General features: G+C 34.3%; 3 protein-coding genes across 3 annotated transcripts; 2 read left to right on the top strand and 1 right to left on the bottom strand.

The window, feature by feature from the left end:
- The first annotated feature begins 14,434 nt into the window (after positions 1 to 14,434).
- Positions 14,435 to 20,735, top strand: LOC143396698 (early activation antigen CD69). The gene is made up of 5 exons (XM_076852641.1): positions 14,435 to 14,545; positions 17,120 to 17,242; positions 18,247 to 18,446; positions 18,796 to 18,896; positions 19,916 to 20,735. The coding sequence occupies exons 1-5, from the start codon at positions 14,482 to 14,484 to the stop codon at positions 20,022 to 20,024; spliced, it is 597 nt and encodes a 198-aa protein (XP_076708756.1). The 5' UTR covers positions 14,435 to 14,481; the 3' UTR covers positions 20,025 to 20,735.
- Positions 20,736 to 48,894: 28,159 nt separating this feature from the next.
- On the top strand, positions 48,895 to 97,928 carry Clec2a (C-type lectin domain family 2 member A). Its single transcript, XM_076855327.1, has 3 exons — positions 48,895 to 48,931; positions 94,133 to 94,302; positions 97,821 to 97,928. Exons 1-3 carry the CDS (start codon positions 48,895 to 48,897, stop codon positions 97,926 to 97,928), a joined length of 315 nt encoding a protein of 104 aa, XP_076711442.1.
- Positions 97,929 to 113,249: 15,321 nt separating this feature from the next.
- LOC143396697 (killer cell lectin-like receptor subfamily F member 1) lies at positions 113,250 to 125,152 on the bottom strand. Its single transcript, XM_076852640.1, has 7 exons — positions 125,028 to 125,152; positions 124,064 to 124,162; positions 122,713 to 122,844; positions 118,040 to 118,182; positions 117,147 to 117,259; positions 115,379 to 115,528; positions 113,250 to 113,602 (listed from the first exon to the last, which is right to left on the bottom strand). Exons 1-6 carry the CDS (start codon positions 125,131 to 125,133, stop codon positions 115,390 to 115,392), a joined length of 732 nt encoding a protein of 243 aa, XP_076708755.1. The 5' UTR covers positions 125,134 to 125,152; the 3' UTR covers positions 113,250 to 113,602; positions 115,379 to 115,389.
- Positions 125,153 to 144,179: the final 19,027 nt, after the last annotated feature.

The following is a 144,179-nucleotide window of genomic DNA, read 5'->3' as shown; positions in this document are numbered from 1 at the left end:
AAAAAGTGTAGGATGCAGGAAGACTGGGAAAAGAAGGTTATTTCAAAGAATATGGCAATAGTAATGGCCTAAATAATATAAGAACATGGGCAAGCCAGGGAAAATAGAGATGCTTAGGGGTTTTAGAAAATTCTTACCGATAGATTACTTCTAACATTCCATCAGTATAAATGAAATATTAGACATTGATTTAATATTAGAAAATTATAAATAGGCATATATGCCTATTTATGGAATATATATTCTCTTCTTCTTCACTAATTTCTCTTGTATCTGCATCTGAATCTTGGAAGAGATACAGTCATTTTGTGACCGTTAGTGAAAATGGTGTCAATTAATAGACAATGGCAAATGGAATGATAAATAACTCTTTGTTATTCAAACTAATAAAATTACTACGTCTAAATCTACAACTAGATAATAAAATGTAAGCTATGTTGAATCAAATTATCTGCTATGTGCCTCCATGAAAGTGTTAGTCACCTTATCATCACTATGACCAAAATAGCAAACTAGAATAACTTAGAGAAGATAAGGTTTATTTAGGATTCAGGTTCAGTCCTTGGTCAGCTGACTTCATTGTTTGGGGCCTGAGGTAGAATATCATGGCAGAAGGGAATGGTAGTGGGAAGCTACTCCATTCAAGACTGCCAGAAAGCAGAAAAGAGTGGAGCCAGGGATAAGATATAATCCCCAAGGGCACATCTCCAGAGACCTACTTCCTGTAACTCCACTCCAATTGCCCAGTAGTTCATTCAAATTATGAATCCCATCAAATGGATTAATTTACTGATTAGGCTACAGCTCTCATAATCCAGTGATTTCACCTGTAGAATCCTTGCATTAACATATGAGATTTTGGGGAGACATTAAAGATCCAAACTATAACCATGTGCATTACAATTGGTATATCTGCGTTACCTCTGAGTTTCTTGTTTCAAGAGATAGTTATTCCTTATGTTTAAATTGACTAACACATGGTTTTCTGTTTCTTAAAGTTGAACTCTCCTTGTTTAACATCTTTAAGCTTGCAAGGATGATGAGTGAAAAGACATGGAACCAGCCTGAAGAGAAAGTCCAATGTCTTATCAAAGTAACAGTTTATATATTAAGAAACAATTTCTGCTTCCATTATAGGACTGTTACCTTTGCTATTCTTTAAGCACATAAATGCATGAACCCATGTGCTTACAGTGTAACGTAAAAATCCATAAAATTAATTAATAGTAGTGATATTATGAAAGAGATCCACACCTTAGAGAAATGACTAGAATAAAGGTGAGTTTCTTTATTTTATTATGGCTTTGTTTCAGGACACACTGCAGGGTGTTTGTGAGTTATAAGACTCTAGTAGAAATTATACAACTTTTCTGAATAGAGAAACCAAGGAAAGAGTTAAGTCAACCACCATGTGTATTTTTTTTAGAATTTGTAAAGTTCCACATAGAAATATTTTAGGTTTTTTTGTTCATCACAAAAACTCAGATTTGCCCTTCTAGACCAAAGAAAGCCATAGATAATAAAGAGAAGAAGTGAGAATAGTCATATTCCAACAAAGCTTCATTTACTAAAAGAGATGATCTGAGGAATTCAGTTCATAACCTCTGCTTTATATATAATTATTACAAAAGAAGAAAATGGTTATATAATAAATGACCTCAGTTTACACCTCTTAAAAAGCTAGGAAAAAGTAGATTTAAACCTAAATTAGTAGAAGGAAGGTAAAAGAAGAGCAGAAATCAGCCAGATAGAAAACAGAATGAATTTTAACAAAATAAAATGTTGCTTCAAAAAAAGGACTATTTCTTAGCTAGACAGATAAAAAAGAGACAGAAAAGGAAGATGAGAAAACACAAATTATTAATAATAGAAATGAAAGATGAACTGTTACTACTATTACATTAAAAGGATAATAAAATGATTAAAAACAACTCAACAACTTAAATGAAATGGCCCAAATTCTCAAAATTACAATTTAATACTGACACAAGAAGAAACAGAATATTCTTCTGTTAAGAAACTAAGATTTCTGTAAAAATATGTTCTTGAAAAATGAAATAAACAACTATAAAAAAGCCCTTTAGGTCCACAGAATTCCATGGTTTACCTCTCTCAAAACTCAAATACATAATAATAACAAAAATAAACTTTTTCAGGAAATCAGTGAATATGTAAACACTGTCAGTTATTTTATAAGACCAAACATTATTGGGAGATTATAAGTGGGAGATTTCTGAGGAACATCGATAAAAATATTGTAAAGAATTACAATCACATAAATACTTTCGTTTTAATGGAAAAATAAAAATTAAATTCATATACGAAATAGATGGAGAAGTATTGTGATAATGGATCCAAAGCAATCTATGATAGTCACATGGAAAAAGGAAAAATATGAACATAAAATTTAGGTTTTTGATAAAGCATATGAAGGTGATATGTGTGGAAATATTTTGGAGAAAATCTAGAAAAAACAAACTTATTTTGATTATTAAAATCTATAGAAACATAAGTTAGGTAAGGGGAACCATGTTTTTAATTCGGAATCTTTTAGTTACCTTTTATTTCTGATCACATTCTACATTTTCCAAGTTATCAAGATTTTTCTGTTGCTTTTCAAAGTATTTTCCATAATATATTCTCTATATTCTATTAATTATGTCACTCTTAGAATACTGCAGTGATATAACTTATTAAAGTATTGTTGGCTTCAGTTTTATTCCTTTCTTCTCACTTTTCTGAATAGCATCTCCAATACTGCAATCTGATCTGATTTATTTCTTCCCTATAGAATTTTAAATTTTTTAATTGGCAATTTATCTAGTTTGGAATATTTCTATCATTATTCCACATATTATTTCTATCTATATTGCATTAATTTGTGAACATTTTCTTCTCCCTACACTGTTGATTCTTGGAGGACTAGAGAAAAGTTAAAAATTTCTGTGTCCTGTTTGGTACATCTGCTTCAGCATTCAGAAACTTGAAAGCAATAAAAAATGTTTGACATATTGATTTATTAATGTCATATTAGTGTGTGAGACAATTGAAACATTACTCACTATAAACAGAGAGAATCCAATATAGTTTTAATTACTCCCAGTGAATTTTCCACTGCCAAAAAGGTGAGTCATGAAACCCAGTTTTATATATTCGTGACTGCTTTAGTTAAGTCCGCATCATAGTGACAAAATACCTGAGAAAATCAACTTATAAGAAGAAAAAGTTTATTTTAGCTCCTAGTTTCAGAGGTTTAAGTGCCTGGTCCTTTGACCCTGTTGTTTTGTGTCTATAGCAGCACAGCACAACATAACAGAAACCAGCTGCTGTGCAGCTGCTCAACTCATGGTAACCAGGAAGCAGAAAAAGGTGTGGGGAGGGCAGGCTAGTGATTAATATTCCTTAAAAGGCCATGTCCCCAGTAACCTTATTTCCTCTAATGAAGGTCCACCTCTTAAGGGTTTCACCTCCTAAAAGAACCACAAGCTGATGACCAAGCCTTTGGTACATGGGCCTTGGGGAGACATTTAAGATCCAAACCATAATACTGTCTCTATTTTAATTTTTTTTTTTTTTTTAGTATTAGAAAATTGTTTTATCTGCAAAAGCTAAAGAGATTTTTCTCTAAGCTTTATCAAGCACCCTAAATCTTTGTCACTGAGTGTTCTATTCCAGAAGAGCTTCATTCTTTAAAATGCAGCTCATGGAAAAGATTTCACCAACCTTAATGCAACTCACATTTGAATTGCTTTGTATCTTTTACTTCAAATTTTCTTTGTTGTATTTGTCTAATACAATAGTTGAGACTATCAGCTTTTTTGACGTCATATAATCAAAAAACTCCTTATAAATCAAATTGACCTCTAATTAGTCAATTGTGATTATGTAAAATATTTTAATAATTACTCAGACTTTGTGGGTTAGTGTTTCGAAACATTAGGGTTTTAAAAATGATCTTATTAAAGAGATTAGTTTAAAAATATACTATAAAATTTGAGTTTATAATCATTACACAATTTGACTGCAAAATAAAATTCTCATTTATGTAATTTTGTCCATTCTAGGTCAGAAATCATGTATAGAACGTGACAACAATGACATCCATGCAAACAAAAGCAGTATATTAAGCAACTGAAGATATTAAAGTGTCATATTATTTAATTGTTTAATGTTAAAATGTCCCGTGATTTGCAATTTATTTAGTTTTAGTCAAAAAAATGGTAAATTTGTTTAACAGCTGCCTCCCCACCAATCTACAATAAACTTCTGTGTAGTATTTATTATATAGAGAGAGCTGGCTCAAAGAATTGAGTTTGAGATACTAAATTAAATGTATTTAAAAGTTTTTAAAATAATTCTCATGTTTTCCTCTTCACTCTTATTTATCTTTTTAATCATAGCCACTATTTTTAGATCTAGATTCCTGTTATATCTAAAATGTTTCTCTAGAAATGATATTATAACACATTTAAAAGAATAAGAAAGCAAAATCATGCATAGGAGTAGGGACTATGGATACGTTGTGAAAAACTGAGATGAGAGAAACTGCTAAAATTAATGGTTAAGTACAGCTTCATTAAACAAGAAACAAAGATAGCAGGATTGGCAATAAAGGATAATAAATTTTGAATTTGCTTTCCAAATTGGCCGCACCATTTTGCAGTGCCACCAGCAATGTACAAGAGAACCCTTTTCCCCACATCCTCGCCAGCACTTGTTGTTTGACTTCATAATGGCTGCCAATCTTACTGGAGTGAGATGGTATCTTAGGGTGGTTTTGATTTGCATTTCTCTGACTGCTAGAGATGGTGAGCATTTTTTCATGTACTTGTTGATTGATTGTATGTCCTCCTCTGAGAAGTGTCTGTTCAGGTCCTTGGCCCATTTGTTGATTGGATTATTTGTTATCTTATTGTCTAATTTTTTGAGTTCTTTGTATATTCTGGATATTAGGGCTCTTCTGAAGTGTGAGGAGTAAATATTTGTTCCCATGATGTAGGCTCCCTATTTACCTCTCTTATTGTTTCTCTTGCTTTTCACATTTAGGTCTATAATCTTTGAGGAATTTATGTTATCTGTAGTGTCATAGTTATCCAGTTATATATTTCCTCAATTGAGAACCTCGTGTCCCAGCACCTTTACTTGAAAGTGCATCATTAATGTGCTATAATATTACCTGGTCATAAAATATGCTTCACATATCAGTGGGTATGTTCCTGACCTCTCTATACTATTTGTCAATTTGTCTTATCTTTAGAGTAGCATCCATCACACTTCATAAATTAATGTAGGTTTATAACATTGGAAGAGTATGTCTTCCAATCTTGGCCTTTGTCAAGAGTGACTGGGTTACTATCAATTTTCATTTAAAAAATTACTCTTAAGATTTTGTAATTGGAATTCCAGTGATTTAAAAACTTTAGAAAAATTGGAAAGCTAACAATATTTTTCTAATTCTTAAACATGATATATCTGTTTATATGTTAATATTTTAGTTTTATTGTTTATCCTTTATTAGACTTGTTCCGACATATTTATTTTTCAACACAGTTGAATGTTCTCTTCCAAAATTTCACTTTATATCTTTTGTTGGTATATGTAAATGCAATTATTTCAATACATGCATGTATAACCAAGAAAATTTTATTAACTTTCTCAAAAATTGTGTTAATTACCTTATTATTTTATAGATCCATCTTAATTATTTGATGTGCACAGTCATAGGACTCTACTTTTGTGAAAATAAAGTAGATTTTTCCTTTTCTTTTCACTAAGTACAACAAAAAGTACTCGAAAAATGTGTATAAAACAAAGGTAAGAAAACCAAAAGTTGATGAGGCTAAAAGCAAGCTGGCTAGGGACTCAGGACTAATAGAAATGACACTTTGGTGAGGTCCTTGATTTTCCTTCATGTTTGAATTATTCAAGTCTTGGACCTGAGGAAGCCAGAAACCCAGAAATATCAATAGACATAAATGGAAAAAACACCTATCCCCAAACCCTTTCTCTCCTTTGCCAAAGGACTAGGAAAGATGTACTCTAACAAAACAAAAGCCTTTCGATAGTAACTACTCTACTGATGATAACACCACAGAAGGAAAAAATTGTGACCCTACCCAGTGTACATCAGTATATCTTCAGCTGCAGTTCTGAGTTTTCACACTCCCCAGGTTATAAGAAGATACTAACCCCTAACTCCTAATGGGTCAGAAATGAGGATTTTTCACTCCCATTGGAGAATAATAAATGTCTTCCCTCTCTAGGAAGACTATGTGTAAGCCACCATTACTTCTCCGACAAGGGATTCCCTTTCAACTCTCCTGCCCAGGCTGGTGCCCAAAGAGGCCTAGTAGGGAGCCAGAATCTACCAATGTCATCCTGTGCTCCTGTGGCATTGGGGGCCAGGTAGGGACAGTGATGTCCCTTCAAGCCAAGATAATATCACCATTAGTCTAACTAGGAGCTCTAAATTCTATACTCACTAAGCAGCAAGAAGTAACTTCTCTTCCCTTGGGTGTCAACAAAGTCTGAATGAAGAACCTGGAAACATTCTCCTTCTCATTCCTGAGAAATGTCAGAAGAAGTCAGTTAGAACAGAGTTAAAACCAGATCAAAATATAATACTCCAATGACCAGATTCCCATTTTTAAACAATCATTCATTAAGAATCAGAAAAATCTTAACCTGAGAAAAGACAATTAATAGATTTAATCACAGCAATGTTAGGAAGATTTTAGAGACATCTGATGTTAGAATTATCTGACAGAGTATAATATAGCAACCAAAAAATTGTTTCAGCAAATAATTTTGAACAATTTTGAAACAAGTGAATAAATTAAAGATATCAGTAAAGAAACAGAAAAGTCTCAGTAAATAAGTAGAAGATATAAAATAAAACTAAAAATTTCAATAATTAATGGATAAACATAACCACACAATGAAGAGAAAACATGAAGACAAAAAAAAGCAATCAATAAATCTGAACAAGAGAGAAAAAAATTTGATCAGTTAGCTGTTTTCAAATTAAAAATTTTTGTGTGAGATCCCTGAGGAGTGTGAAAGCACAAACTGAAAACTGGTACTAATATTTGCAAATGCATTTCAATAGACACTAGTACCTAGAATACTTAAGTTCTAAATATAATAGTAAATCCGCAAACCATTGAATTGCAATTGGGCCAAAGTCAGAAACATTTCACTGCTAAGAACATACAAAAAGCAACTAATCACATGAAAATATGTTCACCATCATTAGCCATTAGGAAAATGCAAAGTGAACCACAATGAGATAGCACTGCACACCTATAAGAATAGCTAAGATGAAGAAATGAGCAAACAAGCAAAAAACCATAGAGACAGCACAAAATGCTGACACAGATATGGAAAAACTATCACTCAGTCATTGTTGATGGAACATTATAGAAGAAAGTTGGGTAATATCTTAATAAAACAAAGGGGGAATGGAGGGGGACGAGGGGGGAAATGGTTTTGGCTCTAAATGGACAACAAAAAGGACTTATGGAGTGCTGAATTTGTTCTGTATTTTTTTAAACTATCTTTATTTTATTTATTTATTTACACATGGTGCTGAGGATCAAACCCAGTGCCTCGCACATGCTAGGCAAGCACTCTACTCCTGAGCTATAACCCCAGCTCTTGTTCTGTATTTTAGTTGTATCTGTATCAATTTCTTTGGTTGTAATATAGTAGTATAGTTTTATAAGATGCTGCAATTACTATAAAAGGGTAAAAGCAAGGGAATTTTCTACAGTTTCATGTAATTGTACAAATATGTCAAAAATAATAATTTTAAAATATTTTGAACTCCCTCTCCAATCCTTAACAAATTCATTTTTTTATTCTTATTTCACTTCATTGCATTGCTATATCAGGAAATATTTTTTTAAATGAGATACTGGGCATCTAGTCTCATTTCTAATTTCACAAGAAAACTTTCTCAATTATTCAATAATAAGAATGGACTGGGATTGTGTCTCAGTGGTAGAGCACTTGCCTGGCATATGTGAGGCACTGGGTTTGATCTTTAGCACCACACAAAAATAAATAAAGTAAAGGCATTGTGTCCATCTACACCTAAAATAAATAAATAAATAAATAAATAAATAAATAAATAATCCATCCTGCATAATCTATAATATATAGATTAAGGAAGTTCATCTTATTCTTAGTGTGTTATGGATTTCCATCATAAATTTATGGCTATATTTACCTTTTCTTACACCTTCTGTAGAAATTGTTTTCCTTTTAATATGTTAATGTAGCAAGTTTTGGTAATTGTCTTTAAAAAAAAATAATGAACCCGTGTTTCTACAATAAACCTAGTTTTCTTGTGGTGTATTTTTTCTATATTTTACAGAGTTCAACATTCCAAAAATTGTTTTTTTTTTTTTAAATTTTCAGTGAAATAGACTGGTCAATTTTCATTTAAGAGCTTTTAAATAATCTATTATTTATAAATAATTTGTAATTTATTATTACTTTTTTAAATGCTCAGTTAATTGTAACATAAAACCATGTGGGGATAGGGGTTTATTGGTTTTGGTGGGTTCTTTTTAAAATTCCTTTCCCAAGTAAAATGTACTTAACTGTGGATTATAGAAAATCAATTGTTTTCATTTCTTCTTGTGTTTGACTTGGAAAAGGCATTTGTTTGGGATGTGCCCATTTTACTTCAGTTGTCAAGTACAATAGCTTAATGTCATTCATGGTATATTATTAAGACATTTCATGTCTGCCTTGACCTCTCCTACTGTATGGGGAGGTCCCTTTTATTGGCTCCATTTTCCTTCCCAAACATCTTGTCTAAGTGAAATCATTCCAATCTGTCAGAAATATTTTAGTACAGATAAACTTCAAATTGGTTGGCTTTAGGAATGGTAAAAGTCCTGAATGTCTCCTACTGAAGGCTTTCTCTCACTAGGTAGGTTAGATGCAAATAGATCCGGAGAAGGTGAGATGAGCAGCTCTGCTCAAACTCGTTATCTATCTGTCAAACAAGGGCCAAATACAAATGGATTCATTTTATAATCCCTTAATTGCCTAGGCCCTGGCTTACCTAAAAATTTTTATGTTACATTTACCATTCTCACACAATATTCTTTGAGAGTAGCCCCTCAAAATATTTTGCACACGTGAGAATCCTGGAATTAATTTGTGGAATGTACTAAGGTAAAGCTAGACATAGTAGGTCATCTTTAGGCCAGTTCTTCTGTATTTTACATTCAAAATAGTGAAATTTTTCTGAGTCCACTTTTCTAAATACATGAACACTTCATTTTACCTTCCTTCTCTCATCTCAGGAAGAGAGATACCAGCTCACACTTTCCAAACTCCTTTTTATGCTACAGAAGATGTTCCACTGAGGAGGTGAGTGAGAAAGTTCAAAGAGTTAGCTTAGAGAGGACAGAAGATTGGAAAGTGTTTTGACCTGGAAATCCCCCACTTACTCACGGTTACCTTTATTCACTTTACGGTAATCAATTTAAAAACATGCACACCTGTGACTTAAAAATGAATCTTACCAATTTGCCTACTTTTTACTAACTTAATAAAAGATTATAATTCCTTTGATTCATAGGAAGATCAAGGGCATTCAGAAACCTAATTTGCCCATTGAAAAAAAATATAAAAAAATGATGAGCAGGTTGTCTCCGGAAATTGTCTCAGATCGGAAGTGTTGTGGTCCCTGTGAACATGTGCCCCTAAGCAGCAGCTGTCTGATAAGGACTGTATATCCTGCCTTCCCTGCACCACTTTGCATTGAGCTCACATTACTTCATTTCCTTTCTGAAACCTTCCTCCGGATTGTTCATATATGGTCAAACATGAAGGGGAGCTGCATTGAATTTAGGTGTCCTAAATGATCTCTTCCAACTTTACCCAGGCACTAACTTCTCTAAGCCTCAGTTTTCTCAACTAATTATGAAATGTCAGTCATAATGGAGACTGTCATTAATATTACCCTATGGATACCACTTAATGTTATAATCTATTACTTATGAAGTAAAACATGTAAAGTCTCTCTGAAAAAAAGAGGAAAGGTAGATAAAACATTGTCATGTATTTTACAAGAACATTAAAGTTTTTTGTGAAAGTTTTTTTCTTTTGTATTTTCTCAATTGGTTCTTTTTTAGTAAGTCTTTTCATGTTACTTTGCTGTAGAGAATTAAATCCATCATGGATAACTACATGGGATGTTTGCTTCTATATTTGAATGAATAAGGGACAACTAAAAAGACCCTCCAGCCCCCAGACCTGTCCCTCACTGAATTCTGACCCTCTATATTTTGCTTTGTCTTATTTCCTGGAATTTCACATTTAGAGATATCTTCCTTTGGTTTAACAAATACAGATTAGTTCCAGGAGCATTTGCTTTATTATACCTAAGAGGATTCTCTTTCAGGTGAAGTGACATGCTTTTACTAATTACAGCAGGACAATAGATGTTGGGCAGGTAAACAAAGACAGACAGAGATGGAGAAGGGAAGAGAGGTTTAATGAAAAATAATTAATTTTGCCACAAAGTTCAGGTTCTTGTGGAGAATCTGGAACAATCTGAGGATCAGGGTTGCTTAGATGGCCCAAAGATACATACATTCTTGGCAATTTGGCTGCTTTTGTTTGTTTGTTTGTTTGCAGTGACTGTTTTCTCCCACAACCCACAACTGCTGATTTCAATAAAATACTTTGGCAGTCCTAATAAAGACAGACAAAAAAAAATGACTTCAGAATGAAGTAAGAGTTTGATTAACATTATAATGTTTAAAGATATTCATTTTCTTACAATGAGATTTCTAGGTATCATTTGTCTATAGCTAATGGCAGTTACATTAAATAAATATATATTATATACATTACACATAACAATTTCATGTGTATATTTGTAACAGACATATACACTCACTCATAAATATATATGCATATTTTATATTCACCAGATTATGATGGAAGAAGCAAGAAACCTTGAGCACATAAGCAAGAATCTTAGTGCTATGAAATCTGTTAGAAGTGGTTTTAGGAGCCTGCAGCTTCCTCTGTCACATTATATTGCATCAACAGTTATGCTGAGTCTCAGTTATCATTGCTTAGTGCCTTAGTCAATGAGACACTTTCTCTTCCACAACCTGTATCAAACTCCCACTCCCTTAAATTATCATCAAATACCTAAATATAGCAAACACTGTGCTAGAATATGAATTTTTTAATTCATAAAAACTTTATCAATTAACTGCTAATATTTTCAGTTTTTATACATAAGCAGGCTAAAGCTCAGTGGAGTTATATAGATTTTTCTAAATCTAAACTGTTAATTATTGAGTTAATAGTCATATCGTTTCATGTATCTCTGAACAATACTTGAGTTCCTTCTACATTGGAACCTATATAAGGTTCATTGTTAGATAAGGTAGGCATGTGCCTGGTCTTAAACACCTTGCTTTCTAGTTGTGCAAATAAAAATAATAACAATGATTTTTAAAGTTTATATAAATAGATGAGCTACAAAGTTTCAGATTGTGGTGTCTCTCAACTAAAAGACAGAGTGAAGTAATAAATAGAGGCTAATGGGAGGTAATTTATGTAGGTGGTCAGAGAAGGTCTTATTGAGGGGCGATATGTGGGGTTAGATGTAAATATGAAGAAATAGCCATGAAAAAATCTGAGAATGGGAATAATGAGAGTAAACACACTTGCCATAAAATGAAAATAAGTTTATTTAAGGAATAAAAATGTTCAGTTCTTGGTAGAGAACATGAAGGGAAATGATAGGAATGATTATCTGCCTGGAAAACCTATTTTTTAAACATAATGTTAACCTAACTAACTGTTCTAGAAGATTCAAATGTCAAGGTTAGTTAGTATCCAGGTAGGGAAATAATATTTTGAACTTTATTATATAAAATGCCAAAAGGGAGAAAGGTATATTAAGTAATATAAGTTCCATGTTAGTCCAACCAGTTGTTGAAAAGTTCTTCTTTGCATATGAAAAAGATACATGACAAAGGTTATCAGTTGTATGTAAGAATATTTTCTTTCTGACTCTTTAGAACCCACAGACTAGGAATAGTTCAAGTAATGTCACAGATTTATAACAGTGATGTTATATTTTGCATTGTTCACAAGAGTGTGTTAAATTAGTGAAATTATTGACAGAGTGTATATATTAATCCAAATCTTCAAACTTTACAAAGATAAATAAACATTTACAAGAAGTTTATCTAGACATGGTAGTGTACACCTCTAATACTAGTGACTGTGGAGGTTGAAGTAGGAGAATTGCCAAATTCCAGGGTTCAATCTCCAGTACCTAAATAAATAAATAAATAAAAGATAGAAGTTGCTTTAACCCAAAGAAATTAGCAAAGACATTTGAAATAGTCCCTGCTATTCCTCTAAGTATCGATTTTAGCTTCTCCTTTGTCATACAAAAATATTCTCATACTCCTTTGCTGTCCAATGGAAGTATAAAGCCATGTACTTCTCAACTATACAACACTGCAAACCTCCTTGAGTAGCACCTTGTATTTTGGAACTTTTAGAGTTTTGAGCATATTTTTTCATTAATTGTATTCATTCACCCATTCATTTAGTGGGCATGTGTTGAACATGTAGTAGAGTCCAATCACTATAACAGACGTTAGAGTCACTGAAGGGAGAAGTCAAAGTCCTTGCCCTCAAGAAGCTTACAGTCTAGTAACGAAAGTAAATGATGAGCAATGAGATGATATTAGTTATGACAATGATATAGAGAGAGCAAAGGTGTGGGAGGTATAGAGTGTGATGTTATATTTTTTGAGAGCACAAGTAAAGGAGTCTCTGGGCAGATGACACTGGATCAGCTGGTGAATTAAGCTAAAGGGAAAGCAAAACGTTCAGGCAAATGAAGGAAGAGCTCTTCATAGAACACATGTTCAAAGAACCTGCAATAGTAGCATGTTTGAGGCTTGTGTGGAACAGCAAGGAGGTTACTATTGAGGAGGATAGTGACTAGGAGGGGAGGTAGCCAGGGGCTGAACCATATATAATCCCTTCCCAACTATAAGAAGGCCTTCAGATATCATGGCACCTTTAACAGGAAGCCTTTGGGGGTAGAGGGAGTAGGAATTGAACTTCTCACTAAAATGGTATGACTTATTTAAAATACATCCAGTTGCTACATGGGAAAGGTCCTAGGAAAATAAAGCAGAGGCAAAGAGAGATTTGGGGAACACCATGTTCCTCTGTGTGACTTACATGGACAAATACACCTGATGACCCAACTAACTTCTATAGATGATCATTTCCAATCCACCTAAGCATACCATTATCACAATGCCTTTACTCTGTAAATAGAATGACTTCTCTAAAATAAGTGATTTTAATGACAAAGTTTGGGCACCAAAATTAACCAAAGTGGTATTTTGATTCCCTCATCTTCAAGTCATGGTACCTTGACATTCCGCATTCATTTTGTGTTGACCTTAATACTTATCTGAATGAGATCATTATCATAACAGTATATTTTCTTTTTTTTATAACAGTATATTTTCATAGTAATCATCCCCAAAAGGTCTGAAGCTTCAGAGAGATCTGAGCAGAATAACCAAAAAGCTCAGGGAAAAATAGAAAAAAAGATATTAGTTAGGTGAAAAAAAGGCAGTCTAAGTGACAGTGAAATTTAAAAAAATAGCAGAGATGATGAAACAGACAATTTAAGATAAACAATTTTAGAACACGGCAAGGAAGTTCCAGACCACAAGCTTTCTATTTCCTGTATTAAGGCAACTACTTAGCTAAATGACACCTTAAAGGAACTAGTCCCCAGGGAAGAAGGGAGTGACATACTTCCGAAAGCCAATACACAGCTTCCTAAAATGTTTCCAAGCTGAAGTGAGATTCATGAGAACGAAGATTTTAAAATTCTTATAAAGCAATAAATCATCTAGCCCCCAACAGCATCAGGTACATAGTGTATGTTTAATAAATACTAGTTGTTAAATGTATGAATGAATGAATGAATGAATGAATGAATGAATGGGATTCCAAGAAACATTACACTCTCCTCCAAATTATTTCCATATCAACTAGGAAGCTCTAACCCTTAATTCTTTACTTAGATTATGCTATCTTCTACATTATCTGAGTTTTCTAAAACTTTAAGGAAGGATGTTTCTGATTCTGGGAAAATCCCACTTGTCTCTTCACGATGCACCTACAGTTGTGAGAAAGCACATTTCAGACAGCAGGGAAAACCCACACCTCACCACAACAACACACAGTGAACTGTCTGGTCCACTGGAGCGTAAATTAAAGAGAAATGGCAGAGTTAAACAAGTAGGAGGTAAGAGGAAGGGGGTGGAGTCACCCTAAAGGAACATAAATGCTGAGAAGCCTCAGAGACTCAGATGCTGAACATAAGCTCCAGGAAGAACTCCCAGTAGGTTGACTTGACTTGAGATCCACCAGGGAACCTTGAGAATAAGGATGAATTCTGAAGATTGTTCCATAACAGAGAAGAGCTCTCTGAATCTGGAGAAAGGACCAAAAAGTAAGTCACCCCTGATTCTTACATTCCAGTAGTATTTCTATAAATGACATACAGTGGTACTGAGGCAAGAAAATAGGGCACTTTTAAAGAGTTTGGTTGGGTTCCATTTCAGTCAGCAGAAACTGGGAAGAGAGAAATTCCTCTTGTGAGAAGATAGAATACCTGCTAAAGTGGAAGCTACAAGGTGACTCTCAGAAGAAATTTAAAGATCTTTTCCTTTAAATCAACTTTATAGCATCTCAATTTTTATATTGAAATAAAAAATTCCCAGTCCTAGCCTAGTTACTCTCCATTATTTTTCCATGTCCACCTGTGCCTATTCCAGGAAGTTTTACCTCTCCCTGTGAAAAATTCTGTTTTTCACAGACCATAACATTCTTGATTGTTTACCTTTAGACCTTTGCTTTCTGTGAGCATCATCCTGTTCATGCTGTGTTCTCAGGACAGTATCTTTTAATTGCTAAATATGTACAAGTTTCCAGTCTGAGAAAACAGCTATATGAGAGTCTAAACATTTACAGTGCTCAATGGCATTTATTAAGAGAATAAAAAAAAAATCTCAAAAATACAATCTTCTGTTTTGATGTTCCTTTGGGGACTGTTTCCCTCAGTTTCACCCTCCAATTTCATTTTTATAATCACTGACTTCAACTTCTAGATGAGCAGACAAATTTTCTTTTTTTCTTTTCATCAAAGTGCAATTATCTTGTAATTTTCTCCTTTCTTCTATTTTATTCACATATCTATTCTATTTCCTAGTAACATAATTTTCCATTATTTTTCTGTCTTGTTTCTGTAAGACTTTCCTGATATTTTTTCATTTATTCCTTTTACTTCCTAATAAGTAGTAAGCTAAAGCACTATTAGTATTTTGAGTTAAGTTGTAAGCAAGAGCTGTCCAGTTAATAAAGGAATGTGTTAGAAACAGCACAGCCAAAACAATCTCTGAGGAAGAAATCATTTTCTCAGTGTATATCTACTAGATTGGTTTACTCTAGAAAAATATTACTTATTTTTGATTAACTTATTATTTGTTTTAAGAACATGAAGTCAAGTGTGACTAAAAAGTGTAAGACATGTAAATTTTTAAGTAACCAGGTGAACCACGACTTTACAGCCCAGTCAAGCTGCTAAAAAGTAAAATGATTTTTGAAAAGATATTAATAAATGTATTCAATAAAAAGAGCATAATGGAAAGAAGGACCCGATACAGAAATTATTAACTTTACCTGAGATCATACAGATTTATTGTTGAATGTTTAATCTGTGTTTCCATCATAATTATTTTAGTAGTATGAACAATTGCTGGCCATCGCTCTTGAGCAAGTTATCGACTTAATAAATGGGTGGGTCTGTTTTCACCTTCTCCATTAATGGAGAAAATCTATAATCACAGCAAAAGGGTGCTGTTGGGGGTATGTTTTGTCACCTAGGTGATAGAGCAAATGTGGTTAGCCATACCCCTTACTAATGTAAATAAAGTACAGATCTGGGCCAACTGGCTGAGCTGGCTCTCATGTTCAACAGCTGTGTGGATGTGTTAGGGCTTGCTGAGGAGTCAGAGGTATTGCTGCGTTGAATTCAAGCAGAATGATTGAGTCTCACGTGGTGGAAAGTGAAACTAGACAGATGTTGCCTGACCTACCAAAGGCTGTCTCTAATGATAATTGTATACAAGTGTAAAACAGGAGGAATTTCTTTGGGAAACTGAGAGAAATAGAACTAGACAGGAATAAAATAAAGGTTTCTCTTGCAAAATCTGAATGCAGACATACATTGGGAAAAAGAAACCCTAGAATAAGCAAAAGTTGATGTTGACACTAGCTATTCAGAGGAGTAAGAGGCTGGATCATACACTAGAGGTTTATTTGATTTTTTAAGAAACCGTTTCCAATTTACTCTCCTACCAACAATGTATGAAAATTTCAATTGTTCCACATCTGCACTAACTTCATCAAAAATATTCCTCAGGTGTTTAAAATTTTATATCATTCTAGCTTTGTGATTTTTTATTTCATTACATTATCCATTCCAATTCCATTCATATCGTCTCTCTTAAAGACATCTGTGTCTTAACTATAGGAAATTTGACATTTTTATGAAACATCTCTTAAACAGTAACTGTCAAGAGGGTAAGGGATTATCTCATGATTTTTTTTGTATGCCCTCTAGGGCAATTGGATGCTTAATAAATACTGTATTATAATTAAAACAAGAAAATGATAATGTGGTTAAAATTCTTATAGGTACAAAGTACATCCATTGTGTATATTAAATTCATATATGAGTATGTGCAAATATTGGGTGATATTTTATAACCTCAGAACTATGACTGAAATGTTTTATTTTTACCTAATAAGAAATTTTCCAAGTTCACACAAAATTTTGGAAAAATTAGTTTTTCCTTTTCACAAAATGTGTTACCTATCTACCTTTCTCTTCCTCTCTGTTTCTCTCTCTCTCTCTCTCTCTCTCTCTCTCTCTCTCTTTCTTTCTTTCTTTCATTTACATACCACAAAAGATTGCCCCATCTTAAGGTCTGCCTGAATTCATCAAAAACTTTCTTCCTTTCAGGAAATGCCATCAGCCTCCATTATGAAACACATCATGAAGGGTCTCTTCAAGTTCCTATTCCATGTGCTGTAATGAATGTGGTCTTCATCACCATTTTAATCATAGCTCTCGTCGCCTTATCAGGTGGGTCTTCACTTCATGAGTTCTTGCAAAGTCTCCTAGCTGTAAGCATTGATGCCCAGCTGAAATCAATAGGTATTAGCTCAGTCTAGTTAATCAGAAATTCTGTTCAATTTAGGATAATCTCATGTACCATACATGGCCAAATTTCTAATCAGTACAAAATATAATTCCATGTTCTTTGAATGATTACTACATTGCTCTTATGAGTATTAAGTGTTTACGATTTATATATCACTATAGGAGAAAAGCACAGTTGAGCAGACTTTTACATCTAGAAGAAAAGAAGCTAATATGAATTCTAAATGAAGAGACATTTAGCTAGAAAAAAAATGTGTATTTTCCATTCATCATTGGCAGGAAAAAAAATAATATCTAAAGCACAGATTAATAAAAATTGGCCAGTCATTTATTTTTGTCTCTTATCCTAAAGCCACAGAATGGTAGTTCTGAGTTATTAAGACTATAGCTAGAAATTCTCAGTCAGAAGTGACATGACACTGAATACATACTATTTTATTATGTATACCAATATACACCTGTGTCTTAACTATAGGAAATTTTACATTTTTATGAAACATCTCTAGCCATTGATCTTTCTTTACTTTGATTTATTTACCTGACAATTACTCTCTACTTCATCTCCCAATTTAGTATTGTACCTCTTGTATCTTCAAATTCCTACATCTCCACCTCATTTAAACTTACAACATTACTTGGAATTTACAATGTATATTACACTTTCTAGTTCAAAGACTACTTCCAGGATTTTTTTCTATCTTCCCTGCCACTGTCTGAGTGACCAAAGAGATACCCCTTATGCTCATACCTCATCTGATGATGAATAGACACAAAGAATAGTTAGATAAGTGAGCAACTGCTTTCTTCTTCCTTCTCTCTTTCCTGGTTCTCACTCTCTATCATACCTAAATTAAGTTTACATGCTGAATCTATTTGATTTCTTTTGTTACTAAAAAAAAAAAAACAAAACATTTTCCTTTTCACAGTGGGCCAATATAATTGTCCAGGGCAATATAAGTTCCCAGTGCCTTCAGACACCCATGATTCTTCATGCTCAGAAGAGTGGGTTGTGTACCAGAGGAAATGCTACTTTATTTCCACCACAACAAAGAGCTGGATTTTAGCAAAAAACTCTTGTTCCAAAGATGGTGCTACTCTTGCTGTCATTGAATCTGAAAAGGACATGGTAAGATTCAAAAATAACTTCACAAAATGATGTTATTTTGTTTTAAATAGGCAATCTGTGGTTTCTTTCTGAGTGAAAACTTTGTATCTATTGCACATTTAGGAAAATTGTCACAGAAGTGATATGATCGCTCTGAGTTCAAAATGAGGGTTCAATATGGACTTTGAAAAGTGATTTTTGACTGCTTAGCTTCAAAGGCCAGAAGTCCAAATAAGCTTCTCCTATACAAAAATAATAAATGATCAGCCTTAGTCATTATGCTTCAAATTAAAGCTTTTAAAAATCAGATCTAATAAATACATGTTTCCTCAGTCAGTGGTTTAACATAACAACTCCTTTATGTTTTAAGAACTTCCTGAAACGATATGTGGGAGGGTCTGAACACTGGATTGGGCTGAACAATGAAGATGGTCAGAAATGGAAATGGTCAGATGGCAGAGTTCACAACTGGTAAGTCAAGAAGTTTCTTTATTGTTCCCAGGCTGGCACCACAGGAAAAATGCTTTCCCTTTCTTCTTTCATTTAACCTTTAATTTTTTTTTCTTTTCTTCTTGCAAATCCCAGTTGGCTATGAAGGTTGAGATACTCATGGGTAGAGCTCTTAAAATTTTCTTTTATACGCTTATATCCAATGGACTCCTTTCAAGACAGTCTTTGTTATATTTTTATCAACTTAGGATTCTGACAATAAATTCTTATAGTAATTTTTCCTCAGTAAACTCTAGTATGAATGATCGAAATTAGCTTGTTTGGAAATATTCTAAGGAGATGACTGATGAGATAGTTCCTGGAAAAAAATTTCTTCTTTCTCTTTCCTAGTTTTCATATCTGCGTGGATAAAGAACAACATAATCAATGCCTAATTATGAATTTCTATGAACCTGAAGAAACTTGCCAGAGAATTTAAGATACTTATTCTGTTTTTGAGAGACATTTTATAAGTTTGGTGTTGATTTCTGCTTTCTCAAAATTCAGAATGGAATAAATTTCTCACTATTAATAAGTTTAGGATAATTACAGATACAGCATCAAGATCAAAATTCAGATCTATAGTAAAGGGATCCTTAATATGTGTCCTTACAGTCTCATATCTACAGATGGGCTGCAAGATCCATAAACACCCTAAATATGTATTCACAAGTATGCATGACTTTTGAATGCATGTAATTTCTGAAGTATTTCTTGAAGAATCAATGAACTCAAAATGACCTAGAATCACCCCTTTGTTGACATGCCTACCAAACAAATGGAGCACTTTACTCTTAACTCTGTATCTTTTCTCTGCATGCTATTCCTTCATTTTTTTGTCTATTGTCCCACAGATTAGACTATGATAACTTGACTGGCAGATTTGTCTCATAATTTCTCCTAAAGAAAAAATAGTAGAGGTGACCATTAAGTTTATTCTCATGTAACTGAATGGAAATGAAGAATTGAAAATAATTTTGAGTGTCTTCATTGTTTGACAGGTTCAACCTGACGGGGTCTGAGAAGTGTGCATTTCTGAACAGCACAGATATCAGCAGTGCAGAATGTGAGAGGAATTTACCCTGGGTCTGCAGCAAACCCTTCAGATAATGAGCAAGCATATTCACTCAAGCCATTGTTGCTGGAACTAAAGGAAAGTTGTGTCAAATGATGCTACTTTGTGTCAGAAATGTCCACAAAGACATGGTGAACAAACTTATAAATCTGTCTTTGGAACAAAACGGAGAGAAATTCCAGGAAAAAATCTGCATTATGGACTCCTTCTTCTGTGAGCTGAAAATATTGCAGGTTGATTGACAGTCATGTCCCAAGAATAAGGAGAATGACTATTAAACTTTTCAAATGCACTTTATGTACTCAAGTCCAGAAGTAACAATAGGTTCGGAATTATTATTTATTGTTGAATGACTATGAACAATGAGTGTCCTTCCTGCATTTGTGCTGCTTGAAAAAGCTGATGATGGAGGCAAAAAGTGAATGTAAACAAAGGGAATTTTAACTAGGAATGGATATTTGGTATAAATGAATTTCTTAAACTTAGCATTTATAAGTGAACATGTTTATGAAACTAAACTGTATAATATTTTCCTCTACTTGGAGGCCTTTGCCAGGTTACTTTGTCATATTTATCCCCAAAAGAATAGCATTTGTCTTTCTTTTTTTTAACTTTCTCAGTTGTAGACAGGTCTTTGTCAATGGTATGAATTTCTTTGCCTTTAAAATCATCCACATAGTGTTTTTTGAAGAAATGACAAAAGCAAAAACTATGAAGAATATTTGAAAAACAGACAAAAATGTTGAAAAATGTGCAATATATGGAGTGGCAAATCTCTATCAGTAAATACTCTGTATTGTTCAAACTTGGAATAATACTAGTCTCTTCTGGTAATAAGGTTGTGCCTTTCCTAATCAGCTTTGTCATGTGCACTACTTCATGTGAAGCATTTTCTGTGCAATGAAGTATGTTTGTTTGTTTGTGTTTTGTGTTCAGCACAATTATAAGCTCATTTGTTGTATGTGAAAATAAAAATAGAATCAACACCATGGGTTCCAAGAAGTGTTCAAACTACATTAAACATCATATGCCATATTAGAAAGCAGAAAACAGAATACTATGATTTTCCAAAATTCCTGTTTATAGTAAAGACTTACTTAGTTTTATAATATCATTAATACCTTTGAAGTTATTTTTATACCCATGTTTTCTAAAGGACTGTATCCATTTTTCTTTGTATTGCAGATGCTTGGTAACATTTGGTCCTCATAAACAATGGCTTAAAATATCTTATTCAATTCTGAGGTGCTATATATATTAATTATTTACACCAAATAATTAATTAAACAGAAATGGGATACTGTATGATATCCATGAGTATTTCAATCAGGAACAAATTGAATTACTTTCCTAATTGTTTTTCAAACGTATTTTTCAATATTTTTTTCTGAACATTGGACATATATGATATTCATGGTATCTTTAACCTGTTGTCACCACCAATGGCATATAGAAAAGAAATATGAATTTAAAATACTTCTTAGTAAAAAAAAAAGATAAATTTCTTGACCTTTGAGCTCCTCTTGTACAATGAAATGTCCCCTTAATGCTAATAGTCTATCATTAATGACGGCATTCTACTCCTGAGTCATGCGAGAAGCTGGTATCCTATAAAATGTGTGTTATAAAATGTGCAATTGGAAAGTGTTGCTGGTAAAAGCCAGAGGGTAGGAGGCAGGTAGCCTGAGTTTCATTACTGTCACCCACTGGCTACTGTGTGAAATATGCAGGTGAAGTGTTCTTTTCAGAGGAAGAACTTGAAATTATGTTGAAAACCAAAACAAAACACAGATAACTGGCACATATAATAACATATAGTAATTTTTGGCACATATCTTACTAAGATGAGTCTAGGTTACAGATTTAACATTTTGAATATTATTGAAAATTTTGATTACCTCAGCAAATTAGCTATTGTTATTAGAATTAGCTAGAAATTTACTTAAAATTAGTTAGAAACTAAATTACTTAGTACATGAAAATTAACTTAAAACCTGGTTCATAGCAAACCCTAGACATGTTTTAAATATTAAGAACTGATGGAGAGTGGATCCAAGATGGCGGAATAGAGGAGACACCGTTTCTGGCTGCTGTGTGCATGAATCCGAGAAAGCAGTCAGGCGGCTTCTCCACAGGGTCTCACCTAGATGGAATACAACATCTCAGAGCATTTGACAAAACCCCATACAACAGATTTTCACAGAATATTCCAGAGCTGTGAACACCAAAGCAGAACTCAGAGCCTCTGTGTTCTGGTAAGACTCCAGAATCTGGTCCCAAAGCCCCGCAGTTGGAGGACATGTGTGACTCTCAAGAGGCAGAGCAGAAGAACCAAATCAGCACCTCTGCAAAGCGGCAGAACTCCAGACTACACTCCACTCCCCGCATTCTAGCCACAAAACAAGGACATCCCAGCTCCCCCACACCTCACCAGACACCCCAATGTGGGAAACAGACGGACTCCATCTTGGAAAACCTTTCTTCCTAGTTTTTGGTGGGCATGGCTATCAGCACGAATCTGTGACTGAACAGGTACCTGGTTTCCAACTTCCCCTCACCCCAGTTGTGATAACTCTGGCACAGTGACTACCCAGCACAAAAACAGCTCTCAGTTGAAAAGGAGCCCAGTGCGAACAGAGTGCTGCCCACCTGGTTTCAACCAGAGAATGGAGGGCGGGAGGTCCCACAGTTAAGACCTGATAAGCAAGAGAGGGGAAGGGGCTAAAAACTGGGAGCAACTCAGAGAGACCAAGATTAGGGAAGCTCCAGACAGGAGAGGGAGACGATAACAGGGGGCTCAAGTCTTCTCACACTGGTTACCTACACCACCGTGAGGGCAGACTCAAGCTTGGAATAGACAACTCCACCTACTGGAAGAGAAAAGAAGGAAATGAAATTCTAAGAGTTTTTTTTTTTTTTTTCTTCTAGTTTATCCTTTTAATTTCTCCTCTACCCTTCCTCCTCTGGCCCTCACAACCCCAACATATGTGAAACCAAGAACTTTGCATGAAATAGAACTTTAAGAACTGAGTAACCAGAATAGTATAATATAGAGGAATTGGATAAACACCTCTTTTTTTTCTTCCTTTCACTCTCTCTCTTTTCTCTTTCTTTTCTTTTTCTTCCTCCCTCTCTTCCTCTTTCAACCTCCTAATTTTACTAGTTTTACTTCATGTAGTTTTCTAAATACATATATGTGTTTGTTTTTATGTACCCTACTGTTCTCACACGTCCTTTTCTACCCGAAATTACCTCTGTATATTCCCCTGCTACTAACTCTCTTCATTAGAGTTCTCCTCCAAATTTCCTAAGTTATATTAACCCCATACCCTCACATCTTTCTCCATTACCATAATGTCCTATGCCTGACCCCCAGATCTCTATCCACCACCAGAAGCTGTACACGTTTTATGAAACTACTGATTATATTTTAAATAATAATTGAATCCAACATTTCTGGACATTAAGACTAACTATAAATGTCTTAATAACAATAATTCGTTCATAGGTGATGTATTGTTCATTTTGGAAACTGTTAACATTTTCTTTCCCCACAAAGGAGGGATCTTGGAACTATACAAGAGTACTATAAATCTACAGGGTAAAAAACAATAACACAGCAGTCCCACAGAGCTGAAAAGAAAGAAATGCAAGCAACATGAAAAGACAAGGGAAGAAAGTACCACAAACAATTCAAGACAACACATTATTAGAAGAATTAAAAGCTACAGCAGACAAAATGACAGATAAAGTTTTCAGGATATACATGAATAAAATGTTTTGGAATATCAAAGAAGACAATAGACAACAAATACAGGCAGTGAAAGATCACTTTGAAAATGAGCTACATAAAGAAGTCCGAGAAGCAAAAGATTACCTCTACAGGAAGATAGAGGTTATACAAAACAAACAAACAAACAAACAAAAAACCCAAAGAGAAATCCTTGAAATGAAAGAAATAATAAACCAAATTGAAAACTCAAATGAGAGCATCACCAGCAGAGTAGACCACTTAGAAAACAGGACATCAGACAATGAAGATAAAGTATATCATGTTGAAAAGAACATAAACAGCACAGCAATAATGGTAAGAAACCACAAGCAGAACATCCAAGAAACATGGGATAGCATAAAAAGACCAAATTTTAGAGTTATTGGGATAGAGAAAGGCATAGAGGTCCAAATCAAAGAAATGAGCAATCTGTTCAATGAAATAATATCATAAAACTTTCCAGACATGAAGAATGAAACGGAAATTCAATTTCAAGAAGCCTCCAGGACGCTGAATGTGAAAAATCACAACAGATCCACACCAAGGCACATTATAATAAAAAGGCCCAACATACAGAATAAGAAGAGAATTTTAAAAGCCACAAGAGAAAGGAATCAGATTACATATAGGGGTAAACCAATTAGGATAATGGCAGATTTTTCAATACAGACCCTGAAAGCTAAAAGATCCTGGAACAACATATTTCAAACTAAGAAAGATAATATGTGCCAACCAAGAATCTTGTATCCAGCAAAATTAAGCTTCAGAGTTGAAGATGAAATAAAAACCTTCCACGATAAACAAAAGTTAAAAGAAATGATAGCTAGAAAACTGGCACTAAAAAACATCATTCACAAGATATTTCATGAAGAGGAAATAAAAACAACAATGAAAACAAGCAGAGGGAGGTAGTACACTAAAAGAAAAACTAATTCAAGAGGAAAAGCAAGTCGAGTTAAATAACAAAAATAAACAAATATGGCTAGAAATACAAACCATGTCTCAATAGTAACCCTAAATGTTCAAGGCTTAAACTCACCAATCAAAAGACATAGGATAGCAGATTGGATTTAGAAAAAAGATCCAACAATATGCTGCCTACAGGAGACTCATTTGATAGGAAAAGACATGCACAGACTGAAGGTGAAAGGTTGGGAAAAATCATATCACTCACATGAACTGCGGAAGCAAGCAGGGTCTCCATACTCATATCAAATAAAGTAGACTTCAAGCCAAAGTTAATCAAAAGGGATAAAGATGGACATTACATATCTCTCAAGAGAAACCTACATCAACAAGACTTAACAATCATAAATACATATGCCCCAAACAATGGTGCAGCTATGTTCATCAAACAAACTCTTCTCAAGTTCAAGAGTCAAATTGACCACAACACAATAATTTTAATTGACTTTAACACACCTCTCTTACCATTGATAGATATTCCAAACAAAAGTTGAATAAAGAAATTATAGAGCTCGATAACATAATTAATAACTTAGACTTAACTGACATATATAGAATATATCTACCAGCATCAAGAAGATACATTTTCTTCTCAGCAGCACATGGATCCTTCTCAAAAATAGATCATATACTATGCCACAGGGCAACTCTTAGCAAATACCAAGGAGTAGAAATACTACCATGCATTTTATCAGATCATAATGGAATGAAATTGGAAATCAATGACAAAATAAAGAATAAAAAATACTGCATCACATGTAAACTGAACAATATGCTACTGAATGAACAATGGGTTACAGAAGACATCAAGGAGGAGATTAAAAATTCTTAGAGGTAAGTGAAAACCAGACACAACATATCAAAATCTCTGGGACACTATGAAAGCAGTAAGCAGTACTAAGAGAAAAAATCATTGCATGGAGTTCATTCCTTAAAAAAAGAAAAAGTCAATAAATAAATGACCTCATTCTACATCTCAAGCCCTAGAAAAAGAAGAACAAATCAGCAGCAAAAGCAGTAGAAGGCAAGAAATAATTAAAATCAGAGCTGAAATAAATGAAATTGAAACAATTGAAAAATTGACAAAACTAAAAGTTGTTTCTTAGAAATAGTAAATAAAATCGACAGACTCTTAGCCATGCTAACAAAGAGAAGGAAAGAGAGAATTCAAATTACCAGCATATGTGATGAAAAAGGCAATATCACAGCAGACACTACAGAAATACAGAAGATAATTAGAAATTATTTTGAATCCTTATACTCTAATAAAGTAGAAGACAGTGAAGGCATCGATAAATTCCTTAAGTCTGCCCAGGTTGACTCAGGAAGATATACACAACTTAAACAGACCAATATCAAGTGAGGAAATAGAAGAAGCCATCAAAAGACTACCAACCAAGAAAAGTCAAGGATGAGATGGATACACAGCTGAGATCTACAAGACCTTGAAAGATGAACTAATACCAATACTCTTCAATTTATTTCAGGAAATAGAAAAAGAGGGTGTACTTCCAAACTCATTCTATAAGGCCAATATCACCCTGATTCCAAAAGCAAACAAAGACACTTCAAAGAAAGAAAACTTTAGACCAATATCTCTAATGAACATAGATGCAAAGATCCTCAATAAAATTCTGGCAAATCAAATACAAAAAGATATCAAAAAGATTGTGCACCATCAAGTGGGATTCATCCCCCTTGATGCAAGGGATTCATCCCACTTGATTCATCCCAAGGATGCAAGGTTGGCTCAACATACAAAAATCAATAAATGTAATTCATCACATCAATGGACTTAAAGATAAGAATCATATGATCATCTCAATAGATGCAGAATAAGCATTTGACAAATTACAGCACCCCTTTATGTCCAAAACACTAAAAAAATCTAGGGATGACAGGAACATATCTCAATATTGTGAAGGCTATCTATGCTAAGCCTCATGCCAACATCATTCTAAATGGAAAAAAAAAATGAAGGCATTACCACTAAAATCTGGAACAAGACAGGGATACCCTCTCTCACCACTTCTATTCAACAAAGTTCTTGAAACACTTGCCAGAGCATTTAGACAGATAAAAGAAATTAAAAGGATATGTATAGGAAAAAAAGAACTTAAACTAGCATTATTTGTTGACGATATGATCCTATACCTAGAAGACCCAAAAAACTCCACCAGAAAACTTTAGAACTAGTAAATGAATTCAGCAAAATAGCAGAATATAAAATCAACACCCATAAACCAAAGGCATTTCTGTATATCAGTGACAAATCCTCTGAGAAGGAAATAAGGGAAACTACCACATTCACAATAGTCTCAAAAAAAAAAAAAAGATAGTTGGGAACCAACTTAATAAAAGAGGTGAAAGATCTATACAATAAAAACTACAGAACTCTAAAGAGAGAAATCAAAGAAGACCTTAGAAAATGGAAATATATACCTTGCTCATGGATAGGCAGAATTAATATTATCAAAATAAGCATACTACCAAAGGCACTATACAGGTTTAATGCAATTCTGATCAAAATCCCAATGGCATTCCTCATAGAATTAGAAAAAGCAATCATGAAATTCATCTGAAAAAATTAGAGACCCAAAATAGCTAAAGCAATTCCAAGCAGGAAGAGTGAAGCAGGTGGCATCACTATACCAGATTCTGTAGATTCTATACTACAAAGCAATAGTAACAAAAACAGCATGGTATTGGTACCAAAATAGACTGGTAGACCAATGAAACAGAATAGAGGACACAGAAACTAATCCACAAAATTACAATTATCTTATATTAGACAAAGTTGCAAAAAAACATGCAATGAAGAAGATAGTCTCTTCAACAAATGGTGCTGGAAAAACTGGAAATCCATATGCATCCAAATAAATTAGACCTCTATTTCTCATCATGCACAAAACTTAACTCAAAATGGATGGAGGACCTAGGAATTAAACCAGAGACCCTGCATTTAATAGAAGAAAAAGTAGGCCCTAATCTTCATCATGTGGGATTAGGCCCCAACTTCCTTAATAAGACTTCTATTAAAACCAAGAATCAATAAATGGGATGGATTGAAACTAAAACTTTTTTTTTCTCAGCAAAAGAAACAATCTGTGAGGTGAACAGAGAGCCTGTATCCTGGGAGCAAGTTTTTACCCATCACATATCAGATAGAGCACTAATCCCTAGGGTATATAAGGAACTCAAAAAGCTGAACACCAATAAAACCCCAAATAACCCAATCAGCAAATGGGCTAAGGACCTGAACAGACACTTCTCAGAAGAGGATATACAATCAATCAACAAATATATGAAAAATGTTCAACATCTCTAGCAATCAGAGAAATGCAAATCAAAACTACTCTAAGATATCATCTCACTCCAGTCAGAATGGCAGCTATTATGAAGACAAACAACAAGTGTTGGCGAGGATGTGGGGACAAAGGCAAACTCATACATTCCTGGTGGAACTGCAAATTGGTGCAGCCCATTTGAAAAGCAATATGGAGATTCCTTGGAAATCTGGGAATGGAACCACCATTTGATCCAGCTTTTCCTCTTCTCAGGCTATTTTCTTTTTCTTTTTCTTTTTCTTTTTTTAAAGAGAGAGTGAGAGAGAGAGGGAGAGAGAGAGAGAGAGAATCTTTTTTTTTTTTTTTTAATATTTAGTTTTTAGTTTTTGGCAGACACAACATCCCTGTCTGTACATGGTGCTGAGGATCGAACCGGGGCCGCACGCAGGCCAGGCGAGCACGCCACCTCTTGAGCCACACCCCCAGCCCCTCAGGCTATTTTCAAAGAACCTAAAAACAACATGTTACAGGGACAAGCCACATAAATGTTTATAGCAGCACAATTCACCATAGCTAAACTGTGGAGCCAACCTAGATGTCCTTCAGTGGATGAATGAATTAAAAAAAGTGACATATATACACAATGGAATTTTACTCAGCATTAAAAAAGAACAAAATTATGACATTTGCAGGTAAATGGATGGCATTGGAGAAGATAATGCTAAGTGAACTTAGCCAATCCCCCCCAAAAAATGCCAAATGTTTTCTTTCTCTGATATAGGGCGGGTGACTTATAGTGAGGTAGGGAGGGAGAGCATTGGGAGGATTATATAAATTCTAGATAGGGCAGAGGGGTGGGAGGGAAAGGGAAGTTGCAGGGGATTAGCAAGGATTATGGAATGTGATGGTCATCATTATTCAAAGTACATGTTTGAAAACTTGAATTGGTTGTCAACATACCTTATATACAGAGATGAAAAATTTTGGTATATATGTTATTAAGAATTATAATGCAAAAAAAGTACATGTATAATGGCATAAATTGGTGAGAACATACTTTATATACAGAGATATAAAAAAATGTGCTCTATATGTGTAATAAGAAATGTAATAAAAATGTGCTCTATAAGTGTAATGCATTCCACTGTTGTCATGTATTTAAAAAAATAAAAATAAAGTCAATTAAATTTTTTTTTTTAAATCTTCCATGCAAAAAAAAAAGAATTGGTATTATAAATGGAAACCTATGTCATTATATTTCATCAGGTTTGGCATAAATAAAGCAACATTCCTTTGCAACCTATTTCTACATAACAGTCATGTTTCTGTTTGAGGGAATTTTAAAAAAATTTATTCACAAGTGAATATTAAGCATCAGTTAATGTGGTGAACACTAGATTTAAAATTCTGAGTAAATTTGGCATGCAAATTGTCCTTTTAGAATGTATGGTCAATTTGTAAGACAAACAATGAATAATTATAATATGGTGTGATCAAGACCATCATAGAGGAAATACAAAGTGATATAGAAGTCTAATATAGGTATTCTGCTCTATTTCCTCCTGTGTTTGGACTTTTCACTAATATTCAAAATATTAAATCTGAAAGTTACATTTATCTTACACAATACAATAATATTTGTGTTTTATTTTGCTTTTTCAACATAATTTCAATTTTCTCTCTAAAAATATTTGACCTGCTTATTTCACATAATTATAGGGATACAATAAGATTACTTTAAAGAGGGCAAAATACCCAGGAAATATTAGATACTACAGTCAGTTTTCAAATATTCCAAAATTTTGCTGTATAAATGCAAAAATTATTATCTTAAGTTTGTTCTAAGCTTTCATATCTTTGATCAGATTTCTAAATAAAATTTCACATAACTAAAATTAAAATGTAAATAACTTCTTGGGGGAAAATATTAGAAAACATATGGCTAGAAAGACTACTAGTGAAGTGTCAATTGGTTTATTTCAACTTTCAGAAGCAGTTAGACAATGCTTATCAAAAATTATAAAAATAATTCATACATTCCCTTAGAAACAGTTACTTAGGAAAGAGAGGGGATTTAAAAGGTATATTCTCTGACATGTAACACAAAATCACAAAAAAAAGTTTATCAATGGGATATTTCCAGTACTGTGAAATGAGAAGTCACTAACCAAAGCTAATGCTTTGTTAAATACATACGATTTCTATAAAATGAAATGTTATGTCCACATAAGAACAATAATGAACATTTATGTATATACATAAGAATATTCAAACAATAATGCCACAAGTTAAAAATAACATACACAATAAGATTGAATTCTGTTTAACATTAAATATATAAGATACAGTATGTATTTCTATACACACTACCAAAGTAATGTATAATATCAAATTTTCTATGATAATTATTTAATTCTTAAGGAAAACTACTCTTTAAATAAATATGAGTCTCAAAATTAATTTTATGATTTAAAGTAAAACTCTACTTTCTAGTGGCTATTAAAAATGAGTTTGAGGCTGGATTTGTGGCTCAGTGGTAGAGTACTTGCCTAACACTTGTGAGGCACTGGGTTCAATCCTCAGCACCACATAAAAATAAATAAATAAAATAAAGGTATTGTGTCTGTTTAGTCAGCTTCTTTGCTGCTGTGACTAAATGACCTGACCAGCACAACTGTAGAGAAGGAAAAGTTTATTTGAAAGCTCATGGTTTTAGAGGTCTTAGTCTATAGAAGGCCAGCTCCATTCCTTGGGGCTCCAGGTGTCACAGAGCATCAGGACAGAAGAGTGTGGCAGAAGGAAGCAGCTCACATCATGTCAGGAAGCAGAGACTCCACTGGCCAGATACAAATATATACCCGAAACCTTGCTTCAAATCCCAGCCAGTCCCTACCAGCCTTTACTTACCATTCAGTTAATCCCTATCAGGGGATTAAATCACTGATTGGGTTAAGACTCTTAAAACCCAATCATTTCTCCTCTGAACCTTCTTGCATTTTCTCACAAAATGAGCTTTGGGGGGGGGTGGTGCACCACATCTAAACTATAACAGTGTCCAGTGTATGACTAAAACAATATTTAAAAAATGAGTTTGAAATCACAGAGACTCACATACATAGTCATCTGATACTAGACAAAAATACCAAAAACATAATTTGGAGAAAGGATAGTCTTTTTAGCAAAGGATACAGGAAAAACTGGCTATCCATATGTAGAATAATGAAATGTAACCCCTATTTCTCACCCTGCACAAAACTCAACTCAAAGTAGATCAAAGAGCTAGGAATTCAACCAGAAATCCTGTAACTGCTAGAAGAAATTGTACTCCAACAGTCCACTTTATCAGAACAGGAACAGACTTCCTTAACAAGACTCCCAAAGCACAAGAAGTAAAATAAAAAATCATTAAGTGGGATGGCATCGAATTTAAAAGCTTATTCACAGCAAAGGAAACAAAGGGGGTGAAGAGAGAGTCTACAGAATGAGAGATGTTTGCCAATTACTCTTCATATAGGGCATTAATATCCAGAATATACCAAGAACTCAAAAAACTTAATAACAACAACAAACAAAATCCTAATCAACAAATGGGCAAAAGAAATAAACAGACACTTCTCAAAGAAGAAATACAAATGGTCAACAGATATACATGTGTATATATAAACATATATATGTGCAACATCTCTAAAAATTAGAAAAATACAAATTATAACTACACTGAAACTTCATCTCCCTCAAGTAATAATGGCAATTATCAAGAATACAATAAATGTTGCCAAGGATATGGGGAAAAGAGTACACTCATACATTGCTTGTAGGACTGCAAATTGGTGCAACCACTCTTAAAAGGAGTATAAAGATTCCTCAGAAAACTAGGAATGGAACCCTTATATGACTCAGCTAGTCCATACTTCGGTATATATCAAAAGGAATTTAAATCAGCATACTATAGAGACACAGCCACATCAATGTTCATAGCTGTATAACTCACAATAGCCATGCTATGGAGCCAATCTAGGTGCCCTTCAACAGATGAATAGATAAATAAAATGTGTTATATTACACAAATAGTATTACTCCACTCTAAAGAAAAATGGTACATGCCATTTGCCAGTAAATAGAAGATCTGGAGACTATCATGCTAAATTAAATAAGCCAATTCCAAAAAACCAAATGTGAAATGTTTTTTCTGATATGTGGATGCTAACACACAACAAGAGGTGAGGGGAAGAATAGAAATTCTGTGGTTTATACCTAGTGGGATGAAGGGAAGGGAGTCGGATAGGAATAGGCAAGACAGTGGAATGAATCTGACATAACTTTCCTATGTACAAATATGAATACACCACAGTGCATCTCAACATTGTGCACATCCACAAGACTGGGATCCTGAGTAGAATAAGATATATACACTGTTTGTATAAATATGTAAAAACAGACTCTACTTTCACATATAACTAAAAAGAACAAATAAAAAAAGAAAAAAAGTCAAAGGTGAAAAATTTTCACTGATATCCAGAAGCTTATCAAAATGGGGGAGGGGATTAAATTAATTTTTTTTAAATGAGATAAAGGAAAAATAGAAAGGAGAGGTAATTTCATCAAAATAGAAGCAAGAACAGCAGAGTAGATGAAGGGAATTGAGGAGGAAGAATGGACAGGTAAAGGGAAGAATAGTGTAATGAATCTGACATCACTTTAACATGTGCATGCACCGATGTGGCACTGTGGGTTCTGGCATCGGATGTATCCTCAGAACACTAATTAAAAATAGTTTTGGAGGGAGGGGCTGAGGTTGTGGCTTAGCAGTGGAGCGCTGGCCTTGCACATGGGAGACCCTGGGTTTGATCCTCAGCACCACATAAAAATAAATAAGTGAAATAAAGGTATTGTGTTCAACTACAACTAAAAAATAAATTAAAAAATTTTAAATTAAACTAAATGTATTGAATAGGGATCAGTGGAATAAGAATGGGGTGAAGTGATGGCTGGGACTGAATTGGAGAAGCTTGTGTTTCATGCTTTTGTGATTATATAAGGGTGTGTCCTGGTGTTATATATAACTAAAAAGGAATAAATAAATAAAAACAGAAACTACTCCCTTAAGTTTCCCTTACACTGAGTTTCCCTGTACTTGCAAGCTTTAGTGCCATCTAGTGTATACATTACATCACTGCACTTCAGTTTTAAATAGCTCACTACATAACTACATAAAAGATTTCTGGATGACTATGATGAACAATAATGTCATGGACATTTCTGAATTGCTGAGAGAGTAAATTTGAAAGTTTCTCACCATAAAAAATTACAAGGATTTTAGACAAGACAATAAACATGTTAATTAGCTTGATTTAATCACTTTATATGGTATGCAGATTGCATAGCATTTCATTATACTCCAAATTTTAAATCAATTTACAAAAGGATGTCTGGGTTTTTTATACCCAACTGGATAAGTGTGAATGGTGATTTTTTAAATCCCAGTAGTGCCCCATTTGGCAGATGTAGCCACCACCCTCTCTTAATAATACCTTTTACATTTTTTCTAATTATTAAGAAAATTAGATTATTTATTAAGAAAATTAGAAATTCTGTTGCTCTCTTTTGAAATATTTACATGCTATTGAAAGACAAGAGGATACAAGATTTGATGTCTTTCTGTTATCTCAGCTTGTTTTTAATTTAATTTACATTTTGATTTTGAATTGAAAAACTGCATACCTTTCTTCTTTAGAACACACATCTGTAATTCCAGTAGAAAGTCTAACCATGTCCGTACTAAAGAACACATTCAAATACTGGACTTCATTAAGTTTAAATTGGATTTAGGTGTTCCCAAGCCTCCTTGACCTCAACTGTCTAAAAACTCTCTTGAAACTTATGTTAATATATTTCTTTAACCAGGCAGCCCATGAAGGCAAATTCTGTGGGACATTATTCCCCAAACAAAAGCTCTTTTCTAGTCCTCATAGCTATGACACAGGTTGGCAATGAATAAAAATCTAGCTTTAAATTCTGTCAATTTTGTCCAATCCTCTATTGTCACCTCTCCTCAAGAGTTCAAGTTTCCATTCATTAGGAAAGTATACAAAATCTGACAGTATGTGATCTTAATAAAATAAGATAAAACTGTCTAGATATACTCAATCATCATTTCAAATTCTTTCTCTCTTTTTTGGTATTTTCTTTTGGTACTCAATTTTTTAATATTTATTTTTTAGTTGTAGTTGGACACATTTTAGTTGTAGTTGGACACATTATTTATTTATATGTGGTGCTGAGGATTGAACCCAAGGCTTCATATGTGCAAGGCAAGTGCTCTACTTCTGAGACACAATCCCAGTCCTGGTACTCAAATTTGATATGCATCAGGTTTTTCCTTTCAATTCTTCATTTTACTTAACCTCTCATGTTGTTCTTATTGTGTCTATTTGTGCTGAATTCTTGGTAATGTCTTCAGACACATTTTACAGTTCACAAATGATCTCTTTTCCTGTGTCTAATCCAACTCATTATTGAGCTTCTAATTTCAGTGAGCATAATTTTAAGTTCTAAGGGCTTTTAAATTTTCAAACCTGCCCATTAACTTTTTTTATATTGGTTTTATTTTTTAAATACATGACAGAAGAATGCAACATAATTCTTATTACACATATAGAACAATTTTTCATACCTCTGTTTGCATATAAAGTATGTTCACACCAATTTATGTCTTCATACATATACTTTGGATAATGATGTCCATCACATTCCACCATTCTTGCTAATCCCCTGCCACCTCCCTTTCCCTCCCACCACTATCTAGAATTCATCTAATCCTCCCATGCTCCCCCTCTCTACCCCACTATGAGTAATCCTCCTAATATCAGAGAAAACATTCAGCATTGTTTTTGAGGGATTGGCTAACTTCACTTAGCATTATCTTCTCCAATGCCATCCATTTACCTGCAAATGTCATGATTTTGTTCTCTTTTATTGCTGAGTAAAATTCCATTGTGTATATATGCCAATTTTTTTATCCATTCATCCACTGAAGGGCATCTAGGTTGGCTTCACAGTTTAGCTATTGTGAATTGTGTTGCTATAAACATTGATGTGGCTATGTCCGTGTAGTATGCTGTTTTTAAGTCCTTTGGGTATAGACTGAGGAGAGGGATAGGTGGGTCAAATGGTGGTTCCATTCCCAGTTTTCCAAAGAATCTCCATACTGCTTTCCACATTAGCTGCACCAATTTGTAGCCCCACCAGCAATGTATGAGTGTGCCTTTTCTCACATATCCTCACCAACACTTATTATTTGTATGCATAATAGCTGCCATTCTGACTGGAGTGAGATGATATCTTGGAGTGGTTTTGATTTGCATTTCTCTAATTGCTAGAGATGATGAACATTTTTTTGTGTGTATATTTGTTGATTGATTGAATATCCTTATCTGAGAAGTGTCTGTTCAGGTCTTGGCCCATTTATTGATGGGTTGTTGTTGTTGTTGTTGTTATTATTATTAGTGTTCAGCTTTTTGAGTTCTTTTATACCCTAGAGATTAGTGCTCTATCTGATGTTTGAGGGGTAAAGATTTGCTACCAAGATGTAGGCTCTTTATTCACCTCACAGACATTGTTTCTTCTGCTGAGAAGAAATTTTTAGTTTGAGTCCATCCCATTTAATGATTCTTGATTTTAATTCTTGTGCCAAGTACATACTTTTGCATATCTATAATTATAAGAATTTTCAGTTTTTTATGCCCAAAGTATGCTGTTTTGGTGAAAGTTCAATTTGCACTTGAAAACATTATATATTGCTGTTGTTGGATAGAGTCTTCTATGATGCCAATTAGATCCTGTTGATTGAGATTTTTGCCCAGTTCTTCTATCTCCTTACTAACTTTTCCTCTATTTGGCTTATTGGTTTTATTGGTTCCTTAGAGATGAGTGTCTACATCTCCAACTAAAATTGTGCGCTGGTAAATTTCCCCTTTGTTAGTTCTAGCAATGTTTACTCTGGTGCACAAACATAATTGATCCTTGTTGTGGCCTCTTAGGGTTAGAACATGGATTATTATGGCATGTCCATACAAAATCCACGTTTAAGTCCTAAGGCTCAGTTCCTCAGAATATGACCAAATTTAGAGAAAGGGCATTTGAAGAAGTAGTTAACATGAGGTCATTGGGGTTGGCACTTATCCAATTTGACTGATGTTTTTATAAAAAGAAGTAATTCAGACACACAGAGATACCAGGGATGTGCACAAAGAGAGAAAAGACCATAACTTATAAATTATAATTTACTATTATTCAAATGACTCCGTCTTCAAAGTCCTATTTCGTGCAAAGTTCTTGGTTTCACATATGTTTGGGATATAAGGGCTGGAGGATGGAGGGGTAGAAGAGAAAAAAAACCAACCAACCTACCAACCAACAAACAAAAAACTCAAAGGAAGAAACGAGAGTTGTAGCTAGCTTTAGAGATCTGTTATCTTTCCTGCTTCTCTTCTCATCCAGTAGGTGGCATCTTCTGTTGTAAGCTGGTGTCTCTGCCCTTGGAATGGTGGAGGTAACCATGGAGGGAAGACTGTTTTTTGCACAGGGCACCTGGCTGCAGGGAGTGGCACCCATCAGACCCTGCAAAAAGACTCTTTTTGGGACTAGGTCTCTTTTGGGGACTGCTCACTTATATGACATCAGTGCCCGGTACTATCTCCCTCTCTTTCCTAGAGATTTCCCAGTTCCTGGTCTCTCTCTCTCTAACCTGGCAGTTCCCAATTCAGGAAACTCTCACCCTGGAGCTCCCATGGGTGGCTCCCTGATCTTACTGCACACCTGTGTTTGGCAACTACTATGTTGGGTTACCTCTGCTGGGGAGGGGGGAAGGTTAGAAATCTGGTACCTAGCCCACTGGAGATCCAATCTGGGGACTGCCCTCAGCTAAATGGTGAGAATGTTGAGTCAAGATGGCGGCAGTCTGCTTTCAGTGCCAGGGTGTCTTGTGAGGTGGAGGGAGCCTGGTGAAGTGGGGGGAGCCGGGCAATGGTGTTGCACTGTGGGTAGGTAACAGCTGAGTCATCTGCATGGGAGTGGATCAAAGTCTTGGCAATTTGTAGATGTGTTGATAAGTGATTCTGCTAAGGCACTAGCTGAGTCTTGCGTGGACTGGAACTTTGGGCTTTGGGTCCTGCTCCAATGCCGGGCATCCTACTGGAACGCTGAGTCCTGGAGCCCAGCATGAGGTCACAGCACTGGTGATTTCTGCCGAGAGCAGCTGGATAGAGGTCCTCTAACTCTCTCAGAGTTGTAGTATTCTGACTAGGTGAGATATGCCTGCAGGTCTGGCGATGTGCGGCAAGGGGCAGCTCATTCCCTTCCCACCGCCATGTTTTTTTCCAACTTCCCATTAACTTTTGATAGTTGCTAATTAAAGAATCATTTTATTTCTTGAATAATTTAATCATGATTATTTATAATACATGTGTTTATTTAAATATCTAAAGTCCTTGGTAACTAAATCTGGTATTTGTATTTCTCATTGATATATTGACTTGTTTCACTGATTTAATATAAGTATTTGATAATTTATATTAAATCAAATTGATCTCAGTAAATGTGATTTCTAAAAGAAAAACTAAGGTATTTTTTCCATAGATTATTTGCATTTTCATCTGCAAGCAGGCAGGGGGAGCTGCTGACTTGGATAAACTGAGGCCCTTCCTAAATTCAAGACAAGTCTCAGATTCACCCCATTACCCTCCATCTAATCCAATACTTGATCTTAGAATCTTAGGGTGGATGTAAATCCATTAGCCTGAGGATAGATCTACCTTTTGAACTCTTTGAACTGGTTCATATTCCACATTTCACTTCTAAGTGCTTTCTTTTAACAATTTCACTTATTTCATACAAGCTAACCAATGTTTTAGTTTCTAATTCTTTTAAGGTTTGTTTTTACATGAGCTTTATTATTATTATTATTATTTGCATTACAATTCTTAATATACCTTTATAACATAATTTATCATATCTGTATATTTTTATACTGTATTCTTTTAGGTTTTAATTGTGAAAATATCTTCAATAGTGAAAATATCTTCAAAGAAGAATTTTTCCTGCAGAATGTGCAAACATATTTTGATACCTTGAAGTTCCTGAGCTATACAGGTATAGTTAAACTATAAACTATTATTTATCTATCATATTTACATTATAAACATATTTCTTTTTTATTGAATAGTATAAAAATGGTTGGGAAGCACTGCTTCAAATTATCTAAAGCATCAGAGAGGTAGAAGTGTAGTTTTCATAGTTATTTATTAAATATGTCCCCCAAATATCCCAGATGTATTGCTGCTGTAATTTATTTAGCAATAATTATACTCTTTTTTAGAATTATTACTTGGAAATAAGTTGGGCTAGATGCATAATATTAATATAATGAAGAGCTTGAAAAGCTAAGCAAAAGTGTGGACTTAATACTTCAAGACCTATTGTGTTTTGAAGATATATTTCTTATTTTATAGTTGTTTTTTTTTTTTTTTTTTTTTTTGCATTGGGATTGAATCGATGGGTGCTCAACCACTGAACTACATTCTCAGCACTTTTTGTATTTTATTTAGAGACAGGGTCTGAGTTGCTTATGGCCTTGCTCTTACTGAGGCTGGCTGGCTTTGAACTTTCCATCCTTCTGCCTCAGGCTCCTGGCTGCTGTGATTACAGGTACACACCACCATACCTGGCTTACTTTCTACTTTGATGGTGATGCTCTTTTTCATTGACCATTCAAGTTTCATTTAGAAATATTCCCATCTTCCTTAAACATTTGCTATGGAGACTATCTGCTGGCAAGAGATTCTTCTTCTTCTTCTTCTTCTTCTTTTTTTTAATCTGAAAATGCTATACATTCACCACAATTTTTGAAGAACATTTTAATTGGATACAAACTATTTTGTAGGCAGTTATTTTTTCCCCTCAACAATTTAAAGATATTTTTTGCTGAATTCCAGCACCACTTCCATACCCACCATAGTTTATAATGAGAAAGAGATTTTTGAATAATTGCTTCCTTTCAGGTAATGCACACTTTTCCTTACTGTTTTCAATATTTTCCCCCATATCTTTGGTTTTAAACAGCTAGATAATTTTATTTCTACATGTGATTTTTAAATAAACCCTGCTCATAATGTGCTCATTTTCTTCAAAGTATAAATTTGTGAATTTAAACAAGAGAATGGCAAAAGTTTGAAAAGTTAATTCTATTATTTTTCTTTGTAAAAATGGTATAAACTTTTGTTTTGAGATTTCTGGATCATGAAGTGAAAGACATAATTCTCTTGCTGATTTTTTTTTTTTTATGCCTCTTCCCTCCACCACTTCTTTCTTTACTGTTATGCCACATGTTGACACATTTTATCCTTAACCTGTTTGGGGACTTGAGAAAAATTTGCCTTTAAATTTTGTTGTTGTTTCTTGGAATAATCATTCTTCTGTTACTTTATTTGTGTTTTTACTTTTCTATCTTTGCAGAGGCTTAGAAATGGAGATAGCTGTGCATAAATCCTAGGTTGATTCCTTTTAGATTCTTTTTTATCTGTTAAAAAAAATTTGCATGTGACCCATCTAATTCCTTAAGAATAATGTGGGGCTGGGGATGTGGCTCTAGCAGTAGCACGCTCTCCTGGCATGCGTGTGGCCCGGGTTCAATCCTCAGCATCACATACAAACAAAGATGTTGTGTCTGTCGAGAACTAAAAAATAAATATTAAAAAAAACTCTCTCTCTCTCTCTCTCTCTCTCTCTCTCTCTCTCTCTTAAAAAAATAATGTGAAGAGGTCTAAGTTAAATTGTAAGAAATACAACTCTGCTAAAAATACATTGTCTTAGACTGTTGTTCTCCAAAAACCTGGCTTATTATTTGTGCAGGAATTGTGACTTTTCTGCAAACTGCACTCTTCTCTTTGATGGTGGGTAGTAGATGAGATTCATAGTGAAGCCAGTGATCCTTTCAGATCATTTTTGTTAGAAGAATTTCAATTGATCCCTGCTTCTCCTTACTGAACCACTAAAATTGAACCCTGGGAAGACAACAAAGGTCTCTTCTCAATTCTTAATTCCATTCTGGATTTCATGTTTTGCTGTACCTGACAGAGAATCCTGCAGTTTTATATTTGGGGTTATGCCAGCTACACTGAAGAGAGTTTACTTTTTCTTTTTTTCCTTTTTCTTCTTGTGCAGTTCTGTCAAACTCAGAGGGGTTTTCTTCCCCCTCAGAAGTTTCAAAAGCTAGGCCTTTGTAAATTCTGCCAAATAGCTGATATCCAACCAGAATTGTAAGCATTTCTAGGCACTGGTTTTGCAGAAGCTGAGCCACTGACACAGCTTATGATTTTAACATATGAATATTATGCTGAGAACATTCATTTGCTGTTTGCCCATTAACAGGTACATTGGCTTTATCTATCAGAAGATTTAAAGTAGTATCAAACCTTCATTTTGCAAGACTTCTATTTAAATTAATCCAGAAATATATTTCTCCTCAAGAAAGAACTAAATCTAAGTAAGAAAGATGATACATATAATTTTTTTTCACATCTGCTTGAAACTCAGTTGATATACCTGGCTGCAGCCCTTGTGAGCATTACAATAAATGAGAGTTGAAATAAGAAATTTTATCTCCGTGGTGGAACAGGCACATGCAGGAGAGACGAGACAAAATCTCTCTTAGAATAGATAAATCAGACACCAGGAAGTAGGATTCAGCCAGAATAGTTGGGAAAAAAAATGAATTAAGCCTGAGTGTGGGTGGTAGAACAATGTGATGATTCTAGGTTCTGCAGAACTTAGGGACTTCCACTAGTCTGGCAGGCTATTTCTCCATAAACTCTACCAAACTCTCACAGGAACAATCAGAAACAATCATAAGAATGTGTCTGTTATAGTGCAGACTTTGGGAAAGAAAACAGTGTTAATACAGAAATGGCAAGAAATTCCCCCAGAGACCCTTTTCCCCTGTCCACTCTCTATATTATAAAATGAGAGAGTTAATGTGTGTATCAGGGAAGAGAAGAACATCAAACATTGTTGCCCTTAGGGAACCAATGAAAAACTACTACAGGTGGCAAAAAGGATCAGGAATAAATCTACTCCTGTAGGAGAGGCAAGGAGACACACTGGGTCTACAGCTTCATCCAGGGTTGGGGCAGCAGAACTGAGGTCACACATCAAATGCATACACGTTCAGTGCCTAGGACAGTCATAATCAGCACAACAAATATTAGCACCTCCATTGCCTTCTAGTACCAGTACAACATGTTTTGGAAAAGATGTAAAGAAAAATACTACTGAAATTGGGATCAATGAGAAATAAGAATGTGAAAAGAGATCCTCTCTGAAAAACATTGCAAAGAGAAAACTAAAATGATCAAGGTCAAGAGGAGGTTCCTCAGTTTGAATAAACTTCATATTAGATACCAGATAGCATTACAGGTATATGAAACAATGAGGAAACCACAGTGGCAATAAATTATAATCTATAAGTCATAAACCTAACTGAACTCTTAATGATCAACTCAAATCCCAGATTAAAGACTTAGCACAAAATTATTTAACTCAGTCTTTACTGTCCTAGACCAGATGTTCAATTTTCGACAAGCAAGTACTCCCAAGGATAAAGAGGGATATTACAAAATAACAAAGAAGTTATATTAGTGCATTAAGAGTAGAATAACAAAAAGCTATAGGTTGGGTAGCTTAAGCAACAGAATTTTTTTTCTCACAGTTTTGAAGACTACAGGACCACGAATAGGGTGTCAGTAGGTTTAGTTTCTTCTGAAATTTCTCCTTTGCTTGAAAAAGGCTGCTTTTTTTCTGGGTTCTCACATGGTCTTTTCTCTCTGAGTGCACATCCCTCATGTCTTTCTATGTGTCTGAATTACTTCTTTTTATAAAGACATCAGTCAAATTGGATAAGTGCTAACCCCAATGGCCTCATGTTAACTACCTCTTCAAATGCCCTTTTTCTAAATACAGTCATTTAGACTGTATTTAGAAAATACAGTCATATTCTGAGGAACTAAGCCTTAGGGCTTAAACAGGAATTTTGTATGGACAAGATTCACGCCATAATAATCCATGTTTTGGTCCTAACAGGCCACAACAAAGATCAATTAGGGTTGTGCACCAGAGTAAACATTGGTAGAACCCACAATAGGAAAATTTACCAGTTGACAATTTTAGTTGGAGATGTAGACACTCATCTCTAAGGAACCAATAAAACCAATAAGCCAAATAGAGGGAAAGTTGTAAGAAGATAGAACTGAGCAAAAATCTCAATCTACAGGATCTAATTGGCATCATAGAAGACTCTATCCAACAACAGCAATATATAATATTTTCAAGTGCAAATTGAACTTTCACCAAAACAGCATAATTTGGGCAGAAAAAAAGAAAATTCTGATAAGTATATATATGCAAAAGTATGTCACATCATAACAAAATTACACTATAAATTAAGAACAGAAAAATATTTAGAAATATTCCAAATATTAGAATTTGGGGTTTAAGAAGTGGCATAGAAAATTTTTAAAATATATTTTGCATTCAATGAAACTAATATAACAGCATATAAAACTTAATAGGGTTTAATATCTAGAATAAAAAACTGTAGACCAGTATCCTGGGTGAACATAGATACAAAAAAATCCTCAAAAATATTATCATACTGCAATAAAAAACATTAAGAAGATCATGCACCATGATCAATAGGGCTTCATTCCAGGGATGCAAGATTGGTTAAAATACATAAATCAATAAATGTAATTCACCATATAAATAGAATTGAGTAAAATGATTTTATGATCATCCCAATAGATGCTGAAAGGACCTTTGATAAAATGAAGCAAAATTTCAAGTTAAAAATGCTAGAGAAAATAGGGATAAAAAGAACTTGCCTGTTCAGGCAAGTCATGACATTTTTAAAGGCAATAAATGACAAACCCAAAGTCAACATCACACTGAATGAAGAAAACCTCAAAGCTTTTTAATATTGTTCTTAAAACTCTAGGCAAAGAAATCAGACAAGAGAAGGAAATTAAAAGGGTATAAATCAGAAGTCAAATATATTAGTTTTTGCTGATGATACAATCCAATATCTAGCGTACCAAAAAAATTCCACTAAAAGATTTCTAGAGCTGATAAACAAATTTGTAAAATAACAAGATACAAAGTTAACAGTTATAAATCTATAGCTAGGTTTTCTATATTCTGCTTGTGCTAAGAAAGACATCTGGAAAATCATCCCTTTTATTATAACCTAAAATCAACAATAACAACAACAACAATAAAAACAACTTGGGGTTAATATAACCAAGGAAGAAAAAGAATTCTAAAATTAAAACTATAGAGCACTGAAGAAAGATATTGAAGAAGACTTCAGGAGATGGGAAGACCTCCCATACTCTTGAAGAGGTAGCATTAATATTGAAAAAATGGCCATATTACCAAAAGCATCATATATATTCATTTCAATCCCCATAAAACCAATGACATTCTTCACAGAACTAGAAAAATCAGTCCTTAATTTCATTTAGAAGAATAAGAGACCTAGAATAACCAAAGCAATTCTGAACAATTCTTTCTGGTGATGTGAGGAGGTATCATAATATCCAACCTCAAATTATACTACTATAGTACAGAATGGTACTGACATTAAAATAAACATAAAGACCAATTGAATAGAATAGAAGATATAGAGACAAACTCAGATACTTATAGTCATATGATACTTGATACAGTGACAAAAATATATGTTGGAGAAAACCATTTTAACAAATGGTGCTGGGAAAATTGGATATCCATATATATATACATGAACTTAGATCCCTATATCAACCTGCAAAAATATAAAGTCAAAATGGTTCAAGTACCTAGGAATTAGATCAGAAACCTTGAAACTGCTAGAAGAAAACATAGGGTCAACACTCTATCACATAGGTGCAGACACCAACTTCCTCAACAAGACTCCTAAAGCTCAAGAAATAAAACCAAGAATCAATAAGTGGGATGCCATCAAAACAAAAAGCTTATGCACAGCAAAGGAAATGATTAAGAGCATGAAAAAAGAGCCTACAGATTAGAAGAAAAAAATCTTTGCCAGCTAGTCCTCTGACAAACTCAAAAAACTCAACAACAACAACAAGAAGCCCTAATCAATAAATGTACAAAATAACTAAACATAAATTTATCAAATAAAAAAATACAAATAGCCAACAAAAATACATGAAAAAATATTTAACATCTCTAGGAATCAGAGAAATGCAAGTCAAAACTCCACTAAGATTTCATCTCACTCCAGTTGGAATGGCAATTATCAAGAACACAAACATGGTCTGGGGTTGTGGCTCAGTGGCAGAGTGCTTGTCTCTCACATGAGAGGCACTGGGTTGGATCCTCAGAACCATGTAAAAATTAATAAACAAAATAAATATATTGTATCCATTAATAACTAAAGAATAGCTATGTTATATATTTAGTATATAATATATATAATATATACACAAACAATAATAAATGCTGGCAAGAATGTAGAGGGAAAGGTACACTTGTACTTTAGTGGTGATACTGTAAATTAGTACAATCACTATGAAAAGCAGTATGGAGTTTCCTCAAAAAATAGGAATGGAACAACCATTTGATCAGCCAACTATTCATTTATTTGGTGTTTATCCAAAATAACTAAAATGAACATATATAGCAATACAGTCACTTCAAAATTTATAGTAGCACAATTCACAATAGCCAAATTATGAAATCAACCCAAATGTCCATCAGTATGTGAATGAATCAATAAAACATGGTATATATGCACTATGGAATTTTATGTATCCATACAGAAGAATGAAATAATGGTATTTTGCCAGTACATGGGTGAAAATTGAGAATACAATGCTAAATATATGAGAAAAAATATTCAAGCCAGACTCAAAAAATCAGGAGCTGAATATTTTTTTCTCATATGTTGAAGCTATAGCAAAATAGGGAATAGATGGTGATGGGTGAAAGGATAGGATTTTATAAAGGCATGGGGAAACAACAGAATAGAAAAAGGAGAACGAGAGGGAGAATGGGAAGAAGGAAAATGCAAAGAAATATGGAATGAATTTACATATAAAAATGGACCAAAAATTTTACCTTTATGTATATGTAGAAAATACCAGTCAAAAATAAATGAGTGAAAAGAACATCAGTAGAGGAGAGGAGGGAGAATTGGTGGAGAGAGGAGGGGAGAAAAGGAGTGGAATATATATTGCAATCAAATTACTTACATGTATTATTTTTTATCAAAAGGAACCCAAATACTGTGTATAATTATGATACTCTAATAAAAAATAATGGGGTTTATCTTAAGCATAGTTTAGAGGCAATTGTATAATATTTAATGCTTGTATTTATTTTTTTTAAAGAGAGAGAGAGAGAGAGAGAGAGAGAGAGAGAGTGAGTGTATGTGTGTGTGTGAGAGAGAGAGAATTTTTTAATATTTATTTTTTGGTTTTCAGCGGACACAACATCTTTGTATGTGGTGCTAAGGATTGAACCCGGGCCACACACATGCCAGGCGAGTGCGCTACTGCTTGAGCCACATCTCCAGCCCAGAATGCTTATATTTAGAAAAGGAGATAATATAGAATCAATAATATAAATTTTTCTTTTTTAAAAAAAGAGAAAACTAAACCCCAAACAAGCACAAGAATGGAGGACCTATACTACTCAATGTCATGTCTTATTGAAGTTAAATTAACCAAGATGAAGTTTACTCTTTCATTGAATCAAATACACTTTCTTTTATAAAATGTACCATTAGTATAATTCAAAAGGAAAAATAAGGCTTCCAATTAAGGAAGTCTTTTTAAGGTATATCCAATTTTAAAGTGTTGGAATCGGAGGGGAATTTGTCTTAGAATACCTGCAATAGGTTAACTTTCTTAACTATTATTTCACAGTGGAAGTGGGTTTTTGCTCATCACAATCAGTAGGGCACTGCTCTTACCTACCTACTCCTGGTTTGATTCATCATCATTGTCCACATTTCAACCATTAGGAAAGAAGAAAATGATGAATGAAATGGTATGGCCCTTCCCTTTAAGGGCACAGCTGGAATTTCAATAAAATTTCATTCTCTTCCATCAGTCAGAAACTAGGTGATTCATATGGTCACACCTAGCTACAAGGTGGGGTGGGAAGTACAGCCTTTATTTCTGCTGTCTATATATTTGCTTAGGTGTTAGAATACTATAGAAAATGACAGTTAGGAGGAGAGGTTGATTTCGAGAGAGAGAGAGAGATTAGCAAACTATGAGCAACATGTTACCTAATTTCAGTTCCTCTAATTCACTTCCTCTACAATTTCTCTAATTTCCCCATATTTTCTTTGGTTTCAGTATATTATTTTGTACTTCTACTTAATAATAAAGACTAACACTTATATACTGAGAATGTATGTTCCAGGAATGTTGTCTTAACAGAAAGGTGATCAAAGTTCCTCTGGGTCAAATTATGACATAGGGCTGGAGAGTTGATGGTGTTAATGGAGAACAATGGAGTGTATTATTGGCTTTGATGACTGAACACACATGATTCCGTTGATTATTGATAAGAGTTATTGAGATAAAAGAATTTTCCAGATCAATAGATCCACATCCAGTACAGGGACAATGGTTAAGCAATAAAACTGCATCAGGAACAGAAGCTACAATTAGAGTCTACTACCTACTCAACTTTATGATAATCCATTTTTACTCTTCAAAATCCATCTCTTTTCTGCACAGGTCAAAAAGGTGTATTGAATGAGAATTTGTTGGAGATCATCACATGTGCTTATTTCAAGCCATTAATGGTGGTACTAATTTATTCATTCCCTCCAAGAATGTGGTATTGCTCTTGATATATTTTCCTTAGCAGTGGCATTTCTAATGGCTTCTACTTGGTCCTTCCTATTATAATAGCTTTCCCTTAAATTAACATGAAACCAACGTAGAGATTATGCCAATGGCTGAGTATGCCTATTATGGTTTGGATATGAAATGTTCAGAGAAATGCAGGTAGAAATGGCTGAAGGGGATGGTTCACAGGGGACATGCCCTGGAAGAGTTTATCATCCCTAAAGCCCCTTCCTCTCCACCTGCTTCCCAGCCACCATGAGCTGAGTAGCTAACCTCTGTCATTCTCATTCTCTCTCTCTCTCTCTGGTCATTATAGTTATACATAGTAGGTGGGTTCATCTAGACAAAATCATACATGCATGGTATCTGACTTATTGCATTTCAGTCCCCATTTCTTCTACTCTCCCTATCTTTTCCCCATGACTCCACTGATTTTCCCCTTGGTCATCCATTTATCCATCCTTGTGTGTGCTTTCCATACACACCTATAAGTGAAATCCCCTGTGATGTATTTGTAGATGTACATATGTAATGTTGTTAAATTTATTCTGCCTTTCTTCTCCTTTTCTGTCTTTCCTCCTTTTCTCTCAACCTCCTTCTTCTACTCCGTTGATCTTCCTGTATATTTGTGACATCTAATACCTCTCCATTTTCCTATTTTGCTCTGTTTTCAATATATGAAAGAAAACATCTAACTTTTAATTTTCTTTTAATTTGGCTTATTTCATTTAGTATGATGTATTTCATTTTCATCCATCTACCAGTAAATGCCATAATTTATTCTTTATGATGGAGTAAACCTTTACTATATATATCACATTTTCTTAATACATTCATGTACTGATGGGCATCTAGGCTGATTCCATAATTTGGCTATTGTGAATTATGCTGTTATAAACATTGAGTTGACTGTATCACTGAAGTATGTTTTAGATAAATACCAAAGAATGGCATAGCTGGGTCATAAGATGGTTCCATTCTTAGATTTTTGGGAATCTCTATACCATTTTCCAAAGTAGTTGTGCTAATTTTCAGTCCCACTAACGATGTATGTGTGTATATTTTCCCCCACATCCATTCCAGCTTTTATTATTTTTATCCTTGATAATTGCCGTACTGACTAGAGTAAGATGAAATTGTAGTTTTGATTTGCATGTCCCTTATTGTTTGGGAAATTGAACATTTATTTTCATATGTTTGTTGGCCATCTGTGTTTCTTTTGAGAAATGAGTGTCTCTGTAATTCTTTTGCCCATTTATTACTTGGGTTATTTGGGGTTTTATGGTATTACACAATTTTTTTATATATTTTACGTATTAATCCCCTGTCAGTGGAGTAGCTATAAAAGATTTTCTCCCATTCTGTAGGCACTCTCTTCATGTTCGTAATTATTTCCTTTTGTGCATAAGCTTATTAATTCAATGCCATTCTATTATTGATTCTTGTTTATACTTCTTGAGCTTTAGGAGTCTTGCTAAGGAAGTTGGGGCCTTACTAATATATTGGAGTCTTGATCATACTCTTCTAGCAGTAGTGAAGTTTGTGGTTGCTATTCTGGGATTTTTTTTTAACAATTCCAAATGAATTTTAGGGCTGTTTCCCTTAGTTTTGTGGAAAATTTTGATGGAGATTGCATTGAATTTGTATAATGTTTTTGGTAGTATGTCCATTTTGACAATATTCTGCCTATTCAAGAGCAAGAAAGGTCTTTCTATCTTCTAAAGTCCTCAATTTCTTTGTCCAGTGCTATATAGTGTTGTTTGCAGAGATCTTTCACCTCAGTTGATATATCATTTTTCCAATTTCTTTTGAAGTTATTGTGAAAGAGGTGTTTTTCATAATTTATTTCTCAACAGAATCAATATTGAAGTAAAGTGCCGCAGTCTGGCTGGGCACAAATAACCGGGAGGTCACGAGCCACTTGTAGATTCAAGCAGGAACAAACTTTATTTCCGAACCCATGCCAACGCCACCCACGCGAACTCTCCAGGAACTCCGTAAGAGCTCCACCGGAACTCAACGGGAACTCCCCGAGAACTCAACCATCACCATCCTAATGGCTCGCTGGCGCCACCTCTCAACCACTCCCCCTGGCAAATGCCAGGCGCCATCCCGACTTGGCTGTGGCTCTCAACAGTAAAGGAAAACTATTGATTTGTGAATACTGATCTTGTATTCTGCTACTTTGCTGAATTTATTGATCAGTTCTAGAAGTCTTTGGGTGAAGTTTTGGATATTCTAGAGATAGGATATATTTTTTGTTTATTTATTTTGATTCATCAGTAAATAGGGAGAGTTTGACCTCTTATTTTCTTATTTGTATCCCTTTAATTTCCTTCTTTTGCCTGCTTCCCTGCATAAATTTTCAAGAATAATATTTAAGGGGAGTAAGGAGAGTAGACATCCTTGTTTTGATTTTAGAGAAAATGTTTTTCAGTTTTCTGTGTTCAATATAATTTTGTCTTTGGGTTTTTCATAAATGCCCTTTACAATGTTGAGGTAAGTTCCTTTTAGCCCTAGTTTCTTCAGTTTTTAAACTTGAATTGGTGCTAGATTTATTAAATTTCTTTTTAGCATCAGTTGAGATGATCATATAATTCTTGTCCTTAATTCTACTGATGTGGTGAATTACATTTAATGATTTGCTTATGTTGAATTAACCATGCATTTCTGAGATGAAGCACATTTGATCATGGTATATTATCTTTGATGATTTTTATTAAGGACTTTTGCAACAATATTTATCAGGGATATTCGTCTGTAGTTTGCTTTCCTTCTTCTGTCTTTGTTTTCAGTGTCAGGGTTATACAGGCTTCATAAAATGTATTTAGGAGTGTTCCCTCTCTAAATTTCATGGAATAATTTGAGAAAGACTCGTTTGAGTTCTTTTTTTTTCTTTTCCTTTTTAAACTTTTTTATTTATATATGACATCAGAATGCATTATAATTCTTATTACATATATAGAGCACAACTTTTTATATCTCTGGTTGTATACAAAGTATATTCACACCAATTCATCATTCTACGTGTACTTTGGATAATAATGTCCATCACATTCCACCATCATTTCTAACCCTATACCTCCTCCCTTTCACTCCCACCCTCTGCCCTATCTAGAGTTTGTCTATTCCTCCCACACTCCCCCTCTCTACCCCACTTTAAATCAGTCTCCTTATATCAGAGAAAACATTTGGCATTTGTTTTGGGGGGATTGGCTAACTTTACTTAGCATTATCTTCTCTAATTCTATTCATTCACCTGAAAATGTCATGATTTTATTCTCTTTTTTATTGCTGAGTAATAGTCCATTGTGTATATATGCCACACTTTTTTTATCCATTCAGCTATTGAAGGGCATCTAGGTTGGTTCCACAGTTTAGCTATTGTGAATTGTGCTGTTATAAACATTGATGTGCCTGTGTCCCTGTAGTATGCTGTTTTTAAGTCCTTTGGGGACTGAGGAGAGGAATAGCTGGATCAAAAGGTGGTACCATTCCCAGTTTTCCAAGCAATCTCCATACTGCTTTTCACATTGGCTGCACCAATTTTCAGCCCCACCAGCAGTGTATGAGTGTACCTTTCCCCCCACATCCTCGCCATCACTTATTGTTGTTTGTCTTTATAATAGCTGCCATTCTGACTGGAGTGAGATGATGTCTTAGAGTGGTTTTGATTTGCATTTCTCTAATTGCTAGTGATGATGAACATTTTTTCATGTATTTGTTGATTGATTACATATTATCTTCTGAGAAGTGTCTCTTCAGGTCCTTGGCCCATTTATCGATTGAGTTATTTATTTTTTTGGGTGTTTAGATTTTTGAGTTTTTTATATACCCTAGAGATTAGTGCTCTATCTGATGTGTGAGGGGTAAAGATTTTCTCCCAAGATATAGGCTCTCAATTCATCTCACAGATTGTTTCTTTTGTTGAGAAGAAAATTTTAGTTTGAGTCCATCCCATTTATTGATTCTTGATTTAATTCTTGTGCCACAGAAGTCTTATTAAAGGAAGTTAATCCCACAAGATGGAGATTAGGGCGTACTTTTTCTTCTATTAGACAGGGGGTCTCTGGTTTTATTCCTAGGTCCTTGATCCATTTTTATTTGAGTTTTGTGAGAGATAGGGGTTTAATTTCATTTTGTTGCATATGCATTTCCAGTTTGTCTAGCACCATTTGTTGAAGAGGCTGTCTTTTCTTCATTGCATGTTTTTAGCACCTTTGTTTAATATAAGATAATTATAATTTTGTGGATTAGTTTCTGTGTCCTCTATTCTGTACCATTCATCCCTCAGTCTATTTTGGTGCCAATACCATGCTGATTTTGTTACTATTGCTCTGTAGTATAGTTTAAGGTCTGATCTAGCAATGCCACATGCTTCACTCTTCCTGCTAAGGATTGCTTTAGCTATTCTGAGTCTCTTATTGTTCCAGATGAATTTCACGATTGCTTTTTTTATTTCTATGAGGAATGTCATTGGGATTTTAATTGGAATTGCATTAAATCTGTATAGTGCTTTTGGCAGTACGGTTATTTTGATAATATTAATTCTGCCTATCCAAGAGCAAGGTAGATTTTTCCATCTTCTAAGATCTTCTTTGATTTCTATCTTTAGGGTTCTGTAATTTTCATTATATAGACCTTTCACCTTTTTCTTTGGTTCACAAATATTTTTTGTTTTTGATGCTATTGTTAATTGGGTAGTTTTTCTCATTTCCCTTTCTGAGAATTTGTCTCTGATATACAGAAATGCCTTTGATTTATGGGTGTGGATTTTATATCCTGCTACTTTGCTGAATTTATTACTAATTCTAGAAGTTTTCTGGTGGAACTTTTAGGGTTTTCTAGGTATAGAATCATATCATCAGCAAATAGTACCAATTTGAGTTCTTCTTTTTCTATGATTATCACTTTAATTTCATCTAATTGCTCTGTTTCAAGGACTATGAAGTTAAATAGAAGTGGTGAAAGAGAGCATCCCTGTCTTGTTCTAGTTTTTAGATGGAATGCCTTCAATTTTTTCTCCATTTAGAATGATGTTGGTATGGGGCTTAGCATAGATAGCCTTTATGATATTGAGGTATGCTCCTGTTATCCCTAATTTTTCTAGTGTTTTAAATTGAAGGGAAGCTGTATTTTGTCAAATGCTTTTTCTGCATCTATTGAGGTGATCATATGATTTTTATCTTTATGTCTATGAATGTGATGAATTACACTTATTGATTTCCATATATTGAACCAAACTTGCATCCCTGGAATGAATCCCACTTGATTGTGGTGCATGATCTTTTTGATATGTTTTTGTATTTGATTTGCCAGAATTTTATTGAGAATTTTTGCATCTATGTTGATTAGAGATATTTGTCTGAAGTGTTCTTTTTTGAATGTGTCTTTGCCTGGTTTTGGAATTTGGGTGATATTGGCCTCACAGAATGAGTTTGGAAGTGCTGCCTCTTTTTCTATTTCCTGAAATAAATTGAAGAGTATTGGTATCAGTTCTTCCTTAAAGGTGTTGTAGAAATTGACTGTGAATCCACCTGGTCTTGGACTTTTCTTGGTTGTTACACTTCTAATGGCATATTTTATTTCCTCACTTGAAGTTGATCTGTTTAAATTGTGTATATCATCCTGATTCAATTTGGGCAAATTATATGACTCTAGAATTTTGTTTATGCCTTTGATATTTTATTAGAGTACAAGCCTTCATAATAATTTTTGATTATATTCTGTATTTCTGTAGTTTCTGTTGTGATATATCCTATTTTATCACATATGTTAGTAATTTGAGTTTTCTCTCTCTTCCTCTTTTTCAGCATGGGTAAGAGTCTGCCAATTTTATTTATTTTTTCAAAGAACCAATTTTTCTGTCAATTTTTTCAATTGTTTCTTTTGTTACAAATTCATTGATTTCAGCTCTGATTTTAATTATTTCACATTTTCTACTGCTTTTGGTGTTGATTTGTTCTTCTTTTTCTAGGGCTTTGAGATGTAATGTTGACTTTTTGTTCTTTTAATGAATGAACACCATGCAATGAACTGCATGAACTGCTTTCATAGTGTCCCAGAGATTTTGATATGTTGTATCTGTGTTCTCATTCACCTCTAATTTTTTTTTAATATCCTCCTTGATATCTTCTGCAACCCAGTGTTTGTTCAGTAGCATATTCTTTAGTCTCCAGGTATTGGAATAGCTTTTATTTCTCATTTTATCATTGATTTCTAATTTTATTCCATTATGATCAGATAGAATGCAGGGTAGTATCTCTTCTTTTTCATATTTGCTAAGTGTTGTTTTCTGGCATAATATATGGTCTATTTTAGAGAATGATCCATGTACTGCTGAGAAGAAAGTGTATTTGCTTGTTGAAGGATGAAATATTCTATATATGTCAGTTAAGTCTAAGTTATTGATTATGTTATTGAGTTCTACAGTTTCTTTGTTCACATTTTGTTTGAAAGAGCTATCCAGTGGTAAAAGAGGTGTGTTAAAGTCACCCAAATTTATTGTGTTGTGGTCTATTTTGACTCTTGAACTTGTGAAGCTCCATTGTTTGGTGCATATATATTTATAATTGCTAAGTCTTTTTGGTGTATGGTTCCCTTGAGCAGTATGTAGTGTTCTTCTTTATCCTTTTTGATTGACTTTAGCTTGAAGTCTATTTATTTGATATGAGGATGGAAACCCCTGCTTGCTTCCACAGTCCATGTGAGTGGTATAATTTTTCCCAACCCTTCACCTTCAGTCTGTGGATCTCTTTTCCTAGTGATGAGTCTCTTGAAGGAGTATGATGTTGGGTCTTTTCTGTTTGATCCAATTGGCTAGTGTATGTCTTTTGATTGGTGAGTTTAGGCCATTAACATTCAGGGTTATTATTGAGACATGATTTGTATTCCCAGCCATTTTTGTTTATTTTTGGTAAATAACATGACTTGGTTTCTCTTCTGATTCGATTTTCCTTTAGTGTAATCCCTCCCTCTGCTGATTTTCATCATTATTTTTCATTTCTTCTTCATGGAATATTTTGCTGAGGATGTTCTGTAGTGCAGGCTTTCTAGTTGTAAGTTCTTTTAACTTTTGTTTATCATGGAAGATTTTTATTTTATCATCAAACCTAAAACTTAGGTTTGCTAGATATAAGATTTTTGGTTGGCATCCATTTTCTTTCAGAGCTTGGTATATGTTATTCCACGATCTACTGTCGTTGAGAGTCGGGTGCTGGGAGCCATCAGCCAAGTAGGTATGACAATTTCCTTGCCAGCGTACCCCCATGTTTCTTTAGTGGAAGGACTCATGGAAATAGGACATTTTGCAGCGACATTGCATGTAAGGTGACCTTGCTCAAGGACCAGGGCGGATCCGTGTTTAGGGTGTTTCCGGTATAAACTGAGTTTAGGGCGTTCCCCGTTTAGAATAGGGCGTATCCTGTTGCCTGAGTTCCTCTTGAGTTCTTAGGGTCAGACAGTATTTTTGGGAGACAGAAGCCCAGTGGAGTGGTGGATTTGGGCAGAGAATGTGGATTTCCCCAGAACGTGTTTGTAGACGGCCCGGTGTGAGATCGGGAATAAAGAATTGCTGTTTGAATCTACAAAGCTGTGAGTGGCTCGTGATTTGTGCCCAGCCAGACTGCGGCAGTCGGGTGCTGAAAAATCTGAGATATGAATTGGTCTCTCCCTATATGTGATCTGATTCTCTTGTGGCTTTTAAGATTCTATCCTTCTTCTGTATGCTAGGCATTTTTACTATAAATGCCTTGGTGTAGATTTGTTGTAATTTTGTACATTTGAGGTTCTCGTATTTGGTAAACCCTTGTATTTGGTTTTACAATTTGTTCTTCAAGCTTGGGAAATTTTCTGATATTATCTCATTGAAGAGATTGTGCATTCTTTTGGTATGAAACTCTGTCATTCCTCTATCTCAATAACTCTTAGATTTGGTCTTTTGATGCTATACCATAATTCTTGGATGTTCTGTTCATGGTTTCTTACAATCTTCACTGTGTGATCATCTTTGTTTTCCAGATTGTATAATTTGTCTTCATTATCTGATGTTCTTTCTTCCAAGTGATCTAGTCTGTTGGTTATGTTTTCTATAGAGTTTTTTATTTGGTTTATTTTATTCTTCATTTTAAGAATTTGTGATTAGTTGTTGTTGTCTTCAGAGAATCTATCTCTTTCTTGAAGTAATCTTTTGCTACCTGTATTTGGGCTCTTATCTCTTTGTTGGAGTGGTCAATTTTTGCCTGTATTTGCTCATTTAGGTTATTCTTTAGTTCACAGATCATTTTAATTATGAACCATCTAAACTCCTTCTCTGGTGTTTCATCAACTTTGCTGTGCATGGGTTCTATTATTATAGTGTCCTGGTTTGTTTGGGGTACTTTCCTCCTTTGTTTTTTCATGTTGTCCATGTGTCTTTCTTTCTTACAGCATGGATCTGAGATATTACAATTTCTTCCCTATATTCTTGTAATACCCATGCAGATTGTCTGTACTTCACCTTGATGTTGGGTTTCCAAATCCTGCTGGTGTCCCTCAATGTATGCTACTGTATCTAAAGGTGGTGGCAGCAATAGCGGAGGTAAGTTGAAATTTTAGTTGAGGTGCCCTAAGATGGAAGCAATATCTTACAGTAATGGGGCTGAAAGGGTGGGCCTCACACTCTCTTTGGGATGCCTGCTCTGAGATGCAGCTGCTAGTAGGCCTTGTCTGTTGTCAAAAAGTTAGGGGCTACTGTGTTGGGAAGGCTTTGGCGGTGACTGCAGTGTCCCAAGATGGAAGTGGTTTAGGCTTAGGCTCCCAGGTGTGGGGTTGAACTGAGTCCTAGCCTGGACCTGGGTCTTGCGCATGTTGCTGTGGACGAATCTGGGCTGGACCTGGCCTACCACAGTAGTTGTGAGCCTGGGTCACGTGCAGGCTGCTGTGGGTGGATCTGGGCTTCTGGGCTGACCTCCCTTGGTAGTCTTCTATTTGGAAGGGGCAGTCCTGTGCAGGAGGCTGGGCTCACGAAGGTGCCTGCAGGTAGAAGGGTGGACCACGTCCTACAGTGAGCCTGGGTCCCGAGCCTTTTTTTTTTTTTTTTAAGTTGTAGATGGACACAATATCTTCATTTTGTATTTTTTTATGTGGTGCTGAGAATAGAACCCAGTGCTTCACACGTGCAAGGCAAGCACTCTACTACTGAACCACAACTCCAGCCCCTGGTGTGAGTTCTTCTTTAAAGGTCTAGTAAAATTCAGCTAGTCCTGTTTTCTTCCTGCTTTTTTTTTTTTTTTTTTTGTTTTGGAAGGCTTTTAATTGCTGTTTTAATTTTACTTGATATTGGTCTGTTTATGTTTTTTTATGTTTCCCTGACTCCACTGGGGCAGGACATATGAGTCTAGAAAAGTTTTAATGTCTTTTAGATTTTCCAATTTACTGAGGTATAAATTTTCAAAATAGTTTCTAATGATTCTTGAGATTTCGAACATGTCTGTAGTGATATCTCATTTTTGTCTTTAATTTTGTTTATTTTGTTCTTCTCTTTCTTTTGGTTGATTTAGCTAAGGGTTTATCATATTGTTTATCTTAAAAAAAACAACTTTTCCTTGCATTTATCCTGTGTATTTTTTATTCTCAATTTCATTAATTTCAGGTCTGATATTTATTATTTCTTATCTTCTACTTATTTTGGAACTAATTTGTTCTTCCTTTTCTAAGGCCTTGAGGTGGACCATAAGCTTATTTATTGGATATATTTCTATTTTTTTTTTAATTAAGCCTCAATTCTGTAAATTTTCTTGTTAGAACTGCCTTCATACTGTTTTAAAGATTTTGATTTGCTGTATCTCTGTTATTATTAGTTTCTAAAAATGTCTTAATTTCTTCTATGATCCATTCTTCATTTAAAAGAGTATTATCCAATCTCCGTTCATTTATGTGGTTTCTATTATTTTTCTTGCTGTTTATTTTTAGTTTAATTTCATATGATCTGACAGAATACACAAGATTATATCATTCATTTTATATTTGTAAGATTTATTCTGTGACCTAGAATATGGTCTATTTTGGATCAAGTTCCATGAGCTACTGTTAAGAAGGTACATTCAGCTGTTTGGGGGTGAAATGTTTCATGATTTATACTATAGTTGAGATCAGAAATATTTATTGATTGTATTTAAATGGTCTGTCTATTGATGATAAGAGAGAATCCCAAGGGCACCAGCTTTGGACTCCCCACCTGTGTAAAGCAGTCTCTCTATCTCTTTCTCTCTTCCTCCCTCCTCTTCCTTCTATCCTTTAAATAAAACTTTTTGCTCTTAAAAAAAAAAGAGAGAGTTGGGCTGGGGCTGGGGCTCAGAGGTAGTGCACTTGTGTGGCATGTGTAAGGCACTGGGTTTGATTCTCAGAACCACGTATAAATAAATAAATGTTTATCAACAACTAAAATAATTTTTTAGAAATGAGTGATCCCAAAAAATGTAAACTATGGACTTAGAGTGATAATAATGAATCAATTTAGATTTGACAATTATAAGATATATAGTACTGTGATGCTAAATTCTGATAGTTGAAGAGGTTGCATATGTGTGGGGACAGGAGATATATGGGAACTCCATAATTTCTGTTCAATTTTACTATGAACTTAAAACTGCTCTAAAAAAATAAAGTCTATTTTTAAAAGAAAAAAAGAGAGTATTGAAATCACCCAGTTTTATTGTATTGAGGTCTATCTGGAATTTAATGTCAAGAAGTATTGTAATTATGTTAAACTAACTTTGGAGAATATGTATTTATTATCTTTATATCTTCTTGTTGTATTGTTGCCTTTACCAGTATATAATGATTTTCCTTTTCTTATTTAATTTTGCTTGAATTTGGCTTTATCTGATATCATAATATAGACTCTTATTTGTTTTTGGATTCCATTTGCATGGAACATTTTTTTTCATTATTTTATCTTTATCCTGTGTCTTTGCCTATGTGCCATGCTCCTTTGTCTTAAAGTCCTGCCTCACCTCAGACTCAATGGAGTTGGCGAACCATAGACTGAGACATCTGAATCCATAACCAAAATAAACCTTTTATCCTCCAAATTGTTCTTGTTGGTATTTGGTCTAATTAACACAATGGCTTGACTCACACGAGATCTTTTTCAATTATACATTCCAATCCTGGTAAATAATCACAGTATGGGTTTACAAACTCAGTGGGCCCTCTGTGAAGAAGTTTAAGCTATAATTCAGATGATAATCTGAAGATTGATAAAATTCACCTTCCAGATTATGTTCCTCTAGAATCCCCCATAATGCCTAAATCTGTATCAGTCATGTGTGACTTACTATGGCAAAGGAGAGCCACTATTATATAAATGTGTTGTCTCAGAGTTATTATAACTCTGAAAGGACAGACAATTTTACCCTAAGAAGGATCAAATGATTAGTAACTGCTGGTTGCATTATCTGCTTATAAGCTTTGGACACCCAGGAGGGATCTCATCCCTCAGTAATCCAAAAACAGAACATGTGTTATGAGAGGGGAAGGTAAAGAAGGTCCTTAAGGCAAATTTAGCAAACCAGGAGCCCAGTGCCTAAAGTGGGCCCGAAAGCCACATGCCTGTTCAGTGATTGCCCCATGGATGGTCACTCCAGAATCTTGAGATAAAGTATTCATAGTAAGAAAAGCAAGAGAGAAAACTGCCCTCTATTCTCTTTTATTTATTTATTTTGGTACCAGGGATTGAACCCAACAGGTATTTAACCACTAAGCCACATAACCAGTCTTTTTCTGTTTTATTTTATTAGTGTTGTTGTTGTTATCATTATTATTCATTATTTTGGTACTGGGAATTGAATCCAGGAACATTTAACCACTGAGCCACAACCTCAGGCCTTTTTATATTTTATTTTGAGTCAGTATATCTCTAAGTTGCTTAGGGCTTTACTATGTTGCTAATGCTAGCTTTAAACTTGTGAGCCTCCTGCCTCAGCTTCCTGAGCCACTGGGATTATAGGCATTTGCCACTGCATCACTCCTGCTTGTTTATTTTCATGAGACAGGATCTCACAAAGTTGATAAGAGTCTCGTGAAATTGCTGAGGCTGGCCTTGAATGTGGCATCTTCCTGCCTCAGTCTCCTGGGATGCTGAAATTACAGGTGTGCATCACCAGACCCAGTTATCTATTCCCTTTTAGCTGGATCTTTCTGTAGTCAACTTCTCAGAATTATGTATTCTTTGAGGTTATTAGTGTATAGAAGAAATGGTCAAAAAAGGCCATCTGTCATTACCAGAAGAGCAGCTGGAACAACCTAAATTTTTAGAAAGTCCTCGAGGGCCTTAGAAAAATATAACATAGAAGGGGAAGTGGAAGCACAGGAGTAAACAACAAAACTTCCTGTAAATCTATTGTTAAACACCCTGGGCTAGAGGATTTTCTTGTTACATGAAGACAACTACATTCCTGTAGGTTATTAAAACAGCAAACAATGATTAAGTTCTAACACAGGGTCTTACACTGAAACATCAATTGCTAGACTAGACTTATTGACCATGGAAGTTAGACAATACAGAGAATTAACTGTCCTTATAAAGGGCAGAAGTGAATGGAAAATGTAAGACACCAAAGAAAGGAAAACTCAAGAGTGCCAGAACTTTCCTCTGTCAGTCCTTTTACAATGCAACTAACAAAAGAGTTTCATCTCTGTGCCAAATTCCCAGGAAATTTTACAGATATTTCAAGTAACATGGCTATATATTTCCTACACCTGTTGTGTAGGAAAATTAAAGAAAACAAAACAAAACAAAAAGAAATAGTTCATATCTAGTTTGTCCCCACATATGTTGTGCATGGTGATTTTAAAAAAAAAATTAAAAGTAATACAGATGTTCTCCAGCAGATGGAGTCATTAAACAAAGGTATTACATAGGTGTCAGAAATTTTCTTCTACATTGTTTCTGGTTTTCTGAGACACTGAGACCTACTATTAACAACAATAGCCTATTTACCTAACATAACATTCTGATAGGGAATAAAAAATTTAAAAAAAAATGCAACAAGTAGACTCTACATTGGAAACTTGGGAAATGCAAAAAAAAAAAAAAAAATGAGTTTTTTGCCTGTTTTAAAACTCTGATGTCAGCAGAGGCAAACTTATATGAAGATAGAGCATAAAAACATGAGCTGACATGTCTTCAGGACTAGGTAGGGCACTATGATCCCTGATCACAGACAGAAATAAATGAAGGATGATCCACCTCTTGGAGTTTTGGAGGAGGGTGGTTAGGGAAGTGGGAGGAGAATCCAAGATTCCTGTAGGAGGCAAAAAAACTCAGAAACTAAAAACCAGAACATATGAGGATTCACAAAGAAGTCCACAAAATTCAGTGGAAGCACAGAAGCATGCCAACACAACTTTGTGTTTTTTTCCTTCATAGCATTTCTTAGACCTATCCCATATTTCTACACAATGTCAATATTTGCCATTTTACTCATATATTAGATGAAAACCAACACCTTATCTTACCATTCATTTATTTTTTGAACCAGCAAATGGTTCATCTAACATTCCTTTTAAAGATGAAAGTGTTTGTGTAAAAATAAATGACAAATGGAGAGAAGGAGAATGAATAACTGAGAGTCAATAAATGGATACATAGGTCATGCAAGGTAAATCCAATGTTTTATTAATAATCTGAGAGAGATCCAGAGCAAAAGAATAATATTATCACCATGCACAATTATATGAAATATCTGAAAGTGTGAAGCTGAAAAACTGCTGCTTTTGGAATCTGACAAGGTCAAATGGCAGCCTGTAAACATGAGTGGCATCATTTGGGGACATTCTGGTCATACTATACAATAATAAACTGGCTCTACTTTTAAAGAGAAAATGGATCTACAGGAATGTGCCAGTCAGTATCTTTTGTATCCTATTTTTCAAGTTATCATTTTGAAGGGGATTTCTAAGGATTACTTGCTATTGAGATTTGAGTGTTTAGTGTATGGCTTGTATCAAACTGATCAATGCATAACTTTCAACCTTGATAATTAAATGATTAAAAAGCTCTCTGATTATAATGGACTACATCCAATGGCAGCATGTCTACCACACCACAGCATGCAGTGCTTTATCACACATCACCCTTGTTTTTGTGGATGGAAAAGTTTCAAGCATAATAGGAAAAACAACGAGTTTATGATGGAACTAAAGTAGTGATCATGAAATTGTGGATCCATGTTCCCCTGGAAAATGGCCCCTCTTTGGGACCAGAAAGTTTGTGGGAGACCTTATGTCACACTCATACTGGTCTAACTGCAGGTATGAATTCTACTCATCTATCTAACCCTAGTATGGAGGACCTAACATTCTTTATTCATTCACTGGTCCATGGACTTAAGTTGTTCACATATGTCAGCTATTGTGAATAATGCCATAATGGACAGGGGGTTATAGATGTCTCTACAAGATACTAGTTTCATTTCCATCAGTTTCATGCCCAGAAGATTAAGTGCTGCATCTGGTGATAATTTCATTCTTAGTTTATAAAGGAGCCTCTATAATCTTTTCCACAATTTATATTCCCCCAAACAGTGTGCAAGGATTGCAGAATTTTCTCCATAAACTCCTCAATATTTATCTCTTGACTTTTTGAGATTGGCCATCCTAACAAGTGTGAAGTGATAATTTGTTGTCATTTTAATTTGCATTTCCTTAATGATTCATGACATTGAGCACCTTTTCATACACCACTGGTCATTTGTGTATCCTCTTTGGATACAAAGAGGATTCAAGTCCTTTACTCATTTTTAAGAGCAATTTGTTTTCTTGCTCCCAAGTTGTGTGTGTCCCTCACTTACGTTGAATAGAAACCTCTTATCCAAAAATGGCTTGCAAATATATTCTTCTGATCTATAGACTTCTGCCGCAGTCTGGCTGGGCACAAATCACAAGCCACCCACAGCTTTGTAGATTTAAACAGCAATTCTTTATTCCCGATCTCACACCGGCCTTTTACAAACAGGTTCTGGGGAAATCCACGTTCTCTGCCCAAATCCACACCTCCACTGGGCTTCTGTCTCCCAAATATACTCTGAATCCCGTGAGAACTCAAGGGGAACTCAGGCAGCAGGATATGCCCTATTCCCAGCAGGAATAATCTTCCTAAACCTGGAACGCCCTAAACTCGGATTATCCTAAACCGGGAACACCCTAAACAGGGATCTGCCCTGGTCCTTGAGCAAGGTCACCTTCCACTAAGCAACATGGGGGTACTCTGGCAAAGAAATTGTCATACCTACTTGGCTAATGGCTCCCAGCATCTCCCCCCTTCTGATTAATTAAACAACAAGTAATGTGGCTTAAGGACCGTGCCTGGTAGGTGGTCCAATTCAACATATGGTTCTTACCCATCATCGGAAAACTGACCTTTAGGCGTCAGCCTCCTGTCTTAGGTTGATACCACTGCAACTGGATCATACCCGTCACTGACTATCGGTCCAGCATACAGCCATACTTGTGAATAGGTCTATGCACCAGTGGGGGGGTGAGGTTCTTTGCCTCACCTCTGTTGGCCCCCAAATTTGGCCTTGGTGCCATTGGGGGAGTGAGGTTAATGTGGCTTAAGGACCATGCCTGGTAGGTTGTCCAATTCAACATATGGTTCTTACCCATCATCGGAAAACTGACCTTTAGGCGTCAGCCTCCTGTCTTAAGTTGATACCACTGCAATTGGATCATACCCGTCACTGACTACCAGTCCAGCATATAGCCATTGGCCCCCAAATTTTAGACCATCACTAGCAGAAGGGAGGAGGATACAGAAATGCCACGACACCAAGCCAATTGACAGCTCCTTTGGAAAAATTGCATCACTGGTGACACCATCAGCAAAGATATGCCAGCACTACCACAATTAACATGGGGTGTGCTGGCAAGGAAATAAAAATTGCATCACTGGTGACACCATCAGCAAAGATATGCCAGCACTACCACAATTCGTTGCACCAAACGATAGTTACATAGTCCAGGCAAGTTCTGCAAGCAGTTCAAAGCAGAGGAATCTATCAATATGTCCATTTCCTCCCAAAATCCATTTCCGCCCAAAGTAAGTTGACTTCTTGAATGAGCATTACTTGTTGAGTTATATTCATTGATGCATCAGTTTATACAGTTTACTGTGATAGCTATCATAGAAGCTGTAGTTTGGTTTTATCTTTGTCTTCACTGGCACTGGGATGAAGATAGGAATTCTGGCAATGATGCTAAAGAGACATTATCCTGAGAAGAATTATTAAATATAATGAAAAGGAAAGGTGAAAGTAAACAAACAGATCTGTTAACTTCCTTTAAAAACAATCCTTAACAGCTGTTTACCTGATTTAAATTAGTAAACAAACAGATCTGTTAACCACCTTTAAAAACAATCCTTAACAGCTGTTTACCTAATTTAAATTAAGCCATTTAAATCACGTGAATAAAAAAAATAATAATAATTCAGATCCATTTTTTCATGAGTGCTCCTCATATATGATATATGGACATAGGCACACACAGACATACAACACAAAACACAAGAGTACAACACATAAGACAATAATAAAGGCCTTGTAGCTTTACCTAGGTGAAATCTCCATTGCAATGTTTAAAAACTCCAGTCAAAAAATAAAACTGATCAGAAAAACATTAACCTAGGTTTGTATGAGCTCAAAAAATAAAAATAGAACCTTATCATGTGGAAAAATGCAATAATAAAATAGATATTGAAAAAAGCATCCTGGTTAATCACTGTCACAGATGTAAGAATGGCCAAGCTGGAGTTCTGGATATCAGCTGTTATGGATTTGAGTCAAATCATCTTCTTTTTGATCTGTAGAAATTGCTTTAGTTAGTCTTTCTGGAATCCAAATCGGTTACTGTTCTCCCTGTCGAAAAACACAAACAGAGCCCCGACTCCAGACAATCACTGGGTCAGGACCTTTCCATTGTCCTGTTAGAATATCTTTCCAAAGTACTTTAGGCTTATGTACATTTTTTGGATACATATGTCTTTCCGCAGCACTAAGTCCTGATGAATCCAAATTTAAAAAGTTTAGAGTAAAAAGCGTTATTTTAAGTTTATCTTTGGGGGATATATACCCCCTTCCAATTCCCTCTTTTTGCTTTAATAAGTACGTTTTAATAGTTTGATGAGCTCTTTCAACTATGCCTTGTCCCTGTGGATTGTATGAAATTCCTTATATTTTGCAGTTTTCTTTGCTGTGAAGATTTTTATTGTGATGTTGTTCTTTTTTTTTTCAGTGTTGTTTTTGTCTAAGCATTTGGTGGCACATAGATTTTCACCTTGTTGAAGTAAAATAACAATTCCTTTAAAGAAAATAAGAAAATAGTTTATCCTTTGTTATTTGTTCTAATTAGTTATACATGACAGAAAAATGCATTTCAATTCATTGTACACAAATGGAGCACACTTTTTCATTTATTTTGGTTGTACATGTTGTAGTGTCACACCATATTGCAGTCATATGTGTACCTAGAGTAATGATGTTCATTTCATTCCACCATCTTTCCTACCCCTGCCCCCTCCCCTCACTCCCCTCTACCCCAATCCAAAGTTACTCCACTCTTCCCAGGCACCACCCCACCATTATGGATCAGCATCCATATCAGAGAAAACATTTGGCCTTTGTTTTTTTGGGATTGGCTTATTTCACTTAGCATGCTATTCTCCAACTCCATTCATTTACCAGTAAATGCCATAATTTATTCTCTTTTAATGCTGAGTAATATTTCATTGTGTATATATAACCCCAGTTTCTTTATTCATGCATCTGTTGAAGGACATCTTGCTGATTTTAAGTCCTTTGGGTATAGACCAAGAAGTGGGATAGCTGGGTCAAATGGTAGTTCCATTCCAAATTTTCTAAAGAATCTACATACTGCTTTAGGACAATTTAAATTTTTGTTCCTGGACTATGATCTTTTATATTTGGTTAAGAATAAACTTAAGTTAAGATCTTTGGTTAAGATCATAGTCCAGGAACAGAAATTTAAATTGCCCCAAAGGACACGATCCACTATCGAAGAGGTTATGTGAATTTTTATAGTTAATACTAAAAAAAAAAGTAAGCAATATATTCATTAAATACATAGGTAGGGTCATCAGGTAGACAGGCTACAACAAGGTGAGAAAATTCCTTCTATTGGACTCAGATGCTGTTCTTATCAAAGCAGGGTAATTCCTTCTACAGGTTGCAGGTGTTATCTTTATCAACGAGGTAATCTCTTATATAGGATTCAGATGTTCTCTTTCCCACATTCTTAGCTTTAATGTTGGTGAAGGATAGAGGTCTAGTGTTGGTCCGGCTTAGCATACACTCCAAAAGTTTTATTTAGTTGTCCTGAGGATGTTAGGTCAGATACTGAGATTGTAGCAGATTTAAAGGGACTAAAGGTAGATCAACATAACTTTTGTTCTTTTCTTGCAACATTCCATCTCTCCATGATCACAATATTGTAGTCAGCCAAAGCCAAACCATCTGTAGGCCCTTGAATAGAGATGTGGTTTCTTCAAAAGACTTGGTTAAATATGCTCCTAAAAGTTTTTATTTTATTTTATTTTTTTGATGCCATGAAAAAATGGGATTGAGGTGCTAAGGGTAAAACTTAGTGATAGAACACTTGCCAAGTACAAGGCCCTAGATTTGATCTCCAGATTTGAAAAAAGAAAATGAAATTAGTCTTCTAATTTTTTTTTTCAGATAGATTGCTAGGAGTGTATAGAAATGCAACTTGTTTTGTGTTGATTTAGTATCCTTCAATATTGCAACATTATTGATTTATTAGTGTGTCAGTCAGCTTTTCATTGCTGTGACTAGAATACCCAACAAGAACAGCATAAAGGAAGAAAAGCTTATTTTGGCTCAGTCTCAAGAGTTTCAGTCCATTATTCTGACCTAAGGTGAGGCAGAACATCATAGCAGAAGGATATGATAGAATAATTCTTCCTTTTTGATTTGGATGTCATTTGTTTCTTTTCAGATATTTCTTGCTATTACCTGGGAGTGGATAGCTTGGTTTCATCTGACTCTTATTGGCAAAATTTCTAGTTTTTCTTCAATGATTATAATATTAAATTAACTATGGTCTTTTCATTAATTACTTTTATTATGTTAGGAAATTGCCTTCTCTATTCAAGTTGAGAAATTTTGTCAAGAAATGCTATTGAAATTTGTTAAATGCTTTTTCTGAAACAATTGAGGTAATTATTGATTTTTATCTTTAATCATTTTATTGCATTTTGTTAATATGTCACATTGATTGATTTGCATTTATTAAACCAACCTTGCATCACAAGGATAAATCTCACTTTGTCTTGATGTATAATATTCACCTGAATATTCATATGAATTTCTAGAAAACTTCTGATAGAAACTTGCTCTTCAGTTTTCTATAATATCATCAAAATGTGCCTTATTACATTTGGGACTGTACCAAGTCCAAGTCCTTCCTGACAAAGTTATGACAGTAAGCTGGTAAGTTCAGATAATATTGGACCAGTACAGTAAATGTAAATTATTATCTAAGACTGAGACAGAGAATAAAGCATTTGTGAGAGCAATCACTGAATACCAGTCTCCTTCAGCATGTTGCATTTTTGTACTATTGAAAACAAATCTACAACTGCTGGAGCTTTGGACAGTACAGCTTCATCTAATCCATGATTGGTTAAATTCATAGATATGGAACCTGTGGGTATGGAGGTACAAATGTACTATTCAAAAAACTCCTTTTGGGCTTGGGGAATTCTAATAGTTCCCATTTAGCACAACTATTTAGGAGTGGCCTGAGGGTACATTTACATGTCTTCTGTTTTATCATAATAATTATAGAAACCAATCCTGAATCTGATGTACCATCCATCCCATATATCAAGGTAAAGGAAACATAAGTACCTCACATAAAGTCTACTTAAAATTCCCAATTTTCTTCCAAACTTGCATCTAACCCCACTAACAATTATATCTCCATAGCCTTCCAATAAAGACTTGAATAATTTGTTTCAGCCATAGGATCTCATGACAAGGAGTCCCATAAAAGTCCCCACCAACTGCCACTTTACCAATATACATTCATATACTCTCTGGTCACCAGTCAGGGCTTAAACTAGAAGACCCTTTACTCCTCATCAGTCTCTCTCTTGATTAGTGTATCCAAAAGTTTCTCTAGGTGTCTGTGTAGGATTTTTTTATTGTAGTCTTTGTCTTTCTACTTTTAAAATTTCTCCAAACTGGATTAAGTGGAGCATATTTATTTAGAGACTTTTAATGTTGAGAGAACAAGAGGTGGCCCCATTGATACACCCAACTTCTGAAAATGCTGTATTGACACCTTAGTTTCGATACCATTAACGTCTGTCATATTCTCCCCATTTTGCAATACATTTAAAGATTTCTACACTTCTATAATAAGTCCTTTAACTCTCTACTCTATGTTTCCTATTTTATTGTTAGTTTCCTTAATTGCTTTAACATCAGCAAACCCCATGGTAGAAAACTGAGACGGCAAATCCAATAATGCTTCTTGGTTAGTTTTTTGATTTTGCAGTAGTAAGATCACACTGAGTTTCCTTGCCCTTAATCACAGAACTCACCATTACCTGAGTAAGGGAACTACTGAATATTTGTAAGGCTCACATATGAAACATATCATTTACTACATATCAGAAAGTTTTACTTGGCATTTTTAAAAAGAATTGAGCTATCAGCCTTCTCAGGGTAAACACACTTTATAATATGAATTAAAGTGGCTGGTTGTTACATTAGAAATAATCTTCTATATATCTAGGTCATGTATATCCATCTGTAATTAGTTAGTGGTGAACTGTGGTCTTATATCAACCCAAACTACAACATTTAAAATCTAAGCTACTGTCCCTAACTCAGTCACTTCCACAATTCATTTATTGAAGTTTCTTCAGGAATCTCTTCAGACCAATACGTAAATGATGCAACCCTTTCACACTACACCATCTGGTTTCAGTAGTTTCCTGGTTTTGATCTTCCGCTATAGGACTACCTTCTCAGTCACCCAAAACTCTGGAAATAGTTTCTGTTGTCATGACGTAATTTTTTCTTTTGTGGGTGGCTTTGAGGCTAGATCAACCAAAATCTGAGCTTTGAGGATAGACTGAATCTAAGCTTAGTCCAGCATCAAAATGTGATCCAGAACTTTCTTTTACTTTCACTTTAGAGAATAATAATCAAGGGACTATATGTTCAGAATGCCTTTTATTATTTTCATTTCTTTGTGTTTCCAATGAGCCATTTTCTCAGGAGTCAGGTCTACTCTAATTCTAAATTCCATTGGCAACTTTTACCTTTAGAAACTGATCCTAGCACAGCTGCAGTTTCACATCATTTAGTGACTAGGTAGCCTTCCAGGGATCAAGGTTCCTCATTCTCTACCTCCTCTTCCCTTCTCTTCCCAAACCACAGGCTTCCGTGAGCCTAGACCAATCTCACAAATCTGACTTCTGATAATACTTATGAACATTTTTTTTTTTTTACTTCCAACACTTCTGATACCTAATAAAAGAATTGTTTTACACACAAATGACCAGTTCTCCAGTTCTTTGGACATCAACTGGATGTCCAATGACCCAATTTAATTCTGACACTAGCTACCTAAAATTAGTGTTAAATTCCACATTATAAGTATCTTTTTTTTTAATCTGCTTCATGTGAGGTCATCTTTATTTTTATTTTTATTATTTTTTTATTGGTTGTTCAAAACATTACAAAGCTCTTGACATATCATATTTCATACATTAGATTCAAGTGGGTTATGAACTCCCATTTTTCCCCCAAATACAGATTGCAGAATCACATCGGTTACACATCCACATTTTTACATAATGCCCTATTAGTAACTGTTGTATTCTGCTACCTTTCCTATCCTCTACTATCCCCCCTCCCCTCCCCTCCCATCTTCTCTCTCTATCCCATCTACTGTAATTCATTTCTCTCCTTGTTTTTTTTTCCCCCATTCCCCTCACAACCTCTTATATGTAATTTTGTATAGCAATGAGGGTCTCCTTCCATTTCCATGCAATTTCCCTTATCTCTCCCTTTCCCTCCCACCTCATGTCTCTGTTTAATGTTAATCTTTTCCTCCTGCTCTTCCTCCCTGCTCTGTTCTTAGTTGCTCTCATATGAAAGAAGACATTTGGCATTTGTTTTTAGGGATTGGCTAGCTTCACTTAGTATAATCTGCTCTAGTGCCATCCATTTCCCTGCAAATTCCATGATTTTGTCATTTTTTAGTGCTGCGTAATACTCCATTGTGTATAAATGCCACATTTTTTTAATCCACTCATCTATTGAAGGGCATCTGGGTTGGTTCCACAGTCTAGCTATTGTGAATTGTGCTGCTATGAACATCGATGTGGCAGTATCCCTGTAGTATGCTCTTTTAAGGTCTTCAGGGAATAGTCCGAGAAGGGCAATAGCTGGGTCAAATGGTGGTTCCATTCCCAGCTTTCCCAGGAATCTCCATACTGCTTTCCAAATTGGCCTCATCAATTTGCAGTCCCACCAGCAATGTACAAGAGTACCCTTTTCCCCACATCCTCGCCAGCACTTGTTGTTGTTTGACTTCAGAATGGCTGCCAATCTTACTGGAGTGAGATGGTATCTTAGGGTGGTTTTGATTTGCATTTCTCTGACTGCTAGAGATGGTGAGCATTTTTTCATGTACTTGTTGATTGATTGTATGTCCTCCTCTGAGAAGTGTCTGTTCAGGTCCTTGGCCCATTTGTTGATTGGGTTATTTGTTATCTTATTGTTTAATTTTTTGAGTTCTTTGTATACTCTGGATATTAAGGCTCTATCTGAAGTGTGAGGGGTAAAAATTTGTTCCCATGATGTAGGCTCCCTATTTACCTCTCTTATTGTTTCTCTTCTGAGAAAAAACTTTTTATTTTAAGTAAGTCACATTTGTTGATTCTTGTTATTAACTCTTATGCTATGGGTGTCCTATTAAGGAATTTGGAGCCCGACCCCACAATATGTAGAGTGGAGCCAACTTTTTCTTCTATCAGACACAGAGTCTCTGATTTGATATCAAGCTCCTTGATCCATTTTGAGTTAACTTTTGTGCATGGCGAGAGGAGGGGATTCAGTTTCATTTTGTTGCATATGGATTTCCAGTTTTTCCAGCACCATTTGTTGAAGATGCTATTCTTCCTCCATTGCATGCTTTTAGCTCCTTTATCAAATATAAGATAGTTGTAACTTTGTGGATTAGTCTCTGTGTCCTCTATTCTGTACCATTGGTCCACCCACCTGTTTTTAGCACAACTCATATATGGTGGAAAGGGGCTCATTGTGAGCAACAACAGATAACCCACTCACCTTTATCACTAGGGTAATTCTGAGGGTTTTAATAACTCTTATGTTAGAAATCATGGAAAAAGACCAAATATAACACAGAATTCTCTTTTCAATCTTATTAGTCAGGAAATTAAAAGAAGTTTATGAGCTCTGAACAAGAACTGAGATGAAGAATAATTATATTTTTCTTATTATGTCACAATGATACAAGATGTTTAGAAGAGTTGAAATGAACAATACCTTAGATTAATTGAAAACACAGACAGAAAATAACAATGCAAAATAATCAACTGTGCTTTAAACAATTCACTATCTGGGATTACAACCTAAATAAAAACTACCACTTTTATAAGCTCTTAATATTTGTTTAACATGATTCTGTGTGCCTAAAACATATATTTTAATCTCATCAAATATAACCAAGTAGATGATAAAATATTCTCATTTTAAAGATGAAGAAACTTAGTATACAGGAGAATCTGGATAGTTCTTTTCAAAATTTCACATTTAATAAATGCAGAGCTGAAATTTAAATTCAAGGAGTCTGTTTTCAGAGTCCATGTGCAGTGCCTTACTCCTGGGGGCCAAATAGAAGAGTGAGTTCAGAGAAGATGTGAGTTTTAGGAGACAATAAAATCAGTATTGGTCTTTTCTGTGTATCGTTTTGTGTGGCAAAAATCACAACATCACAAACAAAATACACTGCCTATAAGTCTTCCTTCCAGAGCATTGTACATGCATGCATGTATACACACACACACACACACACACACACACACACACACACATTTGTATCTTAGTGCACTGATTTTCAATGCTTTATCAGTGCACTATAGTTATGCATAATGGTTGGTTCGTTTGGACATAACCATGCACACGTGGGATTTGATTTGCCCCATTTCAGTTTCCAGTATCTCCTATTTTCCTCCCCTTCTCCCTCCCTTATTTCCCATCTGCTCTAATCTAGTCTTCCTTCTATTTATTTATTTTTAATTGTTTCTTTATAGATATACATAAAGGTGGGATTCACTGTGATATATTTATACATGGACTTAGCGTAATTATGCTAAATTCATTTCACATTTCCTCCCGTTTCCTGTTCCTCCTCCTCCCCCTCAACCTCCTCCTTCAACTCCACTGATCTTCCCTCTGTCCTTATGATATCTGATCTTCTCTCCTTTTACCCTTACTTTGTTCTAGCTTTTGCATTGATTTTCTGAGTCTGGCTCATTTCATTTAGTTTGATAATGTCCCTTGCCATCCATTTAACAGAAAATGTTATGATTTCATCCTCATGTATGGTTGAGTAGAATTCCATTGTGTACATATTCCCATGTGACACAGTTTTTCATCCGTTTCTCTGTTGATGGACACCTGGACTGGTTTCATAACTTGGCTATTATGAGTTGCGCTGCCATAAACATTGATGTACTGGTATCACTATAATATGCTGATTTTAGTTCTTTTGGATAAATACTAAGATGTGGGATAGATGGGTCATGTGGGGGTTCCATTAAATAGTTTTTTGAGGATGTTCTATATTGCTTTCCAGAGTTGTTGTACTAATTTGCAGTCCCACCAACGATGTATCAGTGTACATTTTTCCCCAGATCCTTAAGAGCATTTATTATCTGTATTATTCATAATTGCCATTCTGACTGGAGTGAGATGAAATTCCAACATAGTTTTGATTTGTGTTTCCCTGATTGCTAGGAAAATTGAACATTTTTTCTTTTTTTAAATTTCTTTTGAGAAGTGACTGTTTAGTTGTTTTTCCCATTTATTGATTGGGTTATTTGTATTTTTAGTATTGTTTTTTGAGTTCTTTATGTATTGTATGTATTAATCTCCTGTCAGAAGAACAGCTGGCAAAGATTTTCTACCCTTCTGTAGCTCCCTCTTCATGCTCTTAATCATTTCCTTTGTTGTGCAGAAGCTTTCGAATTTGATTTTATTTAGGCCTAAGATATTTGTATCTGTACCAAACATGTAAAGACATCATTTTCTTGTGATTATTCCCTAGACAATGATATATTACAACTATTTATATAGCATTTGCATTATAGTAAATATTATAAGTAATCTAGCCATGATTTAAAGTATATAGGAGGATATGATATGCAAAGTTATATGAAAATATTACCCTTATGTTTTGTGTAAGGGAATTGTCCTTGTGCAATCCTGGAACCAATCATCTGTGGATACTGAGTGACAACTGTATAGACTTCTTGATTATCAGAAAGAGATCACGATTCTACTAGAAGCTGGAGTGCTGGTACTAATGAACTCTTTGTACAATCTCTCTGTTGGGCCACTGAAAAAGGCAGATGGTTTAAAGACTCACAGTAGACTATTCTAAGGCTTAAATGAAGCTGTACTGTCCAAAGCTCTAGCAATTATAGATTTGTATTCAACAGTACAAAAATGCAACATGCTGAAGGAGACTGGTATTCAGTGATTGCTCTCACAAATGCTTTACTCTCTGCCTCAGTCTTGGATAATAATTTACATTTACTGTAGTGCTCCAACATTATCTGAATTCACCAGCTTACTGTCATAACTTGGTCAGGAGGGACTTGGACTTGATACAGGTCTCAAGTGTAATAAGGCAACATTTTGATTATATGATAGAAAACTGAGGAGCAAGTTTCTATCAGAAGCTTCCAAGAAATTCATATGAACTAGTTATTATAAAATCAGGCAAATTAACAATTTATAGTCTCTTAGTGGAAAACCACCCTTCATTTTATGCCCTGCTGGAATGGAGATAATATCTGTAAGTATTACTTCTTTGCCCGCTGGCACAATACCATATTTTGTGTGTGGAGGGTACTGGAAGTATTCTGGAAAAGGGGGCTTCTCTTTCTGATCCCAGTGTGTTTTGCTCATCAGACTCCTGCACACTTTTTGTTTTTGAGTACCCCATAACCAGAAACACATAGGACCTTTTCCTGGGCAGCTCCTAGTGGCATCTGCTCAGGTGTTTTCATAGTGGAATAGTGCCAACAGCTGTGGTACCTTCCTGTGAACAATTTTCCCAGAATTCATGTGGGCAGACTTGCAGATTTCTGTTGATATGGCACTTTATGTAACTTGTCCATGTGAGCTATTCACATTCCCTCTCTAATGAGGTGTGGACCTCATTCCTTGGTTTTGTCTAGAGACAGGCCTCTCTCTTGAGTGTTCTATCTCAACGTGGTAGTGGTTGCTTCTGGTATTTGTTGTTCCTATATGTTTTACCTCCTTTTAATGAACCTTTTATTACTGTGATGCTCTATTGATAATTTTATATTAAATATTCCAGTTCATATGTGGTTTCAACTTCCTAATTAGACTCTAACTAATAGCAGAATTCAGTTACTTTAAATGGAACTTTACTTGATCCATTTCTCACTCTGATTTTCCTCTGATTCAGTGGTATTTAAACTTGTTAAGTTTAAAAAGGGTCCTTCTTTATTCTACATATAATGTCAATAAATATAACCCATAGGTAGAAAGATGCTTTGATTTAAGCATAAACAGAGATACCCCCATTCCCTACTATAAAGAGAGCTATAGTGAAAGAGTATTTATCATTTTCAGACTATGCTTTATTTTCCATTTTAAATTTTATAGTTGAAAGGAGAAAGAGTTTTCTGATTACAGGCGGCATTAAAACAAATGATCTTAAGATTATCAACAGAGATCTCTACCAAAATTATGTGTAAAAAGATAAAGACTTTCCTCAAGTTTTATAATTATATTGTCATAGTCCTTATAGCCAATATACAGTGGATTGATATCAAGTTGCTGTCTTATATGAGAAATAAAATGATGTCCTTTTAACCTGACCCAGTTATCCAATTGTGAAGCAGTAAGATGTACCTGGAGGAATTTAGGAATGAAGTGCCCTTATTTCTAACTAAACAAGAAAGTAGACACACAGTGAGGAAAGATTATGAGAAAGGATGTGTATGGGATAAGATTTCTAGTCTCAACTCTCAAGATTGAGGAAAACACACTTCTTCTTTCATTTCTTGTTTGGAAGACTAAAAATCTGCTGTTGTCGCTTTGGAATGCCCCTGTTCTTACCAGGTCTAAGAGGGAAACAATATTGGTGAAACAGCTTCTCCTTTCAAAGAGGACTGTTCACTCAATGGTAAACCTACCTTCTCAGGCATCCTCCCTATGGAAATTCCTCATCCTAAATATTCTCATTAACTTAAATTCATCTAGTCTTTTACTTCAGAGAATGATCAAATATGAACTATGTTGCAGAGGTCTCCAATTTACAGAATTAATACAAGAGGATTGCATTCTGAAAAAGCTCATTAATATACCAAAATAAAGTGGAATAAAATTAGCCATTTATCTTCAAAAAATATTTGCTTTCCTGACATCAACACTGGGTATAATCTGATTTTCAAAATGGACATGGAGAGAGCTGAGCATATGGTGAGCTTACAATATAAACTCTATGTACTATAAAAATTTCATGGAAGAGGGAAAATATAACATGAATACAAAATGCCACAAAAATAAAATATTATTCTCCTGAGCCTCCCAGGTGATTACTTAGTACATCTGAAAATGATATATAAAAAGGTGTCATCTTGTTTATTAACAGGCTTATTATTTATATAAGATTCACAAAGCAGACCAATAGGAAAAATACTTTCCCCCCATCCCCTACTATAAAGAGAGCTATAGCAAAAGAGTATTTATCATTGTCAGACTATGCATTATTTCCCATTTTAAATTTCATAGTTGAAAGGAGAAAGAGTTTTCTGATTACAGGCGACATTAAAACAAATGATCTTAAGATTATCAAACACAAAAATCTAAAATAAAAGGAAGGAATGGGGGATATGAAAAGGAAAAACAGTAGAATTAATTTGAAATAATTTTTCTATGTATCTATATTAAAACACACAGTGAATCCCACCGTTGTGCACATGCACAAGAATGGGGTCCTAATTAGAATAAGATATATTGCATGCTTGTATAATTATATCCAAATGAATTCTACTGTCATGTGTAACTAGAAAGAATCAATACAAAATAAAATGATAGGTGAGTTTATGAGTTAAAAATATGATTAAACAGAGTTTAACATCTACAAAACTCAGGAAAGAGGAGTGTGGAAAACTGAAGAAATAACTTCTGTATCAGTGGCTATATAGAGAATTAACTGTGTCTGAGCCTCTGCAGAGAACAGGAGAGTGTGTCTATTTAAAAATTAGAGGGTTTCTAAGCATCCAGGCCTAATGATTGCTGTGTTTTTTCCATTCCAGCCCTCAGATTTCATAAATTGTAAGTATGGATAATAAACACTAAAAAACAGTGAATTTTCTGCATTTTAGAACACTCAGCTTTTTATATGACAGTTTCTGATTTTCAAATATTATCAAATGTTGCAAAAATGTTTTTAAAGCATTGTTTGGACATGTCTTAGGCTGAATTCTATTCACAGATTGCTGGCTAGTAATTTTTGAATTGGAGATTTTCTTCCCAAAAGAGACATAAAATATTCAAATGGAAATTTGACTTTTGAAGAAAAATGCAATAGAAATAATGTGATAATCAGAGAATTTCATCTCAGCTATGTAAAGCAATTATTTGATTTTTGGTTTCTTGTCTTTAAGATGGATATGACCTACCTATAAAGACTGAATTTTCACGATTATAGATTTTCTGGGAAACCACGTTCAGTTGGTTATAGCATCAGGCTTAGTTGAGGGACTCAACTGACTTCTTTGTGGCTCTGTAATTGTCTCTATCTTTTTATTCTCTTTTAATGTCTGCCTGGGCTTCATCTGCAAGTTGCTATCTCCATGAGACCAGAAAATTTCTGCAACATTTAGGCTGTTTACACCTTTTGATCCTAGTGGAAGAGATGTATCTTTCCTCTTCCTGTGTCCGTATGCTAAATATAAGGTAAGACACTAAAGAAAGACCTAGTTTTAGTACACCATCTTTTTCCAATATAATTTTTTGTTAGAGGTCAGAGAAAATCTATTTGGTGAATATCTTTTATATGTATAAACTTTGGGCAATAAAAGGGGAGGGAACACTGTATTCAACAGCCCCAATGAGTCCAAATTAAGTTTGGGAGGGAAAAGTTTTCCCAAAGGAAATAGAAAATGCTGGAAAGCAACCAAAATTTTGCAGGTTTAAATTATTATTACCAGATAAGTTAAACCTGCCAAAAAAAAAAAAAAGGAGAAAGGGAGGAAGAGAGATTTACACAGAAAGTAATTGAAGAAATGGCTTCAGACACTAGATGTGAAAAATAATATGTATCCAAGATTTTCTATCATACTTTCTATGTCTACTAAGAAAAAAATAAAAGCAACTAAAATAAAATATGGAGCTTGAAGAAGAATAATTTTTTATATGAAGTATTCGTGCTAAATGAGTTTCTCTGAAAATTCGACAAAATTTTTTTAAGTTTTAGGTAACATACCACTTTTGACCACAAACTTACTTTCCTTTTTAGAAAAAGAGGAAGATGTAATGAGAAAAATCAATGATGATGCAAGCCTGTTTCTTAACATTCAAGGCCTATTATCATCTGGACCATCTTACCTTACACTTGCACAATATAAAACTATAACCAAACTAGGCCAGTCTGTTTCATATTAATTTGAATAAATGTAACAATAATTATTCCAGAAATAGGGGTGGTGGTTGTCTTTGCTTGAGTCTGGGTTAAAAGAGCAATTGTCCCAAATAAAGGAAGAAATTGTTATTCATAATCAAGTGGCAGGAACATATGTTCTCCAAGAATAATGGACAATGGGAAATAAAGAAAAACTGAAACCATAAAAGAAGATTCACTGAGGAGCCCTATACTCTGTGGAACATTAATGTTAGAGTTCTCCACAGTATATGTTAGTGCTAAATTTGGGAGCCCACCAAGTTATTGGAGGAAGCAGGTTTTGGGAGAAGTGTAGGGCTTTACTGGTAATATAGCATTACAGCCCCCAGATATGAAGCAACTCAGGATGGGGAAGATAACAGGAAGAACAAAAATGCTTGTTACTTTCTCATGAAGGATCCACACATTTTTATCTTCCTGCACATTGCTGTCATCTGGTAGAATAATTCTAACTAACAAAACTCCCTGGTATGGTCAGAATCTACCCCTTAAGATAACTCAGAATTATAATATTCCATTCTTCCATCTCTAATCATGAAAACAGAAGGCTGAATCCTTGATTGTCCAAAAACCAATGCTTTGTGGCAAGAAATGCCAGGAATCTGTACTAAAGAGGCAAAATTGACTCTCACTATATTATATAATAGGAAAAAATGTCTTAAAAATAAAAATCAAGCTAGTTTTTGTTTTCTTCCAAATGTATCAATCAAGCAATTTAGTGTCTTAAGTGAACTGGTAAATAGCTCTTTACACAACAAATATTTTAATGTATACTATTGAATTTCTAAAAAGTGCTATAATTACTATGCAGGATGATAACTTTGGAAATTAAATAAAAACAAAATTTGATATTCTATGTATGAGGTTTAAAATGAAATGCAGAAGAGATTACTTTACAAAATTTTTATGTGAGGAATTTATTTATGTACTTGTTTATTCTTAAATGTATAAATTAGAATTATATAGGAAAATTGCTTATGTAAAATGATTAATTCCGTATTAATAATAAGTATTAAATATATTTTAATATAGAGACAAAATTACAAATAAGTATATCAAAAAGGAAATGTCCATTATATTGTACCATAGTTATTGAATTATGTTAATGAGGATTCAACTTTCATTATGTGCAGCTGCTTTGAAAGATTCTATAGAGCCAATAAATACAAATGAATGATGAGATATGTGTGCTTTTTTTAAGAAGAAGATTCAATTCATTTACAGGTTGGAGCAGAATTTTTAGAAAATATATATGGTTTAACTGTAGTTGAGTAGAAGTTAGCCTTGTTCTAGTATTCACATGGAAGAAGAAATCATATTACCTGATAAAATAAATGAGAATATGGAGGAAGAAAGACAAAGAATAAGACTTTGCAACATATTTGTGAAAATATGGATAGAATTTTCTTAAAATATGAATGAAGCAGACTTTGAACAAAAAAATGTTAATTATAAAATAAGAATAGTATGCTATTATTATAAATACTTCCTTGTTTTGCATTTTTGTTCTGCACACTATTTTCATATAATTTCTTCTAAGCCTAGAGTGCTGCAGATTCAAACATACTGAGATTGTAAGTCTTTAACTTTCATTAATGTTTGTGCCTTGAGATATTGAATTTATATCTGAACAACTACACCTCCATCTTTAGAAGAATTTCAATCTAGTACAGTTTCTACTGATGTCTACCATTTTTATATCATTATAAAGTTGAAAAATTATGAACTGAATCATTGTAAAATGGGGACCATCTGTATATGGTTCTTGAATACCTTGATATTCAAGAACTATTTATAATATATACTTTGTTTGATAACTTTCTCCTTTTTTAAAAAAAAAAATCACAATACCTAAAATACTACTAAATTGTTTATTCTTTATTCTGGTTAGATATTAGGTGTTCCCCAAAACCTCATGTGTGAGATAGTACAAGAAAGTATAGAAGTGAAATGATGAGAGTCTTAACCCAATCAGTGAATTAATCTCCTGTTAGAGATTAATTGAGTGGTAACTCTAAAGGCAGGTAGGGTATGGCTGGAGGAAGGGGTTATCAGGGACATATATTTTATATCTAGTAAGTGGTGTCTTTCTCATTGCTTCTTAGTGGCCATGTCCTGACCTGCTTTCCTCTACCATACCTTTCTGCCATGATGTTCTGCCTCACCTGGGATCCAAAGGAATGGGGTCAGCCATCTGTGGACTGAGACCTCTGAAACAGTGAGCCCCAAATAAACTTTTCCTCCTTAAAATTGTTATTGTCAGGTCTTTTAGTCAGACCAGTAAAAAAAGTTGACTAAAACAGTCTTCAAAAAAATGTTTGGTCTTGACTAGAACTTCCATGTTCAATATTGATGAATTTAATTTCTCCATAAAACAAAAAATATTATCACAAATTAGAAGTATTAAAATAAAATGTCTTTGTGTTTCCCATGAACAACAACAACAATAAAACCCCATTCTCCACAGCAATGATTGGACATAGTAAGCAAAGGCATTGTTTAGTTTGATAATATGAATAATCAATGTAACAAATATTAAAATTACCCCTTCTAATATTAAAATATACTTCTTATGTTTAATAACTGGTAGCTGTTTAGCACAAAGGGAAGATGGTGTGGGCAAGCACTTCAAGAGCACTGATCTTTTTACCTTAACATTTAGTAGAAATTTTACCTGTAAGATTTAAATGTTCATTCTCTCAAGCTATGTGCATCTAGTAAGAGATCAGAAACATCTGCGTATGAAAATATAAGTCATAATAAATGCTTATAAAGGATTCTAAAGATCTATTCCCACACTGAGAAGGGTTAAATATTCTAAAGTCAGATTTGAAGGAAGGAGAATGACATTCTTAAAGGGATGTAAGTGAGCTAAGGTTTATGCTTCAGCTTTCCAGGGACTGTGCATTGTCATGCTTCTTGTGCCTCCCCACTTCTAAACCATGCACTTGCTTTCATTAGATTATTATGTTTTGCCTTCTTCTTCCCATGGGCATTTAGGACTCGGAATTTTCTAAATCCTGAGGTTTTTGTTTGCAGGCTGTGGTCTACCTCAGTACTTCCAATTCTCTAATATGGCTTTAAGTGTGAGTCATTTCTTTACTGAAGGTGAGATCTGTAGAAGAGAAGGATCCCAAGAGTGAGAGGCTGCAGATCAAACAAAATTTTCCAGAGTGAGCATCTTCCTTTTGCAAGGTCAGTGTTCTGAAGGTCTCTGGTAAGTTTCAAATGCCTGATAAAGGTATCACTGAATCAGGTTTAGTTTAAGCAGTCCTGGAAGGATCAGACAGAGGACTTACATAGAGGTAAAGGATAATTTGGAAGGAAAGTCTGTTGGATAGTTTTCTCTTAAATTTTCTGTGAACATAATCATTGTCAAAGTCTGGGTTGAATGCATGAGCTTAAAGTTGATTTATGAAGCAGTTTCAAAGTAAAAACTATAATAATAATGGGTAATTTCAGAATATATATATCAAGATGGGTGTTGTATGGTGACTCAGTGATAAAATTAAGCTTGTAACCTAACAATTAATAAGTGTTTCTGGTCATTTTTTATTTAACAAGATATAATTTTCTGTCTCTTTCAAGAGAGACAAAATTTGGGATATGTCAGGAAACAATAGATCAATGAAAAATCCAGACGACTTTGTGAAAAATGAAGAGCAAGGGGAGAAAATTTAAAAAAAAAAAAAAAACATTAGTAGGAGAGAAAATTTTTTAAAAATAGTTTGATCATAGTTAGGGAAACATTATCAATAACTTAGTCTATAACAAGACAAATGGTTGAAAACAGGATAAACAGGAACAAATCCTTATTTTGAAATTAGAACAGGTTTATTAGGAGAAATGGATAAGTCCAGCAATACTGAATCAGAGATTATGGAAGAAGTAACTAAAATATTGATTCTGGAGTCATGGGGTTTAGAAGTTTGCCACATAAAAATGGTAAAATAGATTTATTTTTCTCTTAGAGCTTACAGTTTCTTAAAAGAGAGCTGAGAAGAAGCTACAGAATCTTAGTCTAGCCTAGTGAATTGAACATACATGCTAGAGAGAAAATAAACTACCTTATGAAGAATCAGTCCTATAGTAACCTGTTGAGTGATCTTGAATAACTTATTTATGCTTGATAACTTTTTTTAATCTATAAAATACAATAAATAGTTGGAATAGGTGATTTTCAGTGACTTTGCATCTCTGAAATCATGAATCTACTTGTATGTGATAACTTTGTATTGTGATATAACTTTATTCCTGGAAAGGTAAATTATTGTGCTCTGAGATATTTGATTTTGAAAAGTAGGATAGAATTAGTATGAAAGGATCCAGAGGAACCGAAAATGGAAAAAAGAAAGTGATATCTTAGGAGAAAGCCTTTTTCTGGGTAACTTGGCACTTCCTCTCAGTGGGAGTAAAGGGCATTCCCCAACTCCTTGGAGGCCAGCCAGGATGTAGCTTAAGCCAATATGATAGTGTTAGCAGTGATGTGCAGGGAACTGAATTGCTGGAGTCAATTTCAAGAAGCAAATAGATTACAAAACAACACTGGGTAGCTTTAACACATCTCTCTCACCATTGGGTAGATCTTCCAAATAAAAGCTGAACAAAGAAACTATAGAACTCAATAATATAATTAATGATTTAGACTTAATATATATAGAGTATTTAATCCATTATCAAGTGAATTCACCTTACAGAAGCACATGAATCCTTCTCTAAAATACACCTTATATTACACCACAAAGTAACTCCCATCAAATACAAAAAAAAAAAAAAAAAAGATAAAGATACTACCCTGTGTTCTAGCAGATCATAATGGAATGAAACTAGAAATCAATGATATGAGAAACAATTTTCTGTGTCTGAGAAGAAACTTTTTAGTTTGAATTCATCCCATTTTTGTATTCTTGACTTTATTTCTTGCACTTTAGAAGTCTTGTTGAAGAAGTATGGGCCTAATCTGATGTGATGAAGATTTGGGCCTACTTCTTTTTCTATTAGGTGCAGGGTCTCTGGTGTAATTCCTAGGTCCTTGATCCACTTGGAGTTGAGTTTTGTGCATGAGATAGGAGTTTAATTTCATTTTGCTACATATGGATTTCCAGTTTTCACAGCACCATTTTTTGAAGAGGCTATCCTTTCTCCAATGTATGTTTTTGGTGCCTTTGTTTAGTATGAGACAGGATAAGATAACAGTATTTATGTAGGTTGGTCTCTATATCCTCTATTCTGTATCATTGGTCTACATGTCTATTTTGGTGCCAATATCATGCTGCTTTTGTTACTATTGCTCTGTAGTATAGGTTAATGTCTGGTATTATGATGCCTCCTGTTTCACTACACCATCTCTCTCACCATTGGGTAGATCTTTCAATCTCTACTGGGCCTCTTATTTTTCCAAATAAATTCATGATTTCTTTTTCTAGTTTCACAAGGATGTCATTGGGATTTTAGTAGGAATTACCTTAAATCTATAGGACAGTTTTGGTAGTATGGTCATTTTGACAATATTAACTCTGCCTATCCAAGAGCATGAGAGATCTTTCCATCTTCTAAGTTCTTCTAAAATATCCTTCTTTAGTGTTCTGTCGTTTTCTTTATAGAGTTTTTTCACCTCTTTTATTAGACTGATTCCCAAGTATTTTATATTTTATGAGGCTATATTAAATGGGGTAGTTTCCCTAATTTCTCTTTCAATGGATTTATCACTTATGTATAGAAATGCATTTGATTTATGGGTATTGATTTTATATCCTGCTACTTTGCTGAATTCATTTCTAGAAGTTTTCTAGTGGAATTTTTGGATCTTATAAATATAAAATCATGTCCTCTACAATGAGTGATAGTTTGAGTTCTTCTTTCCCTATGCACATCCCTTTAATTTCTTTTGTCTGTCTGATTGCTCTGGCTAGAATTTCAAGAACTATGTTGAATAGAAGTGGTGAAAGAGGGCATTCTTGTCTTGTTCTAGTTTTTAGAGGGAATACTTCCAATTTTTCTTCATTTAGAAGAATGTTGGCCTTGGGCTTAGCATAGATAGCTTTTACAATGTGAAGGTATGATCCTATTATTCCTAGTTTCTCTTGTGTTTTGAAGATGAAGGGGTGCTGCATTTTACCAAATGCTTTTTCAGCATCTTTAGAGGTAATCATGATTCTTGTCTCTAAGTCTATTGATGTGATGTTTTACATTTATTGATTTCTGTATGTTAAGTCAACCTTGCATCCTTGGGATGAACCCCCACTTGATTGTGGTGCACTATCTTTTTAAAATGTTTTTGTATGCAATTGGCCAGGATTTTATTGAGAATTTTTGCATCAGAGATATTGGTCTGAAGTTTTCTTTCCTTGATGTGTCTTTGTCTGGTTTTGGAATCAGGTTAATGCTAGCCTCATAGAATGAATTTGAAAGGGATCCTTCCTTTTATATTTCATAGAATAATTTGGGGAATGTTGGTATTAGTTCTTTTTGGAAGGTCTTGTAGAACTTTGCTCAGAATCCTTCTGGTCCTGGGGGTTGTTTGGTAGGCTTTCGGTGGCATCTTCTATTTCCTTGCTTGAAATTGATCTGTTTAAATTGTGTATGTCCTCCTGATTCAATTTGGGTAGATCTTATGTTTCTAGAAATTTGTTGATGTCATTGAGATTTTCTATTTTATTGGAGTATAATTTTTTCAAAATAGTTTCTAATTGTCCTCTGTATTTCAATAGTGTCATTGTGATTTTTTTTTGTCATGAATTTTAGTAATTTGAGTTTTCTCTCTCCTTCTCTTCCTTAGCGTGGCTAAGAGTTTATCACTTTTATTTATTTTTTTTCAAAGAACCAACTTTTTTTGTCAGTTTTTTCAATTGTTTATTTTGTTTCAGTTTCATTGATTTCAGCTCTGATTTTAATTATTTCCTGTCTTCTACTAGTTTCGGTGTTGATTTGTTCTTCTTTTTCTAAGGCTTTGAAATTTTGACTTTTTATTCTTTTAATAAATGAGCGCAATTCAATGAACTTTCCTCTTAGCACTGCCTTCATAGTATCCCAGAGAATTTGATATGTTGTAGTGGTGTTCTCATTTACTTCTAAGATTTTTTTTTTATCTCTTCCTTGATGTCTTCTGCTATCCATTGCTCATATTGAGGTGAAAAGAGAACTTATTGTATAGGAGCAAATTTTTACCACACATAGATCAGATAAAGCATTAATCTCCAGGATACATAAAGAACTCATAAAACTTAATACAAAAAAACAAACAATCCAATCAATAAATGGGCTAGGAAACTAAACAGACACTTCTCAGAAGAAGATACACAATCAATCAACAAATATATGAAAAAGCGTTCGACATCTTTAGTAATTATAGAAATGCAAATGAAAACTACTCTAAGATATCATCTCACCTTGTCAGAATGGCAGTTATCAAGAATACAAGTAATAATAAGTGTTGGAGAGGATGTAGAGAAAAAGGTACACTCATACATTGCTGGCGGAACTGCAAATTGGTACAACCACTTTGTAAAACAGTGTGGAGACTACTCAAAAAATTTGAATGAAACCACCATTTTTGACCCAACTATGTCACTCCTTGATCTGTACCCAAAGGAATTAAAATCAACATACTATAGTGACATAGCCACACCAATGTTTATAGCAGCTGAATTCACAATAGCTTAAGTGTGGAACCAATCTAGATGCCCATCAATAGATGAATGGATAAAGAAACTGTGGTGTATATATACAATGGAATATTACTCAGCATTAAAAGAGAATAAAATTATGGCATTTGCAAGTAAATGGATGGAGTTGGAGAAATAAGCCAATCCCAAAACACTAAATATTTTCTCTGATTAGTGGATGCTGGTCTATGATGGGGAGGGGGCATGGGAAGAATGGAGGAACTTTGGATTGGGCAAAGGGGAGGGTAGTATGGGATTATAAGGGTATGAAATATGGTAGAATGAGGCAGACATCATTACCCTAGGTACATGTATGATTCCACAAATTGTGCATCTCTACACCATAAACAATCAGAGAATTGAATTGTTGCACTCTATTTGTGTACAATGAATTGAGATGCATTCTACTGTCATGTACAACTAAGTAGAACAAATTTTTAAAAATTAAAAAAAAAGTGTGAAGAAGCTGTCCATACTTGCTTCCTCCAGGATAGATTGCTCTGTCCAAGAGCCCCCAGATAGTTGTAAAATGGGGAAGCAGTCATACTCTTGAATAAAGGATCTGCATGTTTTAATATGTAAATTTAGACTCAATTTTATTATCTAAATAGACCAGAAAGTATTTGATAAAAGAGTCATGGAACTGCCTTTTTTCTCTGAGTCATGGAAATCTAACTTCAATAAGCTAAAACAAATGGGCATAAGAATATGAAATAAAGTTACTTTATGAAAACAAAATTTAAAAGCATGTATGTATAAGTCCTAGTATAGATCTAAATGTATATGTCAATCACTTGATGTACTTTCTTTATGCAACCAAAAGATACTGTAATATGAGACATAGGAGATGGCTGCCAGCCTAAGACAATCAATGTTTTCCAATAATTTTTTTATTTTTTTTTGCAAATAGGAGGCACACTCTACAATAAAGGAAAAAAAGTACAGTAAATAGATAAACCAGTAGCATAGTCATTTGTTATCATTATCAAGTACAATGTACTATACCTAATTGTATGTGCTGTGTTTTATATTTACACCTGGAGGTGCAGTAGGTTTGTTTACACCAATCTTACACAGATATGTCAATGATGTGTTGCACTATGACATTAAGATGGTTACAACATAACTTGACAATAAGAACTTTTTAATATTATGAATTTATAGCATTGTATATGAGGTTATCCTTGACCAAAACATGGACAATGGTACTTGGTATGGTCACAGGTTTTAATAGTAGTCATTCTGACACCTATGTTTGATTTCCAAATTTGCTTTTCATTTGCATTTTATTAAGGACTAGTGATGATGAGTGTTTTTATAAGTAAAATTTCACACTCATGTATCTTCTTCAGAATATATCTGTTCAATATTTTTGCTCATAGTTTTTATTAAGTCATTAATTTTCCTGTTAACTATTGAGAATCCATTATACATTCTGGACACAAGTTCTTTACCAGATATTTGGTTTGCAAATATTTTCATCCAGTTTCTTGCTTGTTTTTATTTTTTTCATTTTGTTAACATTATCTTTTGAAGAGAAAAAGTGATTACTTTTTAGAAAGTATACTTCTATTCTAAAGTTTTAGAGTTTTTGGTTTTTTATTTCTGTGTTCAATTTTGAATAAATTCTGCTAATGGATTGAAGTATGGCTTGAAATCATTTTTTGAGCATGAATATATTCAATTATTCCAGTATCATTTATCAAATGATTATCCTTTTTGTGTTCTTAACAAAATCCCATATACACATATGTATGGATTTATTTCTGTACTATTTGTCTATTTTTACAGAAGCACCTTGCAATATTGATAATTACAGCTTTATAATAAAACTTTAAACCAAGTAATGTTGTTCATGGACTTAATTCTTTTAAAATTTGATTTCCCTTGCATTTTCATATGAATTATATAAATGGGTTTCCAACATCTGTCAAAATACAAAATAATGAGAAGAAAGTCCTGGGAAGGTATTTTCCTGGGATTATGATGAATCTTAGGTTAATTTGGGAAGAATTAACAGCTAAAAAATATGTGTTTTCTGACTCAAAAAAATATCACTCTCCATTTATGTCTACAATTTCTGTCTCAATTTTGTGTAGTCTTTAGTTTATATATTTATTCACAAGTATTTAATATTTTATGATAGTGTAAATGATATTTTATGTTATAAAATTTCTATATATTGATTTTGATCTTGAATCTTATGTTATTTTAGACATACCAGTAATAAAGATCTAATTAATCTTTTACAGGAAATACTATATCTTCCAATATTACCATGCAGTCACAAGAAGCTCCAAGACAGAATATAAGATTTTATATGTCTAAAATCATCATCCTTGTCTTCTGTTCGGTGATTCTAATAACTGTGCTAGCCACAGTTTTAACAGGTGAGCTGCCTATTTCTCAAATATACTCATGTAACCTCTGCTATGAAATATTTTATTATTTATAAATTTCTCATATTAGTCAAGAACAAGGGATGATTTCAGACCAAACTTAATCCTGACTTTTTACATACACTCTTCATCCTATGATGGGCTTATGTCCTGATAAATGCATTTTAAGTTGAAAATACCTTATACAAAATATGAACTTAATATACCTAACTTATAAACATCATAGCTTAGCAACACAGTCACTGTAGAGTGTTCACATTTGCTCTGATAACTCTTGTGGTTGATTTGGAGTTATGGTTCACTGCTGCTGCTAAGCATAGCAAAAGAGTATCATAACCACAAATCACTAACCTGAGAAAAGATCAAGATTCTATAAAATATGCCAAATATTGTGAGGACAAAATAATATATGTGAAGTCTCCTTGTATTACTGATTTAGTTCTTACCAGGTAAGGGTTTTAGTGTGCACTATAATCACCATACTGCTTCCTTCGCCAAGAAAGACTCAATGGAAATAAAATACAAGAACTAAAACGTATGTTTGATGAGATAGTTAACTGACATTTAACAATATCCCAACAATTTTTACAACCTGCTGTGAGGTACTTATCTCACTGTGGACTAGTAACAGTTTGTGGAATAGTGCCTAGCTTAAACCATAAACATTCATAAAAATCTTAATATTTTATTCTTAGCTACTTCTAGTTGATGGTTATGCCTGTAAGAATGAGTTTTGAGTTCGAGGTGCAAAACATTTGCTCTGTTTCTGGTTGTGCAGCGTGTGCTGATGGGGTCAGATGTCAAAGTCCTAATCACAATTGACAACTATACATACATAGATAAATGGAAGGAAAACATGGTTGCTCTCTTATTAGCCATGCTTTTTATGTGAAATATAGATTATTAATATAGATTATTTTTATATTTTAAAAGCAAAATTTCCTCTTCATGATAGTAAACTAAGAACTTATATCTTTCTAATAATTAAAAACATTTTAATGAGGTATTGAAAAACATATACATAACTACACATGTATGTAGACATCATATACAAATGTATATATGAATTTCACTTGACCACATGCATTAAGTACATATATAATATAAATATATAGTAATTTATAGAAATAAATGTTCATGTACTCTTTGTTTATATATAAGTATACACATATATATAAATTATTTTATACAGATATAGGCAAATTTATCAACTTTGTTCTATGAAATAAGTACTATGACAATATATACCTGAATATATGTATCATTATATATTTATATGTACACATGTGTGTATACAAAGACACATGTATAGTATATAAATTTGTACATATATTAAAGCTGTGTGGATAGAGAGTGGGAAAGAAAATACAGTTATTGTTTGAACTAAGTACAAAGCTAGATATTGAAAAATAAGACAAATATGATTCTTATCCTAATGAAACTAAACCAGCAAGAGAAATAAATGTGAGTCAAATAATAAGAATAATATTTCTATGAAGAGGATATTAAGTAAAGATGTCGAGATAAATTAATAATTTTGCCAAAGAGACCCTGGAGTATATTACATGAATGGGCTTTAATATTTCCATTGAAGCACTTTATAACCAAATCACTTCTTCTTAGTGATGGAACAAAAGTTATAATTTTATACCTAGCTACAAACTAGTTAATAAAAATGTTACTCAGGTAATAATAACATGGATAATACCTATTGAACATGGAAAGACATAAATATTATTAATATTTTTACTTAGTTTAAATTATAGCATTTAAGAAAAGACAGCTATTTAATTCTTCCAAGCAAATAATAATAATATTACATTAAGTTGTTTTATAAAATAAAATATATATTTATGAAATCTTTTATGCTTTACAAGATACTCTAATGCACAATATCTCATTTGGATTTCAAGGAGTGCAGAGAATTAAGCAAGTAAAGGATTATGATTTTTTTAATTTTGTCATAAGTGAGGAATTGGCAGTCAGAGGTTTAAACTGATTATCTAGACAGCTAAGTCGTTTACAACCTGATTTTTTTTTTTTTTTGCTGTTCTTTACTACATCAACAATATTGCCTCATTCTGAACAAGCTTACTTTCTGTGGTTTATGAAAAATGAATTCCCTTTAAGTTGTTAAAGGATTTAATTTGCTTTCAAGCAAATTTACTACTTAATTTGCTAATAAATTTGCCACAGAATTTACTATTCAGTCAGTGCAATCCATCCTCACAAGGTACTCCTAATTCTCCCTCATCTCCCTCACTGGAATTTCATCAGTGGAATTCACACAAACCCTCATATTTGTTCCCTGCTTCAAGTTGTATCAAAAATATTTCATTAGGGGCTGAGTGTGGTGCATCTCCATTAATGCCAACTACTCAGGAGGCTGAGGCAGAAAGATCATAAATTCAAAGCCAGTCTGGGCAACGTATTGAGGCCCTGTCTCAAAATATCAAAAGGGTTGTGGGTATTACTCAGTGGCAGAGTGCCTGCCTAGAATGCTTTAGGCCTTAGGTGTGATTCTCAGTACCAAAGGAGAGAGAGATATTAACAACTTCATTGTTAATCAAGTCATCTAGTATCTAAGATATCAGTTTCCTTATCTATACAACAACTGATTCAACCACATAACTTTTAGGGTCACTTACAGTGCGAAAAGCTCCTTGATTCCCTAAAATTATCAACTCAAATTAAGGAATATTTGCTTTAACTTGGGGAAGAAAGGAAAACATAATGAGCTAATGGTACACATATTTAATGACTGATTTTTTTGCTTTGGAATAAAATCAGGCTTTTCCTACTTAGTAGATGTTGATGCTTAGATTAAAATAATCTGCAACACAATATTAATGATCTAAACAAAACTAAAATAAAAATTATTCATGTACTTAAGTATACTTGAGAGGTATATGACAGTTATATACCCAGGTATGATATAATTACATATATTCATATTAATTAATAAAGAGAATAAGGTCTGAGATATGAATCATCAGGCAATTACATCATTATGTGAGCATTGCTGAGTGTTCTTACACTAACCTAGATGGTACAGATCAGTTACTCAATGTGGCCTCTTGATGCAATCATGAGATAAAGTAAAGACAACATAAAATCTTATGGGATAACTATCATATATATGGCCCATTGCTGTCAAATGTCATTATGTGGAACAAGGTTTTTTCTTCCTCCACCATATGTACATACATATGCAAATACATTGTTCAGATATGTTGGCATATGCAGTAAAGAGACACAAAGTAATCATCAGATGCTGAAATAGAGAACAGGAGACAAAAATGGCCATTGAAACTATAATGTGCAGATCCTAATGTTCTATCAGAAGTAGACAGCACAGAAAGGAGTAAATTCTGTCAGATTGGGGCAGGGGAAATTCATAGAAAAGATGATTCCTCAACAGAACAGATTTTCTCAATATACTTGGATAGTTTATGGTTGAATGAATATGGCATTTTTTTAACTATAAGTTTAGGAAGGAAGGGTGCATTGAGGAATGCTTGTCAGCATGAGCAAAAGCCCAGATGTTACATAGAGTATCATGGTGTGTATAGAAACCGCAAGCTGTTTTTATGGAAAAAATCAGATAAGCAAAAAAAAAAAAAAAGTGATACAGAGAGAATAAAGCTACAAAAATGAACAGATCAAATTCTGATGCATTTTTCATTAAAGTTTAAAGAGAAAGATTATAACCATCATTTAAGCATAGGGTAAGCAAATGAATACTGGATCAGGTGCATCCTACTTACTTGACTGGTGTACTTTAATATGAACACAAGTCTTTCTCCAGAATGTGTTTTCCTCTAATATATTTTTAATGTATCAATATATCATCCATCTAACACATATGACACTATCTACCCCTAATTTGTAGATAATCCTTTAGTTTAAGGTTGAAAATTTTTAGCATGCTTAAAAGCAACACTCAGTTTTTGCCCATCTCTCAGGCCTCGGTTTCCTCTTGCTCTCTATATTCAATTGTACTGGTTTTCTTCTTTTCTCAAGTGAAAAGTCATCCACTTCAGAGACTTTGCTCATTGACTATCTCTTTGTTGATAACACATTTAACCCTTTCATCGAGTGAGTTCAATGCAAACTTAAAAGTATTATCTTAGAAGTCCATTCCAATCCCCACCTCTGAATTACAGAAGCTCCCACTGGCACATGTTCTCTGAGCTTTTATCACTATTCCATCTATATATTTTCTTGTATTTTTTTTAAGAGAGAGAGAGAGAGAGAGAGGAGAGAGAGAGAGAGAGAGAGAGAGAGAGAGAGAGAGAGAGAAAGAGAATTTTTTAATATTTATTTTTCAGTTCTTGGCGGACACAACATTTTTGTTTATATGTGGTGCTGAGGTTCGAACCCGGGCCGCATGCATGCCAGGCGAGCGCGCTACCGCTTGAGCCATATCCCCAGCCCGTATTTTTTTTTTTTAATTTATTTTTATTTGTTCTTTTTAGGTATACATGACAGTAGAATGTATTTTCACAAATTAAAAATACATAGAGTATAGCTTATTCTATTTAGAATCCCACTCTTGTGGTTGTACATGATGCCGAGTTACCCTCGTCCTGTATTCAAATAAAAGATTAGTATATCTGATTAGTTCTACTGGTTTTCTCCATTTCCTTCATTTCCCTAGGATAGTCATGTCTGATTAATTCTGCCGTCTTTCCTATGCCCCGCTCCCTTCCTTTCATTTCCCTTTGTCTAATCCAGTGGATTTCTATTATTCCCCTACCCAGCTTCATTTGTTTGGGGTTGGCATCCACAGATAAGAACATTCGACCTTTGGTTTTTTTGGTATTGGCTTATTTCACTTAGCATGATATTCTCCAGTTCTATCCATCTACCAGCAAATGCCATTATTTCATTGTTTTTTATGAGTGAATAATATTCCATTCTGTATATATACCATATTTCTTTATCCATTCATCCATTGAAAGATGCCTAGATGATTTCCATAGCTTGGCTATTGTGAGTTGAGCTGCTGTAAACATTGATGTGGCTGCATCACTGTTTATGTCATTTTTAAATCTTTTGGGTGTAGACCAAGGAGTGGGGATAACTGGGTCAAATGGTAGTTCTATTCCAAATTTTCTAAGGAATCTCCATAATGCTTTCCATAGTGGTTGCACCAATTTGCAGGCCCACCAACAATGTATGAGGATAACTTTCTCCCCACATCCTTGAAAACATTTAATATTACTTATATTTTTTATAATTGCCATTCTGACTGGAGTAAGATGTAATCTCAGTATAGTTTTAATTTGCAAATTTGCATTTCTCTACTTGATAAAGATATTGATCATTTTTCATATATTTTCTGACCATTCAAATTTCTTCTTCTGTGAAATGTTTATTCAGTTCCTTTGCCCATTTATTGATTATTTCTTTTTCTTTTTTTAATTTTTTTTTAGTTTTTTGTATATCCTAGAAATCAATGCCTTATCTGAGGTACAGGTGGTAAAGATTTTCTCCCATTCTGTAGGATCTCTCTTCACATTCTTAATTGTTTCCTTTGCTATGAAGAAGCTTTTCAGTTTGATCTCATCCCATTTATTGATTCTTGATTTTACTTCTTAAACTTTAGGAGTATTATTGAGGAAGTTGATTCCTAAGCTGACATGATGGAGAGTTGGACCTACTCTTTCTTCTATTAGGCACAGGGTCTCTGGTCTAATGCGTAGGTCATTGATCCACATAAAATTGAGTTTTGTGCAGGGTGAGAGACAGGGCTTTAATTTTATTCTACTACATATGGATATCCAGTTTTCTGAGCACCATTTGTTGAAGAGTTTATCTTTTCTTTAATGAATACTTTGTCTAGGATGAGATAACCGGATTTACATGTGTTTGTATCTCTGTCTTCTATTTTATAGCATTGATTTTCTTTCATGTCTGTTTTGGTGCCAATATCATGCCATTTTTGTTAGTATGGTATTGTGATGACTCCTGCATCACTTTTCTCACTAAGGATTGCTTTGGCCATTCTGGGCCTCTTGTTTTTCTAAATGAATTTTATAACTGCTTTTTACATTTCTATGAAGAAGAATATCATGAGAATTTTAATGGGAATTGCATTAAATTTATATAGCACTTTTGGTAATGTGGCCATTTTGATAATATTAATTCTGCTTTATTCAGGAAAATGGACAAAATTTCCATTTTCTGATGTCTTCTTCAAGTTCTTTCTTTAGTGTTCTATATTTTTTTATTGTAGAGTTCTTTCACCTCCTTTATTAGGTTTATTCCCAAATATTTCATTTTTCTTGAAACTATTGTAAAGGACATATTTTCCCTGATTTCTCTTTCAGTTTATATATCATTGGTGTGTAGAAATGCATTTAATATATTGGTGTTGATTTTATACCCTGCTAATTTGTGGAATTTGTTTATGAGTTCTATAAGCTTTCTAGCTGGGTTTTTTTTTTTTTTTTGGTTCTTCTAATTACAGAATCATGTCATCAGAAAATAGGAATAATTTGAGCTCTTCTTTTCCTATTCATATCCCTTTAATTTCTTTCTTTTGTCTAATTGCTTAGCTAGGGTTTCAAGGACTATGTTGAATAAGAGTGGTGAAAAAGGGCATCCCTGTCTTGTTCCACTTTTTAATAGGAATGCTTTTTATTCCATTTTTTTTTTCATTTAGAATCATGTTTGCCTTGGGTTTAGAATATATAGCTTTTACAATGTTGAGATATGTTCCTACTATTCCTAGTTTTTCTAGTGTTTTGAGCATGAATGCATGCTGAATTTTGTCAACTGCTTTTTCTGCATCTACTGAGATTATCATGTGATTCTTGTCTTCACCTAGGAAAAGCCTTGAATATATGAGCAATATCAACATCTACATGAGTAGCATCTATCAAAGATTTTTTTTCAACCTAACAGGAAAGAAAGTACAACAATTTAGGAGCTTATTCTTTGGGGAGGGTGAAAAACAGAGTGATTAATGAATTCCCCATTTTTTCAGGGTCAAATGTCATCTGGTGAATTTAACTCATCTGGATAGATAAGTGTTTTAAATCAAATTCTCCTTTTTCTTGGAGCAGAAATTTTAGTGATTTAAAATCTGCCAGTACTTAATATTTTATTAAATTATTTTTAGTTAAAAAATGTGAATCTCCTACTGAACACCCACCATGCCTGGATGATTGGATCGGTTACCTTGGAAAGTGCTTTTATTTTTCTGAAAATACAACCACTTGGGCAGCAAGCCAGAACTTCTGTGCCTCTCATGAATCAACGCTTGTTGTATTCAACACCACAAAAGAACTGGTAAGAATGATTTTGAAATATGAGCATATTTCAGAGGTTGTAGCTAATATGGAGAAAACACTGGCAATCCAAATAGTCCAGAAATGTCTGTCTTACACAGCTCAGAGGAGTTGCTATTTTTCACATTAACTCAATAGACCATAACAGAGAAACTGTTAAGGTGAGACCACAGGTAGTTGAGGTCTGTTCAACCTTCACGATACAAATGAAGCAAAATTCAGGACATGATTTCCCTCAATTGACTTTTTTTTAAAAAAACATTTATTTTATTTATTTCTTTTTATGTGGTACTTAGGATCGGGCCCAGGACCTGGCATGTGCTAGGCTAGTGCTCTACTGCTGAGCCATAACCCCAGTCCTTGTAAATTGACTTTTTAACTGGAAGTAGGGATACTTAGAAATAAGGTACTACATGCTAGTCATTTTACCTCTGTTGTATGTTTTGTCCAACTTTTCATCACTATTACAAAAAATACTTGACAAGAATATCATAGAGGAGGAAAGATTTATTTGAGGCTCACAGTTTTACAGGTCCAATCCATGGTTGGCTGACTCTATTGCGGGGCCCAAGGTGAAAGAGCACATAAGGATCTGGTGGAAGAAAGCTGCTCAGCTCAAAAATGCCAGGAAATAGAGTAGAAGAGAATGAAGAACCATGCACAAGAAATAATCCCCAAGGACAACCCCCCAGTGACCACTTACTCCAGTATGCCCCACTACTGTTCTACCCCATAATCCACTCAAATCATTCACCCATCAAATGGATTAATCCACTGATGAGTTTACAGCTGTTACAACCCAGTTTTTTCACCTCTGAACAGTTACATTGCCCAGCACATAAGCTCTTTGGAGTACATTTTTAGATCCAAACCATAATATTCTACATAGAACAATTTATATGCTACTGATAATTACCAAAAACAGCCCAACTGTTCTTCAAAGATGTTCAATCACATAATTACAAAGCTCTACATTTTCAGGTGGAAATATAGCACCAAAATTCGAGGAAAATCTAAAACCCTTTCCATTGTTCAGACCTGGAAAACTAATAAAACCTCAGTAGAAATAATTATTTACCTATCAATTTAATACCAAATGAAAGTTGTCTATTATGAAACTCTATTAGAACTAATAATAAGAAAAGAATCATGAAAAAAAATCACTTGATGAATACATTGGAAGGAATAAATGAGTCAGTATAACCATGATCTGGGTGCTTTGGGTACGCAGAAAAGGGTGAACAGAGAAACTTAAAAACACACCACTCAAACTTCCTCCAAAATAAAGACAATAGAAATGTATAATGCCATAGGTGATGGGACAAGAAAAGATAAGAATTTAGGGAATAGGGGATAATATTTAATAAGTATACTTATTAAAATAAGTATACTTATTAAATATAATAAATACTCATTTTTATCAAGAATAGTCAAGGAGGAATTGAACAATTTTGAAATTGATTTGAAAAAGATTTTTAAAAGAAGACATTAGGATGGTTTAAAGATGCAAATGAGTCCCACATTCCACTGAAAATAATTTTTGTATATATATATATATATATATATATATATATATATATATATATATACATGCATGCACACACACACATATATTCATAAAAAATGTTCAACATCTTAAACAGTCAGAGAAATATAAGTCAAAACTACACAAATTTCCTTTTATTCCAGTTAGAATGAACATCATCCAGAAAACAATAATAAATGCTGGTAAGGATGTGGGGGAAAAAGGAACACTTATATACTGTTGATGGGATTGGAAAATTAATAAAACCACTATGGAAATCACTATGGAGATTCCTTAAAACACTAGGAATAGAACCACCATATGACCCAGTTATACCACTCCTTGATATTAATCCTAAAGAATGAAGTCTTCATACTATAGTGATACATACATATTCATGTTTATAGTAGCACAATTGACAATGGCCAATCATGTATCCTAGATGGCAACTGATGAGTGGTACATATACACAATGGAGTTCTATTCCTCAATAAAGAAAAATTAAATTTTTTTATTTGCAGGGAAAATGGATGGAATGTAAGAGCATTATATTAAATGAAATAAACCAAACTTGGAAAGTCAAGGGTTATATATTTTTCTCTCATATGTGGATGTTAGAGAGAAAAAAGCTGGGAGATCTTATGAAAATAAAAGGGAGACCAATAAAGTAGAGGAAGTGAAATAGGTTAAAAAAGAAAGGGAAAAAAAGAGGAGGTTCTGGGGAATTTAATTGGCCAAGTTGTATTCCATGCATGTATGGATATGTAACAATAATTATATATATATATATTATATAATGATAATATATAATTATAATGTATAATTATAATGTACCAATAAATAAAATAAATAAATAAATATGTTTTTATTAAAAACATTAGAGATTTAGCCAGGTGTAGTATTGCACACCTTTGATCCCATCTACTCAGGAGGCTGAGGCAGGAAAAGCCAAAGTTCAAACCCAATTGGGCAACTTAATGAGACAATCTTAATGGTACAGTGCTTGCTTAGCATGTTCAAAACCCTAAGTTCAAAAACTAGTATTGCAAAGGAAAAATTAAAAAGAAACAAGGAATGAAACAAACTAACTAAAAGAAAAAAAAAACAGTGGAGATTTTAAAACATGCAATATTAAAAATAATTTTATGCCAATATATTTTAAACAGTAGAAATGGATAATTGTTTAAATAAATGTTGAGACAATCTATAAATTGGAAGAATAGACACATTTTTAAAAAACAAAAGAGTAAAAAATGCAGCTTATAATGTTTAAACCAAGTAAAGATATACAAAATTCAACACAATTCAGAGAAGGTAAAAGAAAAAAGACCAAAAAAAGATGGTAGTCAAAAACTTAACATTAATAAATTCAAATATAATATCAATCACAATACAGTATAAACATATTTAACCCATCTCTTAAAAGAAATGATCAGATTGTTTTTAAAAGCAACCAAAAAAATTCTGGCTATGGGCTACTTATAGAGATGTACTAAATCATCTGATTGCACACAGGCAAGTGTATACATACACACATATCCACATACACAGAGAGAGACAGGGAGAGAGAAAAGGTGAGAGAGGTGGGAGGAGAGGAAAGACAGAAAAGTTAGGGACTGCGTGAAGGAAAATATATGAAAGCTACTCTTATCCAAACCAAACAAAACAAAAAACTCAGTGGCAATTAAATATAGAAAGATTTACTGGCAAATTTAGTCAAGCCTTCAAGGAAGAGATAATCATTGTCTTATTTAAACTCTTAGAAAATTGAACAGAAAAATAAAAACTACACAATGCAATTTACTACCAAAGTTGTTACAGAAGTGGCAATATCCCTGAACTAACCCATAGACCAGATAAGGACAATGAGACTTCTAAGATCTTTTCTGTATTTGGAAGTCTCTATTTCCATGAAGAGCATAATGAATTAGATGAAAGAAATTTCAAGAGAATCAGGCTTATTTGATATTTATCCTGAAATTACTTTATTAAAGCATTTCCTAGAGCGATATTCAGACCATTCTCAATACTGGATTGGACTAAGCAGAAAACCAGGACAGAACTGGCAATGGATAGATGGAACCAGATACAGTGGTTGGTAAGTTTCAATATATAATTTACACAAATAACTCTGAAGCCCCTAGCCATTTCTTACTTTGGAGAAAACCAAGTTGCAATCTATTTACACCATTCTCTTGGAAGATTCTTGGTGGTAAAAACGAAAATGATCCCTGAGGGAAAAATGGTAACACAAATCATTATGCAAATAACTTTATACCTGTAACATGCCACACAATGATTCATAGTCATTATATTATTTGACCACCACAATAATGCTGAGGGGTAATTAAATTTATTTTCATTTTACATATGAAAAAACATTGATGTTTAGAGATCTCAAATAACAGAATATTTAGAATGCATATCTAAAATGTTTGGCAATGAAGCATGCACTTTCATCACATATAGATTATAGTTTGAGTAGCTACCTTTTAGGCCAGTAAAAAATATGAATTTAGTTTGCTTTTTATTCAAGCAATTATTGTATTGTTACAGTAAAAACTCATAGCAAATGAAATTTCTCTCTAAAATTTCCAACCATTATTCACTAATTCTGTTATATTTTTTCTTATATTTTGTTTCAGGTTTAAAATTTTTGGAATTGGAGAATGTGCCTATCTACACAAAATTGGGATTAGCAGTTCCAGTGGCCATTTGTTTAGGAAATGGATTTGTAGCAAACCAGTCGCATATCTACCATGAAGTTAAGACACCATAAATATAAGGCATTATATATCAAATGTAGCTTTTATTCATACTGATATATGTTACATTAACATAAATATACCTGAAATTCATGGTCACAAATTTTAATTTCTGTTTCACTTCAAATCTCCAAATTCATTTTTATAAATCTATTTGATTCTTGGCATTCAAAATATATATATATATACATATATATATGTATATGTATATATACATACATGTACATTTCTATATATGTGTGTATATTTTCACATACTTGAAAGCCCTAGGGTTGTGGTATAACTCAGGGTTAGAGTACATGCTTAGAATTCACAAGGCTCTGGATTCAATTCCAGCACCACAAAAAAGTTTCCAAATCACTTTGTAAATAAAATTTCGAACATGTAATGGATTAAAATATGAATGAAAAGCTTTAGTTACATTTTAAGATATTCTGTGAATATTTTGATTTTATAAATTCAGATTAGTGTCATTTAAAATGGCTGCTTCTTAAGACTAGAGTCATCAATACTAGTTATCTTTCAGTTTTGCAATATTTGCACTACTTTATAAGACTTAATCAAGTATGTAGTGTAATTCATACACAAGAACTTCACAGCAAAGTAGAAAAAAATTGTATTCAGATTATCATGTGAGAGTCCTGTGAGTAAACAGGCTCAACTATTGATGCTTTATCTGTGAATCCCAAGGATCTATTGCCTAATGATAATATGAATGGTACAAACTGGTGTGGGTAGATAGATAGGGGAGTGTTTGGACTTCTCCTATTCGAGAAACCCTCTTTAGAGGACATTATTTTCATGTTTATTCAAGGTTAATAGTATCTCTAATCTTAAAGTTGTGAAGTCTATAGAATGCATCCTATGGATGTTGAATGTATACTCACTAATTATAATTAAAGTAGTGGTAATAAGAGAATGCACATTGGAGAGAGACTAATAAGAATTTAGGGGAATAACAGTAATGTCTCATTCTAGTGTTTTCTATTATACAAAATTTTGCATCTTTTCATCCTCTTTTCTCACCCTCATTTTTACTTTTCTCTTATTTCTTACTTCCAACCCCTCTTCTTTAAAAACATTCTTTTGATCATTTTAATCTTAATAGGAATGTAGGAATTACTAACCACAGTTAAATAGGTGACTAGGCAGTAAGAGACTAAAACTGAAACTCACCATTGCATGAATTGTAAAACTCAGGACTTTGTTCTTAAGGGGTTGTATTGTATTGTATTATTACTCCATTTTAATATACACACTCCCCTGTATAAAGCATAAATACAGCTATTTTTTTTTAAACTGGATTATAAATAGTAGTGACAAATATCTTAGCATTACCTTTACACTTATAAAAGCAAAGGAACTATTTAGATGAACCTTAAGCATTTAATTACCAAATGCTGCAAAAAGTGGAAAATTAAATGCAGATGACATATGAAGAGGTTCAGAGGTATTATAAAGAAGAAATAAAATGCCCAAGGAAATTATCACAGGGAAAATATTTTTAAGTTGACAAGTAAAGAAAACAAAGTTTTTCTAAAATGAAAATTCACAGACAGAATTTTACAAGCAAGTGAAATTCACCTGTGAGGTTTCTCACAATTGATAAAAGATGCTAGTCAGGAAAAAAATGAAGATTGGAAAGAACGAGACCTGAAGGTAATAAAAGACCAGGTAAATTTGAACAGGCCCGGATTTAAAGGGAACTATATGCCATACTAAATTTGGTACTCTATGGCAATCTAAAGTTACTAAATACTTGTGAATTAAATAGCAATATCTACAAATATTGTTTAGAATAAGAATGCTTGGAATTTTATGAAAAAAATTCTTGTGACTTAAGAAATCATTTAGAAGTCTTTTCAATATTCCAGAAGAAAGAATAATATCAGTGCCAGAAACAATGAGAGTGAGACTGAAGTAATGGATAAGGTTAGAGACTTTGAAAGATGAATCCAGAAAATAAGGTTAGAGACTTTGAAAGATGAACCCAGAAACCCAGGATGAGAAGCCAAGAGGAAAAATAGATAATCAGAGTAAATTCCACATTTCTCAGTGGTGCTATTGCTTGATGCTTTAGACAAACTGAATTGTAAGAGGCTATGGAAAATCTAGGTGAAAATGTTTAACCAGAAGGAGGACGTATGGTCTAGAAATAAGGAAGTCAGGGCTGGATATGTGAAACAAATGTAAACCAAGTAAGCAGCAAGAATTTGAGGTGTAAGCATACATGATGAAAGGAAAGATGTACCTGGTAGCAAAGAAGAGACAATTATTGACTCAATGAAAATAAAATTTTCCTCTTTCTTCATACACAGTTATTTCTTGATTTCTTTTTTTATTTGATCCTGCTTCCCTTGCTTTTTAGATGAGGTCAACTTATTTTAGGTTTGTGCATTTTTGAGAGCTGGACTTGTGCCAACAGGAGCATTAGTAAAACAACATGACTTTAGAGAAAAAAGTGTGTTCCTCTATGTTTGCAGAAGTATTAAATAAGAGCAATGAATATTTTTTCAAGAAATAAATGCTATAATAGTCTGAAATACTGGCTTCACAATTCTTCTAATGCTGAATAGTCTCTGAGATAAAGTAAGAAAGTATGTGAATGTTTCTGTGCTTTTTCAAGTTATAGTTTGCAATTTATCTGGTCATTGTATTAGCTCTTCCTAATAATGCAGCAATAATGTCAAGAATCCCTTTGTGTAACTCCTGGCTTTCATGCCACATAATGCTGAAATACTGGCTTCACAATTCTTCTAATGCTGAATAGTCTCTGAGATAAAGTAAGAAAGTATGTGAATGTTTCTGTGCTTTTTCAAGTTATAGTTTGCAATTTATCTGGTCATTGTATTAGCTCTTCCTAATAATACAGCAATAATGTCAAGAATCCCTTTGTGTAACTCCTGGCTTTCATGCCACATAATGCTGTTTAACACTTGTTAATACAGATTTTTAAATTTTTGACTCAAGTTCATTAACCAATGCTAAAATAAAATTATTTTAAAAACAAATTAAGACTGTTGATATTTTTTGAATACAGTCACAAATATCCCAATAACTCTCTTGGAAATAATGGAAAATTACACATGAAAATACATATCTCTAAAATTCTGGAAAGATAGCATCTAAGGGGTATAACATTTTTATATTTGATTAGGCTTCTAATTATATTACTAGATAAGATAATCATATAATAACATATACTCTTAAATATAAGTTTATAAGTATATAATACTATTAAGCATAAAGTATAAAAATAACTTGTTTGTTTTTATACTGATTACTGGAAAACTCCAGGTGTTCAAAAACAATCTAAATGTGTCTTTTGATGGGAAATAGTAATAAATAGGGGGATAATATTCAGGAATACAATCTTATTGTATCTAGAGTGAATATAAGATATTTCTTTGACTTGAGATATACTTATTCGGAAATGACAACGCTAACTCAATTATGTATATAGTCTCTATGTGTATATGCTCCCAGAATAGTATTTAAATACTTATGAACAATTTGAAGTTGATATTTTATCAATTGATCATTTTGAAGTTCTGATTTTGATTTGGATTAAAAAATAACCCATATATATCTTACATGGACTGACTTTCAATTGCTAAAGTGTCCTATGTACATTTTATCTAGTAAAATATTTTTAAAAGTATAACTAACAAACCTTCAGCTAGTTGAAGCAAAAAGAAAAAAAGAGAGAAAGAAAGAGAGGACTGGAATAAATTAGGTTTTCCAATTTGTTGCCATAAAAACAGACACAAAAAAACAAGGGAACAGAACAAAGAGCCCAGAAATCCAGAAGTCCATGCATTCTGGATAACTGATTTTGGATCAAAGTGTCATGAAAATAACGTGGGGAAAGGACACTGTCTTCAATAAGTAAGAAGAGTTGTGTCCAAAGAGATGAAAGATAATAAGTGTTGGTGAAAATATGAAAAGGAAACACACGTTGTTAGAATATAAATTACTGTGGCCATTATGGAAAACAATATGAAGTTTCCTTAGAAAATTGAAAAAATAGAACTATCATATGATCCAGCAACCCCACCACTGGGCATTTATCCAAATGAAATGAAATTATTATATCAAAGAAATATCTGTATGCTCATGCTCATTAAAGCATTACTCACAATAGCCAATATTTGGAATCAACCTAAATGTCTATCCATGGGCAAATGGTGTTAACCATGGATTTTGTCTGTGAAACCGCTGTTGACCGGTGACGAGTTCTTGCTTCCCCAATGTTGAAGAATAACACCAGAAAGCACACACCGAGGCAAGGTCAGAGTAGAAATTAGAAATTTATTAAAGGACAGCAGAAAAGACTTCTCCCGGAGGAAGAAGGGGACCCAAGAGGTGGGAATCCGTGGAAGGGCTGTTCTTTCCCCTTTTTATAGTTCTTTCAGTGATGGAATGTAGGTTGGAGGCCTACAGGTGGGCTTAATTATCACCTTTTGGGATGGGCTATCTCCAAGTCTGTTGGGGCTGTTTCCTGAGCTCCATTAACATTTCTTTGAGGTGGACTTTGGCCTAGGGCCTTTTCAGGACTTCATTAACATTCCATGAGTTGTCCTGCGTTTTCCCTGAGTCATTCCCAGCATGGCCTCCATTTTAGATTTCACTCGATATTAGACCCAACTTACCTAACTACACTGACTACCTAACTTTAAATCTGGCTTCATTCCCCCCTCTAATTTGGGAACTCCTTACTGCTGTAAGGATGGGGGGCGAAGAAAATCTCTCTGGCTTCTTCAGGCTGAAAAGGGACGGTGTGGGGCAAGCAGTTTGGAGTCCCCCTTTAAAAATCGGGTCTATCGAGTGGTCCATGATAGAAGTCTGATTGAGAAGTAATAGACTGGAAGGCCATTTGAGTGATGGGTGGTCTATAAGAGAAACAAGAATTCATTAGTACTGGAACCATATTGATGCAGCAATAAATGCCATAGCACAGGAATATGCCAATGAGTATGATGGCAAAGACAAAGACTAACAATGTTTTCCACCAGGAAGTACCAAGAACCAGGAGCCAAGATATTGTTTCCATGACAAAGTTGCTGAGGACATGGCTTCTATCTGAGCATGTAAATCTTTAAGGATATTTGTCACATTGCCAGAATTGTCAGGGATGTAAACACAACATTTAACTTTTAGGGTTACAGATGTCCTTTTCCTTAAGATACAGTTTAATAACTTAATGTCATCTGATCTTGCAAAATCCTTTTACTAGTATGACCTCTGTGTCTAATAGAGAAATCTTTAATTCTGTTACTTAGGGCTGGATAACTATACTAGCAAATAAAGGCCTTGAACTAAAAACTACTCTGGCAGTTCCTTTTGATAGTTATCAGGCATTCCTGTCTGAGAATCTCTTTTGAAGCCTCCAGTTTACTTATTTATGGAAGCTACATTTAACTATTATTTTATTTAAAAATGCCCAGGAATAGCTGTGTTTTGGCTTTGACTGTCTTTGCTAAGTGTTTAAGATGAAGCAAGTCAAACTGACTTTTGTTTCTATCTATTGTTAACAGTCAGCTGAGTTTCCTTGGGAGTCCTCGGGAACTTTACAGCAGCTTCTCAGATCTGCTAGTGCCATTTGCGCTAGGATGGGTCCAGGCCTTGCTTGACCATGTGGCTTCCCTCGGAAGCATCAGGGATGTCTCCCTTTTCTGATGACCCTCCTCTTCACAGCAAATGCACTGATTGGCTTTCTGTCCTCCACTGGTCTCATTAATCTCCCTGATCGGGAGGTTATGTGGCCTAGAGTTGCAAAGCTCTTTGGAAAAGTCCCCTATCCCCTGACTCAGACTGACTCAGAGGGCAAGAGCCAAATTTTAATTTTAAAACTTAATCTTAAACATCCAGCAAATAAGTTTTAACAGCCTTATATTAAGAGCACTGGGCTTTAATGTCTATCTCTCTACCTGTAGGTGATAACTCCTTATCTTACATTAACCCAGGTTGTGAGTTCTTAAAGCAGTACCTCTGCAAAACAGGTAATCTTTAAGCCATTTTGAAAACCACAAGATAAAATTATCAAGAGTAAAAACATATTTAGTTCATGTAATAGCTACCTTGAATTTTGGTGGAGTTATACATTATATCCCCTGTTTGAGATCCTAGTAATCTTGACAAAAAACAACTTTTGGGCACAACTTTAAATGTACTGAAATCTGGCCTACTTCTTCCATACTCACTTTCACATGCATAGAGCCTTATCTCAAGTAAGGTGGGGCTCTTCATAGATCTTAAATACTATAGTTCTGAAACTGATCTTTGCTTTTTAGACATCATTTTACAAAGCCTACATAAATTGTTGTGAACTTGAGCAAACATAACATAATATCACATCTAAAACATGAATTAAAGAAAGGCTGAAAGCTTCTAATCTTTTGTAGAAAAGTAGCAAAGTACTGTTGTGTTTTACAATAAAACCTTTACATAGATTAAGCCCTCAGTAACTTAAAAATACACTTAAGTTGTATCTCAGTGTAAAAAGGTAACATAGAACTGTACATATCTTATTGATAACAAGCCCAGTTATAGAACACAAATGATTTAATTATATCTCCAACATGTCTTTCTTTTAAGCCTAAAATTACCATACAACTTTAGAACACAGCTTGATATAATGCTCTTTCTAAAGCTTCTACCTAACAGACTTGTATACCTGGAAGATGTGAACACATTAATAGCACCAATTACATTGATGTTTTTATATTAACCAAGTTTAGCTTTTAAAGAGATAACATAGCACAATTCTCTAAAACAATAGCACTTGTTTAACCAGCTGTTTAATTTCTTTAAGATTACTTGCTCAAAAACTTATACTTGTAAGCAACTTACACAGACCTTCTTTATATCATTTACTTAAACTCTTTTAATTACTTAATCATATAGACTCTTATCCAGAAACACATTTTCCCTCTATGAAATCCATACCTAGAACCTTCTAGTTTCTTTTTTATCTGTTAACCTCCTTCTGTTCACATTTTGAAACAATACTTGTAAATTTTGAATTTAATCAGATTATTTTATACACATCAACATTTTGTTAGGTTTTATTTTTGAACACCTAGAAAAACTTATAATAAGCTTAATTTTAAAGACATCTTTACTTTCATCTGTTTACCTAATTTAAATTGAGCCATTTGAATCACGTGAATCAAAGATATTTGGATCCATTTTTAAAATTTTTCATGAGCGCTCCTCATCTGTCAATTGGCATATCACTGCATGATATATGAACATACATACACACATACAGACATACAACATGTAACACAAGTGTAACACAACACAATAGTAAAAGCCTTGTTGCTTTCTCAGGTGATATCTCATTGCAATGTTTAAAAAACTCCATAGTTGATCAAAAATAGAACTTATCAGAAAAACATTAACTTGTCTGTAGGATCAAAATCATGAGCTCAAAAAAAAATACAGAATCTAAGAAAAAAAGCAAAAGTCCTAGAAAAAATTGACCGGCCTGTAATTACTCTTTGGTTTAATCTAGTTTGAGTTCCCATAAAAAGACACTTTTACCCTTTTTTTTCTTCTTGGGCCTCAGATCTGTCTCCTACTGAGTGCTCCAGGCTTCTTCTATTTGCATATCAGCTTAAGTCCTGGCTGAGGTCTGGGAAAACTGGAATTCTGAGCACAAACCTCATGCCTAAGGCATTTTAACCATAAGTCACAATTTTCAGGTTTGGATGTTGAAAATTATGATACAAGATACAATTTATAAAATTTCATACCTTTACATCTTTCTACACTAGAAAAACTTGCTCACACAAAACTGAAAATAGGATCTTGCTTAATAATATAAAGCTACCATCAGAAGAGATCCCTTCAGGATCATTAAGCCACTTTCTTTGTTCTGAAGTTTCTAAAGTACTATTAAGTTACATTAAATCACCTGAAAAAATTTTAAAAGAGAACTACACACTACCATGTATATCCAAAATTAAGCTTTAAAAATTTCCAAGACTGTTGCTATTCAATGTTATTTCAATAAGCCAGACCAACGTCCCAATCCAACATTTTCTTTTCCTGAATCTTACACACTAAGGGGAACAGATACCAAATCATAATTTACTATCCTTGCCCAAATTAATGCACTGGTACACCTAGTGAAATCTTTTCAGGCTACCCAGTTCAAAATTGATGAAAAATAAAACTGAATGATTGGGAGTTACTTGCCAACTTGGAAGTAGAGTTTTTTTAATTTTCGATCCTAAGTATCTAAGTTCTCTGGCATGAATTATCTGAAATCACAAACTAAATAATTACCTAACCCTAACTTTTAACTGCAAGATTGTGCAATGCTTCAAATTCATTTAGATACCAGATGTTACAATGAAACATCATCTTTTAGACACACATTTAGCCTAGATTATCCCCAAGAAACAATCAGACAACTAGATAAGAAAATATCTCTCCAGGTTTTGAACTTCCATTTAATTATGACTCCTATCAGTGGCACCATAGATTTCCCCATGAGTGGACCAGATGTTTCACATAGGGGCAACTATAGGTGTAAAATTAAGGGCCTCAGTGTGACTGACTTTACTGCATTCAGGTGGAGTAATCCTTGCAGTGCAGGGAAAGAATGAGGAAATTCCCCAGAGCGAAGATGGCTCTGGCAGCTGCTGAGAAATCCTCAGTTTCCCCTTTACTTACAGGATTAACTTCTTTGGATAGACCCAATCCCAGGCAATCTGGCATATCTCCTAACTTTTCCAGTAGAGTCAGTTTTTATCTGCCTTAGGTCTTGAAGGGGGAAGAGGGTATGTACTTTGATTGGCTCAAGTTTTTCTCTTGATTTTTTTCTCAGTGAGTCCAAGATTTTTTCTCTTCATAGCAGATATCATAGCTAAGTCTACTTTACACTGTTTGCATAATTTAGGATTTTCCCTTAGAGCAATGAAAATCTGAACATACAGCACCTCACACCATTTCCTTTTTGTAAATTTTATCAAACTGTAAAATTGTATTAAAATTGATATTTCCCTCAGGTGGCCAGGTTTCTCCATCAGAGTTTGTATTGAGGCCAGGCCAAGAAAATGAGGCGCTTTGTCTTGAGCGTCTGAGGTTCAAAACTATCCCAATTTTTCAATACGCAGGCTAGTGGTGCACCTGGCGTATTGGAGAGAGAGAAGCTCCCATCTGAGTGAGAAGAAAACAGGACTCAGGCGCCCACGCTGCTGCACCAGAGAAAACTGTTCTCATTAGGGACGTCTCCCTAGGTTTGAGCTTCCTAAACGGTCCAGAAAACCCGTCTCTCACCTTGCTTTGCCAAGGGGTTTCTGGTCCCCTTTAGCAAAGTGCTAGGGTCTCAGTTTGCCCTGTGCCAGAGACCCTGGGAGGATTCAGACTTAAGGGCATTACTGTATCCTCCTGGCCACTAAAAACCCATTGGAAAAGAGAAACATGTTCTCTTTTGTTGCCTTTGCTCTGTAGACTAGCAGATTACCTGAGGAGTTGATTCTAAAAATGCCTCTCTAACAGCTTAAAGAGAACACAGCCCATTTTGAACATTGGGGGGTAAAACAGACTATTGAAAGTTACCTATGCACCTTAGGGAACCTGGGCAGGTCTTACTAATTATCCCATGCCTTTCTCTCAGTCCTACAACCTGAACTGCTAACATTTCTGACCCACGAAGGAAGGGGAGCATCCAGGAGGGATTGGATGCGGGGTTTGGAGTGTTGTGTAGCCCATACGGAGGCAAATGTGATTGGGGCTTTCCCTCAGTGCCATTCATCTACCGATCACCCTAGATACCCCTGGGGGCTGTCGGGAGGAGGTTCAAGAGAAAGGAACCTTAAGAATCGTCTGAGAGTAGCCCAGACCGGAATTCCGCAGTTGTTCCAAACTCCTTCCCCCACCTCCACGCATCCGAGGCAGATCGGGATTCAGGACACCGTGTACTCACGCCAATTGCTCTCCGGGCCCAGACAGAAAAGTTGGAAGCGGCTTTGGCAGAACCCAACATGCCTGCTCTGTATTGAACAGGTGATTAAGAGCTGCCTAGGCCGGGAAACCTCTCACCCAAGTCTTGAAGAGTGGCGGCTGCACTAACTGCATTTAAGTAGCCGTCAGGTGCCCACCTTACCCTCCAGAGAGAAAGAGAGAGAAAGATGCACCTCAAACAGACATGGGGTGCGTGCACTTACCTCGGTGTAGAATCTCGGTGGGACCTCCAATATGAAACCGCTGTTGACCGGTGACGAGTTCTTGCTTCCCCAATGTTGAAGAATAACACCAGAAAGCACACACCGAGGCAAGGTCAGAGTAGAAATTAGAAATTTATTAAAGGACAGCAGAAAAGACTTCTCCCGGAGGAAGAAGGGGACCCAAGAGGTGGGAATCCGTGGAAGGGCTGTTCTTTCCCCTTTTTATAGTTCTTTCAGTGATGGAATGTAGGTTGGAGGCCTACAGGTGGGCTTAATTATCACCTTTTGGGATGGGCTATCTCCAAGTCTGTTGGGGCTGTTTCCTGAGCTCCATTAACATTTCTTTGAGGTGGACTTTGGCCTAGGGCCTTTTCAGGACTTCATTAACATTCCATGAGTTGTCCTGCGTTTTCCCTGAGTCATTCCCAGCATGGCCTCCATTTTAGATTTCACTCGATATTAGACCCAACTTACCTAACTACACTGACTACCTAACTTTAAATCTGGCTTCATCTGGATTGAAAGTTACCTAGAAAGTTGGTAAACAATACTTCTGGGTGTATCTGTTAGGGATTTTCCAGGAACAATTGGTCTGTGGGTCAGGAAACTGAGTCAGAAAGTTCTACCCTGAATGTTGGTGGGACCACTAAATAGGCTGAAGGCACAGATGGGACAAAAAGTAGAAGAAAGGGAAAGCTCTTTCTATATACTCATGCTTGATTTTTCTTCATCAGGTGTGGGTTTTTTTTTTTTTTCCTTCATCAGGTGTGAATTTTTTTTTTCTAAAATTACCTGAGGACATAATGTAATGGCACCCCTTCCTTCACAGACAATCTTAATTAAGATTTTCCAGAAATCCACACCATAATTCATCATAGGACCATCAGAAAAGAACCTCTACAAGAGTTCAATGTAGTTAGGCTTCCTATTTCCTGCTGCTCTATTTACTTGGCCAATGGTCAAGAGCTGAACACCCCTTAACTAGTTTTCCACAACATTTATGGACTATCTAGTATTGTGACTATATATAATAGTTTGTAAAAGTTTTCAAGCAGGAACTGTCTTTGCAAAGGCAAAATGTGATAAGAAAACAGATTCTTTAAGAAGGCCTCTGGCCTTGGCAAGCTTCACAGAGATGTTTACATTTCAAAGATAAGAAAAGATGTTACTAATTAGGCTCCTTGGTAACAGCTCACAGCAGGAGGGAAGAAAGAGGAGAAGAAGGTTTTTCCTTCTCAGGTGCACTCCTTGAATGGTTAACTTGCCCAGAACAGTGAAAGAATAAGCTGCTTTTGTGTGAACTTCTGCAGATTGTGAACTTCTTAGTCTCTCCCCCTACACACTGGGTATAAAGTTCTGAAACTGCTTACACTTGGAGTTCAGAGGGATTAATTGTTTACATAGAAAGCTTTTCCATCTGAACCTGGTTGAAACCATAAATAAACAATAAATCTGCTTCCTGCTATCTTTGGTGTCTTGCCTCATCTGTCCCTACAGCCATAAGACTCCAGACTCTTTTAAACATTGAATGTGAACTTGTACCAGGGACTTTCTAGGGGGTTTCCAAACCTTCAGCCCTGGATTAGAGCTACATCATTAGCCCTTATTGTTCTGAGTGTTCTATATTCTTGGATTGATCAGTTACTGGTTTCTTTGGCTCTTTTTCCTGGTCATAGCCATCTTGGGACTATTCAGCCTCTTACCATGTAAGCCAATCTAATAAATCTCCTTTTATTATTTCATATATATTCTATTTTTTCTGTTACTCTGGAGAACCCTAATACTGACTTTTTTACCAGGAATGTTGCTAGAGAAACAGTTTTAAGGACAATTTTTCTTAATTGGTTTTGTAGGTTTTAGAATTGGTATTATGGGCCAGGCTCTATGGGCAATGACCAAACAGACTCCATTTTACCCTAAGACTCCATATCATGTAAGAATTGCTTCTCCCATGGCAAAGTTCCACCTCTGTACCCATTAATAATTGCCTAGCATAGTATACTTGGCAGCACAAAATTCTTATAGAATTTAAAATTGTTCTCTTTGGTTTCCATTTTTCTTGGACAATGTATCTTGTCAGAGATTGTCTAGATATTAAAACCCATTCTCCAACTTGTATTCAACTATGATTATTTTGACCCACTTCCTTTCTGCTTGCTTGCTGCCAAGCCAACCCAGAAAGTCCCATGGGAAATACTAACATACCCATTGCATTGTCTGCCTATCTGCCCAATTCAGCTTCTGTACCTGCTTGCCTGCAGCTACATCAACCTGGATGTGGTTTTGTGGGTTTTGCCTATAAATATCCTAAAATACTCAGGCTCAGGGCTGTTCCTTGCAGAGAAATCATGGGTCCTGCATTAATAATTGCCTAGCATAGTATACTTGGCAACACAAAATTCTTATAGAATTTAAAATTGTTCTCTTTGGTTTCCATTTTTCTTGGACAATGTATCTTGTCAGAGATTGTCTAGACATTAAAACCCATTCTCCAACTTGTATTCAACTATGGTTATTTTGACCCACTTCCTTTCTGCTTGCTTGCTGCCAAGCCAACCCAGAAAGTCCCATGGGAAATACTAACATACCCATTGCATTGTCTGCCTATCTGCCCAATTTAGCTTCTGTACCTGCTTGCCTGCAGCTACATCAACCTGGATGTGGTTTTGTGGGTTTTGCCTATAAATATCCTAAAATGCTCAGGCTCAGGGCTGTTCCTTACAGAGAAATCATGGGTCCTGTGAGGGGTAGTCATCAGCTTGCCAGCTAAATAAAGACTCTTCAATTTGGACAAAACTGGGACTTGAAAGAGTAAGTAGATGAATAGGGAGAGGAAGAATGCTTGTTAAGCTGAGACAAACAATGTGATCAGATTAGAACTGACAGAAACTGCCCCACAACATTGGCTTTCTAATTTAACTAAATATAAAATGTCTAAGGAGTCTCCTTCTGATAGTATAAAGAGCACTGAAAGTCCATTGTGTGAACTCTTGAAAGAGGCAGGCAAACTAAATGCATTTGATGCTCATACTTCACTACTAATAAGATGAAAGGAATTTAGTGACGCTATATGTAATAGTTTAGAATACTTTTGCTTCTAACATTGCTGAAAAAAGTAAAAAAGGAAAAAAAAAAACAAGAGATTCAAATTCAGAGATTCAAATTCCCAGCTCCAGTTATGCATAATAACCGCCAATCTTCTAAGTGTTCCCTGGAAAAGAATCTGATTTCCTATAGCCACAGCACTGAAATTGCTTAAATTAGCCAGTTGTATGCTCTCCTCATGTGATTGGCTAAATTACAATGCAAGTTTAACACCCCACCTTGCAACAAGGTACAGTTAGGTGAAGTCATTGACTAGGAAGGAATGGGATATTGTGACTTGGGATGGAGATGTGTGAGAGGATGCTGATGAGGCAGGGAATACTAAATAAATTACAAAGAGTTTATTTTGCCACATGAAGTGGCTTTACTTCTTACCCTCCATGGCAGCAGCATCCCCTCCTTTACTCTCAGTACCCCTGCCCTCTCCTCCTCTTCCTGAAGGAGCTGACTCTGAATTGCCTTAGGAAACAGAAATGAGTTGCTTATTAATGGGATCATCAGATCCCTTAATCTTCCATGATTTTTCTCTCCTTTTTGAACTTTTTTTTTGGAGCGGGGGGTACTGGGGATTGAACCCAAGGGTACTTTACCACTGAACCACATGCCCACATGCCCAGCCCTTTTCAGTTTTTTGCTTGTTTGTTTGTATAGATAAGGTCTCACTAAGTTGCTTAGGGCCTTGCTAAATTGCTGAGGCTATCCTTGAACAACTAATGCTCCTGTCTCAGCTTCCTGAGCCACTGACATTACAGGCCTGTACCACCTTTCCAATGTTTACTCTGACAAAATAGTACGTGTTTTTCAGACTTATTAAACTAAGTAAACATGGTTCCATGAAAATTCCTATGTTTATTTTATTAATTTATTGTTCTTAATAGTGCTAAGAATCGATCCCAAGGCCTCATGCTTGCTAGGCAAGCACTCTTTCACTAAACCACATCCCCTAGCTCTTTTAAAACAAATTAAAGGTTTTATAAAAATAAACTATAATTACTTCTGTGTACACACACGGATTTGAAATTAATGTGATTTGTTTTTAATTAATGTTGACCTTTCAATTTTATTCTGAGTAGATATAAGTCTTTATGATTAGATTTTGATTGGTGAACCCATACTTAAGAACATTAATGTAACATCCCCCTGTTCCAAGTTTTAATATAGATTCTACATTAAAAATAAAAACAAATAGTCAAATAACCTAGAAATCTTTATTTTATTAGTCCATTTAAACTTAGCATTAACCTTTACTTAAAAAAACAAAAACAAAAAACAGTTTATTTCCCTATGTGAAAGTGGACAGTACTCAAATATGTGCATAACCAATAGAAGTTTTCTGGGATGAGTCTTAGAACATATTAAATACATGCTGGACACCACAGATATTTATTCAAGTATTATACATCAGGTACATTGCTCCACACAATGATGAGGATTAGTGAGTCTAGAAAGCTTATGACACGTTAAGAAATACGAACAACTAAACAAGCAAAAACCAAAATGATTAGGATGTTGACTATTGAAATTAGGTATGTGCAAGGAGCTGTAAAAATATATGAAACCTATTCAATTTACTCTGCAGCCTCTGCTTCCTCTTCTGTCCTCTTACATACTGATGTTCCTCAGAATTCTGCCTGAGTCCTCTATCACACACATGCTGGCTACATCCATTCCATAACATCAGTTGTTCAAGGAAGTATTTCCTCCAAATGACATTTAACTGGTGACCTGAAAAATAAGGAAGCATAAGTAGATGAGTAGGGAGAGGAAGAATGCTTGTTAAGCTGAGGCAGACAATGTGATCAGATTAGAACTGACAGAAAACCTGACATGTTTGAATGACTCAGCAAAGTTGAGTGTGGCTCCATCATATGGAAGCTCAGAAGTGGGGAGGAATGAAGAGAAGCCAAGACATGAAGGAGCTGGGAAATGTAAGTAAGGGCCTTCTACAGTGGAACCTCCCTTGGAATAAAACAGTAATGCTGTCTGATTTGAGGTTTGCAGAGAAAAAATATTGAGAATAGATTTGGTGAGCAAAACTAGAAGCAATTGCAGTCATCCAGGATGATAGTTTGGGTATGAACATCGTGTAGACCAATTCCAGAAATAATTAGGTGTTAAAATTGACAAGACTTAAATATTGGAATGTGGAGAATGAAAAGAACACATTCTTTCATTGTTGTTTTTAATTATGCATGATAGTATATTTTGACATATTTATGCAAACATGGAATCCATTTTATACTAATTAGCATCCCAGTCTCGTGGTTGTACATGATGTGAAGATTCACTGTAGTGTACTTATATATGTATATAGGAAAGTTGTCACATTCACACAGTCATTCTTGATTCCAATGACTCCAAGTTAAACTAGTATGAGAGTGTTTCTGCAATTTGCTAAATTGATAATTTTAATTTTTAATATGGGAAAATTGAGAGGCCTTGATAGGTCAAATAGAGATGTTTGTTGGGCAATCAGATATATTAGTGTCAATCCTTGGAAATATGGAGTTGGGAGTTATCAAGTTGATGGCAACTGATGTTATGGAGTGGATGTAGCCAGCATGTGTATGATAGAGGACTCAGGCAGAATTCTGAGGAACATGAGTATGTGTGAGGACAGAAGAGGAAGGAGATCCTGCAGTAAAGACTGAGGAGGAACAGCTGGGAAAGTAGATAAAAGTTCTAGAGAGCATTGTGCCACAGATGCTAAGATTAGAGAATATTTCAAGAAGAAAGGATAAGTCCATAATGATCAACACTGCTGAGGGTTATAGTGAAACCTAGAAAGTTCTCATTGTCTTTAGACACAGAAAAGCCAGTGTTGACATGGTAAGAATATTTTTTGTGAAACAGTGTAAAAGCAGAAGACAAATTTTAAAGAACATGGAGTGAAAGTAAGAAAGTGGAAAAAGCAAGTATAAACAACTTTCAGGAAGTTTGACTTAAAAATGTGGGAGAAGTTGGGCAGAAACTGGAAACCACATGTGGTTAAGGGAAATTTTTCTTGTTACTCTTGCATGTTTGGCTGTTAAAGAACAAGAGTGAAATTAGAAAGAAATAACCAAAGGGTTCTCTTTTAAAAAAAAAAATTATAAGGGCTGCAACCCCACTATAAACTAAGATATTTGATTTTGATAGAAATGAATTCTGTAATTTAAGTAGGAAATGAATTCTGTAATTTAAGTGGTAGAAGATTTAGAAAGATATCATCTAATGGCTTCTCCTAAAAATCAAGGTCCCCTGTAAGAGGCATAAAGAGTGAAGTTTTGAGAAGTCAGTGAATGTTTTCCATCTGAAATAGCCACTATTAAGAGTGAAAGATAAGTGTGAAATTCAGTGCTAGCGTCAAGGTTGAGCTGAGGGTGAATGCTTGAATTTACAGTAACACCATTATTATCTACACCTTTATTATCATCATCATGATATTTGTTAAAGAAACAAAATTTCTATAAAATATCTAAATGCAAAAATTATGAAGATTTTTTTTAATAAAAAGAATACCTATGATCAATTCAGAGATTGCTTGCTGTGGATGAAGAAATCACTTCTTGACAAATCCAGAAACTTTCCATCAAACACTTTTCAGAAAAAACACCCTTATTTGTTATCAGAGCACAGGCATTCTCTTTAATCTGGCCTGTGACTTGAAATCTGTAGAGGAAAAAGCAACTTTTTAGTGATTCCCAGATAACTGTTGTCAGTTACTATTAAAAGTACAACTATGTGAATTTTATATGCTTTTTATTTCCATTTTAAGTTATAAATTTCAGGTACTGCAATATTCGAGCAAGAAATATGCATTAAAAATATTTTTGCTGGGTATGGTGGTGCACACCTGTAATCCTTGTGGATCAAGAGGCTAAGGCAGGAGGATAGTAAGTTCAAAGCCAGCTTCACCAAAAGTGAAGTGCTAAGGAACTCAGTGAGACCCTGTCTCTAAATAAAATACAAAATAGGACTGGGGATGTAGCTCAGTGGTTGAGTGCCCCTGGGTTCAATTCCCAGCAAAAGCCTCCCCACCCCCCAAAAATTCTTCTTTAATGAAGAAATTGCTTCAAATTATTTCTTAAACCAAAAATGCTCACTTGTATGTGATCAATGGAAATAAGCAGGTGAATAAAACAATATTCCTTTACCAAACCTATGAAATAATATGAAAAATAAAGATCTGAGAGGACAATCTGACCATTTTAAGGTAAATATTTACTTTCTTACCCCAAAATTCCTGTTTTTAGTATCTTTTTTAGTATCCACAATAATTAATTAATATCAGCTTCCATACTAAACAGTATCATATTCATCATTTTAAGTTTGGAAATATCGACACTCAAAAATATACATAGTTTTCAAAAAATATTAAGCCAACTTTCTGTATATCAAACTATTAATTTTTCATCTTCCGCCCTTAAATCTCAATGTCACACTTAATAAAAAATCTTCTCTTTATTTGATAAGCCTCTTTGATTCTCTTTGATTCCTAGGTACCTCTATGCTTCAAATGGTGACAACATTACTCAAGACAGGACTGGAGGTAGAAATGAGAATTATAATGAGGAGTAGGGAAGAAAAACTCCCTTTTAATTTTTTTGAACTCATATTGACAAGAGAATTTCTGTGCATGCAATGTATATATGGGTATATCCAAATTCTTTACCCTTATCACAAAAGATGGAAGTTTCTCTTTTTTTCCATTTTTCCATGATGTTCCAACCAAATTTTTCTTAGGCAAATAAGTTATAAGGCAATTTCATAATCTAAAAGTAATCAACAAATACCCAGTTCTAACAATCAGATTAGTAAATTAATTACTCTAAGCAAGTTTGTGTGTCAGTTGACAGAGGTGGTAGATTTCTGTTAGAAATCATCAAAGTAAAAAAAATTCTTAATTTATTGTGTCTGATATATGGAAGGATGGCATAAATATGCAATTTATAATACAGAATATAAATTTTAATGAGAGATGTAGATCATCTGTAGGTGAGAATCTTCATTTGGATGGTGGCCTTCTATTCCAGGGCATCTTTCACTATCCTCAGCCTGCTTACCAACTCTTGCATTATTAAATTATATGGAAGTCTTAATATAAGAATAAATTAGTTTAGGAGTCTATTTCTCTAACACAGATTTTCTATTCTGCACACATTAAAAGAGATCAAAATCTTCCATCTGTAGCAACCAACTGGCCATTGGAATTCCAGAGAGTCACCAGTAGTTGCACACTACAGAGCTGTTACATTTCCCCAATGATGTTTGCATGCCAAACACTTACAACTGTAGATTTAATGGTGTGCCATCCACCCAGGTCCATCTCTTCTGTGGGTGTGTAATGTTTAACCCAATCCAAAAGTGGTTTCCAACTTGTATATTACTCTGTATGAATTCCTGTGGAAGGAACCAGTGAAAATTAACTGAATTAAGCCTCTTAAGATAGCCTCTTCTCACTTTTTCTCCCAACTGAAAATGGCCTTAGTGTTTACCTTGGTAATCAGGAAAATTATAAGAGGTGTCCATAATTTTATGGAAGAAACTCAATATAGGACAATTTTCAAACCACATGATCTTGTTGTGTGAGGTCACATGCAGCTTTCATAAAGTCATGACAATGTGAGCAGCTGATGAGGGGTGCAAAGAGATGTGAAGTCCCAACAAAGAATTAATAAACCTTCCTGATGAAGGCAGCTGTTCACTAATTGTTTTCAACTATCAATGAGCAGTCTCAAACAAATCTGGTTCCTATGCTGAAACTATACACTAACCAAACTAAAAAGCCTGTCTCACTTACTCCAGATACTAGCAATATTCCCAGAAATTGGTAATGTTTTGATGAGTATCTCCAATCATTCCTATCTTTCCTTCCAAGAACTAATGTGGAAGGCTGACATTGTAAATGGGCCTTAGTTTAAAACCCATATTTACCATTTACTTGTACAATGAAATTGTCTAATTGCACACCTGGCAAAGTTCTGATTTGGAAACCGGGAAAATTCTATTTATCTTACAAGTTTATCTTGAGCACTAACTTATATAAAAATTGTAAAATGAATAGCACAATGCCTAGCACATAGTAGGAATGCAAGAAATGGAAATAACTAATATTTGTATAATTCCTTTGTCATAAAATGGATCTATTTTTTCCAGTTTTGAAGACAGATTATTTCTTACCAGCTCTGCCTTGTCTTGTATCACCAAGAGATGTGACTTTTTCAGAGAACATGAGTTTTGGCTATCGATCCATGATTTGAAATTCATGAAAAATTTATAACATTTCCCTTTTTTGTGTAGCCAATCATCAGGGCATAAGTTTGCTGAAATAGGAAGACAGAATGACATAGAAATGAGAAAGAAGTTTCAATATAAAAACAATTTTTGCATTATTTTTTAAAACTTCTTCATTAAAAGTAAGAATTTTGCCCCATTTTTATGAAATGAACACACGTTCCAATGAAGAATGTCTTTAGAAGAGACAAATGTTAAACATATTCATATTTATTATTTTAGTAACTACCACACATGAAATAATTTTCTGAATTCTGAATGTATGTGAATATATGAAATTTTTGCCTAACAAACTTATGAGAGCCATAAAATTATGAATTTTAAACTCCTCTTTGTGTGTATAAGGATATTAAAGGTTAGTTAAAGTAGAAAGAGGGATAGTGAAGCAGAGATACAGTAACTGACTCAAAAGTTCAGAGAGATAATAAGTGTAAGGGCAGAGGAAAACTTAAAGCCATGGTCATATTAGTACATTTACACAAACTACACAAGAGATAAAAGGTGCTATACTCTTAAAGAACTAAAAGGGTAAATTTTCAGCAATCTGATCTCTGACTGGGTTCCTGTTCCTGTCGTGATTGTAAGAAACTGACTTTCAGGATGTAGATCAACCCAAGGATTAAACCACAAAACCAATGTCTTAGGAAACCATGACCAGAAATTTTAGAGATCAAGATCTGTTGAGCCCACCAACAGATCTTGAACAGAGGAGTGATTTTAAAAAAAGAGAGAATAAATTAAAATATTTTATTTTTTATAGCAGACAACCGTTTTTAAAATTCTAACTAGAATCCTCAAGTAGATTTCTGAGTAATTAAAAATCAAAGGATATGAGAGTTACCTTTGAAATCAGAGAGCATAAAAGATATCAGGGGAAAAAAAACTGATGAGGAAAAAAACCAATTCCTTTAAAAATTCCTTTTTGATACAGAAAAATATATTCCATACATACATTATCAGAAATTTGTAAAATAAATGATTTACCATGACCTCAGTATCTATGTGTCTCAATGACCACCAAATGTATCTCTATGAAAAGGGAAAAATTGAAATGGATATTAAAATAAACCTACATTCAGAAAGGGTACATACAGGTTTCAATTAATGCCATATGTTTTTACATATTAAGCTATATAAATATTGATTAAATTTTATTTAAATTTTAATTACTTCATTATTTAAATATTATGTATTTTTAAATATCCATAAATTTGTGCATAAACTTATCTGATATATCAAATAATATATAAACATATAAACATGAAAATAGAAAGTATAAAATACTTTATACAAAAATCCTTAAGTGCTGCATTGCTGGAGGAGGAGGAGAGCCTCCAAGTGACCTAGAGAAGCCTATGGGAGTATAAGCATGGGGGAAGACGGTAGTGCCTAAGGTAACCTACTGAGGGAGTGTGGAGAAAGACTAAAGTCTTAACCCAGAAGCATCATCATAAACATGCACATTAGTTATATTTTTCATGTTGTATTCTTTCACTCACTTTAAAACACAAAATAACACATATACAAATTATACTAAATCTACATAAGCCTTAGAAATTATCTTAGAATGATGCAATTAAAATGTATAAAATTTATGGCTTGGGGTAGATTTTCTACTTAGGAAATAGTTACAACATCTGAGAATTTTTTATGGTATAATAGGAACTTACAAGTAAGAAAAAAATAGGCATCCTAATTTTTAAAAGGGGCCAAGATGATAAATATTTTATTATTTTATTTTCTTAACAAATGGGCATTTTGAAGAATAAAAAAATAAATATCTAATACATATGAATTTTATATTACTAGTTTATAACAATACAATTAAAATATATTATATGTATTTTTACATACTTTTATTATATAGAAAGAATCTTAGCTCATATGGTCAAGTTGGCTGAAATTAAATGGATTTTTTGTAAGTTTTAAACTGAATTTTGATTTTGATAGGATAGCAATGCAAAACTAGAGTTTTGTTTTCCTTTTATTAAAATGATAAAATTTTCTTGGAATTTTTTGTTTATTCTTCATAAGAGATTATAAAATATGTTTCTTTACCCTGCAAGTAATTTGTTTAGGAAACAGATTCTGAACCTTATTCAAATAAATTCTACTACTTTATGTTGTGTTTATCGTGACTGATTACTGAAAACTAAGTTTTCACAATACTGAAAGGAGCCAAGTTTTTTTATATTCATGTTAACTTCTGTATTTGTGTTTTAATTTTTTTATCATGTGGGTTAAACATATGACTAAGTATTATTTTATCATGATATATATAATTCTGTTTACCTAAGTATTCAAATTTTTGGATATTTTTGACTCCTTTCCCAAATTAAATTAAAAACAAACAATTTTGCCCAGAGAGCACCTAGAAAATCTTAAAGGCATTACTTTTGAAAAATGTTAACCTAATTAGATTCATTTGAGATTCTAAATTGTGTGGGAAGCCTTGTTAAATATGAAGGGGGCTTTAATTATTCTTGTTATATTTGTATGGGGTTACATTTGTTAATATAAATATTTCAGAATTGTTATGAGGTTACTAAAATTTTAACAATGTCCCTACTATACATGAAATTTCTATGAATAACATTATCTGTCAGAATTGCAGTTATTATCTTAAAATATGTATCATAGAAACAACCAGAGATCTTTATCAATTGCATTACTCTCATCAAATCTTAAACCATAGCCATTTTTAAGTCCTTTGTCATTCACAGTTACTGTTTTATGCTTTCCTAAAAACATAAAATTCATTACAGTTCAAAAGGCTTACGGAAAAAGTAAGAACTTCTGGTGTCATTGCATAAATAATTTGAAGTCCACAGCATTGGACTGGGTAAAGAATCCAGAAATAATGAAGGAGCTAACTGGTAAAACTGCTATCCCAAGATAAAGTAGAACAAGAAAAAAATTATAGAAGACCAAATGAACTAAAGAAAAATGATCATGATTTCTTTTATAAAATTCTCTCAAAATGTTATTGGCTCTTTAATATCCTAATTTCTGAATATATAAGCAATTTTTGTCTCTTTTTTCTCAGCTATGTGTAATTTATGTAACTGAGTATGTTATGAGTTTATAAACAAAACTAAAAAATTTATCTCTTTTCCTCTCCTAATGTCTCCAAAATATGGAAATTCTAATTGAATATTTTCATTTTCACTAGTTCAGTTAGCTGTTTAATAAGAACCTGTTATCCTTGCAACAGAACATATTTAGAAACATGAGATTTTATCAGGAATGTCATGTTTGAGAATAATGTGTATAAAATTAGATATAACTGGACAGTTTCAAAAACTAAGGTTCAGTTTGTGGAACCAATTTTAAAAAATGACCTGAAACATGGCTTATCGTATTCTCAGACTCATATTTGAATAAGGAAGTTTGCTTCTGGGCAAGCCCAAGAATCTGAAGATGCATAAGGGCCTCTAAAAAGATAGGAATTCATTCATATCTATAGATACTACCAGTGAGGTCTGATGGAGAGTTTGTAATTTGGCTTCCTATCTTCAAGAGGTTTCTAGGAGTCCAACTTGATTTCCTTATTCCAACAAAGCAACCTTTAAAAGACTTATATGATCAATACGCTCCCTGTTACCCTTATGCAAATAATCAGGCCAAGTTAAATGATATTTATTTTTGTAAACAAAATAATTTGACATTGATTATCTTTGATAGAAATGGAGATGACTGTAGAGAGAAATGTTGTTTCAGTTGAGAATGAGTATCACTGAAAACTAAAACTTGACTGCCTAGATCCTTACTTGGACCATCTGAAGAGGTCCCACAAGCTAAATAAAGTTCATTGATCCTTTCTCTACACAGAAGAATTACAGTGACTATAACACTAGTGTGCATGACACGAAATCTACTAAATTTCCCCCGTTGTACACATGCCACCATCTGAAGACACTTTAGAAAATTCCAGATGAGAGAAATAAAAAGGATGGAAACATGCCTTCTCAAATATTCCAGTTTTGCATAAAAATTATTTCAATATGAAGACATTTGAGGTTGAACAGACAGACAGAATCCTGGAGGCGCCCCTTCTCTGACCAAAGGCAGAAACTTCTAAGAAATGAGGCGGCATACTTTCCTTCTTCATGGGTCAGGTTGTGGATGGGGTGGTGCATGTGTGTGATGGGGGTGGTCACTCCCAGGAAAAAGACTGGGAATAAATCTACCAACTACCAACATCCTCTCCCTGAGAAGTTAATGGCCCTAAAGAAGACAAGAAGACCATTTGCACAAGGATAAACATAAGATATTATTATAAACTTTCTTATCCCTCATTTGTTCTTCTGAAAAACCTGTAGGTCTTTCCTAAAGAAATCTACTTTTATTCTCATAGAGGCTTCCTCCTGGTCTTTCCTTAGAAAGCTAGGTACCATGTTAGTGATTTGACTAATTCTCTCTTTAGTTTCTATATCCGTTCTAATAAAATCTTGTCTTCTGTTAATCTTTTATCAGTTTGACTTACTTACTGACCACCCCTAAGAGGATGGAGGAAAAGACTTTCCTTCTCAACATTACAATGAAATAAAATCACGTACCTGCGGAGTTTGCATTGTTCAGCTGTTTTCTAGGAGAAGTATTCATACAATTGCAAAATTTGGTTCCATTTTCATTACTAAATATCTGCTCACTGTGGTTATCTCTGAAGGAATGCATGTTTTGATGACTTACTAATAAACAAAAATATTAACAGTAATTATATTTCTATAAATGGAAGCGTATGCCTTTTAATTATTTATTTCAATTAAACTGCAAGTGAATCCACAAATTGCTTGTCAAGAAATCTGTTAAGAGGCTGGGGTTGTGGCTCAGCGGTAGAGCATTTGCTTAGCACGTGCAAAGCCCTGGGTTTGATCCTCAGCACCACATAAAAACAAATAAACAAAATAAAGGTATTGTGTACAACTAAAAAGTAAATATTAAAAAAAAAAGAAATCTGTTCATTTAAATTTGACAAGAAAAATATGAATTTTGAGATTTGGGAAATTTCTTCCTACAAAAACTTAAGTAGAAACAAAAAGTATCATTATCCAAATAAAACTAAATTTAAGTTTTTATCTCTTTAGTCTGATAGGTTAGAATTCTGCATGTGATCTTGAAATTCTGTGTGTGCTCTTCCCTGTAAAAAGGGAAATGCTTAGCAAACTTGCACATTCTTTTAAGTTTCAGAAATGGTGTATATAAAATGTTTACATAACTCCTAACATGTAGCAGGTAACAGCAAATAGAAACAATTATGAATATAATTGTACATATATCGTATTTACATTTCATAGTTAAAGATCTTAAATTTAACTTGGGCTTATATTTTAAAGTAGCTGATAATTTTTGTTCAAAACTCCAAAGCATCAGGTCACCTGTAAAGTCCAAATTTTTACTGAAAGGGCCAGATCAACTTCTTCAAAATTTATAGAGCTATCACCAAGATATGTAACTTCAGTTCCTAGAACAGTGACAGTCACTAAAGATTTGCCAAGCAGGTAAATGTATGAACAAAGTAGTTTTTTATAAAATAATACATTTGCTGCTTCCTCTGTATAGGCAAAAACTAATAATAATGGAATCATAAGTGGTATCATTTAATGTCAGTATAATTAAAATAATGAAAAAAGAGTATGAGGACTTCATTTAAAATGTATCTGTACACGTGGAAAAATGAGAATTCATACCCTATTTGAATCAAGTGTATGATATGTAAGATCATTGTATTGTCTTGAGCAACTAATAAAAAAAAAAAAGACTATGAACACAGACTTCATAAAGGTGGCCTTCTAAATACAAAAAAAAAAAAAAAAAAAAAAAATGTAAGAAATTAGAGAATGTAGAAGTTAAACTCCAAAGGAAATGTTTTTGCCTCTCTAGCTAAACATGTAAATTCAATTTACTCACCCCGAATGATTAGTCCTATCACTGTGGTCACCAATATAACAAGTACAATGCCCATCAGTCTCAGAGCAGTCTGATGCCACTTTGGACACTCTGGGTAATCTGTAATGAATAATTTTTCTTCTAAAACTTTTAGACATTAAAATGAACTTAAAAATGTGTCATATAAATGAAAAATTCTGAGTATATACATTGTCTTTCCATGGTATAAAGGAACATACAAAGTCTGTTAGAGTACCCTGAGATGAATTTGTATGTAATTATCTTTAAAAATTGGATTTATTGATTATAAAAAGTCAAAACACTTCATTCATTTAATACTGATTAAATATCCTTCTTATATTAACACTTTTGTTCCCAAACCATAATTCATACAGAGAATGGGTGAATATTAGTTGATCAAACAAAATATTCCAACTAAAATTTATCATTTATGTTCATTTACATCTTGACTGAATTACTTGTATTATATTCAAGTAGTATCAAAATAACTGAGTGAAAGTTAAAATGATTGTCTAAAGGAGATACACAAGCAAAACTGAATGTTGTAGCCATTTTCATTTTCCCAAATATTATTTAAATTAAAACACATTTGTATTAATTCATGAAATAAAACTTACATGCTCATCTTTATAATTGTATATTTTGCTTTAACAAATAAGCATTGTAAGAATTTCATAATCTTCAATCCAGGGTAAAAATGTATTCATTATATTCATTTTAATAATATTTATAAGCATTATTATTGCCAGGAACTGGGCTGGGTGTGTGAATTGCAGAGATAGATAACACAGTGTACCAGTAAGACAGCTAAGCAAATATATTATTTCAAAATAAGGTAGCAACATTTCTTAACACTAGGCTGTAGTTCAAGTTTTTAAATGTTCTTATTGATAACAGAATTGAAATTCTCCCCAAGAATTATAGATGCATAATTGGTAGTACAATGGGAATTATAAGTTCTTACCTTTATATGTCCACTTGTGATGACAATGATGGGAATGTTTTCTTGGCTTCTGAAATATAGATCTTTCTGTGTTTTGTCCAACCATTCCATAAATAGAAAAATCCATTTTTGAATGAGGTGGAAATAGAGACATTATTTGACAAAAACAATCAGTGCCTACAAAATGTCTTGTTGAAACAAAGCTTACCACTCTAAAACCACAGAGGATATGGTTTAAAAAGGGAAGGGACCTCTCCTTCGTACATGAAACGCTTTTTATCATAGTTCTGTATTTGTAGCAAAATTATAAAGATAATACAAAAAATTCTCTTTAGATTAATATGATACATATACCAAAATTACTGAATCAATATTGACACGTTACTATTAATTAAAGTCTATATTGAAAGATCCTCAGTTTTTACCTAATATCTTTTCTTTAAGGATCCCATATAGAATACTACAATACATTTAGTTCTTATATTCATATCCTTAGTTGTAATGTTTATTACTCTTTATTTTTGATGACTTTAAAAGTTTTGAAAAAATAATGGTCAAATATTTTGTAAAATATTCCCAAATTTGAATAGTTTGCTATTCTTTTCATTATTATACATGGGTTATAGATTTTTGGAAGAAGACTGCTGAGATAAATGTCAGTCTCATCACCTTATTGAGGGTATATATTATCAATATGGGTTCTCACTGTTTATGTTAATCAACTGGCTGAGATAGGGTTTAAAGGTTTATTTAGTGTAAAGTTATTCTCCCCCTCCCCATTTCCAAACTGTACTCTTTGGAAGAAGCCCAATATATGCATAGCAAGGAAAGGATTGGGTTGTATATAGACACTGTGAAGACATTTTCAGAATTCTCCTGGGAATATTTACCTACTTTTCTATTTATTTACTCCTTTATTTTAGTATATATCTACTTATATTTATTTTATAATTTTAATCAGTACTACTTTTTTTGATGCCCACATTTTTCTATCTTTGGCCATTGGGAGCTCTATTAGTTGACTTCATGAGTTCAGTTCACACAGTTGTCTACAATTCCAATGCACATGAATACTTATATGAATACTTATAGCCTCTTGCCTCACAATTCTATAACCTCCCACTCCAATAATAAAAAATCAGCAGGACTATTACCATCATACTTAATTTGCTTAATTTTTTTATTTCAACATGCATATTTAATGGCTTGGGAATTGTTTCCCCAAACCTCATAAGAAACTATTTGTCAACTAGATCATATTAAGATATGTACAATTCCTTTTGTCCTACAGTTTCTACTCATTTCTAAGTTACTTAGATCAGCAACACCCTCACCTTCAGTGAGGCTGCTTATGCATTTATAATGAAGTTCAAGTCTTTTGGCACTTTCTGATTATCATCCTAGAATTCTTAACCCCCAAAATGATTTTTAAGTTTGCATGAATTAATGTTCACTCTTTCTGTCATAAAGTCTTATGAGTTTTCACAGATATTATACCATAATTATATTGTACATGCTCAAAAAACTTCCAAGTTCTTCATCTTTCAACTCTATACCTCTCCTAAATGCTGGTAACTCCTGATATATTTGGCATCTCTACATTAGGCCCTATCCAGATAATGTATGGACTCATGCATTATAAAGCCTTTTCAGACTGGTTTCTTTCAATATGCCATACACATTTAAAATTTATAAATATGCTTTTATAGTTTGATAGCTCATGTTCTTTTATTGCTGAATTCATCATAGGAACATATGCAGCTTGCTTATTTATTCACTTATTGAAGGACATCTTAGCTATTTTTTAGTTTGGGGCAATTATAAGTAAAGGTACTATAAACACTCATATGTAGGCTTTTGTATGGATTTAAATTCTCAAATATGTTGGGTAAAAGCCTAGAATTTTGGCTACATGTTCATATGATGGACTCTGTTTATCTTTGTAAGGAACTGCAATGCTGTCTTTCAAAGTCCCTGTGTCATTTGGCTTCCCAATAACAATGATTGAGGCTTTGTCTCTCCCTCTTCTCATCAGCAATGGGTGTTGACAGCATTTTGAATGTTAGTATTCTAAAAAAGGTCCTAGCGGTATCTCTTGAGTTATTTTCATTCTCATTAAAAATGATGTGGAACATTTTTTTCATGTGCTAATTGTTCGTCTATCTTCTTTGATAAAGTGTCTGTTCAGATCTTTTATTCAATTTCTATTTGGGTTTTTTGTTTTCTTATCTCAGAAGGTAGGTGTTTTCTTTTTCATGCTTTTTTTTTTTCTTTTTAATATTTACTTTTTAGTTATTGGCGGACACAACATCTTTGTTTGTATGTGGTGCTGAGGATTGAACCCGGGCCACACGCATGCCAGGCGAGCGCACTACCGCTTGAGCCACATCCCCAGCCCTTTTCTACATATTTTAAGAACTGGTTTTTTGTTATCAGATGGTATGTATTTCACAACTATTATCTACTAGTTTGTAATTTATGTTTTTATTCTTTTAAATATATCTTTTGCACCCCAGAATTTTTAAATTTAAATAAAATCCATCTTATTTTCTTTTGTTCATGGATTGTACTTTTGGTGTTGTGTCTAAAAACTCCTCGCTAAATAAAGGTCATGTAGATTTGTTCCAGAAGTTTTATAGATTTTTTTTTCATTTTATACTTGGTTCAATGATTGCTTGAATTAAAAATTGCTTCAGATATAAAATTTGCATCTGGGTTCTTTTTTGTTTGTTTTTTGCAAGTGGATATACAGGTTTCCTGGTACCATTTGCCACATATACATAGACATATATATGAAATAAATGACAGATGAATAGATAGAAAATAACTCCTTTTCCTACAAGGTCACCTTTTGCCCTTTCTCAAAAATGAGTTTACTATTTCAATGAAGGTGTTCCTATTCTGTTCTGTTGAGTTGTGTATCTGTTTGTTCACTGATAACAGAAGAAGACTTGTCTCCAAAGAAGTGTCCAAGGAGTTCTGAGAGAGAGAAGGGAACTCCACTCAAGACCAGTGGGATTCTTTGTATATGTGACAGTAAAGAATTTCAACATTCACCTGTCAGAGGCATAGACTGAGGGTTACTTAGGAAAGAAGATAAAAATTCAAGGGAAATTTGGGGCAGTGTAAAGAGAGAGATGTCTTTGAGAGTGAAGCAAGGAATGCTCATTCAGCAAAGAATGTGGGCCACTTTGACACTGAGAGAAGTATTTGGGGGGTACCCAGCTCTTCTTTTAAAGAACATTTGGTGAGGGTTGTGTATGGAAAAGTATGTAGGAATGTTATCAGTCCAGCAATCTCAAAGACAGTTTCTGGTGGTCAATCTCTGGAATGTTAGACTGACAAGGTCTTTGTTATCTGATCCACAAACAGCACCAGAAATTCCCATAAATTATAGGTCTCTCATTATATCATCTCTTTTTTTGTTGTTGTTGTTTCATCTAATTATTAGGAGGTTAATTAACAGTGGACGGGTACATTTAGAGAGTTCTGAGGAATTTCTGAGAAAGGAACGTCTCCTTTCTACCTTTTCTTATTTCTGTATTCTACCTCAATACGATGCTATTTTGAATACTTTAGCTTACAATAAGTCTTGAAATTACATAGTATGTAATTTGTTCTTCTTCCTCAGCATTGTTGTAGGTATTCTGACCATGGAAATAGGGAACAGTTCCCCCAGTGAGCAAACTCCCTGGGGTTTACTGGCAGCCTGATTCCCATGATTGAAATACCCAGCAGTTTTCTCCTGAGGCTATTAAGATAACTACCTGGTTTCCATAGCAACGTCCTTGGGTTTGAGAGGCTCTGTGTTTGTATTAACTAGGATCTTATCTTAGTTAGCTAGCACTCAAAGGAATACTGATTAGAGTGTAGTCAGGTGTGATGGGTAATATGTAACCTTTTATGAGTTAATAAAACTCAGCATGAGGGAGGAGCAAACACTTCACTTCTATACTTCTTTACCACATCACTTCAGTCATTCCCCCAACCCCTCCATCCTGTCTGTCTGCTCATATCCTGTGTCTGTGTCTGCTCTTTGTGCACCTCCTCACAGGTATTCCTCCACAGGTGTTCCTTTACACATTGTGTTGACTGCTCCGGCGTTTTGCCTTTCTCTATACTTAAAATCAGTTGGCCATTGCCTACAAAATAGTTTGAAGTCATTTGTTTGAGAGTGCACACTACAGATAAGTCGAAAGAACTGACACCTAAATCATCATGAGTCTTCCAACCCATGAACATAGACTATCTGTTTTTAAGATATGTGATTTCTTTCATATTTTCAGTTTATAGTTTTCCAAATAGATATTTCATGTATGTTAGATTTATGTCTAAAAATGTTTATTGTTTTGGTGCTATTGTGAGTGGTACTTATAAATGTTAAATTTTAATTGTTCATTGATAGTACATAGGAAAATAACTGATGTTTTTGTATTAACATTGACTACTGAAAATTTGCTGCACTTAGTTCCAGGAATAATTTATGTTTATATTTTTATGGAGAGGTCTACATAGCAATCATGCCATCTGATGAAGAAAATCATTTTTTTTTAATTTGTGTACCTTTTCTGTCCTTATATTCTTGCATGAGCTAATACTTACAATTCAATGTGGAAGAGAGTAGTAAGAGTGGACATTTTTGTCTTATTCCTGATCCAAAAGGGAAAAGCATTCTTCTTTAACCATGAACTATGACATTAGCAGTAGGTTTCTTTATAAGTTTTTTTCAATCGAGTTGAGAAAATTCTACTTTATTTACACACCATTTGTACCATTGATGGGTATCAGATTTTGTCAAATTTCTTTTCTGTTGATATGATAATGTTTTGTTTTCTTAGCATATTAACATGTGGATTAAATTTATTGAGTTTTAACTGTTGAACCATCCTTAAATACTTGGACTAAAGCCCACTTGTTCATGTTGCAGTTCTTTTGTACATTTTGATTCAATTTGCTTTTGCTTTGTAAAGGATGTTGTCTGTTCATGAGAGATACTGATCTGTTGTTTTCCTTTCTTTTAATGTGTTTATTTGCTTTCTGTATAAATAGTTATGCTGACTTTACAGAAAGAGTTAGGAAATATTCTCTTTTCGTTTCCTTTTAGAAATTGTGAAGAATTGGTACTGTATCTGCATTACACATTGTACTAGTGTATTCACTAAAGAATGTTTATTAAGCAGTTACTAAATGGAGTATTCTATAAATGTCAGCTAGTACATACCATGGATTAGGAGAAAATGGTTGTAAATTACACTTTTGATAAAGTATTTTTATTCTGAATACATAAAGCAGGCTCACAGTTTAATAATAAATCAAAGAATATAATCTAAAATATATAAATTATACAAAGTAGACATTTTTCAAATGAGATATGCAAATAGTTAATAAGCATAAGAAAAGACATTTAGGATTACACTTACAAATATGACCATCAAAAATATTGCAATAATTTTCCCCCCTTCTTGTATTCTGTCCTGAAAACTCTAACAGCCTCAGTTTATCTGGTCAACAGGATTCTACTTAACTCAGGGAGAAAGCCAGAGTGGGCTAGCTTTGTCTGGAGTCTCCCTTGTCACACAAAAGCCTGAACACATTATTAATTTGGTAAGCTGAAAGGAAAGCCTTACTTATTTCCCATTTCTCAGAGGTCATGATTATACAGTGGCTGATGGGCTGTGTTCCTGTGAACTGTTTCTCCATTTGCTGAGTAGTCTGAGCATTTTGAGATTTTTTTTCAGACAAAAGGTTAAACACATTCACTATTGCTTCATCTTGGCTTAAAGTAGAAACCAAATCATAATTAAAACATCAGGAAATACGGGGTAAAAATAGGAGTTCATAATCCACTTGAATCAAATGTATGAAATATGATATGTCAAGAGCTTTGAAATGTTTTGAACAACTAATAATAAAAAAATTAAAAAAAGAGAAAACATTCTACCTTTGACTTTTGGGGGCTGGAATTTTAACTAATCACTAGGAATTCCAACTACAGGTGTGAGTTAAAAGGAAAGCAGCTGATGGCTTTTCTAGGCATTGTAGAATCTGAGTTGGTCACCCTCTCTTTTACTATGGACTGTTTATACATATGAAAAATAGTTTTAAATGTTTAAAGGAAGTTCTTACATCCAGTGGAAGTAATTTCACAAACAGTATTACAATATGAACATCCTCATTCTCACAAAGATGAAAAAGAAAACACTATCAATGCAAATAAATCTAAAAGGACATTTAAAAAAAAAATCCTGTGCAAAGATATTTATAAAGACTTTTTGAGGCCATAGCAGTGTGGGGAAGAAATATGTGTATATTTATAATGAAGAGAACCAATGACATAGAGCAGAAAGCAAACATAAGAATGAATAATCTGCTCTCATGACAATAAAAGTGGCTTGTACAATGTTGAGTTTATAGATGTGTGAAAGAATCTACATATTATATATTCACATATATATGATACATTATACACTATACATATATAGTACATATATTACTGATATAAAAGAGTCTCGAAAGAGAATCTATATATAATTATATATACATATATAAATACATATGTAATATATTTCTGTTACATAATATATAATATATATAATTATATATGCAATTATATGTATAATACAGATATATATATATATATATATATATATATATATATATATATATATCTCCTATTTAGAGAAGTTTTTAGCTCTGAAGCAGAAATCAATACTTTTTACTGGTAGTTTGTATGGAAAAAATAGTAGAATAGAAGCCTGAGTCAATTAATGACTCAGTGAACTGCTGGGAGCCATCAGCCAAGTAGGTATGACAAATTCCTTGCCAGCTTACTCCCATGCTGTCTAGTGGAAGGACTTCTGAAAGGTGACCTTGCTCAAGGACCAGGGCAGGATCCGTGTTTAGGGTGTTCCCCCTTTAGAATAGGGCAGTTTAGCATAATAGGAGAGTAGGGTGTTTCCCCTTTAGAATAGGGCAGTTTAGCATAATAGGAGAGTAGGGTGTTTCCCCTTTAGAATAGGGCGGTTTAGTATAATAGGAGATTAGGGTGTTCCTCTTTTGGAATAGGGCGTATCCTGCTGCTGAGTTCCTCTTGAGTGCTTAGGGTCAAACAGTATATTTTGGGAGACAGAAGCCCATGCGGTGTGGATTTGGGAGAGAGTGGATTAGGGCAGAGTGTGGATTTGGAAAGAGAACGTGGATTCCCCCAGAACGTGTTTGTAGACGGCCGGTGTGAGTTCGGGAATAAAGAATTGCTGTTTGAATCTACAAGCTGTGTGGAGACTCGTGATTTGTGCCCAGCCGAGAGACTGCGGCATCTGGTGGCTCGTACGCGGAACGTCTGAAACTTGGAGGTAAGTGAAATTGCTCGCCCCTGAGGGAAGGCGAGAGAATGGGTGACCATTTCAGAAAACAATGTGTTCTTCTTTTGATTTATTTTGTTTTTCTTTCAAGCTGCCTATCCCTAGAAATTTCTCAGGCAAACTGGAAAAAATGGTTGACTAAAGGTTTGAAGTTTGTCGGCCCTGAGGAAGAGAAAATTGATACAACGATTTTTTATTCTGTTTTTGCTTCATTCAGTTTCGGTTTTGTTTTGTGTTATCTTATTGGGTTGCGTTATCTTTATAGTAGATTAAAACAAACTGAAAAAGATGTTAAGTAAATTGTTAGAGGTTCAGAACATGGTGAAAGACGTTTTAGATCAAGCAAAAGAGAAGGTCTCTCCAGCTAGTCAGACAGAGGAAGAAAATTTAAAGGAAAAGGGGTTGTTAGGAAAAAGGCCACAACAGGAGGCTGTTACTAACTCCGTTTTATCACAAGAGGGTTTAATTCAACCAACAGCCCCACCGATAGAGACAGCTGAGTGGCCCTCAAACCCCGTAGTTGATAAATGGGATCCTGAGACAGGACCTCAAAGATTAGCATGTCCTGTACTTGAACAGGCAGGAGGGCAGCGAATTCACCGTGCTTTAGATTTTAAAACAGTGAAGCAGTTAAAAGAGGCTGTAACAACCTATGGTCCCCAAGCTCCCTTCACGGTGAGCATGGTCGAGTCTATTACTAACTTGGACATGACGCCAGCAGATTGGGCTAGCATGTGTAAATCTGTGCTAAATGGAGGACAATATTTGTTATGGAAGGTTGCCAATGAGGAATTTTGTACAGAGACAGCTAGGAGAAATGCAGCAGCCGGTTACCCTCAAAGAAATTTAGAAATGTTGCTAGGAAAAGGACCTTATGAGGGTCAGCGGCAACAAATTGAATATGATCCTGCTATATATGCACAAATTGCTGCAGACGCAGTTAGGGCATGGAAGACTTTACAAGGACATGGAGATTTACAAGGTCAGCTATCTAAGGTAATACAGAGAGCTAATGAACCTTACGCTGACTTTGTAGATAGGCTAATTCAAACGGCTGCCAAAATTTTTGGGGATACGGAACAAGCAATGCCATTAATAAAACAACTGGCTTATGACCAAGCAAATCGTTGCTGCAGAGAGGTTATTAGACCATGGAGACATGAAGATTTAAACACATATATTAAATTATGTAGAGATATTAATGAACAAGGGCAAGTCTTGGCAGCTGCAGTACAACAGGCTTTAGATACCAGGCCAAAAACATGCTATGATTGTGAACAAACAGGACATTTTAAAAGGAGTTGCCCCATAGGAGGAGGATTTAACAAAACTAGGTATCAAAGAAATAGAATACCGGGTATTTGCCCACGATGCCGTAGAGGGAGACATTGGGCTAATGAATGCCGTTCTCAAACTACCATAGAGGGTACTCCCTTACCAAAAAACGGAAAAGGACCAGGTATTTACCCACGATACTGTGGAGAAAGGCATCAGGCTCCGTTGCCAAAAAACGGACAGCCGGGCCCAATGCTCCGGGGCCCACAACCACAAATATACGGGGCAGTGGAGGAACCCAGCAACACCATCAGAGTAGTGCCCAGGACACATTGTCCATTAAATCCCTCATCAGACAAACCCGAGGGAGCGCAGGGTTGGACATCTGCGCCTCTGCCAGAGCAGTACTAACTCCAGAGATGGGAGTTCAAATCATTCCCACAGGAATAAAAGGACCTCTTCCCCAAGGGACAGTAGGCTTATTATTGGGACGTAGTTCATCTACATTAAAAGGACTTATGATAAGTCCCGGGGTAATTGATCCCGATTATGTAGGTGAAATAAAAATTATAGCTAGTTCTCCAAGAGGTATATCAGTAATTTCACCTGGAGACAGAATAGCACAGTTGTTAATAATACCCAGCCTACATAATAAATTTCCTAGTCATAGTGTAAAAAGAGGTTCCAGGGGATTAGGCTCCACAGGTGTAGATTGGGCTATGTTGTCTTTAAATTTAGATTCTCGCCCAATGTTAAAACTAAATATTCAAGGACACGACTTTAATGGGCTACTGGACACAGGTGCAGACCTTAGCATCATATCTAGTAAGGAATGGCCAAAACATTGGCCATTACAACAAGCCACTCAAACGCTTCGAGGCCTAGGAGTGGCTACTAATCCCCATAGAAGTGCAATGATATTAGATTGGAAGGATCCTGAAGGTTGTGAGGGAACTATACAGCCCTATGTATTGGATCATCTTCCTATAAATTTATGGGGACGAGATGTCCTAGATCAATTAGGTTTGACGTTAACAAATAACATCAATCCTAATGCCCCCACTACTAGGGCTAGACAAGGTTTTAGGAAAGAAGAAAGATTAGGAAAACAAGGACAAGGTATAGCAGCACCAATTCAAATAGATCAAGGAACAGACAGACATGGGTTGGATTTTCAGAAAGGGCCACTGAGACAATCAAAATTACTTGGAAATCAGAAAGACCAGTGTGGGTTCCTCAGTGGCCCCTGACTAAAGAAAAGATACAAGTAGCCCATGATCTGGTCAAACAACAATTAGTGGAAGGACATATACAACCTTCCATATCTCCCCATAATACTCCCATTTTTGTCATTAAAAAGAAATCTGGTAAATGGAGATTATTGCAAGATTTAAGAGCCATTAATAATGAAATGGTTATTATGGGACCTGCTCAATCAGGGATTCCTCAATTGTCTGCTTTGCCAAAAACCTGGCATGTTTTAGCCATAGATATTAAAGATTGTTTTTTTTCAATTCCAATTCATCCCGAGGATAGTCCACGTTTTGCATTTACTATCCCTGCATTAAATCATGAAGGTCCTGATCAGAGATATGAATGGAAAGTACTCCCTCAAGGGATGGCTAACAGTCCAACTATGTGTCAAATATATGTTAATAAAGCAATCCAGCCACTTAGAAATCAAAATCCTGAACTACAAATATTTCACTATATGGATGATGTATTATTGGCACATAAAGATAAAAACATATTGCTGGAATGTTATGCCACACTTACAAACTTATTAAAAAATTATAATCTAGAGATAGCAATAGATAAAGTACAATTAAATTTTCCAATTAATTATTTAGGAGTTCTATTATCCTCAACCATGGTCCGTCCACCAAAAATTCAAATACGAGTAGATCAACTCAAGTCACTTAACGACTTTCAAAAGTTATTGGGAGACATAAATTGGATAAGGCCTTATCTAGGCATACCAACAGGAGAGTTGGGACCTTTATTTGATATTCTAAAAGGTCCATCAGATCCAAACTCACCTCGCATGTTAACTCCTGAAGCAAGAAAGGCATTGAAAATTATTGAAACATATATGGAAAATATACATTTGGATAGAATTGATATAAGTTTGCCTTTATTATTTATTGTACTACCAACAAAAAATATTCCTACAGGAGTATTTTGGCAAGAAGGTCCATTATTGTGGATACATTTATCTTATTCTCCTAACACTATTCTTACTAGGTATCCTGAGGCTGTAGGACAATTAATACTCAAAGGAATAAAAGCAGCGAAGGGAGTGTTTGGAATTTCTCCCAATAAAATTATTACTCCATATACTATGGATCAAATTGATGAGTTAGCTAATGAGTTAAATACTTGGGCAATAATCATGTGTAAATCTAATGTTTCATTTGATAATCACTTACCATCTAATCCTTTGTTGTCTTTTTGGTCTAAGCATCCTGTAGTTTTTCCAAAAATGACAAGAAAAACCCCTATCATGAATGCTCCAAATATATTCACTGATGGGTCAAATAATGGTACAGCAGCAGTAGTTACCCCTGATCAAACTTTTACATTTTTAGTACCCAAACAATCAGCTCAAAAGGTAGAGCTTAATGCAGTATTACAAGCCTTTTTAATGTTTAAAGATTCTGTATTTAATTTATTTTCTGATAGTCAGTATGTAGTTAATGCTATAGTATCTCTTGAAGATGCTGGTAGGATTTCCCCTTCTTCTACTGTTTTCTCTTTGTTTTCCACTATACAAAGTCTAATCTGGGACAGAAAAGATCCATTCTTTATAGGACATATTAGAGCACATACAGGATTGCCTGGAGCCCTTAGTTTGGGCAATGATTTAGCAGATAAAACTACACATGACATACATATTTTCTCTACACTAGAAGAAGCTACGAATTTTCATAAAAAATTCCATGTTAATGCTAATACTTTACAAAAGCGTTTTAAAATAACTAAGGAACAAGCCAGACATATAATAAAACAATGTCAAAATTGTGTGACCTTTTTACCACAAGTTAATCTTGGAGTCAATCCTAGAGGACTGATACCTAACCATATTTGGCAGATGGACGTCACACACTTGCCAGAATTTGGAAAATTAAAATATTTACATGTTACAGTTGATACTTCTTCCGGATTTTTGATGGGCTCCCTTCATGCCGGAGAAAAAACTAAAGATGTTATAGCTCATTGCTTACAAAATTTTGCCACTGTGGGCGTTCCTAAACAGTTAAAAACTGATAACGGTCCTGGCTATACCTCTACCTCTTTTAAACAATTTTGCTCATCATTTGGTATTACTCATATAACAGGAATTCCATACAATCCACAGGGACAAGGCATAGTTGAAAGAGCTCATCAAACTATTAAAACGTACTTACTAAAACAAAAAGAGGGAATTGGAAAGGGGTATATATCCCCCAAAGATAAACTTAAAATAACACTTTTTACTCTAAACTTTTTAAATTTGGATTCATCAGGACTTAGTGCTGCGGAAAGGCATATGTATCCAAAAAATGTACATAAGACTAAAGTACTTTGGAAAGATATTCTAACAGGACAATGGAAAGATCCTGACCCAGTGATTTTCTGGAGTCGGGGTTCTGTTTTTGTTTTTCCACAGGAGAACAGCAACCGATTTGGATTCCAGAAAGACTAACCAAAACGATTTCTACAGATCGAAAAGAAGATGATTTGACTCAAATCCATAACAGCTGATATCCAGAACTCCAGCTTGGCCATTCTTACATCTGCGACTGTGATTAACCAGGATGCTTTTTTCAATATCTATTTTATTATTGCATTTTTCCACATCATAAGGTTCTATTTTTATTTTTTGAGCTCATACAAACCTAGGTTAATGTTTTTCTGATCAGTTTTATTTTTTGACTGTGGAGTTTTTAAACATTGCAATGGAGATTTCACCTAGGTAAAGCTACAAGGCCTTTATTATTATCTTATGTGTTGTACGTTTGTTTGCACATTTGTGTTTTGTGTTGTATGTCTGTGTGTGCGTATTTCATATATGAGGAGCGCTCATGAGAAAATGGATCCAAATTATTATTATTATTTTTTTTATTCACGTGATTTAAATGGCTTAATTTAAATTAGGTAAACAGCTGTTAAAGATTGTTTTTAAAGGTGCTTAACATATCTGCTTGTTTACTAATTTAAATCAGGTAAACAGCTGTTAAGGATTGTTTTTTAAGTAGGTTAACAGATCTGTTTGTTTACTTTCACCTTTCCTTTTCATTATATTTAATAATTCTTTTCAGGATAATGTCTTTTTAGCATCATTGCCAGAATTCCTATCTTCATCCCAATGAATATAACTCAACAAGTATGCTCAATCAAGGAGTCAACTTACTTTGGGAGGAAACGGACTTTGGGAAGAGACGGACAGATTGATAGATTCCTCCCCTTTGAACTGCTTACAGAACTTGCCTGGACTATGTAACTACGTTTAGTGCAGCAAATTGTGGTAATGCTGGCATATCTTTGCTGATGGTGTCACCAGTGATCTTTGCTGATGGTGTCACCAATGATGCAATTTTTCCAAAGGAACTGTCAATTGGCTTGGTGTCGTGGCATTTCTGTATCCTCCTCCCTTCTGCTAGTGATGGTCTAAATTTGGGGGCCAATGGCTATATGCTGGACCGGCAGTCAGTGACGGGTATGATCCAATTGCAATGGTATCAACCTAAGACAGGAGGCTGACGCCTAAAGGTCAGTTACCTAAAGGTCAGTTTTCCAATGACGGGTAAGAGCCATATGTTGAATTGGACAACCTACCAGGCGCGGTCCTTAAGCCACATTAACCTCACTCCCCCACTGGCACCAAGGCCAAATTTGGGGGCCAACAGAGGTGAGGCAAAGAACCTCACCCCCCCACTGGTGCATAGACCTATCCACAAGTATGGCTGTATGCTGGACCGGTAGTCAGTGACGGGTATGATCCAGTTGCAATGGTATCAACCTAAGACAGGAGGCTGACGCCTAAAGGTCAGTTACCTAAAGGTCAGTTTTCCGATGACGGGTAAGAGCCATATGTTGAACTGGACAACCTACCAGGCACGGTCCTTAAGCCACATTACTTGTTGTTTAATTAATCAGAAGGGGGGAGATGCTGGGAGCCATCAGCCAAGTAGGTATGACAAATTCCTTGCCAGCTTACTCCCATGCTGTCTAGTGGAAGGACTTCTGAAAGGTGACCTTGCTCAAGGACCAGGGCAGGATCCGTGTTTAGGGTGTTCCCCCTTTAGAATAGGGCAGTTTAGCATAATAGGAGAGTAGGGTGTTTCCCCTTTAGAATAGGGCAGTTTAGCATAATAGGAGAGTAGGGTGTTTCCCCTTTAGAATAGGGCGGTTTAGTATAATAGGAGATTAGGGTGTTCCTCTTTTGGAATAGGGCGTATCCTGCTGCTGAGTTCCTCTTGAGTGCTTAGGGTCAAACAGTATATTTTGGGAGACAGAAGCCCATGCGGTGTGGATTTGGGAGAGAGTGGATTAGGGCAGAGTGTGGATTTGGAAAGAGAACGTGGATTCCCCCAGAACGTGTTTGTAGACGGCCGGTGTGAGTTCGGGAATAAAGAATTGCTGTTTGAATCTACAAGCTGTGTGGAGACTCGTGATTTGTGCCCAGCCGAGAGACTGCGGCAGTGAACCAATGTAAATTTACTGAGAATCACTGAACTCATACTAGATATTAAAATATCTAAGGAAGGAAAAGCTTCAACTGTTCTTCGTGATGGTTTACATACAATTTGAAGCCTGAGAAATTTATTATGCTATTATGTCAACACTTAGATCATATCCCACTCATTTATGTTTGAATTTATTTTTATTTTAATCAGATGAGGAGTAAGTTTGATGCCTTAAAATCATTTTATTCTTTTTTTATTTGTACTTTTTAGTTATTTGTACTTTTTAGTTATACATGACAATAGAATGTACTTGGGCAAATTATACATACATAGAGTATAACTGACTCAATTCAGGATCCCATTCCTGTGGTTGTACATTATGAGGAGTTACCCTGGTCCTGTATTCAAATACAAGACTATCAAAGTTATGTCATTTTATTCTTTATAAATATATCAAAATAACTAAATATATCCCATCAAAACATTATTAAAAATTTATGCTACCTATATTTTTCTCTAATGAATTACAATTTGCATCACTCATAGAGGTACAATTACAGTTTATTTAATCAGTGACCTAAAGTGAGGTGCTGTGCCCCTCCCCTGACCCAGGGGAGGCCTTCCTGAGGTGGATGGCGCAAGGCGACCGACCTTGGGGGGAGCGCAGCATATTTTGGGGAATTGAATGGTTTTTGTTTGGCTTTATTTTAATTGGAATATTACTCACCTCTCATATGACCATTGAGTCTAGGGGAATTAACGTTACTCTCCAGGTAAACATAACAATCCTGGAAAATAGATCAGCTTGCAACAAGTGCAGTAATGCAGCCGATTCTCATAAACAGTTAAGCTTTATAACAAAACTACCTAGGAAAAAACAGTTAAGGAAGTTTATGAAAACCTTGTTAAAATTAATCTAAATAAACCTCAAGTAACTACTCCTGAAAGCCCAAAGACCCTTCCTGCTAAAGTAGATCATAAGGAAAAGAATAATAAAAATATAGGCCTATGCCAACAGTCATGGGGCCCTATGGGCCGGTCTACATGATTGGAGGTAGGTTTTGGTGTCCCCCTCCTAGTCCCAGACCAGAGCCAACTCCCACCTTGCTCCCTCGGTCCTGGACAGAAAAATATGATCCCAATGTAGGGTTGATAGTAAATGTTAATTATAAATGGGTTCGCTATAGAGATTTAAGTAACTGGGAATGAATCAGACATAGGAGGACCCCATGATGCTTAAAAACTAGAGAGGAAAGTTAATCATTAGAAAACAAATAAGTAGATGGTATTGGACTCAGGGACCGGCTAGCAGGGCTGAATGGTATGATTCTTTGCCATTAGAGTGATTTAAAATAATAGCTAAGTCTTTCAAATTAAGCACTTGCTGTAACCGCGGCGCTGGAAGGAAGGAAGCAGTACTCAGAGAACTGAGGCCAATTTCTGTGAAAGCCCAAATTAGCATCTCTTCTTAACAATTTTCTCATCAGAGAAAAGCAGGGCTGAGCCACAGCTTTATAGGATTTGGTTGCTGCACCTGATCACATGTTGTAAAATTGTCCTTTGTTTTATTGTGCTAATGAAAACTCAATACAATTGAGAATAAACTATGAGTTTATAGGAGTAAACATTTTTTTAAATGGTGCCTCTCAATTATGATGAAAATCTCTTAACATATAATTTTAAGTTATTGACCCCACATGATTTAGAAGGTAGCATATGGCAATATATATTGAATAAAATGTTGAAATAGCTACGGTGTTTTAACCATAGAATTTGAATTTGCAAGGAGGTGATGAAATGAGCACAAATTTATAACTTTGAAACTGCAATCTACTATAAACATAAGCATTGTTCTGAATTTGTCATCAGTTTTTTTTTTTTATATATAAAATTTAGATTATTGGCCCTCAATCCTAAAGTTTCTAAACCAGTAGATTTGGGATATTATGTGGAATGTCTATTTTAAAAAGAATGTTCTGGATATTATGTGTGGATTAGATATAAAATTATAAGGCAAAATAATAAATCTTTAGAAAATTAAGAGAATATTTTCATAACTTTAGGTAAAAAGATTTCCTACACAAGACACTAAAAATAAAATTGTAAAATTGCCTTTTTTATATTAAGACTCTTATTAAAAATCATAAAACTATTAAAATCAACAAATTAGAAAATATATTTGCAACACTTAACAATATACAATATACTTGCATCAAGTATATTAAAAAAAAAAAACCCAACAAACTATAGGAAGTAGTCAACTCACAAGCAAAATGAATAAAAACTTGAAAAGTCCTTCATAAAAAGAGAGTCCAAATGACTAGTGCACATTTTACAAGGTGATTGTCTTCATTCATAATTAGAAAGATATGAAAAATTTTACCAACCTATAATAGCATTAAATACTTTTGGCACAGTTTAACACATCCTGATACTACCAAATGTCAATGGAATTTTTGAAGCAATAGGAACAATGGGCCATCATAGTGGGACTAGACAATCATTTTCAAGGACAGTTTAATATTACCTAGTAAAGTAGGAATATGCAATTCTACTCTTAGGTCTTCTTCTTAGAAATGCTAGAGTGTGACTAGTGATTATATTTACCAGGATACACACATAAGAACATTATTGTAGTTGTCTCTTTTAAAGACCTGAACAATAGGAAACACCTGATTTGTCTATAAAAAGAAGAAGGCTAGAAAACGATTGGAGTAATTGAAACTAATGATATATCCAGCTACCTTTGGTACGGTTGAATCTCATAAACAAAATAATCATGTGAAAGAAGAAAGCTACTGCATAGACAGATAAATGACAGACAGATCAATAGACAGATATATAATAAGTGCAACCATAATATTTAATGAATAAAGTTAAAAATAAATCATTTAAGAGCTAAGTGGTAGGTAAAGGGAGATCAGTGGAAGAAAAAGACCAAGTGGTCAAAGGTGGGAAGGAAGGAGGTAAATGCTGGAGAGTGATGCTGACCACATTATATTGTTATATTTTGTGAATATTTAAATGTCACAATAATCCTGTCAATATGTAGAACTATAATGCACCAATAAAATATGGAAAAACATAAAATAAAATAAAAGAGTTAAGTGGCCAAGCTATAAAAAAGCAAGATAAAAAAACTATGAAAATTAGAATAAAATTCAGAAGAGTGATAAATAAAAGAGGAGGCAGAGAATTAAGGAAAATGTATTAAGTTATGTTGAACTATTTTAGCAGTTCTTAAGTCTGATTTTATTTTTTCTTAATAAGTTACCTTAATATGTAGAGGAGCTCTTCATTGTGTAATTGGAACTGGAAAGAGGTTTTATATATAAACCAACATAAAAGTAGGAGTTAATAATAATTATGTTATTTAATGTACATGTGGGGAAGAGGAGTTAGTTTTCAGCATAAAAAAACTACAAAAAAATTAAAAACAAGTTTATTTTATGCTTAAAATTTAAGATACAATTTTTAAATGCAGCAATTTTTAGAAGGAAAACAATGGTGAGATTTTTATGGGGGTTATTATTTTTCCACAAAATTTTTTAGCACAACTGTACCTTGATTTATTTTTACTTAATTCATCCATCTATGAAACATGTTTCATTCTTTGATTCTTCTTTTGATTTTCTATTTTTGAACTGAACTACTGCTTTTAATGTTTATTGCTTTCTTTTTAAAAAAATGTATTAACTTATTCTAATTTGTTATACATGACAGCAGAATGCATTTTAATTCATAGTACATCCTATAGAGCACAATTTTTCATATCTCTGGTTGTACACAAAGTAGAGTCATACCATTCATGTCTTCATACATGTACTTAGCATAATGGTGTCCATCTCACTATCTTTCCTACCCCTAGCCCCCTCACTTCCCATCCCTACCCTTTGCCCTATTTAAAGTTCCTCCCTTCCTTCCATGCTCCTCCCCATCCCCATTATGGATCAGCATCCAAATATCAGAGAAAACATTAAGCATTTGTTTTTGGGGGGATTGGCTTACTTCACTTAGAATAATATTCTCCAACTCCATCCATTTACCTGCAAATACCATGATTTTAACGGCATATCATCTTCCATGATTTTGTAAATGAAAGTTTGGAGAATAAGAACCTTTGGAATGAGAACATGTTGAAGTAGAAGATATTATAACAGTTTTTAAGTGATTCTTAAAGTTCTCATGAAATATAGTCAAGATAGTGCTAGTTCCACTTGATACTGATTTAAAAAATTTACCTGATTTGTTTCAAGTCACAGAGTTAATAACATTATGTAAATTTGTATTCAAATCCTTAATGTGTCAAAGTCCGGTTTTATCTAATGTATTATGCTTCCCCCAAGTGACATCAACTTATATTTGCGAGTACCTATAACATAACTATTTCCCCTTTCTTGGGATTTAAGAAGATTAAAGACTTATTTAATTCTGCTTCATTGAAGTAGTTTTTTCCCCCCTTGTAGGCAATGGTGAACACTAGCCCTCTTCAATACATATGTTGGTAAGAGGTACAGACATTAATATCCAAGTGAAGTAAGACTAAATGGGATGACAGTATTTAAGGAGAACCTGAAAATATTCCTCTTTTCACAAATGTGGTCATATATGGATCTTCATAACTGAGATCAAGTAAATACATTTAAAGGCAAATGAAAGCATACATTTAAAATGAAGAAAAATTCCAAAGGATTGCGTAGCCTTCAAAACTATCATTAAAATATCCCGCTATACATATTACTTGGATAAAGTCCATAATGGTATTGTAAATTATAAAATTTATATGTGTCAAAATATAGAAGAAATTCCTACAGCTGTATTAATTGATGGGATAGAGTTAAAACATTTTTTAGTGGTCAGTAGGAATT

The sequence above is a fragment of the Callospermophilus lateralis genome, chromosome 4 (genome assembly GCF_048772815.1).
Source record: "Callospermophilus lateralis isolate mCalLat2 chromosome 4, mCalLat2.hap1, whole genome shotgun sequence".
NCBI classification, from domain to species: Eukaryota; Metazoa; Chordata; class Mammalia; order Rodentia; family Sciuridae; genus Callospermophilus; species Callospermophilus lateralis.
Note: the sequence above shows the minus strand (reverse complement) of the source record. Positions and strands in the feature narration are given on the sequence as shown.

Bases quoted from the DNA above. Each gene is read 5' to 3' on its own strand.
- LOC143396697 (XM_076852640.1), bottom strand. From the start codon at position 125,133: ATGGATTTTTCTATTTATGGAATGGTTGGACAAAACACAGAAAGATCT. The intron at 117,260-118,039 runs GTAAGAAATAAT...TTCCTTCCACAG, and splicing joins TACAAGACAAGGCAGAGCTG to GAATTCATACAGAGTAATAT. The intron at 115,529-117,146 runs GTAAGTGTTTGG...TTTCCTCTACAG, and splicing joins ACACCATTAAATCTACAGTT to ATTTCAAGTCACAGGCCAGA.
- Clec2a (XM_076855327.1), top strand. From the start codon at position 48,895: ATGCCAACGCCACCCACGCGAACTCTCCAGGAACTCC. The intron at 48,932-94,132 runs GTAAGAGCTCCA...AATTATTTTTAG, and splicing joins GCGAACTCTCCAGGAACTCC to TTAAAAAATGTGAATCTCCT. The intron at 94,303-97,820 runs GTAAGAATGATT...ACTTTATTAAAG, and splicing joins TCAACACCACAAAAGAACTG to CATTTCCTAGAGCGATATTC.
- LOC143396698 (XM_076852641.1), top strand. From the start codon at position 14,482: ATGAATTCTGAAGATTGTTCCATAACAGAGAAGAGCTCTCTGAATCTG. The intron at 14,546-17,119 runs GTAAGTCACCCC...TCTTCCTTTCAG, and splicing joins TCTGGAGAAAGGACCAAAAA to GAAATGCCATCAGCCTCCAT. The intron at 17,243-18,246 runs GTGGGTCTTCAC...TCCTTTTCACAG, and splicing joins AGCTCTCGTCGCCTTATCAG to TGGGCCAATATAATTGTCCA.